This window comes from Vicugna pacos, unplaced genomic scaffold (assembly GCF_048564905.1).
Source record: "Vicugna pacos unplaced genomic scaffold, VicPac4 scaffold_19, whole genome shotgun sequence".
NCBI classification, from domain to species: Eukaryota; Metazoa; Chordata; class Mammalia; order Artiodactyla; family Camelidae; genus Vicugna; species Vicugna pacos.
The window spans coordinates 59,868,790-60,012,176 of record NW_027328740.1 but is presented as its reverse complement, the minus strand read 5'-3'; positions in this window follow the sequence as shown (position 1 = coordinate 60,012,176).

The window sequence follows — 143,387 nt, the reverse complement described above, 5'->3', positions numbered from 1 at the left end:
TGGGATTTGGAGGTTATTAACCAAAAGCCCACAACATGGGAATACCTGTGCTCCTTGAAAAAAGCGTGGACTCTGTATCCCCACCACCAGAACACACATGAAGAAGTTTTCTGCTATCCTGAGTGTGGGCTGGCAATTTCAGGTGACAGAAGCGGCTGGGTTCTAATAGAATCCCTTAGCTTGTAATCCCTGAGTGTTTCCCTAGGACTGACTCTGAGAGAAACCTGGGGGTTGGGCTTTGAGGCCAAATAGTAGCGAGTGTCCCCGATGGACTGAGGAAGTATTTAGATGAATTCTCCATAAAGGGAAACACCTGAGCACCCATTCATCTGCGTGGAGTGGGGCTTCAAATCTCCCCACCACACAAGGTTGGGTTCCAGTATCCTGAGGGTGGGGTAGTTCCTCCAACTGACATCAGCGTCTTGGTTTGAATAGAATCCCTTTGCTTGTCTTCCCTGATGGTTTGCCTAGGCCAGTGTGTGGTTGAAAGTGGGATTTGGGATCTAAAACTAAGTATTAGCGTGTGCCTCTCCATGGGTAGTGGAGATGTTTAAACTACAACCCACAACTTGGGAATTACTGTGACCCCTGAAAAATGCGTGTGCTATGTTTCCCCACGTCCAGCACACACAGGAAGAAGTGTTCTGGGGTTCTGAGTGTGGGGAGGTTCCTCCAACAGACAGCAGCACCTGGGTTGTAATAGAATCCCTTCGCTTGACTTCCCTAAGTGTTTTCCTAGGCCTAGCAGTAAGTGATGGTGGGGGATGGGCTCTAAAGCCAAGTATTAGCGAGTGCATCTCTGTGGGTAGTGGAGGGTTTTAAACTACTTCCCCAACCTTGGAACACCTGTGCCCCATAAAGATGCGTGGAATCTGTTTCCCCACCTCCAGCACACACACGGAGTCTTGCTCAGGTATCCTGATTGTGGGGAGGCTCCTCCAAATGACAGCAGCGCCTGGGTTCTAAAAGAATCCCTTAGCTTGTCTTCCCTGATGGCATGCCTAGGCTGGAGTGTGGGGGAAAGTGGGGGTTGGGCTCTAAACCAAGGATAAGCGAGAGCCTATCCATGGGATGTGGGTTTTTAACCTACAACCCACAACCATGGAATAAATGTGCCCCCTGAAAGATGCTTTGACTGTTTCCCTACATCCAGCACACACACGAAGATGTGTTCTGGTATTCTGAGTGTGGGGAAGATCCTCAAACTGACAGCAGCACCTGGATTCTATTAGTATCCCTTAGCTTCTGTTCCCTGAGTGTTCTTTTAGGCCAGGCCATGAGGGAAAGCTGGGGGTTGGGCTTGGAGGCCACGTAGCAGTGAGTGCCCCCTGATCCATTGAGGAAGTACTTAGAGGACTTCTCCCTAAACGGAACACCTTTTTCTGCATTCATCTGGGTGCAGTGGGGCTGCACATCTCTCCCACACCTAAGAATGTGTTCTGGAATTCTGAGTGCAGGGAAGTTCCTCCAACTGACAGCAGCACCTGGGTTCTAATTGAATCCCTTTGCTTGTCTTCCCTGATGGAAAGCCTAGGCGGGAGTGCGGGGGAAAGTGTGGTTTGGGCTCCAAAACCAAGTATTGGCGATGACCTCTCTATGGTTTGTGGAGGTGTTTAAACTACATCCCTAACCTGGGAACACCTGTGCCCCCATAAAGATCCGTGGAGTCTGTTTCCACACCTCCAGCACACACACGAACACTTGCACAGTTATCCTGAGAGTGGGCAGCCTCCTCCAACTGAGAGCAGGGCCTTGGTTCTTATAAAATCGCTTAACTTGTCTACCCTGTTTGGTTGCCTGATACGGAGTGCTGGGGAAAGGGTGGGTTGGGCTCTAAATCCAAGTATTAGCGAGTGCTTCTCCATGGGATTTGGAGGTTATTAACCAAAAGCCCACAACATGGGAATACCTGTGCTCCTTGAAAAAAGCGTGGACTCTGTATCCCCACCACCAGAACACACATGAAGAAGTTTTCTGCTATCCTGAGTGTGGGCTGGCAATTTCAGGTGACAGAAGCGGCTGGGTTCTAATAGAATCCCTTAGCTTGTAATCCCTGACTGTATCCCTAGGACTGACTCTGAGAGAAACCTGGGGGTTGGGCTTTGAGGCCAAATAGTAGCGAGTGTCCCCGATGGACTGAGGAAGTATTTAGATGAATTCTCCATAAGGGAAACACCTGAGCACCCATTCATCTGCGTGGAGTGGGGCTTCAAATCTCCCCACCACACAAGGTTGGGTTCCAGTATCCTGAGGGTGGGGTAGTTCCTCCAACTGACATCAGCGTCTTGGTTTGAATAGAATCCCTTTGCTTGTCTTCCCTGATGGTTTGCCTAGGCCAGTGTGTGGTTGAAAGTGGGATTTCGGATCTAAAACTAAGTATTAGCGTGTGCCTCTCCATGGGTAGTGGAGATGTTTAAACTACAACCCACAACTTGGGAATTACTGTGACCCCTACAAAATGCGTGTGCTATGTTTCCCCACGTCCAGCACACACAGGAAGAAGTTTTCTGGGGTTGTGAGTGTGGGGAGGTTCCTCCAACAGACTGCAGCACCTGGGTTGTAATAGAATCCCTTCGCTTGACTTCCCTAAGTGTTTTCCTAGGCCTAGCAGTAAGCGATGGTGGGGGATGGGCTCTAAAGCCAAGTATTAGCGAGTGCATCTCTGTGGGTAGTGGAGGGTTTTAAACTACTTCCCCAACCTTGGAACACCTGTGCCCCATAAAGATGCGTGGAATCTGTTTCCCCACCTCCAGCACACACACGGAGACGTGCTCAGGTATCCTGATTGTGGGGAGGCTCCTCCAAATGACAGCAGCGCCTGGGTTCTAAAAGAATCCCTTAGCTTGTCTTCCCTGATGGCATGCCTAGGCTGGAGAGTGGGGGAAAGTGGGGGTTGGGCTCTAAATCAAGTATAAGCGAGAGCCTATCCATGGGATGTGGGTTTTTAACCTACAACCCACAACCATGGAATAAATGTGCCCCCTGAAAGATGCTTTGACTGTTTCCCTACATCCAGCACACACACGAAGATGTGTTCTGGTATTCTGAGTGTGGGGAAGATCCTCAAACTGACAGCAGCACCTGGATTCTATTAGTATCCCTTAGCTTCTGTTCCCTGAGTGTTCTTTTAGGCCAGGCCATGAGGGAAAGCTGGGGGTTGGGCTTGGAGGCCACGTAGCAGTGAGTGCCCCCTGATCCATTGAGGAAGTACTTAGAGGACTTCTCCCTAAACGGAACACCTTTTTCTGCATTCATCTGGGTGCAGTGGGGCTGCACATCTCTCCCACACCTAAGAATGTGTTCTGGAATTCTGAGTGCAGGGAAGTTCCTCCAACTGACAGCAGCACCTGGGTTCTAATTGAATCCCTTTGCTTGTCTTCCCTGATGGAAAGCCTAGGCGGGAGTGCGGGGGAAAGTGTGGTTTGGGCTCCAAAACCAAGTATTGGCGATGACCTCTCTATGGTTTGTGGAGGTGTTTAAACTACATCCCTAACCTGGGAACACCTGTGCCCCCATAAAGATCCGTGGAGTCTGTTTCCACACCTCCAGCACACACACGAACACTTGCACAGTTATCCTGAGAGTGGGCAGCCTCCTCCAACTGAGAGCAGGGCCTTGGTTCTTATAAAATCGCTTAACTTGTCTACCCTGTTTGGTTGCCTGATACGTAGTGCTGGGGAAAGGGTGGGTTGGGCTCTAAATCCAAGTATTAGCGAGTGCTTCTCCATGGGATTTGGAGGTTATTAACCAAAAGCCCACAACATGGGAATACCTGTGCTCCTTGAAAAAAGCGTGGACTCTGTATCCCCACCACCAGAACACACATGAAGAAGTTTTCTGCTATCCTGAGTGTGGGCTGGCAATTTCAGGTGACAGAAGCGGCTGGGTTCTAATAGAATCCCTTAGCTTGTAATCCCTGAGTGTTTCCCTAGGACTGACTCTGAGAGAAACCTGGGGGTTGGGCTTTGAGGCCAAATAGTAGCGAGTGTCCCCGATGGACTGAGGAAGTATTTAGATGAATTCTCCATAAAGGGAAACACCTGAGCACCCATTCATCTGCGTGGAGTGGGGCTTCAAATCTCCCCACCACACAAGGTTGGGTTCCAGTATCCTGAGGGTGGGGTAGTTCCTCCAACTGACATCAGCGTCTTGGTTTGAATAGAATCCCTTTGCTTGTCTTCCCTGATGGTTTGCCTAGGCCAGTGTGTGGTTGAAAGTGGGATTTGGGATCTAAAACTAAGTATTAGCGTGTGCCTCTCCATGGGTAGTGGAGATGTTTAAACTACAACCCACAACTTGGGAATTACTGTGACCCCTGAAAAATGCGTGTGCTATGTTTCTCCACGTCCAGCACACACAGGAAGAAGTGTTCTGGGGTTCTGAGTGTGGGGAGGTTCCTCCAACAGACAGCAGCACCTGGGTTGTAATAGAATCCCTTAGCTTGACTTCCCTAAGTGTTTTCCTAGGCCTAGCAGTAAGCGATGGTGGGGGATGGGCTCTAAAGCCAAGTATTAGCGAGTGCATCTCTGTGGGTAGTGGAGGGTTTTAAACTACTTCCCCAACCTTGGAACACCTGTGCCCCATAAAGATGCGTGGAATCTGTTTCCCCACCTCCAGCACACACACGGAGACGTGCTCAGGTATCCTGATTGTGGGGAGGCTCCTCCAAATGACAGCAGCGCCTGGGTTCTAAAAGAATCCCTTAGCTTGTCTTCCTTGATGGAATGCCTAGGCTGGAGAGTGGGGGAAAGTGGGGGTTGGGCTCTAAACCAAGTATAAGCGAGAGCCTATCCATGGGATGTGGGTTTTTAACCTACAACCCACAACCATGGAATAAATGTGCCCCCTGAAAGATGCTTTGACTGTTTCCCTACATCCAGCACACACACGAAGATGTGTTCTTGTATTCTGAGTGTGGGGAAATTCCTCAAACTGACAGCAGCACCTGGATTCTATTAGTATCCCTTAGCTTCTGTTCCCTGAGTGTTCTTTTAGGCCAGGCCATGAGGGAAAGCTGGGGGTTGGGCTTGGAGGCCACGTAGCAGTGAGTGCCCCCTGATCCATTGAGGAAGTACTTAGAGGACTTCTCCCTAAAGGGAACACCTTTTCCTGCATTCATCTGGGTGCAGTGGGGCTGCACATCTCTCCCACACCTAAGAATGTGTTCTGGAATTCTGAGTGCAGGGAAGTTCCTCCAACTGACAGCAGCGCCTGGGTTCTAATTGAATCCCTTTGCTTGTCTTCCCTGATGGAAAGCCTAGGCGGGAGTGCGGGGGAAAGTGTGGTTTGGGCTCCAAAACCAAGTATTGGCGATGACCTCTCTATGGTTTGTGGAGGTGTTTAAACTACATCCCTAACCTGGGAATACCTGTGCCCCCATAAAGATCCGTGGAGTCTGTTTCCACACCTCCAGCACACACACGAACACTTGCACAGTTATCCTGAGAGTGGGCAGCCTCCTCCAACTGAGAGCAGGGCCTTGGTTCTTATAAAATCGCTTAACTTGTCTACCCTGTTTGGTTGCCTGATACGGAGTGCTGGGGAAAGGGTGGGTTGGGCTCTAAATCCAAGTATTAGCGAGTGCTTCTCCATGGGATTTGGAGGTTATTAACCAAAAGCCCACAACATGGGAATACCTGTGCTCCTTGAAAAAAGCGTGGACTCTGTATCCCCACCACCAGAACACACATGAAGAAGTTTTCTGCTATCCTGAGTGTGGGCTGGCAATTTCAGGTGACAGAAGCGGCTGGGTTCTAATAGAATCCCTTAGCTTGTAATCCCTGAGTGTTTCCCTAGGACTGACTCTGAGAGAAACCTGGGGGTTGGGCTTTGAGGCCAAATAGTAGCGAGTGTCCCCGATGGACTGAGGAAGTATTTAGATGAATTCTCCATAAAGGGAAACACCTGAGCACCCATTCATCTGCGTGGAGTGGGGCTTCAAATCTCCCCACCACACAAGGTTGGGTTCCAGTATCCTGAGGGTGGGGTAGTTCCTCCAACTGACATCAGCGTCTTGGTTTGAATAGAATCCCTTTGCTTGTCTTCCCTGATGGTTTGCCTAGGCCAGTGTGTGGTTGAAAGTGGGATTTGGGATCTAAAACTAAGTATTAGCGTGTGCCTCTCCATGGGTAGTGGAGATGTTTAAACTACAACCCACAACTTGGGAATTACTGTGACCCCTGAAAAATGCATGTGCTATGTTTCCCCACGTCCAGCACACACAGGAAGAAGTGTTCTGGGGTTGTGAGTGTGGGGAGGTTCCTCCAACAGACAGCAGCACCTGGGTTGTAATAGAATCCCTTCGCTTGACTTCCCTAAGTGTTTTCCTAGGCCTAGCAGTAAGCGATGGTGGGGGATGGGCTCTAAAGCCAAGTATTAGCCAGTGCATCTCTGTGGGTAGTGGAGGGTTTTAAACTACTTCCCCAACCTTGGAACACCTGTGCCCCATAAAGATGAATGGAATCTGTTTCCCCACTTCCAGCACACACACGGAGACGTGCTCAGGTATCCTGATTGTGGGGAGGCTCCTCCAAATGACAGCAGCGCCTGGGTTCTAAAAGAATCCCTTAGCTTGTCTTCCCTGATGGCATGCCTAGGCTGGAGAGTGGGGGAAAGTGGGGGTTGGGCTCTTAACCAAGTATTAGCGAGAGCCTATCCATGGGATGTGGGTTTTTAACCTACAACCCACAACCATGGAATAAATGTGCCCCCTGAAAGATGCTTTGACTGTTTCCCTACATCCAGCACACACACGAAGATGTGTTCTGGTATTCTGAGTGTGGGGAAGATCCTCAAACTGACAGCAGCACCTGGATTCTATTAGTATCCCTTAGCTTCTGTTCCCTGAGTGTTCTTTTAGGCCAGGCCATGAGGGAAAGCTGGGGGTTGGGCTTGGAGGCCACGTAGCAGTGAGTGCCCCCTGATCCATTGAGGAAGTACTTAGAGGACTTCTCCCTAAACGGAACACCTTTTTCTGCATTCATCTGGGTGCAGTGGGGCTGCACATCTCTCCCACACCTAAGAATGTGTTCTGGAATTCTGAGTGCAGGGAAGTTCCTCCAACTGACAGCAGCACCTGGGTTCTAATTGAATTCCTTTGCTTGTCTTCCCTGATGGAAAGCCTAGGCGGGAGTGCGGGGGAAAGTGTGGTTTGGGCTCCAAAACCAAGTATTGGCGATGACCTCTCTATGGTTTGTGGAGGTGTTTAAACTACATCCCTAACCTGGGAACACCTGTGCCCCCATAAAGATCCGTGGAGTCTGTTTCCACACCTCCAGCACACACACGAACACTTGCACAGTTATCCTGAGAGTGGGCAACCTCCTCCAACTGAGAGCAGGGCCTTGGTTCTTATAAAATCGCTTAACTTGTCTACCCTGTTTGGTTGCCTGATACGGAGTGCTGGGGAAAGGGTGGGTTGGGCTCTAAATCCAAGTATTAGCGAGTGCTTCTCCATGGGATTTGGAGGTTAATAACCAAAAGCCCACAACATGGGAATACCTGTGCTCCTTGAAAAAAGCGTGGACTCTGTATCCCCACCACCAGAACACACATGAAGAAGTTTTCTGCTATCCTGAGTGTAGGCTGGCAATTTCAGGTGACAGAAGCGGCTGGGTTCTAATAGAATCCCTTAGCTTGTAATCCCTGAGTGTTTCCCTAGGACTGACTCTGAGAGAAACCTGGGGGTTGGGCTTTGAGGCCAAATAGTAGCGAGTGTCCCCGATGGACTGAGGAAGTATTTAGATGAATTCTCCATAAAGGGAAACACCTGAGCACCCATTCATCTGCGTGGAGTGGGGCTTCAAATCTCCCCACCACACAAGGTTGGGTTCCAGTATCCTGAGGGTGGGGTAGTTCCTCCAACTGACATCAGCGTCTTGGTTTGAATAGAATCCCTTTGCTTGTCTTCCCTGATGGTTTGCCTAGGCCAGTGTGTGGTTGAAAGTGGGATTTGGGATCTAAAACTAAGTATTAGCGTGTGCCTCTCCATGGGTAGTGGAGATGTTTAAACTACAACCCACAACTTGGGAATTACTGTGACCCCTGAAAAATGCGTGTGCTATGTTTCCCCACGTCCAGCACACACAGGAAGAAGTGTTCTGGGGTTGTGAGTGTGGGGAGGTTCCTCCAACAGACAGCAGCACCTGGGTTGTAATAGAATCCCTTCGCTTGACTTCCCTAAGTGTTTTCCTAGGCCTAGCAGTAAGCGATGGTGGGGGATGGGCTCTAAAGCCAAGTATTAGCGAGTGCATCTCTGTGGGTAGTGGAGGGTTTTAAACTACTTCCCCAACCTTGGAACACCTGTGCCCCATAAAGATGAATGGAATCTGTTTCCCCACTTCCAGCACACACACGGAGACGTGCTCAGGTATCCTGATTGTGGGGAGGCTCCTCCAAATGACAGCAGCGCCTGGGTTCTAAAAGAATCCCTTAGCTTGTCTTCCCTGATGGCATGCCTAGGCTGGAGAGTGGGGGAAAGTGGGGGTTGGGCTCTTAACCAAGTATTAGCGAGAGCCTATCCATGGGATGTGGGTTTTTAACCTACAACCCACAACCATGGAATAAATGTGCCCCCTGAAAGATGCTTTGACTGTTTCCCTACATCCAGCACACACACGAAGAAGTGTTCTGGTATTCTGAGTGTGGGGAAGTTCCTCAAACTGACAGCAGCACCTGGATTCTATTAGTATCCCTTAGCTTCTGTTCCCTGAGTGTTCTTTTAGGCCAGGCCATGAGGGAAAGCTGGGGGTTGGGCTTGGAGGCCACGTAGCAGTGAGTGCCCCCTGATCCATTGAGGAAGTACTTAGAGGACTTCTCCCTAAAGGGAACACCTTTTCCTGCATTCATCTGGGTGCAGTGGGGCTGCACATCTCTCCCACACCTAAGAATGTGTTCTGGAATTCTGAGTGCAGGGAAGTTCCTCCAACTGACAGCAGCGCCTGGGTTCTAATTGAATCCCTTTGCTTGTCTTCCCTGATGGAAAGCCTAGGCGGGAGTGCGGGGGAAAGTGTGGTTTGGGCTCCAAAACCAAGTATTGGCGATGACCTCTCTATGGTTTGTGGAGGTGTTTAAACTACATCCCTAACCTGGGAACACCTGTGCCCCCATAAAGATCCGTGGAGTCTGTTTCCACACCTCCAGCACACACACGAACACTTGCACAGTTATCCTGAGAGTGGGCAGCCTCCTCCAACTGAGAGCAGGGCCTTGGTTCTTATAAAATCGCTTAACTTGTCTACCCTGTTTGGTTGCCTGATACGGAGTGCTGGGGAAAGGGTGGGTTGGGCTCTAAATCCAAGTATTAGCGAGTGCTTCTCCATGGGATTTGGAGGTTATTAACCAAAAGCCCACAACATGGGAATACCTGTGCTCCTTGAAAAAAGCGTGGACTCTGTATCCCCACCACCAGAACACACATGAAGAAGTTTTCTGCTATCCTGAGTGTGGGCTGGCAATTTCAGGTGACAGAAGCGGCTGGGTTCTAATAGAATCCCTTAGCTTGTAATCCCTGAGTGTTTCCCTAGGACTGACTCTGAGAGAAACCTGGGGGTTGGGCTTTGAGGCCAAATAGTAGCGAGTGTCCCCGATGGACTGAGGAAGTATTTAGATGAATTCTCCATAAAGGGAAACACCTGAGCACCCATTCATCTGCGTGGAGTGGGGCTTCAAATCTCCCCACCACACAAGGTTGGGTTCCAGTATCCTGAGGGTGGGGTAGTTCCTCCAACTGACATCAGCGTCTTGGTTTGAATAGAATCCCTTTGCTTGTCTTCCCTGATGGTTTGCCTAGGCCAGTGTGTGGTTGAAAGTGGGATTTGGGATCTAAAACTAAGTATTAGCGTGTGCCTCTCCATGGGTAGTGGAGATGTTTAAACTACAACCCACAACTTGGGAATTACTGTGACCCCTGAAAAATGCGTGTGCTATGTTTCCCCACGTCCAGCACACACAGGAAGAAGTGTTCTGGGGTTGTGAGTGTGGGGAGGTTCCTCCAACAGACAGCAGCACCTGGGTTGTAATAGAATCCCTTCGCTTGACTTCCCTAAGTGTTTTCCTAGGCCTAGCAGTAAGCGATGGTGGGGGATGGGCTCTAAAGCCAAGTATTAGCGAGTGCATCTCTGTGGGTAGTGGAGGGTTTTAAACTACTTCCCCAACCTTGGAACACCTGTGCCCCATAAAGATGAATGGAATCTGTTTCCCCACTTCCAGCACACACACGGAGACGTGCTCAGGTATCCTGATTGTGGGGAGGCTCCTCCAAATGACAGCAGCGCCTGGGTTCTAAAAGAATCCCTTAGCTTGTCTTCCCTGATGGCATGCCTAGGCTGGAGAGTGGGGGAAAGTGGGGGTTGGGCTCTTAACCAAGTATTAGCGAGAGCCTATCCATGGGATGTGGGTTTTTAACCTACAACCCACAACCATGGAATAAATGTGCCCCCTGAAAGATGCTTTGACTGTTTCCCTACATCCAGCACACACACGAAGATGTGTTCTGGTATTCTGAGTGTGGGGAAGATCCTCAAACTGACAGCAGCACCTGGATTCTATTAGTATCCCTTAGCTTCTGTTCCCTGAGTGTTCTTTTAGGCCAGGCCATGAGGGAAAGCTGGGGGTTGGGCTTGGAGGCCACGTAGCAGTGAGTGCCCCCTGATCCATTGAGGAAGTACTTAGAGGACTTCTCCCTAAACGGAACACCTTTTTCTGCATTCATCTGGGTGCAGTGGGGCTGCACATCTCTCCCACACCTAAGAATGTGTTCTGGAATTCTGAGTGCAGGGAAGTTCCTCCAACTGACAGCAGCACCTGGGTTCTAATTGAATTCCTTTGCTTGTCTTCCCTGATGGAAAGCCTAGGCGGGAGTGCGGGGGAAAGTGTGGTTTGGGCTCCAAAACCAAGTATTGGTGATGACCTCTCTATGGTTTGTGGAGGTGTTTAAACTACATCCCTAACCTGGGAACACCTGTGCCCCCATAAAGATCCGTGGAGTCTGTTTCCACACCTCCAGCACACACACGAACACTTGCACAGTTATCCTGAGAGTGGGCAGCCTCCTCCAACTGAGAGCAGGGCCTTGGTTCTTATAAAATCGCTTAACTTGTCTACCCTGTTTGGTTGCCTGATACGGAGTGCTGGGGAAAGGGTGGGTTGGGCTCTAAATCCAAGTATTAGCGAGTGCTTCTCCATGGGATTTGGAGGTTAATAACCAAAAGCCCACAACATGGGAATACCTGTGCTCCTTGAAAAAAGCGTGGACTCTGTATCCCCACCACCAGAACACACATGAAGAAGTTTTCTGCTATCCTGAGTGTGGGCTGGCAATTTCAGGTGACAGAAGCGGCTGGGTTCTAATAGAATCCCTTTGCTTGTAATCCCTGAGTGTTTCCCTAGGACTGACTCTGAGAGAAACCTGGGGTTTGGGCTTTGAGGCCAAATAGTAGCGAGTGTCCCCGATGGACTGAGGAAGTATTTAGATGAATTCTCCATAAAGGGAAACACCTGAGCACCCATTCATCTGCGTGGAGTGGGGCTTCAAATCTCCCCACCACACAAGGTTGGGTTCCAGTATCCTGAGGGTGGGGTAGTTCCTCCAACTGACATCAGCGTCTTGGTTTGAATAGAATCCCTTTGCTTGTCTTCCCTGATGGTTTGCCTAGGCCAGTGTGTGGTTGAAAGTGGGATTTGGGATCTAAAACTAAGTATTAGCGTGTGCCTCTCCATGGGTAGTGGAGATGTTTAAACTACAACCCACAACTTGGGAATTACTGTGACCCCTGAAAAATGCGTGTGCTATGTTTCCCCACGTCCAGCACACACAGGAAGAAGTGTTCTGGGGTTGTGAGTGTGGGGAGGTTCCTCCAACAGACAGCAGCACCTGGGTTGTAATAGAATCCCTTCGCTTGACTTCCCTAAGTGTTTTCCTAGGCCTAGCAGTAAGCGATGGTGGGGGATGGGCTCTAAAGCCAAGTATTAGCCAGTGAATCTCTGTGGGTAGTGGAGGGTTTTAAACTACTTCCCCAACCTTGGAACACCTGTGCCCCATAAAGATGCGTGGAATCTGTTTCCCCACCTCCAGCTCACACACGGAGACGTGCTCAGGTATCCTGATTGTGGGGAGGCTCCTCCAAATGACAGCAGCGCCTGGGTTCTAAAAGAATCCCTTAGCTTGTCTTCCCTGATGGCATGCCTAGGCTGGAGAGTGGGGGAAAGTGGGGGTTGGGCTCTAAACCAAGTATAAGCGAGAGCCTATCCATGTGATGTGGGTTTTTAACCTACAACCCACAACCATGGAATAAATGTGCCCCCTGAAAGATGCTTTGACTGTTTCCCTACATCCAGCACACACACGAAGATGTGTTCTTGTATTCTGAGGGTGGGGATGTTCCTCAAACTGACAGCAGCACCTGGATTCTATTAGTATCCCTTAGCTTCTGTTCCCTGAGTGTTCTTTTAGGCCAGGCCATGAGGGAAAGCTGGGGGTTGGGCTTGGAGGCCACGTAGCAGTGAGTGCCCCCTGATCCATTGAGGAAGTACTTAGAGGACTTCTCCCTAAACGGAACACCTTTTCCTGCATTCATCTGGGTGCAGTGGGGCTGCACATCTCTCCCACACCTAAGAATGTGTTCTGGAATTCTGAGTGCAGGGAAGTTCCTCCAACTGACAGCAGTGCCTGGGTTCTAATTGAATCCCTTTGCTTGTCTTCCCTGATGGAAAGCCTAGGCGGGAGTGCGGGGGAAAGTGTGGTTTGGGCTCCAAAACCAAGTATTGGCGATGACCTCTCTATGGTTTGTGGAGGTGTTTAAACTACATCCCTAACCTGGGAACACCTGTGCCCCCATAAAGATCCGTGGAGTCTGTTTCCACACCTCCAGCACACACACGAACACTTGCACAGTTATCCTGAGAGTGGGCAGCCTCCTCCAACTGAGAGCAGGGCCTTGGTTCTTATAAAATCGCTTAACTTGTCTACCCTGTTTGGTTGCCTGATACGGAGTGCTGGGGAAAGGGTGGGTTGGGCTCTAAATCCAAGTATTAGCGAGTGCTTCTCCATGGGATTTGGAGGTTATTAACCAAAAGCCCACAACATGGGAATACCTGTGCTCCTTGAAAAAAGCGTGGACTCTGTATCCCCACCACCAGAACACACATGAAGAAGTTTTCTGCTATCCTGAGTGTGGGCTGGCAATTTCAGGTGACAGAAGCGGCTGGGTTCTAATAGAATCCCTTAGCTTGTAATCCCTGAGTGTTTCCCTAGGACTGACTCTGAGAGAAACCTGGGGGTTGGGCTTTGAGGCCAAATAGTAGCGAGTGTCCCCGATGGACTGAGGAAGTATTTAGATGAATTCTCCATAAAGGGAAACACCTGAGCACCCATTCATCTGCGTGGAGTGGGGCTTCAAATCTCCCCACCACACAAGGTTGGGTTCCAGTATCCTGAGGGTGGGGTAGTTCCTCCAACTGACATCAGCGTCTTGGTTTGAATAGAATCCCTTTGCTTGTCTTCCCTGATGGTTTGCCTAGGCCAGTGTGTGGTTGAAAGTGGGATTTGGGATCTAAAACTAAGTATTAGCGTGTGCCTCTCCATGGGTAGTGGAGATGTTTAAACTACAACCCACAACTTGGGAATTACTGTGACCCCTGAAAAATGCGTGTGCTATGTTTCCCCACGTCCAGCACACACAGGAAGAAGTGTTCTGGGGTTGTGAGTGTGGGGAGGTTCCTCCAACAGACAGCAGCACCTGGGTTGTAATAGAATCCCTTCGCTTGACTTCCCTAAGTGTTTTCCTAGGCCTAGCAGTAAGCGATGGTGGGGGATGGGCTCTAAAGCCAAGTATTAGCCAGTGAATCTCTGTGGGTAGTGGAGGGTTTTAAACTACTTCCCCAACCTTGGAACACCTGTGCCCCATAAAGATGCGTGGAATCTGTTTCCCCACCTCCAGCTCACACACGGAGACGTGCTCAGGTATCCTGATTGTGGGGAGGCTCCTCCAAATGACAGCAGCGCCTGGGTTCTAAAAGAATCCCTTAGCTTGTCTTCCCTGATGGCATGCCTAGGCTGGAGAGTGGGGGAAAGTGGGGGTTGGGCTCTAAACCAAGTATAAGCGAGAGCCTATCCATGTGATGTGGGTTTTTAACCTACAACCCACAACCATGGAATAAATGTGCCCCCTGAAAGATGCTTTGACTGTTTCCCTACATCCAGCACACACACGAAGATGTGTTCTTGTATTCTGAGTGTGGGGATGTTCCTCAAACTGACAGCAGCACCTGGATTCTATTAGTATCCCTTAGCTTCTGTTCCCTGAGTGTTCTTTTAGGCCAGGCCATGAGGGAAAGCTGGGGGTTGGGCTTGGAGGCCACGTAGCAGTGAGTGCCCCCTGATCCATTGAGGAATTACTTAGAGGACTTCTCCCTAAACGGAACACCTTTTCCTGCATTCATCTGGGTGCAGTGGGGCTGCACATCTCTCCCACACCTAAGAATGTGTTCTGGAATTCTGAGTGCAGGGAAGTTCCTCCAACTGACAGCAGCGCCTGGGTTCTAATTGAATCCCTTTGCTTGTCTTCCCTGATGGAAAGCCTAGGCGGGAGTGCGGGGGAAAGTGTGGTTTGGGCTCCAAAACCAAGTATTGGCGATGACCTCTCTATGGTTTGTGGAGGTGTTTAAACTACATCCCTAACCTGGGAACACCTGTGCCCCCATAAAGATCCGTGGAGTCTGTTTCCACACCTCCAGCACACACACGAACACTTGCACAGTTATCCTGAGAGTGGGCAGCCTCCTCCAACTGAGAGCAGGGCCTTGGTTCTTATAAAATCGCTTAACTTGTCTACCCTGTTTGGTTGCCTGATACGGAGTGCTGGGGAAAGGGTGGGTTGGGCTCTAAATCCAAGTATTAGCGAGTGCTTCTCCATGGGATTTGGAGGTTATTAACCAAAAGCCCACAACATGGGAATACCTGTGCTCCTTGAAAAAAGCGTGGACTCTGTATCCCCACCACCAGAACACACATGAAGAAGTTTTCTGCTATCCTGAGTGTGGGCTGGCAATTTCAGGTGACAGAAGCGGCTGGGTTCTAATAGAATCCCTTAGCTTGTAATCCCTGAGTGTTTCCCTAGGACTGACTCTGAGAGAAACCTGGGGGTTGGGCTTTGAGGCCAAATAGTAGCGAGTGTCCCCGATGGACTGAGGAAGTATTTAGATGAATTCTCCATAAAGGGAAACACCTGAGCACCCATTCATCTGCGTGGAGTGGGGCTTCAAATCTCCCCACCACACAAGGTTGGGTTCCAGTATCCTGAGGGTGGGGTAGTTCCTCCAACTGACATCAGCGTCTTGGTTTGAATAGAATCCCTTTGCTTGTCTTCCCTGATGGTTTGCCTAGGCCAGTGTGTGGTTGAAAGTGGGATTTGGGATCTAAAACTAAGTATTAGCGTGTGCCTCTCCATGGGTAGTGGAGATGTTTAAACTACAACCCACAACTTGGGAATTACTGTGACCCCTGAAAAATGCGTGTGCTATGTTTCCCCACGTCCAGCACACACAGGAAGAAGTGTTCTGGGGTTGTGAGTGTGGGGAGGTTCCTCCAACAGACAGCAGCACCTGGGTTGTAATAGAATCCCTTAGCTTGACTTCCCTAAGTGTTTTCCTAGGCCTAGCAGTAAGCGATGGTGGGGGATGGGCTCTAAAGCCAAGTATTAGCGAGTGCATCTCTGTGGGTAGTGGAGGGTTTTAAACTACTTCCCCAACCTTGGAACACCTGTGCCCCATAAAGATGCGTGGAATCTGTTTCCCCACCTCCAGCACACACACGGAGACGTGCTCAGGTATCCTGATTGTGGGGAGGCTCCTCCAAATGACAGCAGCGCCTGGGTTCTAAAAGAATCCCTTAGCTTGTCTTCCCTGATGGCATGGCTAGGCTGGACAGTGGGGGAAAGTGGGGGTTGGGCTCTAAACCAAGTATAAGCGAGAGCCTATCCATGGGATGTGGGTTTTTAACCTACAACCCACAACCATGGAATAAATGTGCCCCCTGAAAGATGCTTTGACTGTTTCCCTACATCCAGCACACACACGAAGATGTGTTCTTGTATTCTGAGGGTGGGGATGTTCCTCAAACTGACAGCAGCACCTGGATTCTATTAGTATCCCTTAGCTTCTGTTCCCTGAGTGTTCTTTTAGGCCAGGCCATGAGGGAAAGCTGGGGGTTGGTCTTGGAGGCCACGTAGCAGTGAGTGCCCCCTGATCCATTGAGGAAGTACTTAGAGGACTTCTCCCTAAACGGAACACCTTTTCCTGCATTCATCTGGGTGCAGTGGGGCTGCACATCTCTCCCACACCTAAGAATGTGTTCTGGAATTCTGAGTGCAGGGAAGTTCCTCCAACTGACAGCAGTGCCTGGGTTCTAATTGAATCCCTTTGCTTGTCTTCCCTGATGGAAAGCCTAGGCGGGAGTGCGGGGGAAAGTGTGGTTTGGGCTCCAAAACCAAGTATTGGCGATGACCTCTCTATGGTTTGTGGAGGTGTTTAAACTACATCCCTAACCTGGGAACACCTGTGCCCCCATAAAGATCCGTGGAGTCTGTTTCCACACCTCCAGCACACACACGAACACTTGCACAGTTATCCTGAGAGTGGGCAGCCTCCTCCAACTGAGAGCAGGGCCTTGGTTCTTATAAAATCGCTTAACTTGTCTACCCTGTTTGGTTGCCTGATACGGAGTGCTGGGGAAAGGGTGGGTTGGGCTCTAAATCCAAGTATTAGCGAGTGCTTCTCCATGGGATTTGGAGGTTAATAACCAAAAGCCCACAACATGGGAATACCTGTGCTCCTTGAAAAAAGCGTGGACTCTGTATCCCCACCACCAGAACACACATGAAGAAGTTTTCTGCTATCCTGAGTGTGGGCTGGCAATTTCAGGTGACAGAAGCGGCTGGGTTCTAATAGAATCCCTTAGCTTGTAATCCCTGAGTGTTTCCCTAGGACTGACTCTGAGAGAAACCTGGGGGTTGGGCTTTGAGGCCAAATAGTAGCGAGTGTCCCCGATGGACTGAGGAAGTATTTAGATGAATTCTCCATAAAGGGAAACACCTGAGCACCCATTCATCTGCGTGGAGTGGGGCTTCAAATCTCCCCACCACACAAGGTTGGGTTCCAGTATCCTGAGGGTGGGGTAGTTCCTCCAACTGACATCAGCGTCTTGGTTTGAATAGAATCCCTTTGCTTGTCTTCCCTGATGGTTTGCCTAGGCCAGTGTGTGGTTGAAAGTGGGATTTGGGATCTAAAACTAAGTATTAGCGTGTGCCTCTCCATGGGTAGTGGAGATGTTTAAACTACAACCCACAACTTGGGAATTACTGTGACCCCTGAAAAATGCGTGTGCTATGTTTCTCCACGTCCAGCACACACAGGAAGAAGTGTTCTGGGGTTCTGAGTGTGGGGAGGTTCCTCCAACAGACAGCAGCACCTGGGTTGTAATAGAATCCCTTAGCTTGACTTCCCTAAGTGTTTTCCTAGGCCTAGCAGTAAGCGATGGTGGGGGATGGGCTCTAAAGCCAAGTATTAGCGAGTGCATCTCTGTGGGTAGTGGAGGGTTTTAAACTACTTCCCCAACCTTGGAACACCTGTGCCCCATAAAGATGCGTGGAATCTGTTTCCCCACCTCCAGCACACACACGGAGACGTGCTCAGGTATCCTGATTGTGGGGAGGCTCCTCCAAATGACAGCAGCGCCTGGGTTCTAAAAGAATCCCTTAGCTTGTCTTCCTTGATGGCATGCCTAGGCTGGAGAGTGGGGGAAAGTGGGGGTTGGGCTCTAAAACAAGTATAAGCGAGAGCCTATCCATGGGATGTGGGTTTTTAACCTACAACCCACAACCATGGAATAAATGTGCCCCCTGAAAGATGCTTTGACTGTTTCCCTACATACAGCACACACACGAAGATGTGTTCTGGTATTCTGAGTGAGGGGAAGTTCCTCAAACTGACAGCAGCACCTGGATTCTATTAGTATCCCTTAGCTTCTGTTCCCTGAGTGTTCTTTTAGGCCAGGCCATGAGGGAAAGCTGGGGGTTGGGCTTGGAGGCCACGTAGCAGTGAGTGCCCCCTGATCCATTGAGGAAGTACTTAGAGGACTTCTCCCTAAACGAACACCTTTTCCTGCATTCATCTGGGTGCAGTGGGGCTGCACATCTCTCCCACACCTAAGAATGTGTTCTGGAATTCTGAGTGCAGGGAAGTTCCTCCAACTGACAGCAGCGCCTGGGTTCTAATTGAATCCCTTTGCTTGTCTTCCCTGATGGAAAGCCTAGGCGGGAGTGCGGGGGAAAGTGTGGTTTGGGCTCCAAAACCAAGTATTGGCGATGACCTCTCTATGGTTTGTGGAGGTGTTTAAACTACATCCCTAACCTGGGAATACCTGTGCCCCCATAAAGATCCGTGGAGTCTGTTTCCACACCTCCAGCACACACACGAACACTTGCACAGTTATCCTGAGAGTGGGCAGCCTCCTCCAACTGAGAGCAGGGCCTTGGTTCTTATAAAATCGCTTAACTTGTCTACCCTGTTTGGTTGCCTGATACGGAGTGCTGGGGAAAGGGTGGGTTGGGCTCTAAATCCAAGTATTAGCGAGTGCTTCTCCATGGGATTTGGAGGTTATTAACCAAAAGCCCACAACATGGGAATACCTGTGCTCCTTGAAAAAAGCGTGGACTCTGTATCCCCACCACCAGAACACACATGAAGAAGTTTTCTGCTATCCTGAGTGTGGGCTGGCAATTTCAGGTGACAGAAGCGGCTGGGTTCTAATAGAATCCCTTAGCTTGTAATCCCTGAGTGTTTCCCTAGGACTGACTCTGAGAGAAACCTGGGGGTTGGGCTTTGAGGCCAAATAGTAGCGAGTGTCCCCGATGGACTGAGGAAGTATTTAGATGAATTCTCCATAAAGGGAAACACCTGAGCACCCATTCATCTGCGTGGAGTGGGGCTTCAAATCTCCCCACCACACAAGGTTGGGTTCCAGTATCCTGAGGGTGGGGTAGTTCCTCCAACTGACATCAGCGTCTTGGTTTGAATAGAATCCCTTTGCTTGTCTTCCCTGATGGTTTGCCTAGGCCAGTGTGTGGTTGAAAGTGGGATTTGGGATCTAAAACTAAGTATTAGCGTGTGCCTCTCCATGGGTAGTGGAGATGTTTAAACTACAACCCACAACTTGGGAATTACTGTGACCCCTGAAAAATGCGTGTGCTATGTTTCCCCAAGTCCAGCACACACAGGAAGAAGTGTTCTGGGGTTCTGAGTGTGGGGAGGTTCCTCCAACAGACTGCAGCACCTGGGTTGTAATAGAATCCCTTCGCTTGACTTCCCTAAGTGTTTTCCTAGGCCTAGCAGTAAGCGATGGTGGGGGATGGGCTCTAAAGCCAAGTATTAGCGAGTGCATCTCTGTGGGTAGTGGAGGGTTTTAAACTACTTCCCCAACCTTGGAACACCTGTGCCCCATAAAGATGCGTGGAATCTGTTTCCCCACCTCCAGCACACACACGGAGACGTGCTCAGGTATCCTGATTGTGGGGAGGCTCCTCCAAATGACAGCAGCGCCTGGGTTCTAAAAGAATCCCTTAGCTTGTCTTCCCTGATGGCATGCCTAGGCTGGAGTGTGGGGGAAAGTGGGGGTTGGGCTCTAAACCAAGGATAAGCGAGAGCCTATCCATGGGATGTGGGTTTTTAGCCTACAACCCACAACCATGGAATAAATGTGCCCCCTGAAAGATGCTTTGACTGTTTCCCTACATCCAGCACACACACGAAGAAGTGTTCTTGTATTCTGAGTGTGGGGAAGTTCCTCAAACTGACAGCAGCACCTGGATTCTATTAGTATCCCTTAGCTTCTGTTCCCTGAGTGTTCTTTTAGGCCAGGCCATGAGGGAAAGCTGGGGGTTGGGCTTGGAGGCCACGTAGCATTGAGTGCCCCCTGATCCATTGAGGAAGTACTTAGAGGACTTCTCCCTAAATGGAACACCTTTTTCTGCATTCATCTGGGTGCAGTGGGGCTGCACATCTCTCCCACACCTAAGAATGTGTTCTGGAATTCTGAGTGCAGGGAAGTTCCTCCAACTGACAGCAGCACCTGGGTTCTAATTGAATTCCTTTGCTTGTCTTCCCTGATGGAAAGCCTAGGCGGGAGTGCGGGGGAAAGTGTGGTTTGGGCTCCAAAACCAAGTATTGGCGATGACCTCTCTATGGTTTGTGGAGGTGTTTAAACTACATCCCTAACCTGGGAACACCTGTGCCCCCATAAAGATCCGTGGAGTCTGTTTCCACACCTCCAGCACACACACGAACACTTGCACAGTTATCCTGAGAGTGGGCAGCCTCCTCCAACTGAGAGCAGGGCCTTGTTTCTTATAAAATCGCTTAACTTGTCTACCCTGTTTGGTTGCCTGATACGGAGTGCTGGGGAAAGGGTGGGTTGGGCTCTAAATCCAAGTATTAGCGAGTGCTTCTCCATGGGATTTGGAGGTTATTAACCAAAAGCCCACAACATGGGAATACCTGTGCTCCTTGAAAAAAGTGTGGACTCTGTATCCCCACCACCAGAACACACATGAAGAAGTTTTCTGCTATCCTGAGTGTGGGCTGGCAATTTCAGGTGACAGAAGCGGCTGGGTTCTAATAGAATCCCTTAGCTTGTAATCCCTGAGTGTTTCCCTAGGACTGACTCTGAGAGAAACCTGGGGGTTGGGCTTTGAGGCCAAATAGTAGCGAGTGTCCCCGATGGACTGAGGAAGTATTTAGATGAATTCTCCATAAAGGGAAACACCTGAGCACCCATTCATCTGCGTGGAGTGGGGCTTCAAATCTCCCCACCACACAAGGTTGGGTTCCAGTATCCTGAGGGTGGGGTAGTTCCTCCAACTGACATCAGCGTCTTGGTTTGAATAGAATCCCTTTGCTTGTCTTCCCTGATGGTTTGCCTAGGCCAGTGTGTGGTTGAAAGTGGGATTTGGGATCTAAAACTAAGTATTAGCGTGTGCCTCTCCATGGGTAGTGGAGATGTTTAAACTACAACCCACAACTTGGGAATTACTGTGACCCCTGAAAAATGCGTGTGCTATGTTTCCCCACGTCCAGCACACACAGGAAGAAGTGTTCTGGGGTTGTGAGTGTGGGGAGGTTCCTCCAACAGACAGCAGCACCTGGGTTGTAATAGAATCCCTTCGCTTGACTTCCCTAAGTGTTTTCCTAGGCCTAGCAGTAAGCGATGGTGGGGGATGGGCTCTAAAGCCAAGTATTAGCCAGTGAATCTCTGTGGGTAGTGGAGGGTTTTAAACTACTTCCCCAACCTTGGAACACCTGTGCCCCATAAAGATGCGTGGAATCTGTTTCCCCACCTCCAGCACACACACGGAGACGTGCTCAGGTATCCTGATTGTGGGGAGGCTCCTCCAAATGACAGCAGCGCCTGGGTTCTAAAAGAATCCCTTAGCTTGTCTTCCCTGATGGCATGCCTAGGCTGGAGAGTGGGGGAAAGTGGGGGTTGGGCTCTAAATCAAGTATAAGCGAGAGCCTATCCATGGGATGTGGGTTTTTAACCTACAACCCACAACCATGGAATAAATGTGCCCCCTGAAAGATGCTTTGACTGTTTCCCTACATCCAGCACACACACGAAGATGTGTTCTGGTATTCTGAGTGTGGGGAAGATCCTCAAACTGACAGCAGCACCTGGATTCTATTAGTATCCCTTAGCTTCTGTTCCCTGAGTGTTCTTTTAGGCCAGGCCATGAGGGAAAGCTGGGGGTTGGGCTTGGAGGCCACGTAGCAGTGAGTGCCCCCTGATCCATTGAGGAAGTACTTAGAGGACTTCTCCCTAAACGGAACACCTTTTTCTGCATTCATCTGGGTGCAGTGGGGCTGCACATCTCTCCCACACCTAAGAATGTGTTCTGGAATTCTGAGTGCAGGGAAGTTCCTCCAACTGACAGCAGCGCCTGGGTTCTAATTGAATCCCTTTGCTTGTCTTCCCTGATGGAAAGCCTAGGCGGGAGTGCGGGGGAAAGTGTGGTTTGGGCTCCAAAACCAAGTATTGGCGATGACCTCTCTATGGTTTGTGGAGGTGTTTAAACTACATCCCTAACCTGGGAACACCTGTGCCCCCATAAAGATCCGTGGAGTCTGTTTCCACACCTCCAGCACACACACGAACACTTGCACAGTTATCCTGAGAGTGGGCAGCCTCCTCCAACTGAGAGCAGGGCCTTGGTTCTTATAAAATCGCTTAACTTGTCTACCCTGTTTGGTTGCCTGATACGGAGTGCTGGGGAAAGGGTGGGTTGGGCTCTAAATCCAAGTATTAGCGAGTGCTTCTCCATGGGATTTGGAGGTTATTAACCAAAAGCCCACAACATGGGAATACCTGTGCTCCTTGAAAAAAGCGTGGACTCTGTATCCCCACCACCAGAACACACATGAAGAAGTTTTCTGCTATCCTGAGTGTGGGCTGGCAATTTCAGGTGACAGAAGCGGCTGGGTTCTAATAGAATCCCTTAGCTTGTAATCCCTGAGTGTTTCCCTAGGACTGACTCTGAGAGAAACCTGGGGGTTGGGCTTTGAGGCCAAATAGTAGCGAGTGTCCCCGATGGACTGAGGAAGTATTTAGATGAATTCTCCATAAAGGGAAACACCTGAGCACCCATTCATCTGCGTGGAGTGGGGCTTCAAATCTCCCCACCACACAAGGTTGGGTTCCAGTATCCTGAGGGTGGGGTAGTTAATCCAACTGACATCAGCGTCTTGGTTTGAATAGAATCCCTTTGCTTGTCTTCCCTGATGGTTTGCCTAGGCCAGTGTGTGGTTGAAAGTGGGATTTGGGATCTAAAACTAAGTATTAGCGTGTGCCTCTCCATGGGTAGTGGAGATGTTTAAACTACAACCCACAACTTGGGAATTACTGTGACCCCTGAAAAATGCGTGTGCTATGTTTCCCCACGTCCAGCACACACAGGAAGAAGTGTTCTGGGGTTGTGAGTGTGGGGAGGTTCCTCCAACAGACAGCAGCACCTGGGTTGTAATAGAATCCCTTCGCTTGACTTCCCTAAGTGTTTTCCTAGGCCTAGCAGTAAGCGATGGTGGGGGATGGGATCTAAAGCCAAGTATTAGCGAGTGCATCTCTGTGGGTAGTGGAGGGTTTTAAACTACTTCCCCAACCTTGGAACACCTGTGCCCCATAAAGATGCGTGGAATCTGTTTCCCCACCTCCAGCACACACACGGAGACGTGCTCAGGTATCCTGATTGAGGGGAGGCTCCTCCAAATGACAGCAGCGCCTGGGTTCTAAAAGAATCCCTTAGCTTGTCTTCCCTGATGGCATGCCTAGGCTGGAGAGTGGGGGAAAGTGGGGGTTGGGCTCTAAACCAAGTATAAGCGAGAGCCTATCCATGGGATGTGGGTTTTTAACCTACAACCCACAACCATGGAATAAATGTGCCCCCTGGAAGATGCTTTGACTGTTTCCCTACATCCAGCACACACACGAAGAAGTGTTCTGGTATTCTGAGTGTGGGGAAGTTCCTCAAACTGACAGCAGCACCTGGATTCTATTAGTATCCCTTAGCTTCTGTTCCCTGAGTGTTCTTTTAGGCCAGGCCATGAGGGAAAGCTGGGGGTTGGGCTTGGAGGCCACGTAGCAGTGAGTGCCCCCTGATCCATTGAGGAAGTACTTAGAGGACTTCTCCCTAAAGGGAACACCTTTTTCTGCATTCATCTGGGTGCAGTGGGGCTGCACATCTCTCCCACACCTAAGAATGTGTTCTGGAATTCTGAGTGCAGGGAAGTTCCTCCAACTGACAGCAGCGCCTGGGTTCTAATTGAATCCCTTTGCTTGTCTTCCCTGATGGAAAGCCTAGGCGGGAGTGCGGGGGAAAGTGTGGTTTGGGCTCCAAAACCCAGTATTTGCGATGACCTCTCTATGGTTTGTGGAGGTGTTTAAACTACATCCCTAACCTGGGAACACCTGTGCCCCCATAAAGATCCGTGGAGTCTGTTTCCACACCTCCAGCGCACACACGAACACTTGCACAGTTATCCTGAGAGTGGGCAGCCTCCTCCAACTGAGAGCAGGGCCTTGGTTCTTATAAAATCGCTTAACTTGTCTACCCTGTTTGGTTGCCTGATACGGAGTGCTGGGGAAAGGGTGGGTTGGGCTCTAAATCCAAGTATTAGCGAGTGCTTCTCCATGGGATTTGGAGGTTAATAACCAAAAGCCCACAACATGGGAATACCTGTGCTCCTTGAAAAAAGCGTGGACTCTGTATCCCCACCACCAGAACACACATGAAGAAGTTTTCTGCTATCCTGAGTGTGGGCTGGCAATTTCAGGTGACAGAAGCGGCTGGGTTCTAATAGAATCCCTTAGCTTGTAATCCCTGAGTGTTTCCCTAGGACTGACTCTGAGAGAAACCTGGGGGTTGGGCTTTGAGGCCAAATAGTAGCGAGTGTCCCCGATGGACTGAGGAAGTATTTAGATGAATTCTCCATAAAGGGAAACACCTGAGCACCCATTCATCTGCGTGGAGTGGGGCTTCAAATCTCCCCACCACACAAGGTTGGGTTCCAGTATCCTGAGGGTGGGGTAGTTCCTCCAACTGACATCAGCGTCTTGGTTTGAATAGAATCCCTTTGCTTGTCTTCCCTGATGGTTTGCCTAGGCCAGTGTGTGGTTGAAAGTGGGATTTGGGATCTAAAACTAAGTATTAGCGTGTGCCTCTCCATGGGTAGTGGAGATGTTTAAACTACAACCCACAACTTGGGAATTACTGTGACCCCTGAAAAATGCGTGTGCTATGTTTCTCCACGTCCAGCACACACAGGAAGAAGTGTTCTGGGGTTCTGAGTGTGGGGAGGTTCCTCCAACAGACAGCAGCACCTGGGTTGTAATAGAATCCCTTAGCTTGACTTCCCTAAGTGTTTTCCTAGGCCTAGCAGTAAGCGATGGTGGGGGATGGGCTCTAAAGCCAAGTATTAGCGAGTGCATCTCTGTGGGTAGTGGAGGGTTTTAAACTACTTCCCCAACCTTGGAACACCTGTGCCCCATAAAGATGCGTGGAATCTGTTTCCCCACCTCCAGCACACACACGGAGACGTGCTCAGGTATCCTGATTGTGGGGAGGCTCCTCCAAATGACAGCAGCGCCTGGGTTCTAAAAGAATCCCTTAGCTTGTCTTCCTTGATGGCATGCCTAGGCTGGAGAGTGGGGGAAAGTGGGGGTTGGGCTCTAAAACAAGTATAAGCGAGAGCCTATCCATGGGATGTGGGTTTTTAACCTACAACCCACAACCATGGAATAAATGTGCCCCCTGAAAGATGCTTTGACTGTTTCCCTACATACAGCACACACACGAAGATGTGTTCTGGTATTCTGAGTGAGGGGAAGTTCCTCAAACTGACAGCAGCACCTGGATTCTATTAGTATCCCTTAGCTTCTGTTCCCTGAGTGTTCTTTTAGGCCAGGCCATGAGGGAAAGCTGGGGGTTGGGCTTGGAGGCCACGTAGCAGTGAGTGCCCCCTGATCCATTGAGGAAGTACTTAGAGGACTTCTCCCTAAACGAACACCTTTTCCTGCATTCATCTGGGTGCAGTGGGGCTGCACATCTCTCCCACACCTAAGAATGTGTTCTGGAATTCTGAGTGCAGGGAAGTTCCTCCAACTGACAGCAGCGCCTGGGTTCTAATTGAATCCCTTTGCTTGTCTTCCCTGATGGAAAGCCTAGGCGGGAGTGCGGGGGAAAGTGTGGTTTGGGCTCCAAAACCAAGTATTGGCGATGACCTCTCTATGGTTTGTGGAGGTGTTTAAACTACATCCCTAACCTGGGAATACCTGTGCCCCCATAAAGATCCGTGGAGTCTGTTTCCACACCTCCAGCACACACACGAACACTTGCACAGTTATCCTGAGAGTGGGCAGCCTCCTCCAACTGAGAGCAGGGCCTTGGTTCTTATAAAATCGCTTAACTTGTCTACCCTGTTTGGTTGCCTGATACGGAGTGCTGGGGAAAGGGTGGGTTGGGCTCTAAATCCAAGTATTAGCGAGTGCTTCTCCATGGGATTTGGAGGTTATTAACCAAAAGCCCACAACATGGGAATACCTGTGCTCCTTGAAAAAAGTGTGGACTCTGTATCCCCACCACCAGAACACACATGAAGAAGTTTTCTGCTATCCTGAGTGTGGGCTGGCAATTTCAGGTGACAGAAGCGGCTGGGTTCTAATAGAATCCCTTAGCTTGTAATCCCTGAGTGTTTCCCTAGGACTGACTCTGAGAGAAACCTGGGGGTTGGGCTTTGAGGCCAAATAGTAGCGAGTGTCCCCGATGGACTGAGGAAGTATTTAGATGAATTCTCCATAAAGGGAAACACCTGAGCACCCATTCATCTGCGTGGAGTGGGGCTTCAAATCTCCCCACCACACAAGGTTGGGTTCCAGTATCCTGAGGGTGGGGTAGTTCCTCCAACTGACATCAGCGTCTTGGTTTGAATAGAATCCCTTTGCTTGTCTTCCCTGATGGTTTGCCTAGGCCAGTGTGTGGTTGAAAGTGGGATTTGGGATCTAAAACTAAGTATTAGCGTGTGCCTCTCCATGGGTAGTGGAGATGTTTAAACTACAACCCACAACTTGGGAATTACTGTGACCCCTGAAAAATGCGTGTGCTATGTTTCCCCAAGTCCAGCACACACAGGAAGAAGTGTTCTGGGGTTCTGAGTGTGGGGAGGTTCCTCCAACAGACTGCAGCACCTGGGTTGTAATAGAATCCCTTCGCTTGACTTCCCTAAGTGTTTTCCTAGGCCTAGCAGTAAGCGATGGTGGGGGATGGGCTCTAAAGCCAAGTATTAGCGAGTGCATCTCTGTGGGTAGTGGAGGGTTTTAAACTACTTCCCCAACCTTGGAACACCTGTGCCCCATAAAGATGCGTGGAATCTGTTTCCCCACCTCCAGCACACACACGGAGACGTGCTCAGGTATCCTGATTGTGGGGAGGCTCCTCCAAATGACAGCAGCGCCTGGGTTCTAAAAGAATCCCTTAGCTTGTCTTCCCTGATGGCATGCCTAGGCTGGAGTGTGGGGGAAAGTGGGGGTTGGGCTCTAAACCAAGGATAAGCGAGAGCCTATCCATGGGATGTGGGTTTTTAGCCTACAACCCACAACCATGGAATAAATGTGCCCCCTGAAAGATGCTTTGACTGTTTCCCTACATCCAGCACACACACGAAGAAGTGTTCTTGTATTCTGAGTGTGGGGAAGTTCCTCAAACTGACAGCAGCACCTGGATTCTATTAGTATCCCTTAGCTTCTGTTCCCTGAGTGTTCTTTTAGGCCAGGCCATGAGGGAAAGCTGGGGGTTGGGCTTGGAGGCCACGTAGCATTGAGTGCCCCCTGATCCATTGAGGAAGTACTTAGAGGACTTCTCCCTAAATGGAACACCTTTTTCTGCATTCATCTGGGTGCAGTGGGGCTGCACATCTCTCCCACACCTAAGAATGTGTTCTGGAATTCTGAGTGCAGGGAAGTTCCTCCAACTGACAGCAGCACCTGGGTTCTAATTGAATTCCTTTGCTTGTCTTCCCTGATGGAAAGCCTAGGCGGGAGTGCGGGGGAAAGTGTGGTTTGGGCTCCAAAACCAAGTATTGGCGATGACCTCTCTATGGTTTGTGGAGGTGTTTAAACTACATCCCTAACCTGGGAACACCTGTGCCCCCATAAAGATCCGTGGAGTCTGTTTCCACACCTCCAGCACACACACGAACACTTGCACAGTTATCCTGAGAGTGGGCAGCCTCCTCCAACTGAGAGCAGGGCCTTGGTTCTTATAAAATCGCTTAACTTGTCTACCCTGTTTGGTTGCCTGATACGGAGTGCTGGGGAAAGGGTGGGTTGGGCTCTAAATCCAAGTATTAGCGAGTGCTTCTCCATGGGATTTGGAGGTTATTAACCAAAAGCCCACAACATGGGAATACCTGTGCTCCTTGAAAAAAGTGTGGACTCTGTATCCCCACCACCAGAACACACATGAAGAAGTTTTCTGCTATCCTGAGTGTGGGCTGGCAATTTCAGGTGACAGAAGCGGCTGGGTTCTAATAGAATCCCTTAGCTTGTAATCCCTGAGTGTTTCCCTAGGACTGACTCTGAGAGAAACCTGGGGGTTGGGCTTTGAGGCCAAATAGTAGCGAGTGTCCCCGATGGACTGAGGAAGTATTTAGATGAATTCTCCATAAAGGGAAACACCTGAGCACCCATTCATCTGCGTGGAGTGGGGCTTCAAATCTCCCCACCACACAAGGTTGGGTTCCAGTATCCTGAGGGTGGGGTAGTTCCTCCAACTGACATCAGCGTCTTGGTTTGAATAGAATCCCTTTGCTTGTCTTCCCTGATGGTTTGCCTAGGCCAGTGTGTGGTTGAAAGTGGGATTTGGGATCTAAAACTAAGTATTAGCGTGTGCCTCTCCATGGGTAGTGGAGATGTTTAAACTACAACCCACAACTTGGGAATTACTGTGACCCCTGAAAAATGCGTGTGCTATGTTTCCCCACGTCCAGCACACACAGGAAGAAGTGTTCTGGGGTTGTGAGTGTGGGGAGGTTCCTCCAACAGACAGCAGCACCTGGGTTGTAATAGAATCCCTTCGCTTGACTTCCCTAAGTGTTTTCCTAGGCCTAGCAGTAAGCGATGGTGGGGGATGGGCTCTAAAGCCAAGTATTAGCCAGTGAATCTCTGTGGGTAGTGGAGGGTTTTAAACTACTTCCCCAACCTTGGAACACCTGTGCCCCATAAAGATGCGTGGAATCTGTTTCCCCACCTCCAGCACACACACGGAGACGTGCTCAGGTATCCTGATTGTGGGGAGGCTCCTCCAAATGACAGCAGCGCCTGGGTTCTAAAAGAATCCCTTAGCTTGTCTTCCCTGATGGCATGCCTAGGCTGGAGAGTGGGGGAAAGTGGGGGTTGGGCTCTAAATCAAGTATAAGCGAGAGCCTATCCATGGGATGTGGGTTTTTAACCTACAACCCACAACCATGGAATAAATGTGCCCCCTGAAAGATGCTTTGACTGTTTCCCTACATCCAGCACACACACGAAGATGTGTTCTGGTATTCTGAGTGTGGGGAAGATCCTCAAACTGACAGCAGCACCTGGATTCTATTAGTATCCCTTAGCTTCTGTTCCCTGAGTGTTCTTTTAGGCCAGGCCATGAGGGAAAGCTGGGGGTTGGGCTTGGAGGCCACGTAGCAGTGAGTGCCCCCTGATCCATTGAGGAAGTACTTAGAGGACTTCTCCCTAAACGGAACACCTTTTTCTGCATTCATCTGGGTGCAGTGGGGCTGCACATCTCTCCCACACCTAAGAATGTGTTCTGGAATTCTGAGTGCAGGGAAGTTCCTCCAACTGACAGCAGCACCTGGGTTCTAATTGAATCCCTTTGCTTGTCTTCCCTGATGGAAAGCCTAGGCGGGAGTGCGGGGGAAAGTGTGGTTTGGGCTCCAAAACCAAGTATTGGCGATGACCTCTCTATGGTTTGTGGAGGTGTTTAAACTACATCCCTAACCTGGGAACACCTGTGCCCCCATAAAGATCCGTGGAGTCTGTTTCCACACCTCCAGCACACACACGAACACTTGCACAGTTATCCTGAGAGTGGGCAGCCTCCTCCAACTGAGAGCAGGGCCTTGGTTCTTATAAAATCGCTTAACTTGTCTACCCTGTTTGGTTGCCTGATACGGAGTGCTGGGGAAAGGGTGGGTTGGGCTCTAAATCCAAGTATTAGCGAGTGCTTCTCCATGGGATTTGGAGGTTATTAACCAAAAGCCCACAACATGGGAATACCTGTGCTCCTTGAAAAAAGCGTGGACTCTGTATCCCCACCACCAGAACACACATGAAGAAGTTTTCTGCTATCCTGAGTGTGGGCTGGCAATTTCAGGTGACAGAAGCGGCTGGGTTCTAATAGAATCCCTTAGCTTGTAATCCCTGAGTGTTTCCCTAGGACTGACTCTGAGAGAAACCTGGGGGTTGGGCTTTGAGGCCAAATAGTAGCGAGTGTCCCCGATGGACTGAGGAAGTATTTAGATGAATTCTCCATAAAGGGAAACACCTGAGCACCCATTCATCTGCGTGGAGTGGGGCTTCAAATCTCCCCACCACACAAGGTTGGGTTCCAGTATCCTGAGGGTGGGGTAGTTAATCCAACTGACATCAGCGTCTTGGTTTGAATAGAATCCCTTTGCTTGTCTTCCCTGATGGTTTGCCTAGGCCAGTGTGTGGTTGAAAGTGGGATTTGGGATCTAAAACTAAGTATTAGCGTGTGCCTCTCCATGGGTAGTGGAGATGTTTAAACTACAACCCACAACTTGGGAATTACTGTGACCCCTGAAAAATGCGTGTGCTATGTTTCCCCACGTCCAGCACACACAGGAAGAAGTGTTCTGGGGTTGTGAGTGTGGGGAGGTTCCTCCAACAGACAGCAGCACCTGGGTTGTAATAGAATCCCTTCGCTTGACTTCCCTAAGTGTTTTCCTAGGCCTAGCAGTAAGCGATGGTGGGGGATGGGATCTAAAGCCAAGTATTAGCGAGTGCATCTCTGTGGGTAGTGGAGGGTTTTAAACTACTTCCCCAACCTTGGAACACCTGTGCCCCATAAAGATGCGTGGAATCTGTTTCCCCACCTCCAGCACACACACGGAGACGTGCTCAGGTATCCTGATTGAGGGGAGGCTCCTCCAAATGACAGCAGCGCCTGGGTTCTAAAAGAATCCCTTAGCTTGTCTTCCCTGATGGCATGCCTAGGCTGGAGAGTGGGGGAAAGTGGGGGTTGGGCTCTAAACCAAGTATAAGCGAGAGCCTATCCATGGGATGTGGGTTTTTAACCTACAACCCACAACCATGGAATAAATGTGCCCCCTGGAAGATGCTTTGACTGTTTCCCTACATCCAGCACACACACGAAGAAGTGTTCTGGTATTCTGAGTGTGGGGAATTTCCTCAAACTGACAGCAGCACCTGGATTCTATTAGTATCCCTTAGCTTCTGTTCCCTGAGTGTTCTTTTAGGCCAGGCCATGAGGGAAAGCTGGGGGTTGGGCTTGGAGGCCACGTAGCAGTGAGTGCCCCCTGATCCATTGAGGAAGTACTTAGAGGACTTCTCCCTAAAGGGAACACCTTTTTCTGCATTCATCTGGGTGCAGTGGGGCTGCACATCTCTCCCACACCTAAGAATGTGTTCTGGAATTCTGAGTGCAGGGAAGTTCCTCCAACTGACAGCAGCGCCTGGGTTCTAATTGAATCCCTTTGCTTGTCTTCCCTGATGGAAAGCCTAGGCGGGAGTGCGGGGGAAAGTGTGGTTTGGGCTCCAAAACCCAGTATTTGCGATGACCTCTCTATGGTTTGTGGAGGTGTTTAAACTACATCCCTAACCTGGGAACACCTGTGCCCCCATAAAGATCCGTGGAGTCTGTTTCCACACCTCCAGCACACACACGAACACTTGCACAGTTATCCTGAGAGTGGGCAGCCTCCTCCAACTGAGAGCAGGGCCTTGGTTCTTATAAAATCGCTTAACTTGTCTACCCTGTTTGGTTGCCTGATACGGAGTGCTGGGGAAAGGGTGGGTTGGGCTCTAAATCCAAGTATTAGCGAGTGCTTCTCCATGGGATTTGGAGGTTATTAACCAAAAGCCCACAACATGGGAATACCTGTGCTCCTTGAAAAAAGCGTGGACTCTGTATCCCCACCACCAGAACACACATGAAGAAGTTTTCTGCTATCCTGAGTGTGGGCTGGCAATTTCAGGTGACAGAAGCGGCTGGGTTCTAATAGAATCCCTTAGCTTGTAATCCCTGAGTGTTTCCCTAGGACTGACTCTGAGAGAAACCTGGGGGTTGGGCTTTGAGGCCAAATAGTAGCGAGTGTCCCCGATGGACTGAGGAAGTATTTAGATGAATTCTCCATAAGGGAAACACCTGAGCACCCATTCATCTGCGTGGAGTGGGGCTTCAAATCTCCCCACCACACAAGGTTGGGTTCCAGTATCCTGAGGGTGGGGTAGTTCCTCCAACTGACATCAGCGTCTTGGTTTGAATAGAATCCCTTTGCTTGTCTTCCCTGATGGTTTGCCTAGGCCAGTGTGTGGTTGAAAGTGGGATTTCGGATCTAAAACTAAGTATTAGCGTGTGCCTCTCCATGGGTAGTGGAGATGTTTAAACTACAACCCACAACTTGGGAATTACTGTGACCCCTGAAAAATGCGTGTGCTATGTTTCCCCACGTCCAGCACACACAGGAAGAAGTTTTCTGGGGTTGTGAGTGTGGGGAGGTTCCTCCAACAGACTGCAGCACCTGGGTTGTAATAGAATCCCTTCGCTTGACTTCCCTAAGTGTTTTCCTAGGCCTAGCAGTAAGCGATGGTGGGGGATGGGCTCTAAAGCCAAGTATTAGCGAGTGCATCTCTGTGGGTAGTGGAGGGTTTTAAACTACTTCCCCAACCTTGGAACACCTGTGCCCCATAAAGATGCGTGGAATCTGTTTCCCCACCTCCAGCACACACACGGAGACGTGCTCAGGTATCCTGATTGTGGGGAGGCTCCTCCAAATGACAGCAGCGCCTGGGTTCTAAAAGAATCCCTTAGCTTGTCTTCCCTGATGGCATGCCTAGGCTGGAGAGTGGGGGAAAGTGGGGGTTGGGCTCTAAACCAAGTATAAGCGAGAGCCTATCCATGGGATGTGGGTTTTTAACCTACAACCCACAACCATGGAATAAATGTGCCCCCTGAAAGATGCTTTGACTGTTTCCCTACATCCAGCACACACACGAAGAAGTGTTCTGGTATTCTGAGTGTGGGGAAGTTCCTCAAACTGACAGCAGCACCTGGATTCTATTAGTATCCCTTAGCTTCTGTTCCCTGAGTGTTCTTTTAGGCCAGGCCATGAGGGAAAGCTGGGGGTTGGGCTTGGAGGCCACGTAGCAGTGAGTGCCCCCTGATCCATTGAGGAAGTACTTAGAGGACTTCTCCCTAAAGGGAACACCTTTTTCTGCATTCATCTGGGTGCAGTGGGGCTGCACATCTCTCCCACACCTAAGAATGTGTTCTGGAATTCTGAGTGCAGGGAAGTTCCTCCAACTGACAGCAGCGCCTGGGTTCTAATTGAATCCCTTTGCTTGTCTTCCCTGATGGAAAGCCTAGGCGGGAGTGCGGGGGAAAGTGTGGTTTGGGCTCCAAAACCAAGTATTGGCGATGACCTCTCTATGGTTTGTGGAGGTGTTTAAACTACATCCCTAACCTGGGAACACCTGTGCCCCCATAAAGATCCGTGGAGTCTGTTTCCACACCTCCAGCACACACACGAACACTTGCACAGTTATCCTGAGAGTGGGCAGCCTCCTCCAACTGAGAGCAGGGCCTTGGTTCTTATAAAATCGCTTAACTTGTCTACCCTGTTTGGTTGCCTGATACGGAGTGCTGGGGAAAGGGTGGGTTGGGCTCTAAATCCAAGTATTAGCGAGTGCTTCTCCATGGGATTTGGAGGTTATTAACCAAAAGCCCACAACATGGGAATACCTGTGCTCCTTGAAAAAAGCGTGGACTCTGTATCCCCACCACCAGAACACACATGAAGAAGTTTTCTGCTATCCTGAGTGTGGGCTGGCAATTTCAGGTGACAGAAGCGGCTGGGTTCTAATAGAATCCCTTAGCTTGTAATCCCTGAGTGTTTCCCTAGGACTGACTCTGAGAGAAACCTGGGGGTTGGGCTTTGAGGCCAAATAGTAGCGAGTGTCCCCGATGGACTGAGGAAGTATTTAGATGAATTCTCCATAAAGGGAAACACCTGAGCACCCATTCATCTGCGTGGAGTGGGGCTTCAAATCTCCCCACCACACAAGGTTGGGTTCCAGTATCCTGAGGGTGGGGTAGTTAATCCAACTGACATCAGCGTCTTGGTTTGAATAGAATCCCTTTGCTTGTCTTCCCTGATGGTTTGCCTAGGCCAGTGTGTGGTTGAAAGTGGGATTTGGGATCTAAAACTAAGTATTAGCGTGTGCCTCTCCATGGGTAGTGGAGATGTTTAAACTACAACCCACAACTTGGGAATTACTGTGACCCCTGAAAAATGCGTGTGCTATGTTTCCCCACGTCCAGCACACACAGGAAGAAGTGTTCTGGGGTTGTGAGTGTGGGGAGGTTCCTCCAACAGACAGCAGCACCTGGGTTGTAATAGAATCCCTTCGCTTGACTTCCCTAAGTGTTTTCCTAGGCCTAGCAGTAAGCGATGGTGGGGGATGGGCTCTAAAGCCAAGTATTAGCGAGTGCATCTCTGTGGGTAGTGGAGGGTTTTAAACTACTTCCCCAACCTTGGAACACCTGTGCCCCATAAAGATGCGTGGAATCTGTTTCCCCACCTCCAGCACACACACGGAGACGTGCTCAGGTATCCTGATTGTGGGGAGGCTCCTCCAAATGACAGCAGCGCCTGGGTTCTAAAAGAATCCCTTAGCTTGTCTTCCCTGATGGCATGGCTAGGCTGGAGAGTGGGGGAAAGTGGGGGTTGGGCTCTAAACCAAGTATAAGCGAGAGCCTATCCATGGGATGTGGGTTTTTAACGTACAACCCACAACCATGGAATAAATGTGCCCCCTGAAAGATGCTTTGACTGTTTCCCTACATCCAGCACACACACGAAGAAGTGTTCTGGTATTCTGAGTGTGGGGAAGTTCCTCAAACTGACAGCAGCACCTGGATTCTATTAGTATCCCTTAGCTTCTGTTCCCTGAGTGTTCTTTTAGGCCAGGCCATGAGGGAAAGCTGGGGGTTGGGCTTGGAGGCCACGTAGCAGTGAGTGCCCCCTGATCCATTGAGGAAGTACTTAGAGGACTTCTCCCTAAAGGGAACACCTTTTCCTGCATTCATCTGGGTGCAGTGGGGCTGCACATCTCTCCCACACCTAAGAATGTGTTCTGGAATTCTGAGTGCAGGGAAGTTCCTCCAACTGACAGCAGCGCCTGGGTTCTAATTGAATCCCTTTGCTTGTCTTCCCTGATGGAAAGCCTAGGCGGGAGTGCGGGGGAAAGTGTGGTTTGGGCTCCAAAACGAAGTATTTGCGATGACCTCTCTATGGTTTGTGGAGGTGTGTAAACTACATCCCTAACCTGGGAACACCTGTGCCCCCATAAAGATCCGTGGAGTCTGTTTCCACACCTCCAGCACACACACGAACACTTGCACAGTTATCCTGAGAGTGGGCAGCCTCCTCCAACTGAGAGCAGGGCCTTGGTTCTTATAAAATCGCTTAACTTGTCTACCCTGTTTGGTTGCCTGATACGGAGTGCTGGGGAAAGGTTGGGTTGGGCTCTAAATCCAAGTATTAGCGAGTGCTTCTCCATGGGATTTGGAGGTTATTAACCAAAAGCCCACAACATGGGAATACCTGTGCTCCTTGAAAAAAGCGTGGACTCTGTATCCCCACCACCAGAACACACATGAAGAAGTTTTCTGCTATCCTGAGTGTGGGCTGGCAATTTCAGGTGACAGAAGCGGCTGGGTTCTAATAGAATCCCTTAGCTTGTAATCCCTGAGTGTTTCCCTAGGACTGACTCTGAGAGAAACCTGGGGGTTGGGCTTTGAGGCCAAATAGTAGCGAGTGTCCCCGATGGACTGAGGAAGTATTTAGATGAATTCTCCATAAAGGGAAACACCTGAGCACCCATTCATCTGCGTGGAGTGGGGCTTCAAATCTCCCCACCACACAAGGTTGGGTTCCAGTATCCTGAGGGTGGGGTAGTTCCTCCAACTGACATCAGCGTCTTGGTTTGAATAGAATCCCTTTGCTTGTCTTCCCTGATGGTTTGCCTAGGCCAGTGTGTGGTTGAAAGTGGGATTTGGGATCTAAAACTAAGTATTAGCGTGTGCCTCTCCATGGGTAGTGGAGATGTTTAAACTACAACCCACAACTTGGGAATTACTGTGACCCCTGAAAAATGCGTGTGCTATGTTTCCCCACGTCCAGCACACACAGGAAGAAGTGTTCTGGGGTTGTGAGTGTGGGGAGGTTCCTCCAACAGACTGCAGCACCTGGGTTGTAATAGAATCCCTTCGCTTGACTTCCCTAAGTGTTTTCCTAGGCCTAGCAGTAAGCGATGGTGGGGGATGGGATCTAAAGCCAAGTATTAGCGAGTGCATCTCTGTGGGTAGTGGAGGGTTTTAAACTACTTCCCCAACCTTGGAACACCTGTGCCCCATAAAGATGCGTGGAATCTGTTTCCCCACCTCCAGCACACACACGGAGACGTGCTCAGGTATCCTGATTGTGGGGAGGCTCCTCCAAATGACAGCAGCGCCTGGGTTCTAAAAGAATCCCTTAGCTTGTCTTCCCTGATGGCATGCCTAGGTTGGAGAGTGGGGGAAAGTGAGGGTTGGGCTCTAAACCAAGTATAAGCGAGAGCCTATCCATGGGATGTGGGTTTTTAACCTACAACCCACAACCATGGAATAAATGTGCCCCCTGAAAGATGCTTTGACTGTTTCCCTACATCCAGCACACACACGAAGAAGTGTTCTGGTATTCTGAGTGTGGGGAAGTTCCTCAAACTGACAGCAGCACCTGGATTCTATTAGTATCCCTTAGCTTCTGTTCCCTGAGTGTTCTTTTAGGCCAGGCCATGAGGGAAAGCTGGGGGTTGGGCTTGGAGGCCACGTAGCAGTGAGTGCCCCCTGATCCATTGAGGAAGTACTTAGAGGACTTCTCCCTAAAGGGAACACCTTTTCCTGCATTCATCTGGGTGCAGTGGGGCTGCACATCTCTCCCACACCTAAGAATGTGTTCTGGAATTCTGAGTGCAGGGAAGTTCCTCCAACTGACAGCAGCGCCTGGGTTCTAATTGAATCCCTTTGCTTGTCTTCCCTGATGGAAAGCCTAGGCGGGAGTGCGGGGGAAAGTGTGGTTTGGGCTCCAAAACCCAGTATTTGCGATGACCTCTCTATGGTTTGTGGAGGTGTTTAAACTACATCCCTAACCTGGGAACACCTGTGCCCCCATAAAGATCCGTGGAGTCTGTTTCCACACCTCCAGCACACACACGAACACTTGCACAGTTATCCTGAGAGTGGGCAGCCTCCTCCAACTGAGAGCAGGGCCTTGGTTCTTATAAAATCGCTTAACTTGTCTACCCTGTTTGGTTGCCTGATACGGAGTGCTGGGGAAAGGGTGGGTTGGGCTCTAAATCCAAGTATTAGCGAGTGCTTCTCCATGGGATTTGGAGGTTATTAACCAAAAGCCCACAACATGGGAATACCTGTGCTCCTTGAAAAAAGCGTGGACTCTGTATCCCCACCACCAGAACACACATGAAGAAGTTTTCTGCTATCCTGAGTGTGGGCTGGCAATTTCAGGTGACAGAAGCGGCTGGGTTCTAATAGAATCCCTTAGCTTGTAATCCCTGAGTGTTTCCCTAGGACTGACTCTGAGAGAAACCTGGGGGTTGGGCTTTGAGGCCAAATAGTAGCGAGTGTCCCCGATGGACTGAGGAAGTATTTAGATGAATTCTCCATAAAGGGAAACACCTGAGCACCCATTCATCTGCGTGGAGTGGGGCTTCAAATCTCCCCACCACACAAGGTTGGGTTCCAGTATCCTGAGGGTGGGGTAGTTCCTCCAACTGACATCAGCGTCTTGGTTTGAATAGAATCCCTTTGCTTGTCTTCCCTGATGGTTTGCCTAGGCCAGTGTGTGGTTGAAAGTGGGATTTGGGATCTAAAACTAAGTATTAGCGTGTGCCTCTCCATGGGTAGTGGAGATGTTTAAACTACAACCCACAACTTGGGAATTACTGTGACCCCTGAAAAATGCGTGTGCTATCTTTCTCCACGTCCAGCACACACAGGAAGAAGTGTTCTGGGGTTCTGAGTGTGGGGAGGTTCCTCCAACAGACAGCAGCACCTGGGTTGTAATAGAATCCCTTAGCTTGACTTCCCTAAGTGTTTTCCTAGGCCTAGCAGTAAGCGATGGTGGGGGATGGGCTCTAAAGCCAAGTATTAGCGAGTGCATCTCTGTGGGTAGTGGAGGGTTTTAAACTACTTCCCCAACCTTGGAACACCTGTGCCCCATAAAGATGCGTGGAATCTGTTTCCCCACCTCCAGCACACACACGGAGACGTGCTCAGGTATCCTGATTGTGGGGAGGCTCCTCCAAATGACAGCAGCGCCTGGGTTCTTAAAGAATCCCTTAGCTTGTCTTCCCTGATGGCATGCCTAGGCTGGAGAGTGGGGGAAAGTGGGGGTTGGGCTCTAAACCAAGTATAAGCGAGAGCCTATCCATGGGATGTGGGTTTTTAACCTACAACCCACAACCATGGAATAAATGTGCCCCCTCAAAGATGCTTTGACTGTTTCCCTACATCCAGCACACACACGAAGAAGTGTTCTGGTATTCTGAGTGTGGGGAAGTTCCTCAAACTGACAGCAGCACCTGGATTCTATTAGTATCCCTTAGCTTCTGTTCCCTGAGTGTTCTTTTAGGCCAGGCCATGAGGGAAAGCTGGGGGTTGGGCTTGGAGGCCACGTAGCAGTGAGTGCCCCCTGATCCATTGAGGAAGTACTTAGAGGACTTCTCCCTAAACGGAACACCTTTTCCTGCATTCATCTGGGTGCAGTGGGGCTGCACATCTCTCCCACACCTAAGAATGTGTTCTGGAATTCTGAGTGCAGGGAAGTTCCTCCAACTGACAGCAGCGCCTGGGTTCTAATTGAATCCCTTTGCTTGTCTTCCCTGATGGAAAGCCTAGGCGGGAGTGCGGGGGAAAGTGTGGTTTGGACTCCAAAACCCAGTATTTGCGATGACCTCTCTATGGTTTGTGGAGGTGTTTAAACTACATCCCTAACCTGGGAACACCTGTGCCCCCATAAAGATCCGTGGAGTCTGTTTCCACACCTCCAGCACACACACGAACACTTGCACAATTATCCTGAGAGTGGGCAGCCTCCTCCAACTGAGAGCAGGGCCTTGGTTCTTATAAAATCGCTTAACTTGTCTACCCTGTTTGGTTGCCTGATACGGAGTGCTGGGGAAAGGGTGGGTTGGGCTCTAAATCCAAGTATTAGCGAGTGCTTCTCCATGGGATTTGGAGGTTATTAACCAAAAGCCCACAACATGGGAATACCTGTGCTCCTTGAAAAAAGCGTGGACTCTGTATCCCCACCACCAGAACACACATGAAGAAGTTTTCTGCTATCCTGAGTGTGGGCTGGCAATTTCAGGTGACAGAAGCGGCTGGGTTCTAATAGAATCCCTTAGCTTGTAATCCCTGAGTGTTTCCCTAGGACTGACTCTGAGAGAAACCTGGGGGTTGGGCTTTGAGGCCAAATAGTAGCGAGTGTCCCCGATGGACTGAGGAAGTATTTAGATGAATTCTCCATAAAGGGAAACACCTGAGCACCCATTCATCTGCGTGGAGTGGGGCTTCAAATCTCCCCACCACACAAGGTTGGGTTCCAGTATCCTGAGGGTGGGGTAGTTCCTCCAACTGACATCAGCGTCTTGGTTTGAATAGAATCCCTTTGCTTGTCTTCCCTGATGGTTTGCCTAGGCCAGTGTGTGGTTGAAAGTGGGATTTGGGATCTAAAACTAAGTATTAGCGTGTGCCTCTCCATGGGTAGTGGAGATGTTTAAACTACAACCCACAACTTGGGAATTACTGTGACCCCTGAAAAATGCGTGTGCTATCTTTCTCCACGTCCAGCACACACAGGAAGAAGTGTTCTGGGGTTCTGAGTGTGGGGAGGTTCCTCCAACAGACAGCAGCACCTGGGTTGTAATAGAATCCCTTAGCTTGACTTCCCTAAGTGTTTTCCTAGGCCTAGCAGTAAGCGATGGTGGGGGATGGGCTCTAAAGCCAAGTATTAGAGAGTGCATCTCTGTGGGTAGTGGAGGGTTTTAAACTACTTCCCCAACCTTGGAACACCTGTGCCCCATAAAGATGCGTGGAATCTGTTTCCCCACCTCCAGCACACACACGGAGACGTGCTCAGGTATCCTGATTGTGGGGAGGCTCCTCCAAATGACAGCAGCGCCTGGGTTCTTAAAGAATCCCTTAGCTTGTCTTCCCTGATGGCATGCCTAGGCTGGAGAGTGGGGGAAAGTGGGGGTTGGGCTCTAAACCAAGTATAAGCGAGAGCCTATCCATGGGATGTGGGTTTTTAACCTACAACCCACAACCATGGAATAAATGTGCCCCCTGAAAGATGCTTTGACTGTTTCCCTACATCCAGCACACACACGAAGAAGTGTTCTGGTATTCTGAGTGTGGGGAAGTTCCTCAAACTGACAGCAGCACCTGGATTCTATTAGTATCCCTTAGCTTCTGTTCCCTGAGTGTTCTTTTAGGCCAGGCCATGAGGGAAAGCTGGGGGTTGGGCTTGGAGGCCACGTAGCAGTGAGTGCCCCCTGATCCATTGAGGAAGTACTTAGAGGACTTCTCCCTAAACGGAACACCTTTTCCTGCATTCATCTGGGTGCAGTGGGGCTGCACATCTCTCCCACACCTAAGAATGTGTTCTGGAATTCTGAGTGCAGGGAAGTTCCTCCAACTGACAGCAGCGCCTGGGTTCTAATTGAATCCCTTTGCTTGTCTTCCCTGATGGAAAGCCTAGGCGGGAGTGCGGGGGAAAGTGTGGTTTGGGCTCCAAAACCCAGTATTTGCGATGACCTCTCTATGGTTTGTGGAGGTGTTTAAACTACATCCCTAACCTGGGAACACCTGTGCCCCCATAAAGATCCGTGGAGTCTGTTTCCACACCTCCAGCACACACACGAACACTTGCACAATTATCCTGAGAGTGGGCAGCCTCCTCCAACTGAGAGCAGGGCCTTGGTTCTTATAAAATCGCTTAACTTGTCTACCCTGTTTGGTTGCCTGATACGGAGTGCTGGGGAAAGGGTGGGTTGGGCTCTAAATCCAAGTATTAGCGAGTGCTTCTCCATGGGATTTGGAGGTTATTAACCAAAAGCCCACAACATGGGAATACCTGTGCTCCTTGAAAAAAGCGTGGACTCTGTATCCCCACCACCAGAACACACATGAAGAAGTTTTCTGCTATCCTGAGTGTGGGCTGGCAATTTCAGGTGACAGAAGCGGCTGGGTTCTAATAGAATCCCTTAGCTTGTAATCCCTGACTGTTTCCCTAGGACTGACTCTGAGAGAAACCTGGGGGTTGGGCTTTGAGGCCAAATAGTAGCGAGTGTCCCCGATGGACTGAGGAAGTATTTAGATGAATTCTCCATAAAGGGAAACACCTGAGCACCCATTCATCTGCGTGGAGTGGGGCTTCAAATCTCCCCACCACACAAGGTTGGGTTCCAGTATCCTGAGGGTCGGGTAGTTCCTCCAACTGACATCAGCGTCTTGGTTTGAATAGAATCCCTTTGCTTGTCTTCCCTGATGGTTTGCCTAGGCCAGTGTGTGGTTGAAAGTGGGATTTGGGATCTAAAACTAAGTATTAGCGTGTGCCTCTCCATGGGTAGTGGAGATGTTTAAACTACAACCCACAACTTGGGAATTACTGTGACCCCTGAAAAATGCGTGTGCTATGTTTCTCCACGTCCAGCACACACAGGAAGAAGTGTTCTGGGGTTCTGAGTGTGGGGAGGTTCCTCCAACAGACAGCAGCACCTGGGTTGTAATAGAATCCCTTAGCTTGACTTCCCTAAGTGTTTTCCTAGGCCTAGCAGTAAGCGATGGTGGGGGATGGGCTCTAAAGCCAAGTATTAGCGAGTGCATCTCTGTGGGTAGTGGAGGGTTTTAAACTACTTCCCCAACCTTGGAACACCTGTGCCCCATAAAGATGCGTGGAATCTGTTTCCCCACCTCCAGCACACACACGGAGACGTGCTCAGGTATCCTGATTGTGGGGAGGCTCCTCCAAATGACAGCAGCGCCTGGGTTCTAAAAGAATCCCTTAGCTTGTCTTCCTTGATGGCATGCCTAGGCTGGAGAGTGGAGGAAACTGGGGGTTGGGCTCTTAACCAAGTATAAGCGAGAGCCTATCCATGGGATGTGGGTTTTTAACCTACAACCCACAACCATGGAATAAATGTGCCCCCTGAAAGATGCTTTGACTGTTTCCCTACATCCAGCACACACACGAAGATGTGTTCTTGTATTCTGAGTGTGGGGAAGTTCCTCAAACTGACAGCAGCACCTGGATTCTATTAGTATCCCTTAGCTTCTGTTCCGTGAGTGTTCTTTTAGGCCAGGCCATGAGGGAAAGCTGGGGGTTGGGCTTGGAGGCCACGTAGCAGTGAGTGCCCCCTGATCCATTGAGGAAGTACTTAGAGGACTTCTCCCTAAACGGAACACCTTTTCCTGCATTCATCTGGGTGCAGTGGGGCTGCACATCTCTCCCACACCTAAGAATGTGTTCTGGAATTCTGAGTGCAGGGAAGTTCCTCCAACTGACAGCAGCGCCTGGGTTCTAATTGAATCCCTTTGCTTGTCTTCCCTGATGGAAAGCCTAGGCGGGAGTGCGGGGGAAAGTGTGGTTTGGGCTCCAAAACCAAGTATTGGCGATGACCTCTCTATGGTTTGTGGAGGTGTTTAAACTACATCCCTAACCTGGGAACACCTGTGCCCCCATAAAGATCCGTGGAGTCTGTTTCCACACCTCCAGCACACACACGAACACTTGCACAGTTATCCTGAGAGTGGGCAGCCTCCTCCAACTGAGAGCAGGGCCTTGGTTCTTATAAAATCGCTTAACTTGTCTACCCTGTTTGGTTGCCTGATACGGAGTGCTGGGGAAAGGGTGGGTTGGGCTCTAAATCCAAGTATTAGCGAGTGCTTCTCCATGGGATTTGGAGGTTATTAACCAAAAGCCCACAACATGGGAATACCTGTGCTCCTTGAAAAAAGCGTGGACTCTGTATCCCCACCACCAGAACACACATGAAGAAGTTTTCTGCTATCCTGAGTGTGGGCTGGCAATTTCAGGTGACAGAAGCGGCTGGGTTCTAATAGAATCCCTTAGCTTGTAATCCCTGAGTGTTTCCCTAGGACTGACTCTGAGAGAAACCTGGGGGTTGGGCTTTGAGGCCAAATAGTAGTGAGTGTCCCCGATAGACTGAGGAAGTATTTAGATGAATTCTCCATAAAGGGAAACACCTGAGCACCCATTCATCTGCGTGGAGTGGGGCTTCAAATCTCCCCACCACACAAGGTTGGGTTCCAGTATCCTGAGGGTGGGGTAGTTCCTCCAACTGACATCAGCGTCTTGGTTTGAATAGAATCCCTTTGCTTGTCTTCCCTGATGGTTTGCCTAGGCCAGTGTGTGGTTGAAAGTGGGATTTGGGATCTAAAACTAAGTATTAGCGTGTGCCTCTCCATGGGTAGTGGAGATGTTTAAACTACAACCCACAACTTGGGAATTACTGTGACCCCTGAAAAATGCGTGTGCTATGTTTCCCCACGTCCAGCACACACAGGAAGAAGTGTTCTGGGGTTGTGAGTGTGGGGAGGTTCCTCCAACAGACAGCAGCACCTGGGTTGTAATAGAATCCCTTCGCTTGACTTCCCTAAGTGTTTTCCTAGGCCTAGCAGTAAGCGATGGTGGGGGATGGGCTCTAAAGCCAAGTATTAGCGAGTGCATCTCTGTGGGTAGTGGAGGGTTTTAAACTACTTCCCCAACCTTGGAACACCTGTGCCCCATAAAGATGCGTGGAATCTGTTTCCCCACCTCCAGCACACACACGGAGACGTGCTCAGGTATCCTGATTGTGGGGAGGCTCCTCCAAATGACAGCAGCGCCTGGGTTCTAAAAGAATCCCTTAGCTTGTCTTCCTTGATGGCATGCCTAGGCTGGAGAGTGGAGGAAACTGGGGGTTGGGCTCTTAACCAAGTATAAGCGAGAGCCTATCCATGGGATGTGGGTTTTTAACGTACAACCCACAACCATGGAATAAATGTGCCCCCTGAAAGATGTTTTGACTGTTTCCCTACATCCAGCACACACACGAAGATGTGTTCTTGTATTCTGAGTGTGGGGAAGTTCCTCAAACTGACAGCAGCACCTGGATTCTATTAGTATCCCTTAGCTTCTGTTCCCTGAGTGTTCTTTTAGGCCAGGCCATGAGGGAAAGCTGGGGGTTGGGCTTGGAGGCCACGTAGCAGTGAGTGCCCCCTGATCCATTGAGGAAGTACTTAGAGGACTTCTCCCTAAACGGAACACCTTTTCCTGCATTCATCTGGGTGCAGTGGGCTGCACATCTCTCCCACACCTAAGAATGTGTTCTGGAATTCTGAGTGCAGGGAAGTTCCTCCAACTGACAGCAGCGCCTGGGTTCTAATTGAATCCCTTTGCTTGTCTTCCCTGATGGAAAGCCTAGGCGGGAGTGCGGGGGAAAGTGTGGTTTGGGCTCCAAAACCAAGTATTGGCGATGACCTCTCTATGGTTTGTGGAGGTGTTTAAACTACATCCCTAACCTGGGAACACCTGTGCCCCCATAAAGATCCGTGGAGTCTGTTTCCACACCTCCAGCACACACACGAACACTTGCACAGTTATCCTGAGAGTGGGCAGCCTCCTCCAACTGAGAGCAGGGCCTTGGTTCTTATAAAATCGCTTAACTTGTCTACCCTGTTTGGTTGCCTGATACGGAGTGCTGGGGAAAGGGTGGGTTGGGCTCTAAATCCAAGTATTAGCGAGTGCTTCTCCATGGGATTTGGAGGTTATTAACCAAAAGCCCACAACATGGGAATACCTGTGCTCCTTGAAAAAAGCGTGGACTCTGTATCCCCACCACCAGAACACACATGAAGAAGTTTTCTGCTATCCTGAGTGTGGGCTGGCAATTTCAGGTGACAGAAGCGGCTGGGTTCTAATAGAATCCCTTAGCTTGTAATCCCTGAGTGTTTCCCTAGGACTGACTCTGAGAGAAACCTGGGGGTTGGGCTTTGAGGCCAAATAGTAGCGAGTGTCCCCGATGGACTGAGGAAGTATTTAGATGAATTCTCCATAAAGGGAAACACCTGAGCACCCATTCATCTGCGTGGAGTGGGGCTTCAAATCTCCCCACCACACAAGGTTGGGTTCCAGTATCCTGAGGGTGGGGTAGTTCCTCCAACTGACATCAGCGTCTTGGTTTGAATAGAATCCCTTTGCTTGTCTTCCCTGATGGTTTGCCTAGGCCAGTGTGTGGTTGAAAGTGGGATTTGGGATCTAAAACTAAGTATTAGCGTGTGCCTCTCCATGGGTAGTGGAGATGTTTAAACTACAACCCACAACTTGGGAATTACTGTGACCCCTGAAAAATGCGTGTGCTATGTTTCCCCACGTCCAGCACACACAGGAAGAAGTGTTCTGGGGTTGTGAGTGTGGGGAGGTTCCTCCAACAGACAGCAGCACCTGGGTTGTAATAGAATCCCTTCGCTTGACTTCCCTAAGTGTTTTCCTAGGCCTAGCAGTAAGCGATGGTGGGGGATGGGCTCTAAAGCCAAGTATTAGCGAGTGCATCTCTGTGGGTAGTGGAGGGTTTTAAACTACTTCCCCAACCTTGGAACACCTGTGCCCCATAAAGATGCGTGGAATCTGTTTCCCCACTTCCAGCACACACACGGAGACGTGCTCAGGTATCCTGATTGTGGGGAGGCTCCTTCAAATGACAGCAGCGCCTGGGTTCTAAAAGAATCCCTTAGCTTGTCTTCCCTGATGGCATGGCTAGGCTGGACAGTGGGGGAAAGTGGGGGTTGGGCTCTTAACCAAGTATTAGCGAGAGCCTATCCATGGGATGTGGGTTTTTAACCTACAACCCACAACCATGGAATAAATGTGCCCCCTGAAAGATGCTTTGACTGTTTCCCTACATCCAGCACACACACGAAGATGTGTTCTTGTATTCTGAGTGTGGGGATGTTCCTCAAACTGACAGCAGCACCTGGATTCTATTAGTATCCCTTAGCTTCTGTTCCCTGAGTGTTCTTTTAGGCCAGGCCATGAGGGAAAGCTGGGGGTTGGGCTTGGAGGCCACGTAGCAGTGAGTGCCCCCTGATCCATTGAGGAAGTACTTAGAGGACTTCTCCCTAAACGGAACACCTTTTCCTGCATTCATCTGGGTGCAGTGGGGCTGCACATCTCTCCCACACCTAAGAATGTGTTCTGGAATTCTGAGTGCAGGGAAGTTCCTCCAACTGACAGCAGCGCCTGGGTTCTAATTGAATCCCTTTGCTTGTCTTCCCTGATGGAAAGCCTAGGCGGGAGTGCGGGGGAAAGTGTGGTTTGGGCTCCAAAACCAAGTATTGGCGATGACCTCTCTATGGTTTGTGGAGGTGTTTAAACTACATCCCTAACCTGGGAACACCTGTGCCCCCATAAAGATCCGTGGAGTCTGTTTCCACACCTCCAGCACACACACGAACACTTGCACAGTTATCCTGAGAGTGGGCAGCCTCCTCCAACTGAGAGCAGGGCCTTGGTTCTTATAAAATCGCTTAACTTGTCTACCCTGTTTGGTTGCCTGATACGGAGTGCTGGGGAAAGGGTGGGTTGGGCTCTAAATCCAAGTATTAGCGAGTGCTTCTCCATGGGATTTGGAGGTTATTAACCAAAAGCCCACAACATGGGAATACCTGTGCTCCTTGAAAAAAGCGTGGACTCTGTATCCCCACCACCAGAACACACATGAAGAAGTTTTCTGCTATCCTGAGTGTGGGCTGGCAATTTCAGGTGACAGAAGCGGCTGGGTTCTAATAGAATCCCTTAGCTTGTAATCCCTGACTGTATCCCTAGGACTGACTCTGAGAGAAACCTGGGGGTTGGGCTTTGAGGCCAAATAGTAGCGAGTGTCCCCGATGGACTGAGGAAGTATTTAGATGAATTCTCCATAAGGGAAACACCTGAGCACCCATTCATCTGCGTGGAGTGGGGCTTCAAATCTCCCCACCACACAAGGTTGGGTTCCAGTATCCTGAGGGTGGGGTAGTTCCTCCAACTGACATCAGCGTCTTGGTTTGAATAGAATCCCTTTGCTTGTCTTCCCTGATGGTTTGCCTAGGCCAGTGTGTGGTTGAAAGTGGGATTTGGGATCTAAAACTAAGTATTAGCGTGTGCCTCTCCATGGGTAGTGGAGATGTTTAAACTACAACCCACAACTTGGGAATTACTGTGACCCCTACAAAATGCGTGTGCTATGTTTCCCCACGTCCAGCACACACAGGAAGAAGTTTTCTGGGGTTGTGAGTGTGGGGAGGTTCCTCCAACAGACTGCAGCACCTGGGTTGTAATAGAATCCCTTCGCTTGACTTCCCTAAGTGTTTTCCTAGGCCTAGCAGTAAGCGATGGTGGGGGATGGGCTCTAAAGCCAAGTATTAGCGAGTGCATCTCTGTGGGTAGTGGAGGGTTTTAAACTACTTCCCCAACCTTGGAACACCTGTGCCCCATAAAGATGCGTGGAATCTGTTTCCCCACCTCCAGCACACACACGGAGACGTGCTCAGGTATCCTGATTGTGGGGAGGCTCCTCCAAATGACAGCAGCGCCTGGGTTCTAAAAGAATCCCTTAGCTTGTCTTCCCTGATGGCATGCCTAGGCTGGAGAGTGGGGGAAAGTGGGGGTTGGGCTCCAAATCAAGAATAAGCGAGAGCCTATCCATGGGATGTGGGTTTTTAACCTACAACCCACAACCATGGAATAAATGTGCCCCCTGAAAGATGCTTTGACTGTTTCCCTACATCCAGCACACACACGAAGAAGTGTTCTGGTATTCTGAGTGTGGGGAAGTTCCTCAAACTGACAGCAGCACCTGGATTCTATTAGTATCCCTTAGCTTCTGTTCCCTGAGTGTTCTTTTAGGCCAGGCCATGAGGGAAAGCTGGGGGTTGGGCTTGGAGGCCACGTAGCAGTGAGTGCCCCCTGATCCATTGAGGAAGTACTTAGAGGACTTCTCCCTAAAGGGAACACCTTTTCCTGCATTCATCTGGGTGCAGTGGGGCTGCACATCTCTCCCACACCTAAGAATGTGTTCTGGAATTCTGAGTGCAGGGAAGTTCCTCCAACTGACAGCAGCGCCTGGGTTCTAATTGAATCCCTTTGCTTGTCTTCCCTGATGGAAAGCCTAGGCGGGAGTGCGGGGGAAAGTGTGGTTTGGGCTCCAAAACCAAGTATTGGCGATGACCTCTCTATGGTTTGTGGAGGTGTTTAAACTACATCCCTAACCTGGGAACACCTGTGCCCCCATAAAGATCCGTGGAGTCTGTTTCCACACCTCCAGCACACACACGAACACTTGCACAGTTATCCTGAGAGTGGGCAGCCTCCTCCAACTGAGAGCAGGGCCTTGGTTCTTATAAAATCGCTTAACTTGTCTACCCTGTTTGGTTGCCTGATACGGAGTGCTGGGGAAAGGGTGGGTTGGGCTCTAAATCCAAGTATTAGCGAGTGCTTCTCCATGGGATTTGGAGGTTATTAACCAAAAGCCCACAACATGGGAATACCTGTGCTCCTTGAAAAAAGCGTGGACTCTGTATCCCCACCACCAGAACACACATGAAGAAGTTTTCTGCTATCCTGAGTGTGGGCTGGCAATTTCAGGTGACAGAAGCGGCTGGGTTCTAATAGAATCCCTTAGCTTGTAATCCCTGACTGTTTCCCTAGGACTGACTCTGAGAGAAACCTGGGGGTTGGGCTTTGAGGCCAAATAGTAGCGAGTGTCCCCGATGGACTGAGGAAGTATTTAGATGAATTCTCCATAAAGGGAAACACCTGAGCACCCATTCATCTGCGTGGAGTGGGGCTTCAAATCTCCCCACCACACAAGGTTGGGTTCCAGTATCCTGAGGGTGGGGTAGTTAATCCAACTGACATCAGCGTCTTGGTTTGAATAGAATCCCTTTGCTTGTCTTCCCTGATGGTTTGCCTAGGCCAGTGTGTGGTTGAAAGTGGGATTTGGGATCTAAAACTAAGTATTAGCGTGTGCCTCTCCATGGGTAGTGGAGATGTTTAAACTACAACCCACAACTTGGGAATTACTGTGACCCCTGAAAAATGCGTGTGCTATGTTTCCCCACGTCCAGCACACACAGGAAGAAGTGTTCTGGGGTTGTGAGTGTGGGGAGGTTCCTCCAACAGACAGCAGCACCTGGGTTGTAATAGAATCCCTTCGCTTGACTTCCCTAAGTGTTTTCCTAGGCCTAGCAGTAAGCGATGGTGGGGGATGGGCTCTAAAGCCAAGTATTAGCGAGTGCATCTCTGTGGGTAGTGGAGGGTTTTAAACTACTTCCCCAACCTTGGAACACCTGTGCCCCATAAAGATGCGTGGAATCTGTTTCCCCACCTCCAGCACACACACGGAGACGTGCTCAGGTATCCTGATTGTGGGGAGGCTCCTCCAAATGACAGCAGCGCCTGGGTTCTAAAAGAATCCCTTAGCTTGTCTTCCCTGATGGCATGGCTAGGCTGGAGAGTGGGGGAAAGTGGGGGTTGGGCTCTAAACCAAGTATAAGCGAGAGCCTATCCATGGGATGTGGGTTTTTAACCTACAACCCACAACCATGGAATAAATGTGCCCCCTGAAAGATGCTTTGACTGTTTCCCTACATCCAGCACACACACGAAGAAGTGTTCTGGTATTCTGAGTGTGGGGAAGTTCCTCAAACTGACAGCAGCACCTGGATTCTATTAGTATCCCTTAGCTTCTGTTCCCTGAGTGTTCTTTTAGGCCAGGCCATGAGGGAAAGCTGGGGGTTGGGCTTGGAGGCCACGTAGCAGTGAGTGCCCCCTGATCCATTGAGGAAGTACTTAGAGGACTTCTCCCTAAACGGAACACCTTTTTCTGCATTCATCTGGGTGCAGTGGGGCTGCACACCTCTCCCACACCTAAGAATGTGTTCTGGAATTCTGAGTGCAGGGAAGTTCCTCCAACTGACAGCAGCACCTGGGTTCTAATTGAATCCCTTTGCTTGTCTTCCCTGATGGAAAGCCTAGGCGGGAGTGCGGGGGAAAGTGTGGTTTGGGCTCCAAAACCAAGTATTGGCGATGACCTCTCTATGGTTTGTGGAGGTGTTTAAACTACATCCCTAACCTGGGAACACCTGTGCCCCCATAAAGATCCGTGGAGTCTGTTTCCACACCTCCAGCACACACACGAACACTTGCACAGTTATCCTGAGAGTGGGCAGCCTCCTCCAACTGAGAGCAGGGCCTTGGTTCTTATAAAATCGCTTAACTTGTCTACCCTGTTTGGTTGCCTGATACGGAGTGCTGGGGAAAGGGTGGGTTGGGCTCTAAATCCAAGTATTAGCGAGTGCTTCTCCATGGGATTTGGAGGTTATTAACCAAAAGCCCACAACATGGGAATACCTGTGCTCCTTGAAAAAAGCGTGGACTCTGTATCCCCACCACCAGAACACACATGAAGAAGTTTTCTGCTATCCTGAGTGTGGGCTGGCAATTTCAGGTGACAGAAGCGGCTGGGTTCTAATAGAATCCCTTAGCTTGTAATCCCTGAGTGTTTCCCTAGGACTGACTCTGAGAGAAACCTGGGGGTTGGGCTTTGAGGCCAAATAGTAGCGAGTGTCCCCGATGGACTGAGGAAGTATTTAGATGAATTCTCCATAAGGGAAACACCTGAGCACCCATTCATCTGCGTGGAGTGGGGCTTCAAATCTCCCCACCACACACGGTTGGGTTCCAGTATCCTGAGGGTGGGGTAGTTCCTCCAACTGACATCAGCGTCTTGGTTTTAATAGAATCCCTTTGCTTGTCTTCCCTGATGGTTTGCCTAGGCCAGTGTGTGGTTGAAAGTGGGATTTCGGATCTAAAACTAAGTATTAGCGTGTGCCTCTCCATGGGTAGTGGAGATGTTTAAACTACAACCCACAACTTGGGAATTACTGTGACCCCTACAAAATGCGTGTGCTATGTTTCCCCACGTCCAGCACACACAGGAAGAAGTTTTCTGGGGTTGTGAGTGTGGGGAGGTTCCTCCAACAGACTGCAGCACCTGGGTTGTAATAGAATCCCTTAGCTTGACTTCCCTAAGTGTTTTCCTAGGCCTAGCAGTAAGCGATGGTGGGGGATGGGCTCTAAAGCCAAGTATTAGCGAGTGCATCTCTGTGGGTAGTGGAGGGTTTTAAACTACTTCCCCAACCTTGGAACACCTGTGCCCCATAAAGATGCGTGGAATCTGTTTCCCCACCTCCAGCACACACACGGAGACGTGCTCAGGTATCCTGATTGTGGGGAGGCTCCTCCAAATGACAGCAGCGCCTGGGTTCTAAAAGAATCCCTTAGCTTGTCTTCCCTGATGGCATGCCTAGGCTGGAGAGTGGGGGAAAGTGTGGGTTGGGCTCTAAACCAAGTATAAGCGAGAGCCTATCCATGGGATGTGGGTTTTTAACCTACAACCCACAACCATGGAATAAATGTGCCCCCTGAAAGATGCTTTGACTGTTTCCCTACATCCAGCACACACACGAAGATGTGTTCTTGTATTCTGAGTGTGGGGATGTTCCTCAAACTGACAGCAGCACCTGGATTCTATTAGTATCCCTTAGCTTCTGTTCCCTGAGTGTTCTTTTAGGCCAGGCCATGAGGGAAAGCTGGGGGTTGGGCTTGGAGGCCACGTAGCAGTGAGTGCCCCCTGATCCATTGAGGAAGTACTTAGAGGACTTCTCCCTAAAGGGAACACCTTTTCCTGCATTCATCTGGGTGCAGTGGGGCTGCACATCTCTCCCACACCTAAGAATGTGTTCTGGAATTCTGAGTGCAGGGAAGTTCCTCCAACTGACAGCAGCACCTGGGTTCTAATTGAATCCCTTTGCTTGTCTTCCCTGATGGAAAGCCTAGGCGGGAGTGCGGGGGAAAGTGTGGTTTGGGCTCCAAAACCAAGTATTGGCGATGACCTCTCTATGGTTTGTGGAGGTGTTTAAACTACATCCCTAACCTGGGAACACCTGTGCCCCCATAAAGATCCGTGGAGTCTGTTTCCACACCTCCAGCACACACACGAACACTTGCACAGTTATCCTGAGAGTGGGCAGCCTCCTCCAACTGAGAGCAGGGCCTTGGTTCTTATAAAATCGCTCAACTTGTCTACCCTGTTTGGTTGCCTGATACGGAGTGCTGGGGAAAGGGTGGGTTGGGCTCTAAATCCAAGTATTAGCGAGTGCTTCTCCATGGGATTTGGAGGTTATTAACCAAAAGCCCACAACATGGGAATACCTGTGCTCCTTGAAAAAAGCGTGGACTCTGTATCCCCACCACCAGAACACACATGAAGAAGTTTTCTGCTATCCTGAGTGTGGGCTGGCAATTTCAGGTGACAGAAGCGGCTGGGTTCTAATAGAATCCCTTAGCTTGTAATCCCTGACTGTTTCCCTAGGACTGACTCTGAGAGAAACCTGGGGGTTGGGCTTTGAGGCCAAATAGTAGCGAGTGTCCCCGATGGACTGAGGAAGTATTTAGATGAATTCTCCATAAGGGAAACACCTGAGCACCCATTCATCTGCGTGGAGTGGGGCTTCAAATCTCCCCACCACACAAGGTTGGGTTCCAGTATCCTGAGGGTGGGGTAGTTCCTCCAACTGACATCAGCGTCTTGGTTTGAATAGAATCCCTTTGCTTGTCTTCCCTGATGGTTTGCCTAGGCCAGTGTGTGGTTGAAATTGGGATTTCGGATCTAAAACTAAGTATTAGCGTGTGCCTCTCCATGGGTAGTGGAGATGTTTAAACTACAACCCACAACTTGGGAATTACTGTGACCCCTACAAAATGCGTGTGCTATGTTTCCCCACGTCCAGCACACACAGGAAGAAGTGTTCTGGGGTTGTGAGTGTGGGGAGGTTCCTCCAACAGACTGCAGCACCTGGGTTGTAATAGAATCCCTTCGCTTGACTTCCCTAAGTGTTTTCCTAGGCCTAGCAGTAAGCGATGGTGGGGGATGGGCTCTAAAGCCAAGTATTAGCGAGTGCATCTCTGTGGGTAGTGGAGGGTTTTAAACTACTTCCCCAACCTTGGAACACCTGTGCCCCATAAAGATGCGTGGAATCTGTTTCCCCACCTCCAGCACACACACGGAGACGTGCTCAGGTATCCTGATTGTGGGGAGGCTCCTCCAAATGACAGCAGCGCCTGGGTTCTAAAAGAATCCCTTAGCTTGTCTTCCCTGATGGCATGCCTAGGCTGGAGAGTGGGGGAAAGTGGGGGTTGGGCTCTAAACCAAGTATAAGCGAGAGCCTATCCATGGGATGTGGGTTTTTAACCTACAACCCACAACCATGGAATAAATGTGCCCCCTGAAAGATGCTTTGACTGTTTCCCTACATCCAGCACACACACGAAGAAGTGTTCTGGTATTCTGAGTGTGGGGAAGTTCCTCAAACTGACAGCAGCACCTGGATTCTATTAGTATCCCTTAGCTTCTGTTCCCTGAGTGTTCTTTTAGGCCAGGCCATGAGGGAAAGCTGGGGGTTGGGCTTGGAGGCCACGTAGCAGTGAGTGCCCCCTGATCCATTGAGGAAGTACTTAGAGGACTTCTCCCTAAAGGGAACACCTTTTCCTGCATTCATCTGGGTGCAGTGGGGCTGCACATCTCTCCCACACCTAAGAATGTGTTCTGGAATTCTGAGTGCAGGGAAGTTCCTCCAACTGACAGCAGCGCCTGGGTTCTAATTGAATCCCTTTGCTTGTCTTCCCTGATGGAAAGCCTAGGCGGGAGTGCGGGGGAAAGTGTGGTTTGGGCTCCAAAACCAAGTATTGGCGATGACCTCTCTATGGTTTGTGGAGGTGTTTAAACTACATCCCTAACCTGGGAACACCTGTGCCCCCATAAAGATCCGTGGAGTCTGTTTCCACACCTCCAGCACACACACGAACACTTGCACAGTTATCCTGAAAGTGGGCAGCCTCCTCCAACTGAGAGCAGGGCCTTGGTTCTTATAAAATCGCTTAACTTGTCTACCCTGTTTGGTTGCCTGATACGGAGTGCTGGGGAAAGGGTGGGTTGGGCTCTAAATCCAAGTATTAGCGAGTGCTTCTCCATGGGATTTGGAGGTTATTAACCAAAAGCCCACAACATGGGAATACCTGTGCTCCTTGAAAAAAGCGTGGACTCTGTATCCCCACCACCAGAACACACATGAAGAAGTTTTCTGCTATCCTGAGTGTGGGCTGGCAATTTCAGGTGACAGAAGCGGCTGGGTTCTAATAGAATCCCTTAGCTTGTAATCCCTGAGTGTTTCCCTAGGACTGACTCTGAGAGAAACCTGGGGGTTGGGCTTTGAGGCCAAATAGTAGCGAGTGTCCCCGATGGACTGAGGAAGTATTTAGATGAATTCTCCATAAGGGAAACACCTGAGCACCCATTCATCTGCGTGGAGTGGGGCTTCAAATCTCCCCACCACACACGGTTGGGTTCCAGTATCCTGAGGGTGGGGTAGTTCCTCCAACTGACATCAGCGTCTTGGTTTGAATAGAATCCCTTTGCTTGTCTTCCCTGATGGTTTGCCTAGGCCAGTGTGTGGTTGAAAGTGGGATTTCGGATCTAAAACTAAGTATTAGCGTGTGCCTCTCCATGGGTAGTGGAGATGTTTAAACTACAACCCACAACTTGGGAATTACTGTGACCCCTACAAAATGCGTGTGCTATGTTTCCCCACGTCCAGCACACACAGGAAGAAGTTTTCTGGGGTTGTGAGTGTGGGGAGGTTCCTCCAACAGACTGCAGCACCTGGGTTGTAATAGAATCCCTTCGCTTGACTTCCCTAAGTGTTTTCCTAGGCCTAGCAGTAAGCGATGGTGGGGGATGGGCTCTAAAGCCAAGTATTAGCGAGTGCATCTCTGTGGGTAGTGGAGGGTTTTAAACTACTTCCCCAACCTTGGAACACCTGTGCCCCATAAAGATGCGTGGAATCTGTTTCCCCACCTCCAGCACACACACGGAGACGTGCTCAGGTATCCTGATTGTGGGGAGGCTCCTCCAAATGACAGCAGCGCCTGGGTTCTAAAAGAATCCCTTAGCTTGTCTTCCCTGATGGCATGGCTAGGCTGGAGAGTGGGGGAAAGTGGGGGTTGGGCTCTAAACCAAGTATAAGCGAGAGCCTATCCATGGGATGTGGGTTTTTAACCTACAACCCACAACCATGGAATAAATGTGCCCCCTGAAAGATGCTTTGACTGTTTCCCTACATCCAGCACACACACGAAGAAGTGTTCTGGTATTCTGAGTGTGGGGAAGTTCCTCAAACTGACAGCAGCACCTGGATTCTATTAGTATCCCTTAGCTTCTGTTCCCTGAGTGTTCTTTTAGGCCAGGCCATGAGGGAAAGCTGGGGGTTGGGCTTGGAGGCCACGTAGCAGTGAGTGCCCCCTGATCCATTGAGGAAGTACTTAGAGGACTTCTCCCTAAACGGAACACCTTTTCCTGCATTCATCTGGGTGCAGTGGGGCTGCACATCTCTCCCACACCTAAGAATGTGTTCTGGAATTCTGAGTGCAGGGAAGTTCCTCCAACTGACAGCAGCGCCTGGGTTCTAATTGAATCCCTTTGCTTGTCTTCCCTGATGGAAAGCCTAGGCGGGAGTGCGGGGGAAAGTGTGGTTTGGGCTCCAAAACCCAGTATTTGCGATGACCTCTCTATGGTTTGTGGAGGTGTTTAAACTACATCCCTAACCTGGGAACACCTGTGCCCCCATAAAGATCCGTGGAGTCTGTTTCCACACCTCCAGCACACACACGAACACTTGCACAGTTATCCTGAGAGTGGGCAGCCTCCTCCAACTGAGAGCAGGGCCTTGGTTCTTATAAAATCGCTTAACTTGTCTACCCTGTTTGGTTGCCTGATACGGAGTGCTGGGGAAAGGGTGGGTTGGGCTCTAAATCCAAGTATTAGCGAGTGCTTCTCCATGGGATTTGGAGGTTATTAACCAAAAGCCCACAACATGGGAATACCTGTGCTCCTTGAAAAAAGCGTGGACTCTGTATCCCCACCACCAGAACACACATGAAGAAGTTTTCTGCTATCCTGAGTGTGGGCTGGCAATTTCAGGTGACAGAAGCGGCTGGGTTCTAATAGAATCCCTTAGCTTGTAATCCCTGAGTGTTTCCCTAGGACTGACTCTGAGAGAAACCTGGGGGTTGGGCTTTGAGGCCAAATAGTAGCGAGTGTCCCCGATGGACTGAGGAAGTATTTAGATGAATTCTCCATAAAGGGAAACACCTGAGCACCCATTCATCTGCGTGGAGTGGGGCTTCAAATCTCCCCACCACACAAGGTTGGGTTCCAGTATCCTGAGGGTGGGGTAGTTCCTCCAACTGACATCAGCGTCTTGGTTTGAATAGAATCCCTTTGCTTGTCTTCCCTGATGGTTTGCCTAGGCCAGTGTGTGGTTGAAAGTGGGATTTGGGATCTAAAACTAAGTATTAGCGTGTGCCTCTCCATGGGTAGTGGAGATGTTTAAACTACAACCCACAACTTGGGAATTACTGTGACCCCTGAAAAATGCGTGTGCTATGTTTCCCCACGTCCAGCACACACAGGAAGAAGTGTTCTGGGGTTGTGAGTGTGGGGAGGTTCCTCCAACAGACAGCAGCACCTGGGTTGTAATAGAATCCCTTAGCTTGACTTCCCTAAGTGTTTTCCTAGGCCTAGCAGTAAGCGATGGTGGGGGATGGGCTCTAAAGCCAAGTATTAGCGAGTGCATCTCTGTGGGTAGTGGAGGGTTTTAAACTACTTCCCCAACCTTGGAACACCTGTGCCCCATAAAGATGCGTGGAATCTGTTTCCCCACTTCCAGCACACACACGGAGACGTGCTCAGGTATCCTGATTGTGGGGAGGCTCCTTCAAATGACAGCAGCGCCTGGGTTCTAAAAGAATCCCTTAGCTTGTCTTCCCTGATGGCATGCCTAGGCTGGAGAGTGGGGGAAAGTGGGGGTTGGGCTCTTAACCAAGTATTAGCGAGAGCCTATCCATGGGATGTGGGTTTTTAACCTACAACCCACAACCATGGAATAAATGTGCCCCCTGAAAGATGCTTTGACTGTTTCCCTACATCCAGCACACACACGAAGATGTGTTCTTGTATTCTGAGTGTGGGGATGTTCCTCAAACTGACAGCAGCACCTGGATTCTATTAGTATCCCTTAGCTTCTGTTCCCTGAGTGTTCTTTTAGGCCAGGCCATGAGGGAAAGCTGGGGGTTGGGCTTGGAGGCCACGTAGCAGTGAGTGCCCCCTGATCCATTGAGGAAGTACTTAGAGGACTTCTCCCTAAACGGAACACCTTTTCCTGCATTCATCTGGGTGCAGTGGGGCTGCACATCTCTCCCACACCTAAGAATGTGTTCTGGAATTCTGAGTGCAGGGAAGTTCCTCCAACTGACAGCAGCGCCTGGGTTCTAATTGAATCCCTTTGCTTGTCTTCCCTGATGGAAAGCCTAGGCGGGAGTGCGGGGGAAAGTGTGGTTTGGGCTCCAAAACCAAGTATTGGCGATGACCTCTCTATGGTTTGTGGAGGTGTTTAAACTACATCCCTAACCTGGGAACACCTGTGCCCCCATAAAGATCCGTGGAGTCTGTTTCCACACCTCCAGCACACACACGAACACTTGCACAGTTATCCTGAGAGTGGGCAGCCTCCTCCAACTGAGAGCAGGGCCTTGGTTCTTATAAAATCGCTTAACTTGTCTACCCTGTTTGGTTGCCTGATACGGAGTGCTGGGGAAAGGGTGGGTTGGGCTCTAAATCCAAGTATTAGCGAGTGCTTCTCCATGGGATTTGGAGGTTATTAACCAAAAGCCCACAACATGGGAATACCTGTGCTCCTTGAAAAAAGCGTGGACTCTGTATCCCCACCACCAGAACACACATGAAGAAGTTTTCTGCTATCCTGAGTGTGGGCTGGCAATTTCAGGTGACAGAAGCGGCTGGGTTCTAATAGAATCCCTTAGCTTGTAATCCCTGAGTGTTTCCCTAGGACTGACTCTGAGAGAAACCTGGGGGTTGGGCTTTGAGGCCAAATAGTAGCGAGTGTCCCCGATGGACTGAGGAAGTATTTAGATGAATTCTCCATAAAGGGAAACACCTGAGCACCCATTCATCTGCGTGGAGTGGGGCTTCAAATCTCCCCACCACACAAGGTTGGGTTCCAGTATCCTGAGGGTGGGGTAGTTCCTCCAACTGACATCAGCGTCTTGGTTTGAATAGAATCCCTTTGCTTGTCTTCCCTGATGGTTTGCCTAGGCCAGTGTGTGGTTGAAAGTGGGATTTGGGATCTAAAACTAAGTATTAGCGTGTGCCTCTCCATGGGTAGTGGAGATGTTTAAACTACAACCCACAACTTGGGAATTACTGTGACCCCTGAAAAATGCGTGTGCTATGTTTCCCCACGTCCAGCACACACAGGAAGAAGTGTTCTGGGGTTGTGAGTGTGGGGAGGTTCCTCCAACAGACAGCAGCACCTGGGTTGTAATAGAATCCCTTAGCTTGACTTCCCTAAGTGTTTTCCTAGGCCTAGCAGTAAGCGATGGTGGGGGATGGGCTCTAAAGCCAAGTATTAGCGAGTGCATCTCTGTGGGTAGTGGAGGGTTTTAAACTACTTCCCCAACCTTGGAACACCTGTGCCCCATAAAGATGCGTGGAATCTGTTTCCCCACTTCCAGCACACACACGGAGACGTGCTCAGGTATCCTGATTGTGGGGAGGCTCCTTCAAATGACAGCAGCGCCTGGGTTCTAAAAGAATCCCTTAGCTTGTCTTCCCTGATGGCATGCCTAGGCTGGAGAGTGGGGGAAAGTGGGGGTTGGGCTCTTAACCAAGTATTAGCGAGAGCCTATCCATGGGATGTGGGTTTTTAACCTACAACCCACAACCATGGAATAAATGTGCCCCCTGAAAGATGCTTTGACTGTTTCCCTACATCCAGCACACACACGAAGATGTGTTCTTGTATTCTGAGTGTGGGGATGTTCCTCAAACTGACAGCAGCACCTGGATTCTATTAGTATCCCTTAGCTTCTGTTCCCTGAGTGTTCTTTTAGGCCAGGCCATGAGGGAAAGCTGGGGGTTGGGCTTGGAGGCCACGTAGCAGTGAGTGCCCCCTGATCCATTGAGGAAGTACTTAGAGGACTTCTCCCTAAACGGAACACCTTTTCCTGCATTCATCTGGGTGCAGTGGGGCTGCACATCTCTCCCACACCTAAGAATGTGTTCTGGAATTCTGAGTGCAGGGAAGTTCCTCCAACTGACAGCAGCGCCTGGGTTCTAATTGAATCCCTTTGCTTGTCTTCCCTGATGGAAAGCCTAGGCGGGAGTGCGGGGGAAAGTGTGGTTTGGGCTCCAAAACCAAGTATTGGCGATGACCTCTCTATGGTTTGTGGAGGTGTTTAAACTACATCCCTAACCTGGGAACACCTGTGCCCCCATAAAGATCCGTGGAGTCTGTTTCCACACCTCCAGCACACACACGAACACTTGCACAGTTATCCTGAGAGTGGGCAGCCTCCTCCAACTGAGAGCAGGGCCTTGGTTCTTATAAAATCGCTTAACTTGTCTACCCTGTTTGGTTGCCTGATACGGAGTGCTGGGGAAAGGGTGGGTTGGGCTCTAAATCCAAGTATTAGCGAGTGCTTCTCCATGGGATTTGGAGGTTATTAACCAAAAGCCCACAACATGGGAATACCTGTGCTCCTTGAAAAAAGCGTGGACTCTGTATCCCCACCACCAGAACACACATGAAGAAGTTTTCTGCTATCCTGAGTGTGGGCTGGCAATTTCAGGTGACAGAAGCGGCTGGGTTCTAATAGAATCCCTTAGCTTGTAATCCCTGAGTGTTTCCCTAGGACTGACTCTGAGAGAAACCTGGGGGTTGGGCTTTGAGGCCAAATAGTAGCGAGTGTCCCCGATGGACTGAGGAAGTATTTAGATGAATTCTCCATAAAGGGAAACACCTGAGCACCCATTCATCTGCGTGGAGTGGGGCTTCAAATCTCCCCACCACACAAGGTTGGGTTCCAGTATCCTGAGGGTGGGGTAGTTCCTCCAACTGACATCAGCGTCTTGGTTTGAATAGAATCCCTTTGCTTGTCTTCCCTGATGGTTTGCCTAGGCCAGTGTGTGGTTGAAAGTGGGATTTGGGATCTAAAACTAAGTATTAGCGTGTGCCTCTCCATGGGTAGTGGAGATGTTTAAACTACAACCCACAACTTGGGAATTACTGTGACCCCTGAAAAATGCGTGTGCTATGTTTCCCCACGTCCAGCACACACAGGAAGAAGTGTTCTGGGGTTGTGAGTGTGGGGAGGTTCCTCCAACAGACAGCAGCACCTGGGTTGTAATAGAATCCCTTAGCTTGACTTCCCTAAGTGTTTTCCTAGGCCTAGCAGTAAGCGATGGTGGGGGATGGGCTCTAAAGCCAAGTATTAGCGAGTGCATCTCTGTGGGTAGTGGAGGGTTTTAAACTACTTCCCCAACCTTGGAACACCTGTGCCCCATAAAGATGCGTGGAATCTGTTTCCCCACTTCCAGCACACACACGGAGACGTGCTCAGGTATCCTGATTGTGGGGAGGCTCCTTCAAATGACAGCAGCGCCTGGGTTCTAAAAGAATCCCTTAGCTTGTCTTCCCTGATGGCATGCCTAGGCTGGAGAGTGGGGGAAAGTGGGGGTTGGGCTCTTAACCAAGTATTAGCGAGAGCCTATCCATGGGATGTGGGTTTTTAACCTACAACCCACAACCATGGAATAAATGTGCCCCCTGAAAGATGCTTTGACTGTTTCCCTACATCCAGCACACACACGAAGATGTGTTCTTGTATTCTGAGTGTGGGGATGTTCCTCAAACTGACAGCAGCACCTGGATTCTATTAGTATCCCTTAGCTTCTGTTCCCTGAGTGTTCTTTTAGGCCAGGCCATGAGGGAAAGCTGGGGGTTGGGCTTGGAGGCCACGTAGCAGTGAGTGCCCCCTGATCCATTGAGGAAGTACTTAGAGGACTTCTCCCTAAACGGAACACCTTTTCCTGCATTCATCTGGGTGCAGTGGGGCTGCACATCTCTCCCACACCTAAGAATGTGTTCTGGAATTCTGAGTGCAGGGAAGTTCCTCCAACTGACAGCAGCGCCTGGGTTCTAATTGAATCCCTTTGCTTGTCTTCCCTGATGGAAAGCCTAGGCGGGAGTGCGGGGGAAAGTGTGGTTTGGGCTCCAAAACCAAGTATTGGCGATGACCTCTCTATGGTTTGTGGAGGTGTTTAAACTACATCCCTAACCTGGGAACACCTGTGCCCCCATAAAGATCCGTGGAGTCTGTTTCCACACCTCCAGCACACACACGAACACTTGCACAGTTATCCTGAGAGTGGGCAGCCTCCTCCAACTGAGAGCAGGGCCTTGGTTCTTATAAAATCGCTTAACTTGTCTACCCTGTTTGGTTGCCTGATACGGAGTGCTGGGGAAAGGGTGGGTTGGGCTCTAAATCCAAGTATTAGCGAGTGCTTCTCCATGGGATTTGGAGGTTATTAACCAAAAGCCCACAACATGGGAATACCTGTGCTCCTTGAAAAAAGCGTGGACTCTGTATCCCCACCACCAGAACACACATGAAGAAGTTTTCTGCTATCCTGAGTGTGGGCTGGCAATTTCAGGTGACAGAAGCGGCTGGGTTCTAATAGAATCCCTTAGCTTGTAATCCCTGAGTGTTTCCCTAGGACTGACTCTGAGAGAAACCTGGGGGTTGGGCTTTGAGGCCAAATAGTAGCGAGTGTCCCCGATGGACTGAGGAAGTATTTAGATGAATTCTCCATAAAGGGAAACACCTGAGCACCCATTCATCTGCGTGGAGTGGGGCTTCAAATCTCCCCACCACACAAGGTTGGGTTCCAGTATCCTGAGGGTGGGGTAGTTCCTCCAACTGACATCAGCGTCTTGGTTTGAATAGAATCCCTTTGCTTGTCTTCCCTGATGGTTTGCCTAGGCCAGTGTGTGGTTGAAAGTGGGATTTGGGATCTAAAACTAAGTATTAGCGTGTGCCTCTCCATGGGTAGTGGAGATGTTTAAACTACAACCCACAACTTGGGAATTACTGTGACCCCTGAAAAATGCGTGTGCTATGTTTCCCCACGTCCAGCACACACAGGAAGAAGTGTTCTGGGGTTGTGAGTGTGGGGAGGTTCCTCCAACAGACAGCAGCACCTGGGTTGTAATAGAATCCCTTCGCTTGACTTCCCTAAGTGTTTTCCTAGGCCTAGCAGTAAGCGATGGTGGGGGATGGGCTCTAAAGCCAAGTATTAGCGAGTGCATCTCTGTGGGTAGTGGAGGGTTTTAAACTACTTCCCCAACCTTGGAACACCTGTGCCCCATAAAGATGCGTGGAATCTGTTTCCCCACCTCCAGCACACACACGGAGATGTGCTCAGGTATCCTGATTGTGGGGAGGCTCCTCCAAATGACAGCAGCGCCTGGGTTCTAAAAGAATCCCTTAGCTTGTCTTCCCTGATGGCATGCCTAGGCTGGAGAGTGGGGGAAAGTGGGGGTTGGGCTCTAAATCAAGTATAAGCGAGAGCCTATCCATGGGATGTGGGTTTTTAACCTACAACCCACAACCATGGAATAAATGTGCCCCCTGAAAGATGCTTTGACTGTTTCCCTACATCCAGCACACACACGAAGATGTGTTCTGGTATTCTGAGTGTGGGGAAGATCCTCAAACTGACAGCAGCACCTGGATTCTATTAGTATCCCTTAGCTTCTGTTCCCTGAGTGTTCTCTTAGGCCAGGCCATGAGGGAAAGCTGGGGGTTGGGCTTGGAGGCCACGTAGCAGTGAGTGCCCCCTGATCCATTGAGGAAGTACTTAGAGGACTTCTCCCTAAACGGAACACATTTTTCTGCATTCATCTTGGTGCAGTGGGGCTGCACATCTCTCCCACACCTAAGAATGTGTTCTGGAATTCTGAGTGCAGGGAAGTTCCTCCAACTGACAGCAGCACCTGGGTTCTAATTGAATTCCTTTGCTTGTCTTCCCTGATGGAAAGCCTAGGCGGGAGTGCGGGGGAAAGTGTGGTTTGGGCTCCAAAACCAAGTATTGGCGATGACCTCTCTATGGTTTGTGGAGGTGTTTAAACTACATCCCTAACCTGGGAACACCTGTGCCCCCATAAAGATCCGTGGAGTCTGTTTCCACACCTCCAGCACACACACGAACACTTGCACAGTTATCCTGAGAGTGGGCAGCCTCCTCCAACTGAGAGCAGGGCCTTGGTTCTTATAAAATCGCTTAACTTGTCTACCCTGTTTGGTTGCCTGATACGGAGTGCTGGGGAAAGGGTGGGTTGGGCTCTAAATCCAAGTATTAGCGAGTGCTTCTCCATGGGATTTGGAGGTTAATAACCAAAAGCCCACAACATGGGAATACCTGTGCTCCTTGAAAAAAGCGTGGACTCTGTATCCCCACCACCAGAACACACATGAAGAAGTTTTCTGCTATCCTGAGTGTGGGCTGGCAATTTCAGGTGACAGAAGCGGCTGGGTTCTAATAGAATCCCTTAGCTTGTAATCCCTGAGTGTTTCCCTAGGACTGACTCTGAGAGAAACCTGGGGGTTGGGCTTTGAGGCCAAATAGTAGCGAGTGTCCCCGATGGACTGAGGAAGTATTTAGATGAATTCTCCATAAAGGGAAACACCTGAGCACCCATTCATCTGCGTGGAGTGGGGCTTCAAATCTCCCCACCACACAAGGTTGGGTTCCAGTATCCTGAGGGTGGGGTAGTTCCTCCAACTGACATCAGCGTCTTGGTTTGAATAGAATCCCTTTGCTTGTCTTCCCTGATGGTTTGCCTAGGCCAGTGTGTGGTTGAAAGTGGGATTTGGGATCTAAAACTAAGTATTAGCGTGTGCCTCTCCATGGGTAGTGGAGATGTTTAAACTACAACCCACAACTTGGGAATTACTGTGACCCCTGAAAAATGCGTGTGCTATGTTTCCCCACGTCCAGCACACACAGGAAGAAGTGTTCTGGGGTTGTGAGTGTGGGGAGGTTCCTCCAACAGACAGCAGCACCTGGGTTGTAATAGAATCCCTTCGCTTGACTTCCCTAAGTGTTTTCCTAGGCCTAGCAGTAAGCGATGGTGGGGGATGGGCTCTAAAGCCAAGTATTAGCGAGTGCATCTCTGTGGGTAGTGGAGGGTTTTAAACTACTTCCCCAACCTTGGAACACCTGTGCCCCATAAAGATGAATGGAATCTGTTTCCCCACTTCCAGCACACACACGGAGACGTGCTCAGGTATCCTGATTGTGGGGAGGCTCCTCCAAATGACAGCAGCGCCTGGGTTCTAAAAGAATCCCTTAGCTTGTCTTCCCTGATGGCATGCCTAGGCTGGAGAGTGGGGGAAAGTGGGGGTTGGGCTCTTAACCAAGTATTAGCGAGAGCCTATCCATGGGATGTGGGTTTTTAACCTACAACCCACAACCATGGAATAAATGTGCCCCCTGAAAGATGCTTTGACTGTTTCCCTACATCCAGCACACACACGAAGATGTGTTCTGGTATTCTGAGTGTGGGGAAGATCCTCAAACTGACAGCAGCACCTGGATTCTATTAGTATCCCTTAGCTTCTGTTCCCTGAGTGTTCTTTTAGGCCAGGCCATGAGGGAAAGCTGGGGGTTGGGCTTGGAGGCCACGTAGCAGTGAGTGCCCCCTGATCCATTGAGGAAGTACTTAGAGGACTTCTCCCTAAACGGAACACCTTTTTCTGCATTCATCTGGGTGCAGTGGGGCTGCACATCTCTCCCACACCTAAGAATGTGTTCTGGAATTCTGAGTGCAGGGAAGTTCCTCCAACTGACAGCAGCACCTGGGTTCTAATTGAATTCTTTGCTTGTCTTCCCTGATGAAAAGCCTAGGCGGGAGTGCGGGGGAAAGTGTGGTTTGGGCTCCAAAACCAAGTATTGGCGATGACCTCTCTATGGTTTGTGGAGGTGTTTAAACTACATCCCTAACCTGGGAACACCTGTGCCCCCATAAAGATCCGTGGAGTCTGTTTCCACACCTCCAGCACACACACGAACACTTGCACAGTTATCCTGAGAGTGGGCAGCCTCCTCCAACTGAGAGCAGGGCCTTGGTTCTTATAAAATCGCTTAACTTGTCTACCCTGTTTGGTTGCCTGATACGGAGTGCTGGGGAAAGGGTGGGTTGGGCTCTAAATCCAAGTATTAGCGAGTGCTTCTCCATGGGATTTGGAGGTTAATAACCAAAAGCCCACAACATGGGAATACCTGTGCTCCTTGAAAAAAGCGTGGACTCTGTATCCCCACCACCAGAACACACATGAAGAAGTTTTCTGCTATCCTGAGTGTGGGCTGGCAATTTCAGGTGACAGAAGCGGCTGGGTTCTAATAGAATCCCTTAGCTTGTAATCCCTGAGTGTTTCCCTAGGACTGACTCTGAGAGAAACCTGGGGGTTGGGCTTTGAGGCCAAATAGTAGCGAGTGTCCCCGATGGACTGAGGAAGTATTTAGATGAATTCTCCATAAAGGGAAACACCTGAGCACCCATTCATCTGCGTGGAGTGGGGCTTCAAATCTCCCCACCACACAAGGTTGGGTTCCAGTATCCTGAGGGTGGGGTAGTTCCTCCAACTGACATCAGCGTCTTGGTTTGAATAGAATCCCTTTGCTTGTCTTCCCTGATGGTTTGCCTAGGCCAGTGTGTGGTTGAAAGTGGGATTTGGGATCTAAAACTAAGTATTAGCGTGTGCCTCTCCATGGGTAGTGGAGATGTTTAAACTACAACCCACAACTTGGGAATTACTGTGACCCCTGAAAAATGCGTGTGCTATGTTTCCCCACGTCCAGCACACACAGGAAGAAGTGTTCTGGGGTTGTGAGTGTGGGGAGGTTCCTCCAACAGACAGCAGCACCTGGGTTGTAATAGAATCCCTTAGCTTGACTTCCCTAAGTGTTTTCCTAGGCCTAGCAGTAAGCGATGGTGGGGGATGGGCTCTAAAGCCAAGTATTAGCCAGTGCATCTCTGTGGGTAGTGGAGGGTTTTAAACTACTTCCCCAACCTTGGAACACCTGTGCCCCATAAAGATGCGTGGAATCTGTTTCCCCACCTCCAGCTCACACACGGAGACGTGCTCAGGTATCCTGATTGTGGGGAGGCTCCTCCAAATGACAGCAGCGCCTGGGTTCTAAAAGAATCCCTTAGCTTGTCTTCCCTGATGGCATGCCTAGGCTGGAGAGTGGGGGAAAGTGGGGGTTGGGCTCTAAACCAAGTATAAGCGAGAGCCTATCCATGTGATGTGGGTTTTTAACCTACAACCCACAACCATGGAATAAATGTGCCCCCTGAAAGATGCTTTGACTGTTTCCCTACATCCAGCACACACACGAAGATGTGTTCTTGTATTCTGAGGGTGGGGATGTTCCTCAAACTGACAGCAGCACCTGGATTCTATTAGTATCCCTTAGCTTCTGTTCCCTGAGTGTTCTTTTAGGCCAGGCCATGAGGGAAAGCTGGGGGTTGGGCTTGGAGGCCACGTAACAGTGAGTGCCCCCTGATCCATTGAGGAAGTACTTAGAGGACTTCTCCCTAAACGGAACACCTTTTCCTGCATTCATCTGGGTGCAGTGGGGCTGCACATCTCTCCCACACCTAAGAATGTGTTCTGGAATTCTGAGTGCAGGGAAGTTCCTCCAACTGACAGCAGCGCCTGGGTTCTAATTGAATCCCTTTGCTTGTCTTCCCTGATGGAAAGCCTAGGCGGGAGTGCGGGGGAAAGTGTGGTTTGGGCTCCAAAACCAAGTATTGGCGATGACCTCTCTATGGTTTGTGGAGGTGTTTAAACTACATCCCTAACCTGGGAACACCTGTGCCCCCATAAAGATCCGTGGAGTCTGTTTCCACACCTCCAGCACACACACGAACACTTGCACAGTTATCCTGAGAGTGGGCAGCCTCCTCCAACTGAGAGCAGGGCCTTGGTTCTTATAAAATCGCTTAACTTGTCTACCCTGTTTGGTTGCCTGATACGGAGTGCTGGGGAAAGGGTGGGTTGGGCTCTAAATCCAAGTATTAGCGAGTGCTTCTCCATGGGATTTGGAGGTTATTAACCAAAAGCCCACAACATGGGAATACCTGTGCTCCTTGAAAAAAGCGTGGACTCTGTATCCCCACCACCAGAACACACATGAAGAAGTTTTCTGCTATCCTGAGTGTGGGCTGGCAATTTCAGGTGACAGAAGCGGCTGGGTTCTAATAGAATCCCTTAGCTTGTAATCCCTGAGTGTTTCCCTAGGACTGACTCTGAGAGAAACCTGGGGGTTGGGCTTTGAGGCCAAATAGTAGCGAGTGACCCCGATGGACTGAGGAAGTATTTAGATGAATTCTCCATAAAGGGAAACACCTGAGCACCCATTCATCTGCGTGGAGTGGGGCTTCAAATCTCCCCACCACACAAGGTTGGGTTCCAGTATCCTGAGGGTGGGGTAGTTCCTCCAACTGACATCAGCGTCTTGGTTTGAATAGAATCCCTTTGCTTGTCTTCCCTGATGGTTTGCCTAGGCCAGTGTGTGGTTGAAAGTGGGATTTGGGATCTAAAACTAAGTATTAGCGTGTGCCTCTCCATGGGTAGTGGAGATGTTTAAACTACAACCCACAACTTGGGAATTACTGTGACCCCTGAAAAATGCGTGTGCTATGTTTCCCCACGTCCAGCACACACAGGAAGAAGTGTTCTGGGGTTGTGAGGGTGGGGAGGTTCCTCCAACAGACAGCAGCACCTGGGTTGTAATAGAATCCCTTAGCTTGACTTCCCTAAGTGTTTTCCTAAGCCTAGCAGTAAGCGATGGTGGGGGATGGGCTCTAAAGCCAAGTATTAGCCAGTGCATCTCTGTGGGTAGTGGAGGGTTTTAAACTACTTCCCCAACCTTGGAACACCTGTGCCCCATAAAGATGCGTGGAATCTGTTTCCCCACCTCCAGCTCACACACGGAGACGTGCTCAGGTATCCTGATTGTGGGGAGGCTCCTCCAAATGACAGCAGCGCCTGGGTTCTAAAAGAATCCCTTAGCTTGTCTTCCCTGATGGCATGCCTAGGCTGGAGAGTGGGGGAAAGTGGGGGTTGGGCTCTAAACCAAGTATTAGCGAGAGCCTATCCATGTGATGTGGGTTTTTAACCTACAACCCACAACCATGGAATAAATGTGCCCCCTGAAAGATGCTTTGACTGTTTCCCTACATCCAGCACACACACGAAGATGTGTTCTTGTATTCTGAGTGTGGGGATGTTCCTCAAACTGACAGCAGCACCTGGATTCTATTAGTATCCCTTAGCTTCTGTTCCCTGAGTGTTCTTTTAGGCCAGGCCATGAGGGAAAGCTGGGGGTTGGGCTTGGAGGCCACGTAGCAGTGAGTGCCCCCTGATCCATTGAGGAAGTACTTAGAGGACTTCTCCCTAAACGGAACACCTTTTCCTGCATTCATCTGGGTGCAGTGGGGCTGCACATCTCTCCCACACCTAAGAATGTGTTCTGGAATTCTGAGTGCAGGGAAGTTCCTCCAACTGACAGCAGCGCCTGGGTTCTAATTGAATCCCTTTGCTTGTCTTCCCTGATGGAAAGCCTAGGCGGGAGTGCGGGGGAAAGTGTGGTTTGGGCTCCAAAACCAAGTATTGGCGATGACCTCTCTATGGTTTGTGGAGGTGTTTAAACTACATCCCTAACCTGGGAACACCTGTGCCCCCATAAAGATCCGTGGAGTCTGTTTCCACACCTCCAGCACACACACGAACACTTGCACAGTTATCCTGAGAGTGGGCAGCCTCCTCCAACTGAGAGCAGGGCCTTGGTTCTTATAAAATCACTTAACTTGTCTACCCTGTTTGGTTGCCTGATACGGAGTGCTGGGGAAAGGGTGGGTTGGGCTCTAAATCCAAGTATTAGCGAGTGCTTCTCCATGGGATTTGGAGGTTATTAACCAAAAGCCCACAACATGGGAATACCTGTGCTCCTTGAAAAAAGCGTGGACTCTGTATCCCCACCACCAGAACACACATGAAGAAGTTTTCTGCTATCCTGAGTGTGGGCTGGCAATTTCAGGTGACAGAAGCGGCTGGGTTCTAATAGAATCCCTTAGCTTGTAATCCCTGAGTGTTTCCCTAGGACTGACTCTGAGAGAAACCTGGGGGTTGGGCTTTGAGGCCAAATAGTAGCGAGTGTCCCCGATGGACTGAGGAAGTATTTAGATGAATTCTCCATAAAGGGAAACACCTGAGCACCCATTCATCTGCGTGGAGTGGGGCTTCAAATCTCCCCACCACACAAGGTTGGGTTCCAGTATCCTGAGGGTGGGGTAGTTCCTCCAACTGACATCAGCGTCTTGGTTTGAATAGAATCCCTTTGCTTGTCTTCCCTGATGGTTTGCCTAGGCCAGTGTGTGGTTGAAAGTGGGATTTGGGATCTAAAACTAAGTATTAGCGTGTGCCTCTCCATGGGTAGTGGAGATGTTTAAACTACAACCCACAACTTGGGAATTACTGTGACCCCTGAAAAATGCGTGTGCTATGTTTCTCCACGTCCAGCACACACAGGAAGAAGTGTTCTGGGGTTCTGAGTGTGGGGAGGTTCCTCCAACAGACAGCAGCACCTGGGTTGTAATAGAATCCCTTCGCTTGACTTCCCTAAGTGTTTTCCTAGGCCTAGCAGTAAGCGATGGTGGGGGATGGGCTCTAAAGCCAAGTATTAGCGAGTGCATCTCTGTGGGTAGTGGAGGGTTTTAAACTACTTCCCCAACCTTGGAACACCTGTGCCCCATAAAGATGCGTGGAATCTGTTTCCCCACCTCCAGCACACACACGGAGACGTGCTCAGGTATCCTGATTGTGGGGAGGCTCTTCCAAATGACAGCAGCGCCTGGGTTCTAATAGAATCCCTTAGCTTGTCTTCCTTGATGGCATGCCTAGGCTGGAGAGTGGGGGAAAGTGGGGGTTGGGCTCTAAACCAAGTATAAGCGAGAGCCTATCCATGGGATGTGGGTTTTTAACCTACAACCCACAACCATGGAATAAATGTGCCCCCTGAAAGATGCTTTGACTGTTTCCCTACATCCAGCACACACACGAAGATGTGTTCTTGTATTCTGAGTGTGGGGAAGTTCCTCAAACTGACAGCAGCACCTGGATTCTATTAGTATCCCTTAGCTTCTGTTCCCTGAGTGTTCTTTTAGGCCAGGCCATGAGGGAAAGCTGGGGGTTGGGCTTGGAGGCCACGTAGCAGTGAGTGCCCCCTGATCCATTGAGGAAGTACTTAGAGGACTTCTCCCTAAAGGGAACACCTTTTCCTGCATTCATCTGGGTGCAGTGGGGCTGCACATCTCTCCCACACCTAAGAATGTGTTCTGGAATTCTGAGTGCAGGGAAGTTCCTCCAACTGACAGCAGCGCCTGGGTTCTAATTGAATCCCTTTGCTTGTCTTCCCTGATGGAAAGCCTAGGCGGGAGTGCGGGGGAAAGTGTGGTTTGGGCTCCAAAACGAAGTATTGGCGATGACCTCTCTATGGTTTGTGGAGGTGTTTAAACTACATCCCTATCCTGGGAATACCTGTGCCCCCATAAAGATCCGTGGAGTCTGTTTCCACACCTCCAGCACACACACGAACACTTGCACAGTTATCCTGAGAGTGGGCAGCCTCCTCCAACTGAGAGCAGGGCCTTGGTTCTTATAAAATCGCTTAACTTGTCTACCCTGTTTGGTTGCCTGATACGGAGTGCTGGGGAAAGGGTGGGTTGGGCTCTAAATCCAAGTATTAGCGAGTGCTTCTCCATGGGATTTGGAGGTTATTAACCAAAAGCCCACAACATGGGAATACCTGTGCTCCTTGAAAAAAGCGTGGACTCTGTATCCCCACCACCAGAACACACATGAAGAAGTTTTCTGCTATCCTGAGTGTGGGCTGGCAATTTCAGGTGACAGAAGCGGCTGGGTTCTAATAGAATCCCTTAGCTTGTAATCCCTGAGTGTTTCCCTAGGACTGACTCTGAGAGAAACCTGGGGGTTGGGCTTTGAGGCCAAATAGTAGCGAGTGTCCCCGATGGACTGAGGAAGTATTTAGATGAATTCTCCATAAAGGGAAACACCTGAGCACCCATTCATCTGCGTGGAGTGGGGCTTCAAATCTCCCCACCACACAAGGTTGGGTTCCAGTATCCTGAGGGTGGGGTAGTTCCTCCAACTGACATCAGCGTCTTGGTTTGAATAGAATCCCTTTGCTTGTCTTCCCTGATGGTTTGCCTAGGCCAGTGTGTGGTTGAAAGTGGGATTTGGGATCTAAAACTAAGTATTAGCGTGTGCCTCTCCATGGGTAGTGGAGATGTTTAAACTACAACCCACAACTTGGGAATTACTGTGACCCCTGAAAAATGCGTGTGCTATGTTTCCCCACGTCCAGCACACACAGGAAGAAGTGTTCTGGGGTTGTGAGTGTGGGGAGGTTCCTCCAACAGACAGCAGCACCTGGGTTGTAATAGAATCCCTTAGCTTGACTTCCCTAAGTGTTTTCCTAAGCCTAGCAGTAAGCGATGGTGGGGGATGGGCTCTAAAGCCAAGTATTAGCCAGTGCATCTCTGTGGGTAGTGGAGGGTTTTAAACTACTTCCCCAACCTTGGAACACCTGTGCCCAATAAAGATGCGTGGAATCTGTTTCCCCACCTTCAGCTCACACACGGAGACGTGCTCAGGTATCCTGATTGTGGGGAGGCTCCTCCAAATGACAGCAGCGCCTGGGTTCTAAAAGAATCCCTTAGCTTGTCTTCCCTGATGGCATGCCTAGGCTGGAGAGTGGGGGAAAGTGGGGGTTGGGCTCTAAACCAAGTATAAGCGAGAGCCTATCCATGTGATGTGGGTTTTTAACCTACAACCCACAACCATGGAATAAATGTGCCCCCTGAAAGATGCTTTGACTGTTTCCCTACATCCAGCACACACACGAAGATGTGTTCTTGTATTCAGAGGGTGGGGATGTTCCTCAAACTGACAGCAGCACCTGGATTCTATTAGTATCCCTTAGCTTCTGTTCCCTGAGTGTTCTTTTAGGCCAGGCCATGAGGGAAAGCTGGGGGTTGGGCTTGGAGGCCACGTAGCAGTGAGTGCCCCCTGATCCATTGAGGAAGTACTTAGAGGACTTCTCCCTAAACGGAACACCTTTTCCTGCATTCATCTGGGTGCAGTGGGGCTGCACATCTCTCCCACACCTAAGAATGTGTTCTGGAATTCTGAGTGCAGGGAAGTTCCTCCAACTGACAGCAGCGCCTGGGTTCTAATTGAATCCCTTTGCTTGTCTTCCCTGATGGAAAGCCTAGGCGGGAGTGCGGGGGAAAGTGTGGTTTGGGCTCCAAAACCAAGTATTGGCGATGACCTCTCTATGGTTTGTGGAGGTGTTTAAACTACATCCCTAACCTGGGAACACCTGTGCCCCCATAAAGATCCGTGGAGTCTGTTTCCACACCTCCAGCACACACACGAACACTTGCACAGTTATCCTGAGAGTGGGCAGCCTCCTCCAACTGAGAGCAGGGCCTTGGTTCTTATAAAATCGCTTAACTTGTCTACCCTGTTTGGTTGCCTGATACGGAGTGCTGGGGAAAGGGTGGGTTGGGCTCTAAATCCAAGTATTAGCGAGTGCTTCTCCATGGGATTTGGAGGTTATTAACCAAAAGCCCACAACATGGGAATACCTGTGCTCCTTGAAAAAAGCGTGGACTCTGTATCCCCACCACCAGAACACACATGAAGAAGTTTTCTGCTATCCTGAGTGTGGGCTGGCAATTTCAGGTGACAGAAGCGGCTGGGTTCTAATAGAATCCCTTAGCTTGTAATCCCTTAGTGTTTCCCTAGGACTGACTCTGAGAGAAACCTGGGGGTTGGGCTTTGAGGCCAAATAGTAGCGAGTGTCCCCGATGGACTGAGGAAGTATTTAGATGAATTCTCCATAAAGGGAAACACCTGAGCACCCATTCATCTGCGTGGAGTGGGGCTTCAAATCTCCCCACCACACAAGGTTGGGTTCCAGTATCCTGAGGGTGGGGTAGTTCCTCCAACTGACATCAGCGTCTTGGTTTGAATAGAATCCCTTTGCTTGTCTTCCCTGATGGTTTGCCTAGGCCAGTGTGTGGTTGAAAGTGGGATTTGGGATCTAAAACTAAGTATTAGCGTGTGCCTCTCCATGGGTAGTGGAGATGTTTAAACTACAACCCACAACTTGGGAATTACTGTGACCCCTGAAAAATGCGTGTGCTATGTTTCCCCACGTCCAGCACACACAGGAAGAAGTGTTCTGGGGTTGTGAGTGTGGGGAGGTTCCTCCAACAGACAGCAGCACCTGGGTTGTAATAGAATCCCTTCGCTTGACTTCCCTAAGTGTTTTCCTAGGCCTAGCAGTAAGCGATGGTGGGGGATGGGCTCTAAAGCCAAGTATTAGCGAGTGCATCTCTGTGGGTAGTGGAGGGTTTTAAACTACTTCCCCAACCTTGGAACACCTGTGCCCCATAAAGATGAATGGAATCTGTTTCCCCACTTCCAGCACACACACGGAGACGTGCTCAGGTATCCTGATTGTGGGGAGGCTCCTCCAAATGACAGCAGCGCCTGGGTTCTAAAAGAATCCCTTAGCTTGTCTTCCCTGATGGCATGCCTAGGCTGGAGAGTGGGGGAAAGTGGGGGTTGGGCTCTTAACCAAGTATTAGCGAGAGCCTATCCATGGGATGTGGGTTTTTAACCTACAACCCACAACCATGGAATAAATGTGCCCCCTGAAAGATGCTTTGACTGTTTCCCTACATCCAGCACACACACGAAGATGTGTTCTGGTATTCTGAGTGTGGGGAAGATCCTCAAACTGACAGCAGCACCTGGATTCTATTAGTATCCCTTAGCTTCTGTTCCCTGAGTGTTCTTTTAGGCCAGGCCATGAGGGAAAGCTGGGTGTTGGGCTTGGAGGCCACGTAGCAGTGAGTGCCCCCTGATCCATTGAGGAAGTACTTAGAGGACTTCTCCCTAAACGGAACACCTTTTTCTGCATTCATCTGGGTGCAGTGGGGCTGCACATCTCTCCCACACCTAAGAATGTGTTTTGGAATTCTGAGTGCAGGGAAGTTCCTCCAACTGACAGCAGCACCTGGGTTCTAATTGAATTCCTTTGCTTGTCTTCCCTGATGGAAAGCCTAGGCGGGAGTGCGGGGGAAAGGGTGGTTTGGGCTCCAAAACCAAGTATTGGCGATGACCTCTCTATGGTTTGTGGAGGTGTTTAAACTACATCCCTAACCTGGGAACACCTGTGCCCCCATAAAGATCCGTGGAGTCTGTTTCCACACCTCCAGCACACACACGAACACTTGCACAGTTATCCTGAGAGTGGGCAGCCTCCTCCAACTGAGAGCAGGGCCTTGGTTCTTATAAAATCGCTTAACTTGTCTACCCTGTTTGGTTGCCTGATACGGAGTGCTGGGGAAAGGGTGGGTTGGGCTCTAAATCCAAGTATTAGCGAGTGCTACTCCATGGGATTTGGAGGTTAATAACCAAAAGCCCACAACATGGGAATACCTGTGCTCCTTGAAAAAAGCGTGGACTCTGTATCCCCACCACCAGAACACACATGAAGAAGTTTTCTGCTATCCTGAGTGTAGGCTGGCAATTTCAGGTGACAGAAGCGGCTGGGTTCTAATAGAATCCCTTAGCTTGTAATCCCTGAGTGTTTCCCTAGGACTGACTCTGAGAGAAACCTGGGGGTTGGGCTTTGAGGCCAAATAGTAGCGAGTGTCCCCGATGGACTGAGGAAGTATTTAGATGAATTCTCCATAAAGGGAAACACCTGAGCACCCATTCATCTGCGTGGAGTGGGGCTTCAAATCTCCCCACCACACAAGGTTGGGTTCCAGTATCCTGAGGGTGGGGTAGTTCCTCCAACTGACATCAGCGTCTTGGTTTGAATAGAATCCCTTTGCTTGTCTTCCCTGATGGTTTGCCTAGGCCAGTGTGTGGTTGAAAGTGGGATTTGGGATCTAAAACTAAGTATTAGCGTGTGCCTCTCCATGGGTAGTGGAGATGTTTAAACTACAACCCACAACTTGGGAATTACTGTGACCCCTGAAAAATGCGTGTGCTATGTTTCCCCACGTCCAGCACACACAGGAAGAAGTGTTCTGGGGTTGTGAGTGTGGGGAGGTTCCTCCAACAGACAGCAGCACCTGGGTTGTAATAGAATCCCTTAGCTTGACTTCCCTAAGTGTTTTCCTAGGCCTAGCAGTAAGCGATGGTGGGGGATGGGCTCTAAAGCCAAGTATTAGCGAGTGCATCTCTGTGGGTAGTGGAGGGTTTTAAACTACTTCCCCAACCTTGGAACACCTGTGCCCCATAAAGATGCGTGGAATCTGTTTCCCCACCTCCAGCACACACACGGAGACGTGCTCAGGTATCCTGATTGTGGGGAGGCTCCTCCAAATGACAGCAGCGCCTGGGTTCTAAAAGAATCCCTTAGCTTGTCTTCCCTGATGGCATGCCTAGGCTGGAGAGTGGGGGAAAGTGGGGGTTGGGCTCTAAACCAAGTATAAGCGAGAGCCTATCCATGGGATGTGGGTTTTTAACCTACAACCCACAACCATGGAATAAATGTGCCCCCTGAAAGATGCTTTGACTGTTTCCCTACATCCAGCACACACACGAAGATGTGTTCTTGTATTCTGAGTGTGGGGATGTTCCTCAAACTGACAGCAGCACCTGGATTCTATTAGTATCCCTTAGCTTCTGTTCCCTGAGTGTTCTTTTAGGCCAGGCCATGAGGGAAAGCTGGGGGTTGGGCTTGGAGGCCACGTAGCAGTGAGTGCCCCCTGATCCATTGAGGAAGTACTTAGAGGACTTCTCCCTAAAGGGAACACCTTTTCCTGCATTCATCTGGGTGCAGTGGGGCTGCACATCTCTCCCACACCTAAGAATGTGTTCTGGAATTCTGAGTGCAGGGAAGTTCCTCCAACTGACAGCAGCGCCTGGGTTCTAATTGAATCCCTTTGCTTGTCTTCCCTGATGGAAAGCCTAGGCGGGAGTGCGGGGGAAAGTGTGGTTTGGGCTCCAAAACCAAGTATTGGCGATGACCTCTCTATGGTTTGTGGAGGTGTTTAAACTACATCCCTAACCTGGGAACACCTGTGCCCCCATAAAGATCCGTGGAGTCTGTTTCCACACCTCCAGCACACACACGAACACTTGCACAGTTATCCTGAGAGTGGGCAGCCTCCTCCAACTGAGAGCAGGGCCTTGGTTCTTATAAAATCGCTTAACTTGTCTACCCTGTTTGGTTGCCTGATACGGAGTGCTGGGGAAAGGGTGGGTTGGGCTCTAAATCCAAGTATTAGCGAGTGCTTCTCCATGGGATTTGGAGGTTATTAACCAAAAGCCCACAACATGGGAATACCTGTGCTCCTTGAAAAAAGCGTGGACTCTGTATCCCCACCACCAGAACACACATGAAGAAGTTTTCTGCTATCCTGAGTGTGGGCTGGCAATTTCAGGTGACAGAAGCGGCTGGGTTCTAATAGAATCCCTTAGCTTGTAATCCCTGAGTGTTTCCCTAGGACTGACTCTGAGAGAAACCTGGGGGTTGGGCTTTGAGGCCAAATAGTAGCGAGTGTCCCCGATGGACTGAGGAAGTATTTAGATGAATTCTCCATAAAGGGAAACACCTGAGCACCCATTCATCTGCGTGGAGTGGGGCTTCAAATCTCCCCACCACACAAGGTTGGGTTCCAGTATCCTGAGGGTGGGGTAGTTCCTCCAACTGACATCAGCGTCTTGGTTTGAATAGAATCCCTTTGCTTGTCTTCCCTGATGGTTTGCCTAGGCCAGTGTGTGGTTGAAAGTGGGATTTGGGATCTAAAACTAAGTATTAGCGTGTGCCTCTCCATGGGTAGTGGACATGTTTAAACTACAACCCACAACTTGGGAATTACTGTGACCCCTGAAAAATGCGTGTGCTATGTTTCCCCACGTCCAGCACACACAGGAAGAAGTGTTCTGGGGTTGTGAGTGTGGGGAGGTTCCTCCAACAGACAGCAGCACCTGGGTTGTAATAGAATCCCTTCGCTTGACTTCCCTAAGTGTTTTCCTAGGCCTAGCAGTAAGCGATGGTGGGGGATGGGCTCTAAAGCCAAGTATTAGCCAGTGCATCTCTGTGGGTAGTGGAGGGTTTTAAACTACTTCCCCAACCTTGGAACACCTGTGCCCCATAAAGATGCGTGGAATCTGTTTCCCCACCTCCAGCACACACACGGAGACGTGCTCAGGTATCCTGATTGTGGGGAGGCTCCTCCAAATGACAGCAGCGCCTGGGTTCTAAAAGAATCCCTTAGCTTGTCTTCCCTGATGGCATGCCTAGGCTGGAGAGTGGGGGAAAGTGGGGGTTGGGCTCTAAACCAAGTATAAGCGAGAGCCTATCCATGTGATGTGGGTTTTTAACCTACAACCCACAACCATGGAATAAATGTGCCCCCTGAAAGATGCTTTGACTGTTTCCCTACATCCAGCACACACACGAAGATGTGTTCTTGTATTCTGAGAGTGGGGATGTTCCTCAAACTGACAGCAGCACCTGGATTCTATTAGTATCCCTTAGCTTCTGTTCCCTGAGTGTTCTTTTAGGCCAGGCCATGAGGGAAAGCTGGGGGTTGGGCTTGGAGGCCACGTAGCAGTGAGTGCCCCCTGATCCATTGAGGAAGTACTTAGAGGACTTCTCCCTAAACGGAACACCTTTTCCTGCATTCATCTGGGTGCAGTGGGGCTGCACATCTCTCCCACACCTAAGAATGTGTTCTGGAATTCTGAGTGCAGGGAAGTTCCTCCAACTGACAGCAGCGCCTGGGTTCTAATTGAATCCCTTTGCTTGTCTTCCCTGATGGAAAGCCTAGGCGGGAGTGCGGGGGAAAGTGTGGTTTGGGCTCCAAAACCAAGTATTGGCGATGACCTCTCTATGGTTTGTGGAGGTGTTTAAACTACATCCCTAACCTGGGAACACCTGTGCCCCCATAAAGATCCGTGGAGTCTGTTTCCACACCTCCAGCACACACACGAACACTTGCACAGTTATCCTGAGAGTGGGCAGCCTCCTCCAACTGAGAGCAGGGCCTTGGTTCTTATAAAATCGCTTAACTTGTCTACCCTGTTTGGTTGCCTGATACGGAGTGCTGGGGAAAGGGTGGGTTGGGCTCTAAATCCAAGTATTAGCGAGTGCTTCTCCATGGGATTTGGAGGTTAATAACCAAAAGCCCACAACATGGGAATACCTGTGCTCCTTGAAAAAAGCGTGGACTCTGTATCCCCACCACCAGAACACACATGAAGATGTTTTCTGCTATCCTGAGTGTGGGCTGGCAATTTCAGGTGACAGAAGCGGCTGGGTTCTAATAGAATCCCTTAGCTTGTAATCCCTGAGTGTTTCCCTAGGACTGACTCTGAGAGAAACCTGGGGGTTGGGCTTTGAGGCCAAATAGTAGCGAGTGTCCCCGATGGACTGAGGAAGTATTTAGATGAATTCTCCATAAAGGGAAACACCTGAGCACCCATTCATCTGCGTGGAGTGGGGCTTCAAATCTCCCCACCACACAAGGTTGGGTTCCAGTATCCTGAGGGTGGGGTAGTTCCTCCAACTGACATCAGCGTCTTGGTTTGAATAGAATCCCTTTGCTTGTCTTCCCTGATGGTTTGCCTAGGCCAGTGTGTGGTTGAAAGTGGGATTTGGGATCTAAAACTAAGTATTAGCGTGTGCCTCTCCATGGGTAGTGGAGATGTTTAAACTACAACCCACAACTTGGGAATTACTGTGACCCCTGAAAAATGCGTGTGCTATGTTTCCCCACGTCCATCACACACAGGAAGAAGTGTTCTGGGGTTGTGAGTGTGGGGAGGTTCCTCCAACAGACAGCAGCACCTGGGTTGTAATAGAATCCCTTAGCTTGACTTCCCTAAGTGTTTTCCTAGGCCTAGCAGTAAGCGATGGTGGGGGATGGGCTCTAAAGCCAAGTATTAGCGAGTGCATCTCTGTGGGTAGTGGAGGGTTTTAAACTACTTCCCCAACCTTGGAACACCTGTGCCCCATAAAGATGCGTGGAATCTGTTTCCCCACCTCCAGCTCACACACGGAGACGTGCTCAGGTATCCTGATTGTGGGGAGGCTCCTCCAAATGACAGCAGCGCCTGGGTTCTAAAAGAATCCCTTAGCTTGTCTTCCCTGATGGCATGCCTAGGCTGGAGATTGGGGGAAAGTGGGGGTTGGGCTCTAAACCAAGTATAAGCGAGAGCCTATCCATGTGATGTGGGTTTTTAACCTACAACCCACAACCATGGAATAAATGTGCCCCCTGAAAGATGCTTTGACTGTTTCCCTACATCCAGCACACACACGAAGATGTGTTCTTGTATTCTGAGGGTGGGGATGTTCCTCAAACTGACAGCAGCACCTGGATTCTATTAGTATCCCTTAGCTTCTGTTCCCTGAGTGTTCTTTTAGGCCAGGCCATGAGGGAAAGCTGGGGGTTGGGCTTGGAGGCCACGTAGCAGTGAGTGCCCCCTGATCCATTGAGGAAGTACTTAGAGGACTTCTCCCTAAACGGAACACCTTTTCCTGCATTCATCTGGGTGCAGTGGGGCTGCACATCTCTCCCACACCTAAGAATGTGTTCTGGAATTCTGAGTGCAGGGAAGTTCCTCCAACTGACAGCAGCGCCTGGGTTCTAATTGAATCCCTTTGCTTGTCTTCCCTGATGGAAAGCCTAGGCGGGAGTGCGGGGGAAAGTGTGGTTTGGGCTCCAAAACCCAGTATTGGCGATGACCTCTCTATGGTTTGTGGAGGTTTTTAAACTACATCCCTAACCTGGGAACACCTGTGCCCCCATAAAGATCCGTGGAGTCTGTTTCCACACCTCCAGCACACACACGAACACTTGCACAGTTATCCTGAGAGTGGGCAGCCTCCTCCAACTGAGAGCAGGGCCTTGGTTCTTATAAAATCGCTTAACTTGTCTACCCTGTTTGGTTGCCTGATACGGAGTGCTGGGGAAAGGGTGGGTTGGGCTCTAAATCCAAGTATTAGCGAGTGCTTCTCCATGGGATTTGGAGGTTATTAACCAAAAGCCCACAACATGGGAATACCTGTGCTCCTTGAAAAAAGCGTGGACTCTGTATCCCCACCACCAGAACACACATGAAGAAGTTTTCTGCTATCCTGAGTGTGGGCTGGCAATTTCAGGTGACAGAAGCGGCTGGGTTCTAATAGAATCCCTTAGCTTGTAATCCCTGAGTGTTTCCCTAGGACTGACTCTGAGAGAAACCTGGGGGTTGGGCTTTGAGGCCAAATAGTAGCGAGTGTCCCCGATGGACTGAGGAAGTATTTAGATGAATTCTCCATAACGGGAAACACCTGAGCACCCATTCATCTGCGTGGAGTGGGGCTTCAAATCTCCCCACCACACAAGGTTGGGTTCCAGTATCCTGAGGGTGGGGTAGTTCCTCCAACTGACATCAGAGTCTTGGTTTGAATAGAATCCCTTTGCTTGTCTTCCCTGATGGTTTGCCTAGGCCAGTGTGTGGTTGAAAGTGGGATTTGGGATCTAAAACTAAGTATTAGCGTGTGCCTCTCCATGTGTAGTGGAGATGTTTAAACTACAACCCACAACTTGGGAATTACTGTGACCCCTGAAAAATGCGTGTGCTATGTTTCCCCACGTCCAGCACACACAGGAAGAAGTTTTCTGGGGTTGTGAGTGTGGGGAGGTTCCTCCAACAGACAGCAGCACCTGGGTTGTAATAGAATCCCTTCGCTTGACTTCCCTAAGTGTTTTCCTAGGCCTAGCAGTAAGCGATGGTGGGGGATGGGCTCTAAAGCCAAGTATTAGCGAGTGCATCTCTGTGGGTAGTGGAGGGTTTTAAACTACTTCCCCAACCTTGGAACACCTGTGCCCCATAAAGATGCGTGGAATCTGTTTCCCCACCGCCAGCTCACACACGGAGACGTGCTCAGGTATCCTGATTGTGGGGAGGCTCCTCCAAATGACAGCAGCGCCTGGGTTCTAAAAGAATCCCTTAGCTTGTCTTCCCTGATGGCATGCCTAGGCTGGAGAGTGGGGGAAAGTGGGAGTTATGCTCTAAACCAAGTATAAGCGAGAGCCTATCCATGTGATGTGGGTTTTTAACCTACAACCCACAACCATGGAATAAATGTGCCCCCTGAAAGATGCTTTGACTGTTTCCCTACATCCAGCACACACACGAAGATGTGTTCTTGTATTCTGAGGGTGGGGATGTTCCTCAAACTGACAGCAGCACCTGGATTCTATTAGTATCCCTTAGCTTCTGTTCCCTGAGTGTTCTTTTAGGCCAGGCCATGAGGGAAAGCTGGGGGTTGGGCTTGGAGGCCACGTAGCAGTGAGTGCCCCCTGATCCATTGAGGAAGTACTTAGAGGACTTCTCCCTAAACGGAACACCTTTTCCTGCATTCATCTGGGTGCAGTGGGGCTGCACATCTCTCCCACACCTAAGAATGTGTTCTGGAATCCTGAGTGCAGGGAAGTTCCTCCAACTGACAGCAGCGCCTGGGTTCTAATTGAATCCCTTTGCTTGTCTTCCCTGATGGAAAGCCTAGGCGGGAGTGCGGGGGAAAGTGTGGTTTGGGCTCCAAAACCAAGTATTGGCGATGACCTCTCTATGGTTTGTGGAGGTGTTTAAACTACATCCCTAACCTGGGAACACCTGTGCCCCCATAAAGATCCGTGGAGTCTGTTTCCACACCTCCAGCACACACACGAACACTTGCACAGTTATCCTGAGAGTGGGCAGCCTCCTCCAACTGAGAGCAGGGCCTTGGTTCTTATAAAATCGCTTAACTTGTCTACCCTGTTTGGTTGCCTGATACGGAGTGCTGGGGAAAGGGTGGGTTGGGCTCTAAATCCAAGTATTAGCGAGTGCTTCTCCATGGGATTTGGAGGTTATTAACCAAAAGCCCACAACATGGGAATACCTGTGCTCCTTGAAAAAAGCGTGGACTCTGTATCCCCACCACCAGAACACACATGAAGAAGTTTTCTGCTATCCTGAGTGTGGGCTGGCAATTTCAGGTGACAGAAGCGGCTGGGTTCTAATAGAATCCCTTAGCTTGTAATCCCTGAGTGTTTCCCTAGGACTGACTCTGAGAGAAACCTGGGGGTTGGGCTTTGAGGCCAAATAGTAGCGAGTGTCCCCGATGGACTGAGGAAGTATTTAGATGAATTCTCCATAAAGGGAAACACCTGAGCACCCATTCATCTGCGTGGAGTGGGGCTTCAAATCTCCCCACCACACAAGGTTGGGTTCCAGTATCCTGAGGGTGGGGTAGTTCCTCCAACTGACATCAGCGTCTTGGTTTGAATAGAATCCCTTTGCTTGTCTTCCCTGATGGTTTGCCTAGGCCAGTGTGTGGTTGAAAGTGGGATTTGGGATCTAAAACTAAGTATTAGCGTGTGCCTCTCCATGGGTAGTGGAGATGTTTAAACTACAACCCACAACTTGGGAATTACTGTGACCCCTGAAAAATGCGTGTGCTATGTTTCCCCACGTCCAGCACACACAGGAAGAAGTATTCTGGGGTTCTGAGTGTGGGGAGGTTCCTCCAACAGACAGCAGCACCTGGGTTGTAATAGAATCCCTTCGCTTGACTTCCCTAAGTGTTTTCCTAGGCCTAGCAGAAAGCGATGGTGGGGGATGGGCTCTAAAGCCAAGTATTAGCGAGTGCATCTCTGTGGGTAGTGGAGGGTTTTAAACTACTTCCCCAACCTTGGAACACCTGTGCCCCATAAAGATGCGTGGAATCTGTTTCCCCACCTCCAGCACACACACGGAGACGTGCTCAGGTATCCTGATTGTGGGGAGGCTCCTCCAAATGACAGCAGCGCCTGGGTTCTAAAAGAATCCCTTAGCTTGTCTTCCCTGATGGCATGCCTAGGCTGGAGAGTGGGGGAAAGTGGGCGTTGGGCTCTAAACCAAGTATAAGCGAGAGCCTATCCATGGGATGTGGGTTTTTAACCTACAACCCACAACCATGGAATAAATGTGCCCCCTGAAAGATGCTTTGACTGTTTCCCTACATCCAGCACACACACGAAGATGTGTTCTGGTATTCTGAGTGTGGGGAAGATCCTCAAACTGACAGCAGCACCTGGATTCTATTAGTATCCCTTAGCTTCTGTTCCCTGAGTGTTCTTTTAGGCCAGGCCATGAGGGAAAGCTGGGGGTTGGGCTTGGAGGCCACGTAGCAGTGAGTGCCCCCTGATCCATTGAGGAAGTACTTAGAGGACTTCTCCCTAAAGGGAACACCTTTTCCTGCATTCATCTGGGTGCAGTGGGGCTGCACATCTCTCCCACACCTAAGAATGTGTTCTGGAATTCTGAGTGCAGGGAAGTTCCTCCAACTGACAGCAGCACCTGGGTTCTAATTGAATCCCTTTGCTTGTCTTCCCTGATGGAAAGCCTAGGCGGGAGTGCGGGGGAAAGTGTGGTTTGGGCTCCAAAACCAAGTATTGGCGATGACCTCTCTATGGTTTGTGGAGGTGTTTAAACTACATCCCTAACCTGGGAACACCTGTGCCCCCATAAAGATCCGTGGAGTCTGTTTCCACACCTCCAGCACACACACGAACACTTGCACAGTTATCCTGAGAGTGGGCAGCCTCCTCCAACTGAGAGCAGGGCCTTGGTTCTTATAAAATCGCTTAACTTGTCTACCCTGTTTGGTTGCCTGATACGGAGTGCTGGGGAAAGGGTGGGTTGGGCTCTAAATCCAAGTATTAGCGAGTGCTTCTCCATGGGATTTGGAGGTTATTAACCAAAAGCCCACAACATGGGAATACCTGTGCTCCTTGAAAAAAGCGTGGACTCTGTATCCCCACCACCAGAACACACATGAAGAAGTTTTCTGCTATCCTGAGTGTGGGCTGGCAATTTCAGGTGACAGAAGCGGCTGGGTTCTAATAGAATCCCTTAGCTTGTAATCCCTGAGTGTTTCCCTAGGACTGACTCTGAGAGAAACCTGGGGGTTGGGCTTTGAGGCCAAATAGTAGCGAGTGTCCCCGATGGACTGAGGAAGTATTTAGATGAATTCTCCATAAAGGGAAACACCTGAGCACCCATTCATCTGCGTGGAGTGGGGCTTCAAATCTCCCCACCACACAAGGTTGGGTTCCAGTATCCTGAGGGTGGGGTAGTTCCTCCAACTGACATCAGCGTCTTGGTTTGAATAGAATCCCTTTGCTTGTCTTCCCTGATGGTTTGCCTAGGCCAGTGTGTGGTTGAAAGTGGGATTTGGGATCTAAAACTAAGTATTAGCGTGTGCCTCTCCATGGGTAGTGGAGATGTTTAAACTACAACCCACAACTTGGGAATTACTGTGACCCCTGAAAAATGCGTGTGCTATGTTTCCCCACGTCCAGCACACACAGGAAGAAGTGTTCTGGGGTTCTGAGTGTGGGGAGGTTCCTCCAACAGACAGCAGCACCTGGGTTGTAATAGAATCCCTTCGCTTGACTTCCCTAAGTGTTTTCCTAGGCCTAGCAGTAAGCGATGGTGGGGGATGGGCTCTAAAGCCAAGTATTAGCGAGTGCATCTCTGTGGGTAGTGGAGGGTTTTAAACTACTTCCCCAACCTTGGAACACCTGTGCCCCATAAAGATGCGTGGAATCTGTTTCCCCACCTCCAGCACACACACGGAGACGTGCTCAGGTATCCTGATTGTGGGGAGGCTCCTCCAAATGACAGCAGCGCCTGGGTTCTAAAATAATCCCTTAGCTTGTCTTCCCTGATGGCATGCCTAGGCTGGAGGGTGGGGGAAAGTGGGCGTTGGGCTCTAAACCAAGTATTAGCGAGAGCCTATCCATGGGATGTGGGTTTTTAACCTACAACCCACAACCATGGAATAAATGTGCCCCCTGAAAGATGCTTTGACTGTTTCCCTACATCCAGCACACACACGAAGATTTCTTCTTGTATTCTGAGCGTGGGGAAGATCCTCAAACTGACAGCAGCACCTGGATTCTATTAGTATCCCTTAGCTTCTGTTCCCTGAGTGTTCTTTTAGGCCAGGCCATGAGGGAAAGCTGGGGGTTGGGCTTGGAGGCCACGTAGCAGTGAGTGCCCCCTGATCCATTGAGGAAGTACTTAGAGGACTTCTCCCTAAAGGGAACACCTTTTCCTGCATTCATCTGGGTGCAGTGGGGCTGCACATCTCTCCCACACCTAAGAATGTGTTCTGGAATTCTGAGTGCAGGGAAGTTCCTCCAACTGACAGCAGCACCTGGGTTCTAATTGAATCCCTTTGCTTGTCTTCCCTGATGGAAAGCCTAGGCGGGAGTGCGGGGGAAAGTGTGGTTTGGGCTCCAAAACCAAGTATTGGCGATGACCTCTCTATGGTTTGTGGAGGTGTTTAAACTACATCCCTAACCTGGGAACACCTGTGCCCCCATAAAGATCCGTGGAGTCTGTTTCCACACCTCCAGCACACACACGAACACTTGCACAGTTATCCTGAGAGTGGGCAGCCTCCTCCAACTGAGAGCAGGGCCTTGGTTCTTATAAAATCGCTTAACTTGTCTACCCTGTTTGGTTGCCTGATACGGAGTGCTGGGGAAAGGGTGGGTTGGGCTCTAAATCCAAGTATTAGCGAGTGCTTCTCCATGGGATTTGGAGGTTATTAACCAAAAGCCCCACAACATGGGAATACCTGTGCTCCTTGAAAAAAGCGTGGACTCTGTATCCCCACCACCAGAACACACATGAAGAAGTTTTCTGCTATCCTGAGTGTGGGCTGGCAATTTCAGGTGACAGAAGCGGCTGGGTTCTAATAGAATCCCTTAGCTTGTAATCCCTGAGTGTTTCCCTAGGACTGACTCTGAGAGAAACCTGGGGGTTGGGCTTTGAGGCCAAATAGTAGCGAGTGTCCCCGATGGACTGAGGAAGTATTTAGATGAATTCTCCATAAAGGGAAACACCTGAGCACCCATTCATCTGCGTGGAGTGGGGCTTCAAATCTCCCCACCACACAAGGTTGGGTTCCAGTATCCTGAGGGTGGGGTAGTTCCTCCAACTGACATCAGCGTCTTGGTTTGAATAGAATCCCTTTGCTTGTCTTCCCTGATGGTTTGCCTAGGCCAGTGTGTGGTTGAAAGTGGGATTTGGGATCTAAAACTAAGTATTAGCGTGTGCCTCTCCATGGGTAGTGGAGATGTTTAAACTACAACCCACAACTTGGGAATTACTGTGACCCCTGAAAAATGCGTGTGCTATGTTTCCCCACGTCCAGCACACACAGGAAGAAGTGTTCTGGGGTTCTGAGTGTGGGGAGGTTCCTCCAACAGACAGCAGCACCTGGGTTGTAATAGAATCCCTTAGCTTGACTTCCCTAAGTGTTTTCCTAAGCCTAGCAGTAAGCGATGGTGGGGGATGGGCTCTAAAGCCAAGTATTAGCGAGTGCATCTCTGTGGGTAGTGGAGGGTTTTAAACTACTTCCCCAACCTTGGAACACCTGTGCCCCATAAAGATGCGTGGAATCTGTTTCCCCACCTCCAGCACACACACGGAGACGTGCTCAGGTATCCTGATTGTGGGGAGGCTCCTCCAAATGACAGCAGCGCCTGGGTTCTAAAAGAATCCCTTAGCTTCTCTTCCCTGATGGCATGCCTAGGCTGGAGAGTGGGGGAAAGTGGGGGTTGGGCTCTAAACCAAGTATAAGCGAGAGCCTATCCATGGGATGTGGGTTTTTAACCTACAACCCACAACCATGGAATAAATGTGCCCCCTGAAAGATGCTTTGACTGTTTCCCTACATCCAGCACACACACGAAGATTTCTTCTTGTATTCTGAGGGTGGGCATGTTCCTCAAACTGACAGCAGCACCTGGATTCTATTAGTATCCCTTAGCTTCTGTTCCCTGAGTGTTCTCTTAGGCCAGGCCATGAGGGAAAGCTGGGGGTTGGGCTTGGAGGCCACGTAGCAGTGAGTGCCCCCTGATCCATTGAGGAAGTACTTAGAGGACTTCTCCCTAAACGGAACACCTTTTCCTGCATTCATCTGGGTGCAGTGGGGCTGCACATCTCTCCCACACCTAAGAATGTGTTCTGGAATTCTGAGTGCAGGGAAGTTCCTCCAACTGAAAGCAGCGCCTGGGTTCTAATTGAATCCCTTTGCTTGTCTTCCCTGATGGAAAGCCTAGGCGGGAGTGCGGGGGAAAGTGTGGTTTGGGCTCCAAAACCAAGTATTGGCGATGACCTCTCTATGGTTTGTGGAGGTGTTTAAACTACATCCCTAACCTGGGAACACCTGTGCCCCCATAAAGATCCGTGGAGTCTGTTTCCACACCTCCAGCACACACACGAACACTTGCACAGTTATCCTGAGAGTGGGCAGCCTCCTCCAACTGAGAGCAGGGCCTTGGTTCTTATAAAATCGCTTAACTTGTCTACCCTGTTTGGTTGCCTGATACGGAGTGCTGGGGAAAGGGTGGGTTGGGCTCTAAATCCAAGTATTAGCGAGTGCTTCTCCATGGGATTTGGAGGTTATTAACCAAAAGCCCACAACATGGGAATACCTGTGCTCCTTGAAAAAAGCGTGGACTCTGTATCCCCACCACCAGAACACACATGAAGAAGTTTTCTGCTATCCTGAGTGTGGGCTGGCAATTTCAGGTGACAGAAGCGGCTGGGTTCTAATAGAATCCCTTAGCTTGTAATCCCTGAGTGTTTCCCTAGGACTGACTCTGAGAGAAACCTGGGGGTTGGGCTTTGAGGCCAAATAGTAGCGAGTGTCCCCGATGGACTGAGGAAGTATTTAGATGAATTCTCCATAAAGGGAAACACCTGAGCACCCATTCATCTGCGTGGAGTGGGGCTTCAAATCTCCCCACCACACAAGGTTGGGTTCCAGTATCCTGAGGGTGGGGTAGTTCCTCCAACTGACATCAGCGTCTTGGTTTGAATAGAATCCCTTTGCTTGTCTTCCCTGATGGTTTGCCTAGGCCAGTGTGTGGTTGAAAGTGGGATTTGGGATCTAAAACTAAGTATTAGCGTGTGCCTCTCCATGGGTAGTGGAGATGTTTAAACTACAACCCACAACTTGGGAATTACTGTGACCCCTGAAAAATGCGTGTGCTATGTTTCCCCACGTCCAGCACACACAGGAAGAAGTGTTCTGGGGTTCTGAGTGTGGGGAGGTTCCTCCAACAGACAGCAGCACCTGGGTTGTAATAGAATCCCTTAGCTTGACTTCCCTAAGTGTTTTCCTAGGCCTAGCAGTAAGCGATGGTGGGGGATGGGCTCTAAAGCCAAGTATTAGCGAGTGCATCTCTGTGGGTAGTGGAGGGTTTTAAACTACTTCCCCAACCTTGGAACACCTGTGCCCCATAAAGATGCGTGGAATCTGTTTCCCCACCTCCAGCACACACACGGAGACGTGCTCAGGTATCCTGATTGTGGGGAGGCTCCTCCAAATGACAGCAGCGCCTGGGTTCTAAAAGAATCCCTTAGCTTGTCTTCCCTGATGGCATGCCAAGGCTGGAGAGTGGGGGAAAGTGGGGGTTGGGCTCTAAACCAAGTATTAGCGAGAGCCTATCCATGGGATGTGGGTTTTTAACCTACAACCCACAACCATGGAATAAATGTGCCCCCTGAAAGATGCTTTGACTGTTTCCCTACATCCAGCACACACACGAAGATGTTTTCTGGTATTCTGAGTGTGGGGAAGATCCTCAAACTGACAGCAGCACCTGGATTCTATTAGTATCCCTTAGCTTCTGTTCCCTGAGTGTTCTTTTAGGCCAGGCCATGAGGGAAAGCTGGGGGTTGGGCTTGGAGGCCACGTAGCAGTGAGTGCCCCCTGATCCATTGAGGAAGTACTTAGAGGACTTCTCCCTGAACGGAACACCTTTTCCTGCATTCATCTGGGTGCAGTGGGGCTGCACATCTCTCCCACACCTAAGAATGTGTTCTGGAATTCTGAGTGCAGGGAAGTTCCTCCAACTGACAGCAGCGCCTGGGTTCTAATTGAATCCCTTTGCTTGTCTTCCCTGATGGAAAGCCTAGGCGGGAGTGCGGGGGAAAGTGTGGTTTGGGCTCCAAAACCAAGTATTGGCGATGACCTCTCTATGGTTTGTGGAGGTGTTTAAACTACATCCCTAACCTGGGAACACCTGTGCCCCCATAAAGATCCGTGGAGTCTGTTTCCACACCTCCAGCACACACACGAACACTTGCACAGTTATCCTGAGAGTGGGCAGCCTCCTCCAACTGAGAGCAGGGCCTTGGTTCTTATAAAATCGCTTAACTTGTCTACCCTGTTTGGTTGCCTGATACGGAGTGCTGGGGAAAGGGTGGGTTGGGCTCTAAATCCAAGTATTAGCGAGTGCTTCTCCATGGGATTTGGAGGTTATTAACCAAAAGCCCACAACATGGGAATACCTGTGCTCCTTGAAAAAAGCGTGGACTCTGTATCCCCACCACCAGAACACACATGAAGAAGTTTTCTGCTATCCTGAGTGTGGGCTGGCAATTTCAGGTGACAGAAGCGGCTGGGTTCTAATAGAATCCCTTAGCTTGTAATCCCTGAGTGTTTCCCTAGGACTGACTCTGAGAGAAACCTGGGGGTTGGGCTTTGAGGCCAAATAGTAGCGAGTGTCCCCGATGGACTGAGGAAGTATTTAGATGAATTCTCCATAAAGGGAAACACCTGAGCACCCATTCATCTGCGTGGAGTGGGGCTTCAAATCTCCCCACCACACAAGGTTGGGTTCCAGTATCCTGAGGGTGGGGTAGTTCCTCCAACTGACATCAGCGTCTTGGTTTGAATAGAATCCCTTTGCTTGTCTTCCCTGATGGTTTGCCTAGGCCAGTGTGTGGTTGAAAGTGGGATTTGGGATCTAAAACTAAGTATTAGCGTGTGCCTCTCCATGGGTAGTGGAGATGTTTAAACTACAACCCACAACTTGGGAATTACTGTGACCCCTGAAAAATGCGTGTGCTATGTTTCCCCACGTCCAGCACACACAGGAAGAAGTGTTCTGGGGTTCTGAGTGTGGGGAGGTTCCTCCAACAGACAGCAGCACCTGGGTTGTAATAGAATCCCTTAGCTTGACTTCCCTAAGTGTTTTCCTAGGCCTAGCAGTAAGCGATGGTGGGGGATGGGCTCTAAAGCCAAGTATTAGCGAGTGCATCTCTGTGGGTAGTGGAGGGTTTTAAACTACTTCCCCAACCTTGGAACACCTGTGCCCCATAAAGATGCGTGGAATCTGTTTCCCCACCTCCAGCACACACACGGAGACGTGCTCAGGTATCCTGATTGTGGGGAGGCTCCTCCAAATGACAGCAGCACCTGGGTTCTAAAAGAATCCCTTAGCTTGTCTTCCCTGATGGCATGCCAAGGCTGGAGAGTGGGGGAAAGTGGGGGTTGGGCTCTAAACCAAGTATTAGCGAGAGCCTATCCATGGGATGTGGGTTTTTAACCTACAACCCACAACCATGGAATAAATGTGCCCCCTGAAAGATGCTTTGACTGTTTCCCTACATCCAGCACACACACGAAGATGTGTTCTGGTATTCTGAGTGTGGGGAAGATCCTCAAACTGACAGCAGCACCTGGATTCTATTAGTATCCCTTAGCTTCTGTTCCCTGAGTGTTCTTTTAGGCCAGGCCATGAGGGAAAGCTGGGGGTTGGGCTTGGAGGCCACGTAGCAGTGAGTGCCCCCTGATCCATTGAGGAAATACTTAGAGGACTTCTCCCTAAAGGGAACACCTTTTCCTGCATTCATCTGGGTGCAGTGGGGCTGCACATCTCTCCCACACCTAAGAATGTGTTCTGGAATCCTGAGTGCAGGGAAGTTCCTCCAACTGACAGCAGCGCCTGGGTTCTAATTGAATCCCTTTGCTTGTCTTCCCTGATGGAAAGCCTAGGCGGGAGTGCGGGGGAAAGTGTGGTTTGGGCTCCAAAACCAAGTATTGGCGATGACCTCTCTATGGTTTGTGGAGGTGTTTAAACTACATCCCTAACCTGGGAACACCTGTGCCCCCATAAAGATCCGTGGAGTCTGTTTCCACACCTCCAGCACACACACGAACACTTGCACAGTTATCCTGAGAGTGGGCAGCCTCCTCCAACTGAGAGCAGGGCCTTGGTTCTTATAAAATCGCTTAACTTGTCTACCCTGTTTGGTTGCCTGATACGGAGTGCTGGGGAAAGGGTGGGTTGGGCTCTAAATCCAAGTATTAGCGAGTGCTTCTCCATGGGATTTGGAGGTTATTAACCAAAAGCCCACAACATGGGAATACCTGTGCTCCTTGAAAAAAGCGTGGACTCTGTATCCCCACCACCAGAACACACATGAAGAAGTTTTCTGCTATCCTGAGTGTGGGCTGGCAATTTCAGGTGACAGAAGCGGCTGGGTTCTAATAGAATCCCTTAGCTTGTAATCCCTGAGTGTTTCCCTAGGACTGACTCTGAGAGAAACCTGGGGGTTGGGCTTTGAGGCCAAATAGTAGCGAGTGTCCCCGATGGACTGAGGAAGTATTTAGATGAATTCTCCATAAAGGGAAACACCTGAGCACCCATTCATCTGCGTGGAGTGGGGCTTCAAATCTCCCCACCACACAAGGTTGGGTTCCAGTATCCTGAGGGTGGGGTAGTTCCTCCAACTGACATCAGCGTCTTGGTTTGAATAGAATCCCTTTGCTTGTCTTCCCTGATGGTTTGCCTAGGCCAGTGTGTGGTTGAAAGTGGGATTTGGGATCTAAAACTAAGTATTAGCGTGTGCCTCTCCATGGGTAGTGGAGATGTTTAAACTACAACCCACAACTTGGGAATTACTGTGACCCCTGAAAAATGCGTGTGCTATGTTTCCCCACGTCCAGCACACACAGGAAGAAGTGTTCTGGGGTTCTGAGTGTGGGGAGGTTCCTCCAACAGACAGCAGCACCTGGGTTGTAATAGAATCCCTTAGCTTGACTTCCCTAAGTGTTTTCCTAGGCCTAGCAGTAAGCGATGGTGGGGGATGGGCTCTAAAGCCAAGTATTAGCGAGTGCATCTCTGTGGGTAGTGGAGGGTTTTAAACTACTTCCCCAACCTTGGAACACCTGTGCCCCATAAAGATGCGTGGAATCTGTTTCCCCACCTCCAGCACACACACGGAGACGTGCTCAGGTATCCTGATTGTGGGGAGGCTCCTCCAAATGACAGCAGCGCCTGGGTTCTAAAAGAATCCCTTAGCTTGTCTTCCCTGATGGCATGCCTAGGCTGGAGAGTGGGGGAAAGTGGGGGTTGGGCTCTAAACCAAGTATTAGCGAGAGCCTATCCATGGGATGTGGGTTTTTAACCTACAACCCACAACCATGGAATAAATGTGCCCCCTGAAAGATGCTTTGACTGTTTCCCTACATCCAGCACACACACGAAGATGTGTTCTGGTATTCTGAGTGTGGGGAAGATCCTCAAACTGACAGCAGCACCTGGATTCTATTAGTATCCCTTAGCTTCTGTTCCCTGAGTGTTCTTTTAGGCCAGGCCATGAGGGAAAGCTGGGGGTTGGGCTTGGAGGCCACGTAGCAGTGAGTGCCCCCTGATCCATTGAGGAAGTACTTAGAGGACTTCTCCCTAAAGGGAACACCTTTTCCTGCATTCATCTGGGTGCAGTGGGGCTGCACATCTCTCCCACACCTAAGAATGTGTTCTGGAATTCTGAGTGCAGGGAAGTTCCTCCAACTGACAGCAGCACCTGGGTTCTAATTGAATCCCTTTGCTTGTCTTCCCTGATGGAAAGCCTAGGCGGGAGTGCGGGGGAAAGTGTGGTTTGGGCTCCAAAACCAAGTATTGGCGATGACCTCTCTATGGTTTGTGGAGGTGTTTAAACTACATCCCTAACCTGGGAACACCTGTGCCCCCATAAAGATCCGTGGAGTCTGTTTCCACACCTCCAGCACACACACGAACACTTGCACAGTTATCCTGAGAGTGGGCAGCCTCCTCCAACTGAGAGCAGGGCCTTGGTTCTTATAAAATCGCTTAACTTGTCTACCCTGTTTGGTTGCCTGATACGGAGTGCTGGGGAAAGGGTGGGTTGGGCTCTAAATCCAAGTATTAGCGAGTGCTTCTCCATGGGATTTGGAGGTTATTAACCAAAAGCCCACAACATGGGAATACCTGTGCTCCTTGAAAAAAGCGTGGACTCTGTATCCCCACCACCAGAACACACATGAAGAAGTTTTCTGCTATCCTGAGTGTGGGCTGGCAATTTCAGGTGACAGAAGCGGCTGGGTTCTAATAGAATCCCTTAGCTTGTAATCCCTGAGTGTTTCCCTAGGACTGACTCTGAGAGAAACCTGGGGGTTGGGCTTTGAGGCCAAATAGTAGCGAGTGTCCCCGATGGACTGAGGAAGTATTTAGATGAATTCTCCATAAAGGGAAACACCTGAGCACCCATTCATCTGCGTGGAGTGGGGCTTCAAATCTCCCCACCACACAAGGTTGGGTTCCAGTATCCTGAGGGTGGGGTAGTTCCTCCAACTGACATCAGCGTCTTGGTTTGAATAGAATCCCTTTGCTTGTCTTCCCTGATGGTTTGCCTAGGCCAGTGTGTGGTTGAAAGTGGGATTTGGGATCTAAAACTAAGTATTAGCGTGTGCCTCTCCATGGGTAGTGGAGATGTTTAAACTACAACCCACAACTTGGGAATTACTGTGACCCCTGAAAAATGCGTGTGCTATGTTTCCCCACGTCCAGCACACACAGGAAGAAGTGTTCTGGGGTTGTGAGTGTGGGGAGGTTCCTCCAACAGACAGCAGCACCTGGGTTGTAATAGAATCCCTTCGCTTGACTTCCCTAAGTGTTTTCCTAGGCCTAGCAGTAAGCGATGGTGGGGGATGGGCTCTAAAGCCAAGTATTAGCGAGTGCATCTCTGTGGGTAGTGGAGGGTTTTAAACTACTTCCCCAACCTTGGAACACCTGTGCCCCATAAAGATGCGTGGAATCTGTTTCCCCACCTCCAGCACACACACGGAGACGTGCTCAGGTATCCTGATTGTGGGGAGGCTCCTCCAAATGACAGCAGCGCCTGGGTTCTAAAAGAATCCCTTAGCTTGTCTTCCCTGATGGCATGCCTAGGCTGGAGAGTGGGGGAAAGTGGGGGTTGGGCTCTAAACCAAGGATAAGCGAGAGCCTATCCATGGGATGTGTGTTTTGAACCTACAACCCACAACCATGGAATAAATGTGCCCCCTGAAAGATGCTTTGACTGTTTCCCTACATCCAGCACACACACGAAGATGTGTTCTTGTATTCTGAGTGTGGGGAAGTTCCTCAAACTGACAGCAGCACCTGGATTCTATTAGTATCCCTTAGCTTCTGTTCCCTGAGTGTTCTCTTAGGCCAGGCCATGAGGGAAAGCTGGGGGTTGGGCTTGGAGGCCACGTAGCAGTGAGTGCCCCCTGATCCATTGAGGAAGTACTTAGAGGACTTGTCCCTAAAGGGAACACCTTTTCCTGCATTCATCTGGGTGCAGTGGGGCTGCACATCTCTCCCACACCTAAGAATGTGTTCTGGAATTCTGAGTGCAGGGAAGTTCCTCCAACTGACAGCAGCGCCTGGGTTCTAATTGAATCCCTTTGCTTGTCTTCCCTGATGGAAAGCCTAGGCGGGAGTGCGGGGGAAAGTGTGGTTTGGGCTCCAAAACCAAGTATTGGCGATGACCTCTCTATGGTTTGTGGAGGTGTTTAAACTACATCCATAACCTGGGAACACCTGTGCCCCCATAAAGATCCGTGGAGTCTGTTTCCACACCTCCAGCACACACACGAACACTTGCACAGTTATCCTGAGAGTGGGCAGCCTCCTCCAACTGAGAGCAGGGCCTTGGTTCTTATAAAATCGCTTAACTTGTCTACCCTGTTTGGTTGCCTGATACGGAGTGCTGGGGAAAGGGTGGGTTGGGCTCTAAATCCAAGTATTAGCGAGTGCTTCTCCATGGGATTTGGAGGTTATTAACCAAAAGCCCACAACATGGGAATACCTGTGCTCCTTGAAAAAAGCGTGGACTCTGTATCCCCACCACCAGAACACACATGAAGAAGTTTTCTGCTATCCTGAGTGTGGGCTGGCAATTTCAGGTGACAGAAGCGGCTGGGTTCTAATAGAATCCCTTAGCTTGTAATCCCTGAGTGTTTCCCTAGGACTGACTCTGAGAGAAACCTGGGGGTTGGGCTTTGAGGCCAAATAGTAGCGAGTGTCCCCGATGGACTGAGGAAGTATTTAGATGAATTCTCCATAAAGGGAAACACCTGAGCACCCATTCATCTGCGTGGAGTGGGGCTTCAAATCTCCCCACCACACAAGGTTGGGTTCCAGTATCCTGAGGGTGGGGTAGTTCCTCCAACTGACATCAGCGTCTTGGTTTGAATAGAATCCCTTTGCTTGTCTTCCCTGATGGTTTGCCTAGGCCAGTGTGTGGTTGAAAGTGGGATTTGGGATCTAAAACTAAGTATTAGCGTGTGCCTCTCCATGGGTAGTGGAGATGTTTAAACTACAACCCACAACTTGGGAATTACTGTGACCCCTGAAAAATGCGTGTGCTATGTTTCCCCACGTCCAGCACACACAGGAAGAAGTGTTCTGGGGTTGTGAGTGTGGGGAGGTTCCTCCAACAGACAGCAGCACCTGGGTTGTAATAGAATCCCTTCGCTTGACTTCCCTAAGTGTTTTCCTAGGCCTAGCAGTAAGCGATGGTGGGGGATGGGCTCTAAAGCCAAGTATTAGCGAGTGCATCTCTGTGGGTAGTGGAGGGTTTTAAACTACTTCCCCAACCTTGGAACACCTGTGCCCCATAAAGATGCGTGGAATCTGTTTCCCCACCTCCAGCACACACACGGAGACGTGCTCAGGTATCCTGATTGTGGGGAGGCTCCTCCAAATGACAGCAGCGCCTGGGTTCTAAAAGAATCCCTTAGCTTGTCTTCCCTGATGGCATGCCTAGGCTGGAGTGTGGGGGAAAGTGGGGGTTGGGCTCTAAACCAAGTATAAGCGAGAGCCTATCCATGGGATGTGGGTTTTTAACCTACAACCCACAACCATGGAATAAATGTGCCCCCTGAAAGATGCTTTGACTGTTACCCTACATCCAGCACACACACGAAGATGTGTTCTTGTATTCTGAGTGTGGGGAAGTTCCTCAAACTGACAGCAGCACCTGGATTCTAATAGAATCCCTTAGCTTCTGTTCCCTGAGTGTTCTCTTAGGCCAGGCCATGAGGGAAAGCTGGGGGTTGGGCTTGGAGGCCACGTAGCAGTGAGTGCCCCCTGATCCATTGAGGAAGTACTTAGAGGACTTGTCCCTAAAGGGAACACCTTTTCCTGCATTCATCTGGGTGCAGTGGGGCTGCACATCTCTCCCACACCTAAGAATGTGTTCTGGAATTCTGAGTGCAGGGAAGTTCCTCCAACTGACAGCAGCGCCTGGGTTCTAATTGAATCCCTTTGCTTGTCTTCCCTGATGGAAAGCCTAGGCGGGAGTGCGGGGGAAAGTGTGGTTTGGGCTCCAAAACCAAGTATTGGCGATGACCTCTCTATGGTTTGTGGAGGTGTTTAAACTACATCCCTAACCTGGGAACACCTGTGCCCCCATAAAGATCCGTGGAGTCTGTTTCCACACCTCCAGCACACACACGAACACTTGCACAGTTATCCTGAGAGTGGGCAGCCTCCTCCAACTGAGAGCAGGGCCTTGGTTCTTATAAAATCGCTTAACTTGTCTACCCTGTTTGGTTGCCTGATACGGAGTGCTGGGGAAAGGGTGGGTTGGGCTCTAAATCCAAGTATTAGCGAGTGCTTCTCCATGGGATTTGGAGGTTATTAACCAAAAGCCCACAACATGGGAATACCTGTGCTCCTTGAAAAAAGCGTGGACTCTGTATCCCCACCACCAGAACACACATGAAGAAGTTTTCTGCTATCCTGAGTGTGGGCTGGCAATTTCAGGTGACAGAAGCGGCTGGGTTCTAATAGAATCCCTTAGCTTGTAATCCCTGAGTGTTTCCCTAGGACTGACTCTGAGAGAAACCTGGGGGTTGGGCTTTGAGGCCAAATAGTAGCGAGTGTCCCCGATGGACTGAGGAAGTATTTAGATGAATTCTCCATAAAGGGAAACACCTGAGCACCCATTCATCTGCGTGGAGTGGGGCTTCAAATCTCCCCACCACACAAGGTTGGGTTCCAGTATCCTGAGGGTGGGGTAGTTCCTCCAACTGACATCAGCGTCTTGGTTTGAATAGAATCCCTTTGCTTGTCTTCCCTGATGGTTTGCCTAGGCCAGTGTGTGGTTGAAAGTGGGATTTGGGATCTAAAACTAAGTATTAGCGTGTGCCTCTCCATGGGTAGTGGAGATGTTTAAACTACAACCCACAACTTGGGAATTACTGTGACCCCTGAAAAATGCGTGTGCTATGTTTCTCCACGTCCAGCACACACAGGAAGAAGTGTTCTGGGGTTCTGAGTGTGGGGAGGTTCCTCCAACAGACAGCAGCACCTGGGTTGTAATAGAATCCCTTCGCTTGACTTCCCTAAGTGTATTCCTAGGCCTAGCAGTAAGCGATGGTGGGGGATGGGCTCTAAAGCCAAGTATTAGCGAGTGCATCTCTGTGGGTAGTGGAGGGTTTTAAACTACTTCCCCAACCTTGGAACACCTGTGCCCCATAAAGATGCGTGGAATCTGTTTCCCCACCTCCAGCACACACACGGAGACGTGCTCAGGTATCCTGATTGTGGGGAGGCTCCTCCAAATGACAGCAGCGCCTGGGTTCTAAAAGAATCCCTTAGCTTGTCTTCCCTGATGGCATGCCTAGGCTGGAGAGTGGGGGAAAGTGGGGGTTGGGCTCTAAACCAAGTATAAGCGAGAGCCTATCCATGGGATGTGGGTTTTTAACCTACAACCCACAACCATGGAATAAATGTGCCCCCTGAATGATGCTTTGACTGTTTCCCTACATCCAGCACACACACGAAGATTTCTTCTTGTATTCTGAGGGTGGGGATGTTCCTCAAACTGACAGCAGCACCTGGATTCTATTAGTATCCCTTAGCTTCTGTTCCCTGAGTGTTCTTTTAGGCCAGGCCATGAGGGAAAGCTGGGGGTTGGGCTTGGAGGCCACGTAGCAGTGAGTGCCCCCTGATCCATTGAGGAAGTACTTAGAGGACTTCTCCCTAAGCGGAACACCTTTTCCTGCATTCATCTGGGTGCAGTGGGGCTGCACAACTCTCCCACACCTAAGAATGTGTTCTGGAATTCTGAGTGCAGGGAAGTTCCTCCAACTGACAGCAGCACCTGGGTTCTAATTGAATCCCTTTGCTTGTCTTCCCTGATGGAAAGCCTAGGCGGGAGTGCGGGGGAAAGTGTGGTTTGGGCTCCAAAACCAAGTATTGGCGATGACCTCTCTATGGTTTGTGGAGGTGTTTAAACTACATCCCTAACCTGGGAACACCTGTGCCCCCATAAAGATCCGTGGAGTCTGTTTCCACACCTCCAGCACACACACGAACACTTGCACAGTTATCCTGAGAGTGGGCAGCCTCCTCCAACTGAGAGCAGGGCCTTGGTTCTTATAAAATCGCTTAACTTGTCTACCCTGTTTGGTTGCCTGATACGGAGTGCTGGGGAAAGGGTGGGTTGGGCTCTAAATCCAAGTATTAGCGAGTGCTTCTCCATGGGATTTGGAGGTTATTAACCAAAAGCCCACAACATGGGAATACCTGTGCTCCTTGAAAAAAGCGTGGACTCTGTATCCCCACCACCAGAACACACATGAAGAAGTTTTCTGCTATCCTGAGTGTGGGCTGGCAATTTCAGGTGACAGAAGCGGCTGGGTTCTAATAGAATCCCTTAGCTTGTAATCCCTGAGTGTTTCCCTAGGACTGACTCTGAGAGAAACCTGGGGGTTGGGCTTTGAGGCCAAATAGTAGCGAGTGTCCCCGATGGACTGAGGAAGTATTTAGATGAATTCTCCATAAAGGGAAACACCTGAGCACCCATTCATCTGCGTGGAGTGGGGCTTCAAATCTCCCCACCACACAAGGTTGGGTTCCAGTATCCTGAGGGTGGGGTAGTTCCTCCAACTGACATCAGCGTCTTGGTTTGAATAGAATCCCTTTGCTTGTCTTCCCTGATGGTTTGCCTAGGCCAGTGTGTGGTTGAAAGTGGGATTTGGGATCTAAAACTAAGTATTAGCGTGTGCCTCTCCATGGGTAGTGGAGATGTTTAAACTACAACCCACAACTTGGGAATTACTGTGACCCCTGAAAAATGCGTGTGCTATGTTTCTCCACGTCCAGCACACACAGGAAGAAGTGTTCTGGGGTTCTGAGTGTGGGGAGGTTCCTCCAACAGACAGCAGCACCTGGGTTGTAATAGAATCCCTTCGCTTGACTTCCCTAAGTGTTTTCCTAGGCCTAGCAGTAAGCGATGGTGGGGGATGGGCTCTAAAGCCAAGTATTAGCGAGTGCATCTCTGTGGGTAGTGGAGGGTTTTAAACTCCTTCCCCAACCTTGGAACACCTGTGCCCCATAAAGATGAATGGAATCTGTTTCCCCACTTCCAGCACACACACGGAGACGTGCTCAGGTATCCTGATTGTGGGGAGGCTCCTCCAAATGACAGCAGCGCCTGGGTTCTAAAAGAATCCCTTAGCTTGTCTTCCCTGATGGCATGCCTAGGCTGGAGAGTGGGGGAAAGTGGGGGTTGGGCTCTTAACCAAGTATTAGCGAGAGCCTATCCATGGGATGTGGGTTTTTAACCTACAACCCACAACCATGGAATAAATGTGCCCCCTGAAAGATGCTTTGACTGTTTCCCTACATCCAGCACACACACGAAGATGTGTTCTGGTATTCTGAGGGTGGGGAAGATCCTCAAACTGACAGCAGCACCTGGATTCTATTAGTATCCCTTGGCTTCTCTTCCCTGAGTGTTTTCTTAGACCAGGCCATGAGGGAAAGCTGGGGGTTGGGCTTGGAGGCCACGTAGCAGTGAGTGCCCCCTGATCCATTGAGGAAGTACTTAGAGGACTTCTCCCTAAACGGAACACCTTTTCCTGCATTCATCTGGGTGCAGTGGGGCTGCACATCTCTCCCACACCTAAGAATGTGTTCTGGAATTCTGAGTGCAGGGAAGTTCCTCCAACTGACAGCAGCGCCTGGGTTCTAATTGAATCCCTTTCTTTGTCTTCCCTGATGGAAAGCCTAGGCGGGAGTGCGGGGGAAAGTGTGGTTTGGGCTCCAAAACCAAGTATTTGCGATGACCTCTCTATGGTTTGTGGAGGTTTTTAATATACATCCCTAACCTCGAACACCTTTGCCCCCGAAAAGATACGTGGAGTCTGTTTCCACACCTCCAGCACACACACGAACACTTGCACAGTTATCCTGAGAGTGGGCAGCCTCCTCCAACTGAGAGCAGGGCCTTGGTTCTTATAAAATCGCTTAACTTGTCTATCCTGTTTGGTTGCCTGATACGGAGTGCTGGGGAAAGGGTGGGTTGGGCTCTAAATCCAAGTATTAGCGAGTGCTTCTCCATGGGATTTGGAGGTTATTAACCAAAAGCCCACAACATGGGAATACCTGTGCTCCTTGAAAAAAGCATGGACTCTGTATCCCCACCACCAGAACACACATGAAGAAGTTTTCTGCTATCCTGAGTGTGGGCTGGCAATTTCAGGTGACAGAAGCGGCTGGGTTCTAATAGAATCCCTTAGCTTGTAATCCCTGAGTGTTTCCCTAGGACTGACTCTGAGAGAAACCTGGGGGTTGGGCTTTGAGGCCAAATAGTAGCGAGTGTCCCCGATGGACTGAGGAAGCATTTAGATGAATTCTCCATAAAGGGAAACACCTGAGCACCCATTCATCTGTGTGGAGTGGGGCTTCAAATCTCCCCACCACACAAGGTTGGGTTCCAGTATCCTGAGGGTGGGGTAGTTCCTCCAACTGACATCAGCGTCTTGGTTTTAATAGAATCCCTTTGCTTGTCTTCCCTGATGGTTTGCCTAGGCCAGTGTGTGGTTGAATGTGGGATTTGGGATCTAAAACTAAGTATTAGCGTGTGCCTCTCCATGGGTAGTGGAGATGTTTAAACTACAACCCACAACTTGGGAATTACTGTGACCCCTGAAAAATGCGTGTGCTATGTTTCCCCACGTCCAGCACACACAGGAAGAAGTGTTCTGGGGTTCTGAGTGTGGGGAGGTTCCTCCAACAGACAGCAGCACCTGGGTTGTAATAGAATCCCTTAGCTTGACTTCCCTAAGTGTTTTCCTAGGCCTAGCAGTAAGCGATGGTGGGGGATGGGCTCTAAAGCCAAGTATTAGCGAGTGCATCTCTGTGGGTAGTGGAGGGTTTTAAACTACTTCCCCAACCTTGGAACACCTGTGCCCCATAAAGATGCGTGGAATCTCTTTCCCCACCTCCAGCGCACACACGGAGACGTGCTCAGGTATCCTGATTGTGGGGAGGCTCCTCCAAATGACAGCAGCACCTGGGTTCTAAAAGAATCCCTTAGCTTGTCTTCCCTGATGGCATGCCTAGGCTGGAGAGTGGGGGAAAGTGGGGGTTGGGCTCTTAACCAAGTATTAGCGAAAGCCTATCCATGGGATGTGGGTTTTTAACCTACAACCCACAACCATGGAATAAATGTGCCCCCTGAAAGATGCTTTGACTGTTTCCCTACATCCAGCACACACACGAAGATGTGTTCTGGTATTCTGAGTGTGGGGAAGATACTCAAACTGACAGCAGCACCTGGATTCTATTAGTATCCCTTAGCTTCTGTTCCCTGATTGTTTTCTTAGACCAGGACATGAGGGAAAGCTGGGGGTTGGGCTTGGAGGCCACGTAGCAGTGAGTGCCCCCTGATCCATTGAGGAAGTACTTAGAGGACTTCTCCCTAAACGGAACACCTTTTCCTGCATTCATCTGGGTGCAATGGGGCTGCACATCTCTCCCACACCTAAGAATGTGTTCTGGAATTCTGAGTGCAGGGAAGTTCCTCCAACTGACAGCAGCGCCTGGGTTCTAATTGAATCCCTTTGCTTGTCTTCCCTGATGGAAAGCCTAGGCGGGAGTGCGGGGGAAAGTGTGGTTTGGGCTCCAAAACCAAGTATTTGCGATGACCTCTCTATGGTTTGTGGAGGTGTTTAAACTACATCCCTAACCTGGGAACACCTGTGCCCCCATAAAGATCCGTGGAGTCTGTTTCCACACCTCCAGCACACACACGAACACTTGCACAGTTATCCTGAGAGTGGGCAGCCTCCTCCAACTGAGAGCAGGGCCTTGGTTCTTATAAAATCGCTTAACTTGTCTACCCTGTTTGGTTGCCTGATACGGAGTGCTGGGGAAAGGGTGGGTTGGGCTCTAAATCCAAGTATTAGCGAGTGCTTCTCCATGGGATTTGGAGGTTATTAACCAAAAGCCCACAACATGGGAATACCTGTGCTCCTTGAAAAAAGCGTGGACTCTGTATCCCCACCACCAGAACACACATGAAGAAGTTTTCTGCTATCCTGAGTGTGGGCTGGCAATTTCAGGTGACAGAAGCGGCTGGGTTCTAATAGAATCCCTTAGCTTGTAATCCCTGAGTGTTTCCCTAGGACTGACTCTGAGAGAAACCTGGGGGTTGGGCTTTGAGGCCAAATAGTAGCGAGTGTCCCCGATGGACTGAGGAAGTATTTAGATGAATTCTCCATAAAGGGAAACACCTGAGCACCCATTCATCTGCGTGGAGTGGGGCTTCAAATCTCCCCACCACACAAGGTTGGGTTCCAGTATCCTGAGGGTGGGGTAGTTCCTCCAACTGACATCAGCTTCTTGGTTTTAATAGAATCCCTTTGCTTGTCTTCCCTGATGGTTTGCCTAGGCCAGTGTGTGGTTGAATGTGGGATTTGGGATCTAAAACTAAGTATTAGCGTGTGCCTCTCCATGGGTAGTGGAGATGTTTAAACTACAACCCACAACTTGGGAAATTCTGTGACCCCTGAAATATGCGTGTGCTATGTTTCCCCACGACCAGCACACACAGGAAGAAGTGTTCTGGGGTTGTGAGTGTGGGGAGGTTCCTCCAACAGACAGCAGCACCTGGGTTGTAATAGAATCCCTTAGCTTGACTTCCCTAAGTGTTTTCCTAGGCCTAGCAGTAAGCGATGGTGGGGGATGGGCTCTAAAGCCAAGTATTAGCGAGTGCATCTCTGTGGGTAGTGGAGGGTTTTAAACTACTTCCCCAACCTTGGAACACCTGTGCCCCATAAAGATGCGTGGAATCTCTTTCCCCACCTCCACACACACACGGAGACGTGCTCAGGTATCCTGATTGTGGGGAGGCTCCTCCAAATGACAGCAGCGCCTGGGTTCTAAAAGAATCCCTTAGCTTGTCTTCCCTGATGGCATGCCTAGGCTGGAGAGTGGGGGAAAGTGGGGGTTGGGCTCTAAACCAAGTATAAGCGAGAGCCTATCCATGGGATGTGGGTTTTTAACCTACAACCCACAACCATGGAATAAATGTGCCCCCTGAAAGATGCTTTGACTGTTTCCCTACATCCAGCACACACACGAAGATGTGTTCTGGTATTCTGAGTGTGGGGATGTTCCTCAAACTGACAGCAGCACCTGGATTCTATTAGTATCCCTTAGCTTCTGTTCCCTGAGTGTTCTTTTAGGCCAGGCCATGAGGGAAAGCTGGGGGTTGGGCTTGGAGGCCACGTAGCAGTGAGTGCCCCCTGATCCATTGAGGAAGTACTTAGAGGACTTCTCCCTAAACGGAACACCTTTTCCTGCATTCATCTGGGTGCATTGGGGCTGCACACCTCTCCCACACCTAAGAATGTGTTCTGGAATTCTGAGTGCAGGGAAGTTCCTCCAACTGACAGCAGCGCCTGGGTTCTAATTGAATCCCTTTGCTTGTCTTCCCTGATGGAAAGCCTAGGCGGGAGTGCGGGGGAAAGTGTGGTTTGGGCTCCAAAACCAAGTATTGGCGATGAACTATCTATGGTTTGTAGAGGTGTTTGAATTACATCCCTAACCTGGGAACACCTGTGCCCCCATAAAGATCCGTGGAGTCTGTTTCCACACCTCCAGCACACACACGAACACTTGCACAGTTATCCTGAGAGTGGGCAGCCTCCTCCAACTGAGAGCAGGGCTTTGGTTCTTATAAAATCGCTTAACTTGTCTACCCTGTTTGGTTGCCTGATACGGAGTGCTGGGGAAAGGGTGGGTTGGGCTATAAATCCAAGTATTAGCGAGTGCTTCTCCATGGGATTTGGAGGTTATTAACCAAAAGCCCACAACATGGGAATACCTGTGCTCCTTGAAAAAAGCGTGGACTCTGTATCCCCACCACCAGAACACACATGAAGAAGTTTTCTGCTATCCTGAGTGTGGGCTGGCAATTTCAGGTGACAGAAGCGGCTGGGTTCTAATAGAATCCCTTAGCTTGTAATCCCTGAGTGTTTCCCTAGGACTGACTCTGAGAGAAACCTGGGGGTTGGGCTTTGAGGCCAAATAGTAGCGAGTGTCCCCGATGGACTGAGGAAGTATTTAGATGAATTCTCCATAAAGGGAAACACCTGAGCACCCATTCATCTGCGTGGAGTGGGGCTTCAAATCTCCCCACCACACAAGGTTGGGTTCCAGTATCCTGAGGGTGGGGTAGTTCCTCCAACTGACATCAGCGTCTTGGTTTTAATAGAATCCCTTTGCTTGTCTTCCCTGATGGTTTGCCTAGGCCAGTGTGTGGTTGAAAGTGGGATTTGGGATCTAAAACTAAGTATTAGCGTGTGCCTCTCCATGGGTAGTGGAGATGTTTAAACTACAACCCACAACTTGGGATATTCTGTGACCCCTGAAATATGCGTGTGCTATGTTTCCCCACGTCCAGCACACACAGGAAGAAGTGTTCTGGGGTTGTGAGTGTGGGGAGGTTCCTCCAACAGACAGCAGCACCTGGGTTGTAATAGAATCCCTTAGCTTGACTTCCCTAAGTGTTTTCCTAGGCCTAGCAGTAAGCGATGGTGGGGGATGGGCTCTAAAGCCAAGTATTAGCGAGTGCATCTCTGTGGGTAGTGGAGGGTTTTAAACTACTTCCCCAACCTTGGAACACCTGTGCCCCATAAAGATGCGTGGAATCTGTTTCCCCACCTCCACACACACACGGAGACGTGCTCAGGTATCCTGATTGTGGGGAGGCTCCTCCAAATGACAGCAGCGCCTGGGTTCTAAAAGAATCCCTTAGCTTGTCTTCCCTGATGGCATGCCTAGGCTGGAGAGTGGGGGAAAGTGGGGGTTGGGCTCTAAACCAAGTATAAGCGAGAGCCTATCCATGGGATGTGGGTTTTTAACCTACAACCCACAACCATGGAATAAATGTGCCCCCTGAAAGATGCTTTGACTGTTTCCCTACATCCAGCACACACACGAAGATGTGTTCTGGTATTCTGAGTGTGGGGATGTTCCTCAAACTGACAGCAGCACCTGGATTCTATTAGTATCCCTTAGCTTCTGTTCCCTGAGTGTTCTTTTAGGCCAGGCCATGAGGGAAAGCTGGGGGTTGGGCTTGGAGGCCACGTAGCAGTGAGTGCCCCCTGATCCATTGAGGAAGTACTTAGAGGACTTCTCCCTAAACGGAACACCTTTTCCTGCATTCATCTGGGTGCATTGGGGCTGCACACCTCTCCCACACCTAAGAATGTGTTCTGGAATTCTGAGTGCAGGGAAGTTCCTCCAACTGACAGCAGCGCCTGGGTTCTAATTGAATCCCTTTGCTTGTCTTCCCTGATGGAAAGCCTAGGCGGGAGTGCGGGGGAAAGTGTGGTTTGGGCTCCAAAACCAAGTATTGGCGATGAACTATCTATGGTTTGTAGAGGTGTTTGAATTACATCCCTAAACTGGGAACACCTGTGCCCCCATAAAGATCCGTGGAGTCTGTTTCCACACCTCCAGCACACACACGAACACTTGCACAGTTATCCTGAGAGTGGGCAGCCTCCTCCAACTGAGAGCAGGGCTTTGGTTCTTATAAAATCGCTTAACTTGTCTACCCTGTTTGGTTGCCTGATACGGAGTGCTGGGGAAAGGGTGGGTTGGGCTCTAAATCCAAGTATTAGCGAGTGCTTCTCCATGGGATTTGGAGGTTATTAACCAAAAGCCCACAACATGGGAATACCTGTGCTCCTTGAAAAAAGCGTGGACTCTGTATCCCCACCACCAGAACACACATGAAGAAGTTTTCTGCTATCCTGAGTGTGGGCTGGCAATTTCAGGTGACAGAAGCGGCTGGGTTCTAATAGAATCCCTTAGCTTGTAATCCCTGAGTGTTTCCCTAGGACTGACTCTGAGAGAAACCTGGGGGTTGGGCTTTGAGGCCAAATAGTAGCGAGTGTCCCCGATGGACTGAGGAAGTATTTAGATGAATTCTCCATAAAGGGAAACACCTGAGCACCCATTCATCTGCGTGGAGTGGGGCTTCAAATCTCCCCACCACACAAGGTTGGGTTCCAGTATCCTGAGGGTGGGGTAGTTCCTCCAACTGACATCAGCGTCTTGGTTTTAATAGAATCCCTTTGCTTGTCTTCCCTGATGGTTTGCCTAGGCCAGTGTGTGGTTGAAAGTGGGATTTGGGATCTAAAACTAAGTATTAGCGTGTGCCTCTCCATGGGTAGTGGAGATGTTTAAACTACAACCCACAACTTGGGAAATTCTGTGACCCCTGAAATATGCGTGTGCTATGTTTCCCCACGTCCAGCACACACAGGAAGAAGTGTTCTGGGGTTGTGAGTGTGGGGAGGTTCCTCCAACAGACAGCAGCACCTGGGTTGTAATAGAATCCCTTAGCTTGACTTCCCTAAGTGTTTTCCTAGGCCTAGCAGTAAGCGATGGTGGGGGATGGGCTCTAAAGCCAAGTATTAGCGAGTGCATCTCTGTGGGTAGTGGAGGGTTTTAAACTACTTCCCCAACCTTGGAACACCTGTGCCCCATAAAGATGCGTGGAATCTGTTTCCCCACCTCCAGCACACACACGGAGACGTGCTCAGGTATCCTGATTGTGGGGAGGCTCCTCCAAATGACAGCAGCGCCTGGGTTCTAAAAGAATCCCTTAGCTTGTCTTCCCTGATGGCATGCCTAGGCTGGAGAGTGGGGGAAAGTGGGGGTTGGGCTCTAAACCAAGTATAAGCGAGAGCCTATCCATGGGATGTGGGTTTTTAACCTACAACCCACAACCATGGAATAAATGTGCCCCCTGAAAGATGCTTTGACTGTTTCCCTACATCCAGCACACACACGAAGATGTGTTCTGGTATTCTGAGTGTGGGGATGTTCCTCAAACTGACAGCAGCACCTGGATTCTATTAGTATCCCTTAGCTTCTGTTCCCTGAGTGTTCTTTTAGGCCAGGCCATGAGGGAAAGCTGGGGGTTGGGCTTGGAGGCCACGTAGCAGTGAGTGCCCCCTGATCCATTGAGGAAGTACTTAGAGGACTTCTCCCTAAACGGAACACCTTTTCCTGCATTCATCTGGGTGCATTGGGGCTGCACACCTCTCCCACACCTAAGAATGTGTTCTGGAATTCTGAGTGCAGGGAAGTTCCTCCAACTGACAGCAGCGCCTGGGTTCTAATTGAATCCCTTTGCTTGTCTTCCCTGATGGAAAGCCTAGGCGGGAGTGCGGGGGAAAGTGTGGTTTGGGCTCCAAAACCAAGTATTGGCGATGAACTATCTATGGTTTGTAGAGGTGTTTGAATAACATCCCTAACCTGGGAACACCTGTGCCCCCATAAAGATCCGTGGAGTCTGTTTCCACACCTCCAGCACACACACGAACACTTGCACAGTTATCCTGAGAGTGGGCAGCCTCCTCCAACTGAGAGCAGGGCTTTGGTTCTTATAAAATCGCTTAACTTGTCTACCCTGTTTGGTTGCCTGATACGGAGTGCTGGGGAAAGGGTGGGTTGGGCTCTAAATCCAAGTATTAGCGAGTGCTTCTCCATGGGATTTGGAGGTTATTAACCAAAAGCCCACAACATGGGAATACCTGTGCTCCTTGAAAAAAGCGTGGACTCTGTATCCCCACCACCAGAACACACATGAAGAAGTTTTCTGCTATCCTGAGTGTGGGCTGGCAATTTCAGGTGACAGAAGCGGCTGGGTTCTAATAGAATCCCTTAGCTTGTAATCCCTGAGTGTTTCCCTAGGACTGACTCAGAGAAACCTGGGGGTTGGGCTTTGAGGCCAAATAGTAGCGAGTGTCCCCGATGGACTGAGGAAGTATTTAGATGAATTCTCCATAAAGGGAAACACCTGAGCACCCATTCATCTGCGTGGAGTGGGGCTTCAAATCTCCCCACCACACAAGGTTGGGTTCCAGTATCCTGACGGTGGGGTAGTTCCTCCAACTGACATCAGCGTCTTGGTTTGAATAGAATCCCTTTGCTTGTCTTCCCTGATGGTTTGCCTAGGCCAGTGTGTGGTTGAAAGTGGGATTTGGGATCTAAAACTAAGTATTAGCGTGTGCCTCTCCATGGGTAGTGGAGATGTTTAAACTACAACCCACAACTTGGGAATTACTGTGACCCCTGAAAAATGCGTGTGCTATGTTTCCCCACGTCCAGCACACACAGGAAGAAGTGTTCTGGGGTTGTGAGGGTGGGGAGGTTCCTCCAACAGACAGCAGCACCTGGGTTGTAATAGTATCCCTTCGCTTGACTTCCCTAAGTGTTTTCCTAGGCCTAGCAGTAAGCGATGGTGGGGGATGGGCTCTAAAGCCAAGTATTAGCGAGTGCATCTCTGTGGGTAGTGGAGGGTTTTAAACTACTTCCCCAACCTTGGAACACCTGTGCCCCATAAAGATGCGTGGAATCTTTTTCCCCACCTCCAGCACACACACGGAGACCTGCTCAGGTATCCTGATTGTGGGGAGGCTCCTCCAAAAGACAGCAGCGCCTGGGTTCTTAAAGAATCCCTTAGTTTGTCTTCCCTGATGGCATGCCTAGGCTGAAGATTGGGGGAAAGTGGGGGTTGGGCTCTAAACCAAGGATAAGCGAGAGCCTATCCATGGGATGTGGGTTTTTAACCTACAACCCACAACCATGGAATAAATGTGCCCCCTGAAAGATGCTTTGACTGTTTCCCTACATCCAGCACACACACGAAGAAGTGTTCTTGTATTCTGAGGGTGGGGATGTTCCTCAAACTGACAGCAGCACCTGGATTATATTAGTATCCCTTAGCTTCTGTTCCCTGAGTGTTCTTTTAGGCCAGGCCATGAGGGAAAGCTGGGGGTTGGGCTTGGAGACCACGTAGCAGTGAGTGCCCCCTGATCCATTGAGGAAGTACTTAGAGGACTTCTCCCTAAAGGGAACACCTTTACCTGCATTCATCTGGGTGCAGTGGGGCTGCACATCTCTCCCACACCTAAGAATGTGTTCTGGAATTCTGAGTGCAGGGAAGTTCCTCCAACTGACAGCAGCGCCTGGGTTCTAATTGAATCCCTTTGCTTGTCTTCCCTGATGGAAAGCCTAGGCGGGAGTGCGGGGGAAAGTGTGGTTTGGGCTCCAAAACCAAGTATTGGCGATGACCTCTCTATGGTTTGTGGAGGTGTTTAAACTACATCCCTAACCTGGGAACACCTGTGCCCCCATAAAGATCCGTGGAGTCTGTTTCCACACCTCCAGCACACACACGAACACTTGCACAGTTATCCTGAGAGTGGGCAGCCTCCTCCAACTGAGAGCAGGTCCTTGGTTCTTATAAAATCACTTAACTTGTCTACCCTGTTTGGTTGCCTGATACGGAGTGCTGGGGAAAGGGTGGGTTGGGCTCTAAATCCAAGTATTAGCGAGTGCTTCTCCATGGGATTTGGAGGTTATTAACCAAAAGCCCACAACATGGGAATACCTGTGCTCCTTGAAAAAAGCGTGGACTCTGTATCCCCACCACCAGAACACACATGAAGAAGTTTTCTGCTATCCTGAGTGTGGGCTGGCAATTTCAGGTGACAGAAGCGGCTGGGTTCTAATAGAATCCCTTAGCTTGTAATCCCTGAGTGTTTCCCTAGGACTGACTCTGAGAGAAACCTGGGGGTTGGGCTTTGAGGCCAAATAGTAGCGAGTGTCCCCGATGGACTGAGGAAGTATTTAGATGAATTCTCCATAAAGGGAAACACCTGAGCACCCATTCATCTGCGTGGAGTGGGGCTTCAAATCTCCCCACCACACAAGGTTGGGTTCCAGTATCCTGAGGGTGGGGTAGTTCCTCCAACTGACATCAGCGTCTTGGTTTTAATAGAATCCCTTTGCTTGACTTCCCTGATGGTTTGCCTAGGCCAGTGTGTGGTTGAAAGTGGGATTTGGGATCTAAAACTAAGTATTAGCGTGTGCCTCTCCATGGGTAGTGGAGATGTTTAAACTACAACCCACAACTTGGGAATTACTGTGACCCCTAAAAAATGCGTCTGCTCTGTTTCCCCACGTCCAGCACACACAGGAAGAAGTGCTCTGGGGTTGTGAGTGTGGGGAGGTTCCTCCAACAGACTGCAGCACCTGGGTTGTAATAGAATCCCTTCGCTTGACTTCCCTAAGTGTTTTCCTAGGCCTAGCAGTAAGCGATGGTGGGGGATGGGCTCTAAAGCCAAGTATTAGCGAGTGCATCTCTGTGGGTAGTGGAGGGTTTTAAACTACTTCCCCAACCTTGGAACACCTGTGCCCCATAAAGATGCGTGGAATCTGTTTCCCCACCTCCAGCACACACACGGAGACGTGCTCAGGTATCCTGATTGTGGGGAGGCTCCTCCAAATGACAGCAGCGCCTGGGTACTAAAAGAATCCCTTAGCTTGTCTTCCCTGATGGCATGCCTAGGCTGGAGAGTGGGGGAAAGTGGGGGTTGGGCTCTAAATCAAGGATAAGCGAGAGCCTATCCATGGGATGTGGGTTTTTAAACTACAACCCACAACCATGGAATAAATGTGCCCCCTGAAAGATGTTTGACTGTTTCCCTACATCCAGCACACACACGAAGAATTGTTCTGGCATTCTGAGTGTGGGGAAGATCCTCAAACTGACAGCAGCACCTGGATTCTATTAGTATCCCTTAGCTTCTGTTCCCTGAGTGTTCTTTTAGGCCAGGCCATGAGGGAAAGCTGGGGGTTTGGCTTGGAGGCCACGTAGCAGTGAGTGCCCCCTGATCCATTGAGGAAGTACTTAGAGGACTTCTCCCTAAAGGGAACACCTTTTCCTGCATTCATCTGGGTGCAGTGGGGCTGCACATCTCTCCCACACCTAAGAATGTGTTCTGGAATTCTGAGTGCAGGGAAGTTCCTCCAACTGACAGCAGCGCCTGGGTTCTAATTGAATCCCTTTGCTTGTCTTCCCTGATGGAAAGCCTAGGCGGGAGTGCGGGGGAAAGTGTGGTTTGGGCTCCAAAACCAAGTATTGGCGATGACCTCTCTATGGTTTGTGGAGGTGTTTAAACTACATCCCTAACCTGGGAACACCTGTGCCCCCATAAAGATCCGTGGAGTCTGTTTCCACACCTCCAGCACACACACGAACACTTGCACAGTTATCCTGAGAGTGGGCAGCCTCCTCCAACTGAGAGCAGGGCCTTGGTTCTTATAAAATCGCTTAACTTGTCTACCCTGTTTGGTTGCCTGATACGGAGTGCTGGGGAAAGGGTGGGTTGGGCTCTAAATCCAAGTATTAGCGAGTGCTTCTCCATGGGATTTGGAGGTTATTAACCAAAAGCCCACAACATGGGAATACCTGTGCTCCTTGAAAAAAGCGTGGACTCTGTATCCCCACCACCAGAACACACATGAAGAAGTTTTCTGCTATCCTGAGTGTGGGCTGGCAATTTCAGGTGACAGAAGCGGCTGGGTTCTAATAGAATCCCTTAGCTTGTAATCCCTGAGTGTTTCCCTAGGACTGACTCTGAGAGAAACCTGGGGGTTGGGCTTTGAGGCCAAATAGTAGCGAGTGTCCCCGATGGACTGAGGAAGTATTTAGATGAATTCTCCATAAAGGGAAACACCTGAGCACCCATTCATCTGCGTGGAGTGGGGCTTCAAATCTCCCCACCACACAAGGTTGTGTTCCAGTATCCTGAGGGTGGGGTAGTTCCTCCAACTGACATCAGCGTCTTGGTTTGAATAGAATCCCTTTGCTTGTCTTCCCTGATGGTTTGCCTAGGCCAGTGTGTGGTTGAAAGTGGGATTTGGGATCTAAAACTAAGTATTAGCGTGTGCCTCTCCATGGGTAGTGGAGATGTTTAAACTACAACCCACAACTTGGGAATTACTGTGACCCCTGAAAATTGCGTGTGCTATGTTTCTCCACGTCCAGCACACACAGGAAGAAGTGTTCTGGGGTTGTGAGTGTGGGGAGGTTCCTCCAACAGACTGCAGCACCTGGGTTGTAATAGAATCCCTTCGCTTGACTTCCCTAAGTGTTTTCCTAGGCCTAGCAGTAAGCGATGGTGGGGGATGGGCTCTAAAGCCAAGTATTAGCGAGTGCATCTCTGTGGGTAGTGGAGGGTTTTAAACTACTTCCCCAACCTTGGAACACCTGTGCCCCATAAAGATGCGTGGAATCTGTTTCCCCACCTCCAGCACACACACGGAGACGTGCTCAGGTATCCTGATTGTGGGGAGGCTCCTCCAAATGACAGCAGCGCCTGGGTACTAAAAGAATCCCTTAGCTTGTCTTCCCTGATGGCATGCCTAGGCTGGAGAGTGGGGGAAAGTGGGGGTTGGGCTCTAAATCAAGGATAAGCGAGAGCCTATCCATGGGATGTGGGTTTTTAAACTACAACCCACAACCATGGAATAAATGTGCCCCCTGAAAGATGTTTGACTGTTTCCCTACATCCAGCACACACACGAAGAATTGTTCTGGCATTCTGAGTGTGGGGAAGATCCTCAAACTGACAGCAGCACCTGGATTCTATTAGTATCCCTTAGCTTCTGTTCCCTGAGTGTTCTTTTAGGCCAGGCCATGAGGGAAAGCTGGGGGTTTGGCTTGGAGGCCACGTAGCAGTGAGTGCCCCCTGATCCATTGAGGAAGTACTTAGAGGACTTCTCCCTAAAGGGAACACCTTTTCCTGCATTCATCTGGGTGCAGTGGGGCTGCACATCTCTCCCACACCTAAGAATGTGTTCTGGAATTCTGAGTGCAGGGAAGTTCCTCCAACTGACAGCAGCGCCTGGGTTCTAATTGAATCCCTTTGCTTGTCTTCCCTGATGGAAAGCCTAGGCGGGAGTGCGGGGGAAAGTGTGGTTTGGGCTCCAAAACCAAGTATTGGCGATGACCTCTCTATGGTTTGTGGAGGTGTTTAAACTACATCCCTAACCTGGGAACACCTGTGCCCCCATAAAGATCCGTGGAGTCTGTTTCCACACCTCCAGCACACACACGAACACTTGCACAGTTATCCTGAGAGTGGGCAGCCTCCTCCAACTGAGAGCAGGGCCTTGGTTCTTATAAAATCGCTTAACTTGTCTACCCTGTTTGGTTGCCTGATACGGAGTGCTGGGGAAAGGGTGGGTTGGGCTCTAAATCCAAGTATTAGCGAGTGCTTCTCCATGGGATTTGGAGGTTATTAACCAAAAGCCCACAACATGGGAATACCTGTGCTCCTTGAAAAAAGCGTGGACTCTGTATCCCCACCACCAGAACACACATGAAGAAGTTTTCTGCTATCCTGAGTGTGGGCTGGCAATTTCAGGTGACAGAAGCGGCTGGGTTCTAATAGAATCCCTTAGCTTGTAATCCCTGAGTGTTTCCCAAGGACTGACTCAGAGAAACCTGGGGGTTGGGCTTTGAGGCCAAATAGTAGCGAGTGTCCCCGATGGACTGAGGAAGTATTTAGATGAATTCTCCATAAAGGGAAACACCTGAGCACCCATTCATCTGCGTGGAGTGGGGCTTCAAATCTCCCCACCACACAAGGTTGGGTTCCAGTATCCTGAGGGTGGGGTAGTTCCTCCAACTGACATCAGCGTCTTGGTTTGAATAGAATCCCTTTGCTTGTCTTCCCTGATGGTTTGCCTAGGCCAGTGTGTGGTTGAAAGTGGGATTTGGGATCTAAAACTAAGTATTAGCGTGTGCCTCTCCATGGGTAGTGGAGATGTTTAAACTACAACCCACAACTTGGGAATTACTGTGACCCCTGAAAAATGCGTGTGCTATGTTTCCCCACGTCCAGCACACACAGGAAGAAGTGTTCTGGGGTTGTGAGTGTGGGGAGGTTCCTCCAACAGACTGCAGCACCTGGGTTGTAATAGAATCCCTTCGCTTGACGTCCCTAAGTGTTTTCCTAGGCCTAGCAGTAAGCGATGGTGGGGGATGGGCTCTAAAGCCAAGTATTAGCGAGTGCATCTCTGTGGGTAGTGGAGGGTTTTAAACTACTTCCCCAACCTTGGAACACCTGTGCCCCATAAAGATGCGTGGAATCTGTTTCCCCACCTCCAGCACACACACGGAGACCTGCTCAGGTATCCTGATTGTGGGGAGGCTCCTCCAAATGACAGCAGCGCCTGGGTTCTAAAAGAATCCCTTAGCTTGACTTCCCTGATGGCATGCCTAGGCTGGAGAGTGGGGGAAAGTGGGGGTTGGGCTCTAAACCAAGTATAAGCGAGAGCCTATCCATGGGATGTGGGTTTTTAACCTACAACCCACAACCATGGAATAAATGTGCCCCCTGAAAGATGCTTTGACTGTTTCCCTACATCCAGCACACACACGAAGAAGTGTTCTGGTATTCTGAGTGTGGGGAAGTTCCTCAAACTGACAGCAGCACCTGGATTCTATTAGTATCCCTTAGCTTCTGTTCCCTGAGTGTTCTTTCAGGCCAGGCCATGAGGGAAAGCTGGGGGTTGGGCTTGGAGGCCACGTAGCATTGAGTGCCCCCTGATCCATTGAGGAAGTACTTAGAGGACTTCTCCCTAAAGGGAACACCTTTTCCTGCATTCATCTGGGTGCAGTGGGGCTGCACATCTCTCCCACACCTAAGAATGTGTTCTGGAATCCTGAGTGCAGGGAAGTTCCTCCAACTGACAGCAGCGCCTGGGTTCTAATTGAATCCCTTTGCTTGTCTTCCCTGATGGAAAGCCTAGGCGGGAGTGCGGGGGAAAGTGTGGTTTGGGCTCCAAAACCAAGTATTGGCGATGACCTCTCTATGGTTGTGGAGGTGTTTAAACTACATCCCTAACCTGGGAACACCTGTGCCCCCATAAAGATCCGTGGAGTCTGTTTCCACACCTCCAGCACACACACGAACACTTGCACAGTTATCCTGAGAGTGGGCAGCCTCCTCCAACTGAGAGCAGGGCCTTGGTTCTTATAAAATCACTTAACTTGTCTACCATGTTTGGTTGCCTGATACGGAGTGCTGGGGAAAGGGTGGGTTGGGCTCTAAATCCAAGTATTAGCGAGTGCTTCTCCATGGGATTTGGAGGTTATTAACCAAAAGCCCACAACATGGGAATACCTGTGCTCCTTGAAAAAAGCGTGGACTCTGTATCCCCACCACCAGAACACACATGAAGAAGTTTTCTGCTATCCTGAGTGTGGGCTGGCAATTTCAGGTGACAGAAGCGGCTGGGTTCTAATAGAATCCCTTAGCTTGTAATCCCTGAGTGTTTCCCTAGGACTGACTCTGAGAGAAACCTGGGGGTTGGGCTTTGAGGCCAAATAGTAGCGAGTGTCCCCGATGGACTGAGGAAGTATTTAGATGAATTCTCCATAAAGGGAAACACCTGAGCACCCATTCATCTGCGTGGAGTGGGGCTTCAAATCTCCCCACCACACAAGGTTGGGTTCCAGTATCCTGAGGGTTGGGTAGTTCCTCCAACTGACATCAGCGTCTTGGTTTGAATAGAATCCCTTTGCTTGTCTTCCCTGATGGTTTGCCTAGGCCAGTGTGTGGTTGAAAGTGGGATTTGGGATCTAAAACTAAGTATTAGCGTGTGCCTCTCCATGGGAAGTGGAGATGTTTAAACTACAACCCACAACTTGGGAATTACTGTGACCCCTGAAAAATTGCGTGTGCTATGTTTCCCCACGTCCAGCACACACAGGAAGAAGTGTTCTGGGGTTGTGAGTGTGGGGAGGTTCCTCCAACAGACTGCAGCACCTGGGTTGTAATAGAATCCCTTCGCTTGACTTCCCTAAGTGTTTTCCTAGGCCTAGCAGTAAGCGATGGTGGGGGATGGGCTCTAAAGCCAAGTATTAGCGAGTGCATCTCTGTGGGTAGTGGAGGGTTTTAAACTACTTCCCCAACCTTGGAACACCTGTGCCCCATAAAGATGCGTGGAATCTGTTTCCCCACCTCCAGCACACACACGGAGACCTGCTCAGGTATCCTGATTGTGGGGAGGCTCCTCCAAATGACAGCAGCGCCTGGGTTCTAAAAGAATCCCTTAGCTTGTCTTCCCTGATGGCATGCCTAGGCTGGAGAGTGGGGGAAAGTGGGGGTTGGGCTCTAAACCAAGTATAAGCGAGAGCCTATCCATGGGATGTGGGTTTTAAACCTACAACCCACAACCATGGAATAAATGTGCCCCCTGAAAGATGCTTTGACTGTTTCCCTACATCCAGCACACACACGAAAAAGTGTTCTGGTATTCTGAGTGTGGGGAAGATCCTCAAACTGACAGCAGCACCTGGATTCTATTAGTATCCCTTAGCTTCTGTTCCCTGAGTGTTCTTTTAGGCCAGGCCATGAGGGAAAGCTGGGGGTTGGGCTTGGAGGCCACGTAGAAGTGAGTGCCCCCTGATCCATTGAGGAAGTACTTAGAGGACTTCTCCCTAAAGGGAACACCTTTTCCTGCATTCATCTGGGTGCAGTGGGGCTGCACATCTCTCCCACACCTAAGAATGTGTTCTGGAATCCTGAGTGCAGGGAAGTTCCTCCAACTGACAGCAGCGCCTGGGTTCTAATTGAATCCCTTTGCTTGTCTTCCCTGATGGAAAGCCTAGGCGGGAGTGCGGGGGAAAGTGTGGTTTGGGCTCCAAAACCAAGTATTGGCGATGACCTCTCTATGGTTTGTGGAGGTGTTTAAACTACATCCCTAACCTGGGAACACCTGTGCCCCCATAAAGATCCGTGGAGTCTGTTTCCACACCTCCAGCACACACACGAACACTTGCACAGTTATCCTGAGAGTGGGCAGCCTCCTCCAACTGAGAGCAGGGCCTTGGTTCTTATAAAATCGCTTAACTTGTCTACCCTGTTTGGTTGCCTGATACGGAGTGCTGGGGAAAGGGTGGGTTGGGCTCTAAATCCAAGTATTAGCGAGTGCTTCTCCATGGGATTTGGAGGTTATTAACCAAAAGCCCACAACATGGGAATACCTGTGCTCCTTGAAAAAAGCGTGGACTCTGTATCCCCACCACCAGAACACACATGAAGAAGTTTTCTGCTATCCTGAGTGTGGGCTGGCAATTTCAGGTGACAGAAGCGGCTGGGTTCTAATAGAATCCCTTAGCTTGTAATCCCTGAGTGTTTCCCTAGGACTGACTCTGAGAGAAACCTGGGGGTTGGGCTTTGAGGCCAAATAGTAGCGAGTGTCCCCGATGGACTGAGGAAGTGTTTAGATGAATTCTCCATAAAGGGAAACACCTGAGCACCCATTCATCTGCGTGGAGTGGGGCTTCAAATCTCCCCACCACACAAGGTTGGGTTCCAGTATCCTGAGGGTGGGGTAGTTCCTCCAACTGACATCAGCGTCTTGGTTTGAATAGAATCCCTTTGCTTGTCTTCCCTGATGGTTTGCCTAGGCCAGTGTGTGGTTGAAAGTGGGATTTGGGATCTAAAACTAAGTATTAGCATGTGCCTCTCCATGGGTAGTGGAGATGTTTAAACTACAACCCACAACTTGGGAATTACTGTGACCCCTGAAAAATGCGTGTGCTATGTTTCCCCACGTCCAGCACACACAGGAAGAAGTGTTCTGGGGTTCTGAGAGTGGGGAGGTTCCTCCAACAGACAGCAGCACCTGGGTTGTAATAGAATCCCTTCGCTTGACTTCCCTAAGTGTTTTCCTAGGCCTAGCAGTAAGCGATGGTGGGGGATGGGCTCTAAAGCCAAGTATTAGCGAGTGCATCTCTGTGGGTAGTGGAGGGTTTTAAACTACTTCCCCAACCTTGGAACACCTGTGCCCCATAAAGATGCGTGGAATCTGTTTCCCCACCTCCAGCACACACACGGAGACGTGCTCAGGTATCCTGATTGTGGGGAGGCTCCTCCAAATGACAGCAGCGCCTGGGTTCTAAAAGAATCCCTTAGCTTGTCTTCCCTGATGGCATGCCTAGGCTGGAGAGTGGGGGAAAGTGGGGGTTGGGCTCTAAACCAAGGATAAGCGAGAGCCTATCCATGGGATGTGGGTTTTAAACCTACAACCCACAACCATGGAATAAATGTGCCCCCTGAAAGATGCTTTGACTGTTTCCCTACATCCAGCACACACACGAAGATGTGTTCTTGTATTCTGAGAGTGGGGATGTTCCTCAAACTGACAGCAGCACCTGGATTCTATTAGTATCCCTTAGCTTCTGTTCCCTGAGTGTTCTTTTAGGCCAGGCCATGAGGGAAAGCTGGGGGTTGGGCTTGGAGGCCACGTAGCAGTGAGTGCCCCCTGATCCATTGAGGAAGTACTTAGAGGACTTGTCCCTAAAGGGAACACCTTTTCCTGCATTCATCTGGGTGCAGTGGGGCTGCACATCTCTCCCACACCTAAGAATGTGTTCTGGAATTCTGAGTGCAGGGAAGTTCCTCCAACTGACAGCAGCGCCTGGGTTCTAATTGAATCCCTTTGCTTGTCTTCCCTGATGGAAAGCCTAGGCGGGAGTGCGGGGGAAAGTGTGGTTTGGGCTCCAAAACCAAGTATTGGCGATGACCTCTCTATGGTTTGTGGAGGTGTTTAAACTACATCCCTAACCTGGGAACACCTGTGCCCCCATAAAGATCCGTGGAGTCTGTTTCCACACCTCCAGCACACACACGAACACTTGCACAGTTATCCTGAGAGTGGGCAGCCTCCTCCAACTGAGAGCAGGGCCTTGGTTCTTATAAAATCGCTTAACTTGTCTACCCTGTTTGGTTGCCTGATACGGAGTGCTGGGGAAAGGGTGGGTTGGGCTCTAAATCCAAGTATTAGCGAGTGCTTCTCCATGGGATTTGGAGGTTATTAACCAAAAGCCCACAACATGGGAATACCTGTGCTCCTTGAAAAAAGCGTGGACTCTGTATCCCCAACACCAGAACACACATGAAGAAGTTTTCTGCTATCCTGAGTGTGGGCTGGCAATTTCAGGTGACAGAAGCGGCTGGGTTCTAATAGAATCCCTTAGCTTGTAATCCCTGAGTGTTTCCCTAGGACTGACTCTGAGAGAAACCTGGGGGTTGGGCTTTGAGGCCAAATAGTAGCGAGTGTCCCCGATGGACTGAGGAAGTATTTAGATGAATTCTCCATAAAGGGAAACACCTGAGCACCCATTCATCTGCGTGGAGTGGGGCTTCAAATCTCCCCACCACACAAGGTTGGGTTCCAGTATCCTGAGGGTGGGGTAGTTCCTCCAACTGACATCAGCGTCTTGGTTTGAATAGAATCCCTTTGCTTGTCTTCCCTGATGGTTTGCCTAGGCCAGTGTGTGGTTGAAAGTGGGATTTGGGATCTAAAACTAAGTATTAGCGTGTGCCTCTCCATGGGTAGTGGAGATGTTTAAACTACAACCCACAACTTGGGAATTACTGTGACCCCTGAAAAATGCGTGTGCTATGTTTCCCCACGTCCAGCACACACAGGAAGAAGTGTTCTGGGGTTCTGAGTGTGGGGAGGTTCCTCCAACAGACAGCAGCACCTGGGTTGTAATAGAATCCCTTAGCTTGACTTCCCTAAGTGTTTTCCTAGGCCTAGCAGTAAGCGATGGTGGGGGATGGGCTCTAAAGCCAAGTATTAGCGAGTGCATCTCTGTGGGTAGTGGAGGGTTTTAAACTACTTCCCCAACCTTGGAACACCTGTGCCCCATAAAGATGCGTGGAATCTGTTTCCCCACCTCCAGCACACACACGGAGACGTGCTCAGGTATCCTGATTGTGGGGAGGCTCCTCCAGATGACAGCAGCGCCTGGGTTCTAAAAGAATCCCTTAGCTTGTCTTCCCTGATGGCATGCCTAGGCTGGAGAGTGGGGGAAAGTGGGGGTTGGGCTCTAAACCAAGTATAAGCGAGAGCCTATCCATGGGATGTGGGTTTTTTACCTACAACCCACAACCATGGAATAAATGTGCCCCCTGAAAGATGCTTTGACTGTTTCCCTACATCCAGCACACACATGAAGATGTGTTCTTGTATTCTGAGTGTGGGGAATTTCCTCAAACTGACAGCAGCACCTGGATTCTATTAGTATCCCTTAGCTTCTGTTCCCTGAGTGTTCTCTTAGGCCAGGCCATGAGTGAAAGCTGGGGGTTGGGCTTGGAGGCCACGTAGCAGTGAGTGCCCCCTGATCCATTGAGGAAGTACTTAGAGGACTTCTCCCTAAAGGGAACACCTTTTCCTGCATTCATCTGGGTGCAGTGGGGCTGCACATCTCTCCCACACCTAAGAATGTGTTCTGGAATTCTGAGTGCAGGGAAGTTCCTCCAACTGACAGCAGCGCCTGGGTTCTAATTGAATCCCTTTGCTTGTCTTCCCTGATGGAAAGCCTAGGCGGGAGTGCGGGGGAAAGTGTGGTTTGGGCTCCAAAACCAAGTATTGGCGATGACCTCTCTATGGTTTGTGGAGGTGTTTAAACTACATCCCTAACCTGGGAACACCTGTGCCCCCATAAAGATCCGTGGAGTCTGTTTCCACACCTCCAGCACACACACGAACACTTGCACAGTTATCCTGAGAGTGGGCAGCCTCCTCCAACTGAGAGCAGGGCCTTGGTTCTTATAAAATCGCTTAACTTGTCTACCCTGTTTGGTTGCCTGATACGGAGTGCTGGGGAAAGGGTGGGTTGGGCTCTAAATCCAAGTATTAGCGAGTGCTTCTCCATGGGATTTGGAGGTTATTAACCAAAAGCCCACAACATGGGAATACCTGTGCTCCTTGAAAAAAGCGTGGACTCTGTATCCCCACCACCAGAACACACATGAAGAAGTTTTCTGCTATCCTGAGTGTGGGCTGGCAATTTCAGGTGACAGAAGCGGCTGGGTTCTAATAGAATCCCTTAGCTTGTAATCCCTGAGTGTTTCCCTAGGACTGACTCTGAGAGAAACCTGGGGGTTGGGCTTTGAGGCCAAATAGTAGCGAGTGTCCCCGATGGACTGAGGAAGTATTTAGATGAATTCTCCATAAAGGGAAACACCTGAGCACCCATTCATCTGCGTGGAGTGGGGCTTCAAATCTCCCCACCACACAAGGTTGGGTTCCAGTATCCTGAGGGTGGGGTAGTTCCTCCAACTGACATCAGCGTCTTGGTTTGAATAGAATCCCTTTGCTTGTCTTCCCTGATGGTTTGCCTAGGCCAGTGTGTGGTTGAAAGTGGGATTTGGGATCTAAAACTAAGTATTAGCATGTGCCTCTCCATGGGTAGTGGAGATGTTTAAACTACAACCCACAACTTGGGAATTACTGTGACCCCTGAAAAATGCGTGTGCTATGTTTCCCCACGTCCAGCACACACAGGAAGAAGTGTTCTGGGGTTCTGAGAGTGGGGAGGTTCCTCCAACAGACAGCAGCACCTGGGTTGTAATAGAATCCCTTCGCTTGACTTCCCTAAGTGTTTTCCTAGGCCTAGCAGTAAGCGATGGTGGGGGATGGGCTCTAAAGCCAAGTATTAGCTAGTGCATCTCTGTGGGTAGTGGAGGGTTTTAAACTACTTCCCCAACCTTGGAACACCTGTGCCCCATAAAGATGCGTGGAATCTGTTTCCCCACCTCCAGCACACACACGGAGACGTGCTCAGGTATCCTGATTGTGGGGAGGCTCCTCCAAATGACAGCAGCGCCTGGGTTCTTAAAGAATCCCTTAGCTTGTCTTCCCTGATGGCATGCCTAGGCTGGAGAGTGGGGGAAAGTGGGGGTTGGGCTCTAAACCAAGGATAAGCGAGAGCCTATCCATGGGATGTGGGTTTTTAGCCTACAACCCACAACCATGTAATAAATGTGCCCCCTGAAAGATGCTTTGACTGTTTCCCTACATCTAGCACACACACGAAGATGTGTTCTTGTATTCTGAGTGTGGGGATGTTCCTCAAACTGACAGCAGCACCTGGATTCTATTAGTATCCCTTAGCTTCTGTTCCCTGAGTGTTCTTTTAGGCCAGGCCATGAGGGAAAGCTGGGGGTTGGGCTTGGAGGCCACGTAGCAGTGAGTGCCCCCTGATCCATTGAGGAAGTACTTAGAGGACTTCTCCCTAAAGGGAACACCTTTTCCTGCATTCATCTGGGTGCAGTGGGGCTGCACATCTCTCCCACACCTAAGAATGTGTTCTGGAATTCTGAGTGCAGGGAAGTTCCTCCAACTGACAGCAGCGCCTGGGTTCTAATTGAATCCCTTTGCTTGTCTTCCCTGATGGAAAGCCTAGGCGGGAGTGCGGGGGAAAGTGTGGTTTGGGCTCCAAAACCAAGTATTGGCGATGACCTCTCTATGGTTTGTGGAGGTGTTTAAACTACATCCCTAACCTGGGAACACCTGTGCCCCCATAAAGATCCGTGGAGTCTGTTTCCACACCTCCAGCACACACACGAACACTTGCACAGTTATCCTGAGAGTGGGCAGCCTCCTCCAACTGAGAGCAGGGCCTTGGTTCTTATAAAATCGCTTAACTTGTCTACCCTGTTTGGTTGCCTGATACGGAGTGCTGGGGAAAGGGTGGGTTGGGCTCTAAATCCAAGTATTAGCGAGTGCTTCTCCATGGGATTTGGAGGTTATTAACCAAAAGCCCACAACATGGGAATACCTGTGCTCCTTGAAAAAAGCGTGGACTCTGTATCCCCACCACCAGAACACACATGAAGAAGTTTTCTGCTATCCTGAGTGTGGGCTGGCAATTTCAGGTGACAGAAGCGGCTGGGTTCTAATAGAATCCCTTAGCTTGTAATCCCTGAGTGTTTCCCTAGGACTGACTCTGAGAGAAACCTGGGGGTTGGGCTTTGAGGCCAAATAGTAGCGAGTGTCCCCGATGGACTGAGGAAGTATTTAGATGAATTCTCCATAAAGGGAAACACCTGAGCACCCATTCATCTGCGTGGAGTGGGGCTTCAAATCTCCCCACCACACAAGGTTGGGTTCCAGTATCCTGAGGGTGGGGTAGTTCCTCCAACTGACATCAGCGTCTTGGTTTGAATAGAATCCCTTTGATTGTCTTCCCTGATGGTTTGCCTAGGCCAGTGTGTGGTTGAAAGTGGGATTTGGGATCTAAAACTGAGTATTAGCGTGTGCCTCTCCAAGGGTAGTGGAGATGTTTAAACTACAACCCACAACTTGGGAATTACTGTGACCCCTAAAAAATGCGTGTGCTATGTTTCCCCGCGTCCAGCACACACAGGAAGCAGTTTTCTGGGGTTGTGAGTGTGGGGCGGTTCCTCCAACAGACTGCAGCACCTGGGTTGTAATAGAATCCCTTCGCTTGACTTCCCTAAGTGTTTTCCTAGGCCTAGCAGTAAGCGATGGTGGGGGATGGGCTCTAAAGCCAAGTATTAGCGAGTGCATCTCTGTGGGTAGTGGAGGGTTTTAAACTACTTCCCCAACCTTGGAACACCTGTGCCCCATAAAGATGCGTGGAATCTGTTTCCCCACCTCCAGCACACACACGGAGACGTGCTCAGGTATCCTGATTGTGGGGAGGCTCCTCCAAATGACAGCAGCGCCTGGGTTCTAAAAGAATCCCTTAGCTTGTCTTCCCTGATGGCATGCCTAGGCTGGAGAGTGGGGGAAAGTGGGGGTTGGGCTCTAAACCAAGGATAAGCGAGAGCCTATCCATGGGATGTGGGTTTTTAACCTACAACCCACAACCATGGAATAAATGTGCCCCCTGAAAGATGCTTTGACTGTTTCCCTACATCCAGCACACACATGAAGATGTGTTATTGTATTCTGAGTGTGGGGAAGTTCCTCAAACTGACAGCAGCACCTGGATTCTATTAGTATCCCTTAGCTTCTGTTCCCTGAGTGTTCTCTTAGGCCAGGCCATGAGGGAAAGCTGGGGGTTGGACTTGGAGGCCACGTAGCAGTGAGTGCCCCCTGATCCATTGAGGAAGTAGTTAGAGGACTTCTCCCTAAAGGGAACACCTTTTCCTGCATTCATCTGGGTGCAGTGGGGCTGCACATCTCTCCCACACCTAAGAATGTGTTCTGGAATTCTGAGTGCAGGGAAGTTCCTCCAACTGACAGCAGCGCCTGGGTTCTAATTGAATCCCTTTGCTTGTCTTCCCTGATGGAAAGCCTAGGCGGGAGTGCGGGGGAAAGTGTGGTTTGGGCTCCAAAACCAAGTATTGGCGATGACCTCTCTATGGTTTGTGGAGGTGTTTAAACTACATCCCTAACCTGGGAACACCTGTGCCCCCATAAAGATCCGTGGAGTCTGTTTCCACACCTCCAGCACACACACGAACACTTGCACAGTTATCCTGAGAGTGGGCAGCCTCCTCCAACTGAGAGCAGGGCCTTGGTTCTTATAAAATCGCTTAACTTGTCTACCCTGTTTGGTTGCCTGATACGGAGTGCTGGGGAAAGGGTGGGTTGGGCTCTAAATCCAAGTATTAGCGAGTGCTTCTCCATGGGATTTGGAGGTTATTAACCAAAAGCCCACAACATGGGAATACCTGTGCTCCTTGAAAAAAGCGTGGACTCTGTATCCCCACCACCAGAACACACATGAAGAAGTTTTCTGCTATCCTGAGTGTGGGCTGGCAATTTCAGGTGACAGAAGCGGCTGGGTTCTAATAGAATCCCTTAGCTTGTAATCCCTGAGTGTTTCCCTAGGACTGACTCTGAGAGAAACCTGGGGGTTGGGCTTTGAGGCCAAATAGTAGCGAGTGTCCCCGATGGACTGAGGAAGTATTTAGATGAATTCTCCATAAAGGGAAACACCTGAGCACCCATTCATCTGCGTGGAGTGGGGCTTCAAATCTCCCCACCACACAAGGTTGGGTTCCAGTATCCTGAGGGTGGGGTAGTTCCTCCAACTGACATCAGCGTCTTGGTTTTAATAGAATCCCTTTGATTGTCTTCCCTGATGGTTTGCCTAGGCCAGTGTGTGGTTGAAAGTGGGATTTGGGATCTAAAACTAAGTATTAGCGTGTGCCTCTCCATGGGTAGTGGAGATGTTTAAACTACAACCCACAACTTGGGAATTACTGTGACCCCTAAAAAATGCGTGTGCTATGTTTCCCCACGTCCAGCACACACAGGAAGAAGTGTTCTGGGGTTGTGAGTGTGGGGAGGTTCCTCCAACAGACAGCAGCACCTGGGTTGTAATAGAATCCCTTCGCTTGACTTCCCTAAGTGTTTTCCTAGGCCTAGCAGTAAGCGATGGTGGGGGATGGGCTCTAAAGCCAAGTATTAGCGAGTGCATCTCTGTGGGTAGTGGAGGGTTTTAAACTACTTCCCCAACCTTGGAACACCTGTGCCCCATAAAGATGCGTGGAATCTGTTTCCCCACCTCCAGCACACACACGGAGACGTGCTCAGGTATCCTGATTGTGGGGAGGCTCCTCCAAATGACAGCAGCGCCTGGGTTCTTAAAGAATCCCTTAGCTTGTCTTCCCTGATGGCATGCCTAGGCTGGAGAGTGGGGGAAAGTGGGGGTTGGGCTCTAAACCAAGTATGAGCGAGAGCCTATCCATGGGATGTGGGTTTTTAACCTACAACCCACAACCATGGAATAAATGTGCCCCCTGAAAGATGCTTTGACTGTTTCCCTACATCCAGCACACACACGAAGATGTGTTCTTGTATTCTGAGTGTGGGGAAGTTCCTCAAACTGACAGCAGCACCTGGATTCTATTAGTATCCCTTAGCTTCTGTTCCCTGAGTGTTCTTTTAGGCCAGGCCATGAGGGAAAGCTGGGGGTTGGGCTTGGAGGCCACGTAGCAGTGAGTGCCCCATGATCCATTGAGGAAGTACTTAGAGGACTTCTCCCTAAAGGGAACACCTTTTCCTGCATTCATCTGGGTGCAGTGGGGCTGCACATGTCTCCCACTCCTAAGAATGTGTTCTGGAATTCTGAGTGCAGGGAAGTTCCTCCAACTGACAGCAGCGCCTGGGTTCTAATTGAATCCCTTTGCTTGTCTTCCCTGATGGAAAGCCTAGGCGGGAGTGCGGGGGAAAGTGTGGTTTGGGCTCCAAAACCAAGTATTGGCGATGACCTCTCTATGGTTTGTGGAGGTGTTTAAACTACATCCCTAACCTGGGAACACCTGTGCCCCCATAAAGATCCGTGGAGTCTGTTTCCACACCTCCAGCACACACACGAACACTTGCACAGTTATCCTGAGAGTGGGCAGCCTCCTCCAACTGAGAGCAGGGCCTTGGTTCTTATAAAATCGCTTAACTTGTCTACCCTGTTTGGTTGCCTGATACGGAGTGCTGGGGAAAGGGTGGGTTGGGCTCTAAATCCAAGTATTAGCGAGTGCTTCTCCATGGGATTTGGAGGTTATTAACCAAAAGCCCACAACACGGGAATACCTGTGCTCCTTGAAAAAAGCGTGGACTCTGTATCCCCACCAGCAGAACACACATGAAGAAGTTTTCTGCTATCCTGAGTGTGGGCTGGCAATTTCAGGTGACAAAAGCGGCTGGGTTCTAATAGAATCCCTTAGCTTGTAATCCCTGAGTGTTTCCCTAGGACTGACTCTGAGAGAAACCTGGGGGTTGGGCTTTGAGGCCAAATAGTAGCGAGTGTCCCTGATGGACTGAGGAAGTATTTAGATGAATTCTCCATAAAGGGAAACACCTGAGCACCCATTCATCTGCGTGGAGTGGGGCTTCAAATCTCCCCACCACACAAGGTTGGGTTCCAGTATCCTGAGGGTGGGGTAGTTCCTCCAACTGACATCAGCGTCTTGGTTTGAATAGAATCCCTTTGCTTGTTTTCCCTGATGGTTTGCTAGGCCAGTGTGTGGTTGAAAGTGGGATTTGGGATCTAAAACTAAGTATTAGCGTGTGCCTCTCCATGGGTAGTGGAGATGTTTAAACTACAACCCACAACTTGGGAATTACTGTGACCCCTGAAAAATGCATGTGCTATGTTTCCCCACGTCCAGCACACACAGGAAGAAGTGTTCTGGGGTTTTGAGTGTGGGGAGGTTCCTCCAACAGACAGCAGCACCTGGGTTGTAATAGAATCCCTTCGCTTGCCTTCCCTAAGTGTTTTCCTAGGCCTAGCAGTAAGCGATGGTGGGGGATGGGCTCTAAAGCCAAGTATTAGCGAGTGCATCTCTGTGGGTAGTGGAGGGTTTTAAACTACTTCCCCAACCTTGGAACACCTGTGCCCCATAAAGATGCGTGGAATCTGTTTCCCCACCTCCAGCACACACACGGAGACGTGCTCAGGTATCCTGATTGTGGGGAGGCTCCTCCAAATGACAGCAGCGCCTGGGTTCTAAAAGAATCCCTTAGCTTGTCTTCCCTGATGGCATGCCTAGGCTGGAGAGTGGGGGAAAGTGGGGGTTGGGCTCTAAACCAAGTATGAGCGAGAGCCTATCCATGGGATGTGGGTTTTTAACCTACAACCCACAACCATGGAATAAATGTGCCCCCTGAAAGATGCTTTGACTGTTTCCCTACATCCAGCACACACACGAAGATGTGTTCTTGTATTCTGAGTGTGGGGAATTTCCTCAAACTGACAGCAGCACCTGGATTCTATTAGTATCCCTTAGCTTCTGTTCCCTGAGTGTTCTCTTAGGCCAGGCCATGAGGGAAAGCTGGGGGTTGGGCTTGGAGGCCACGTAGCAGTGAGTGCCCCATGATCCATTGAGGAAGTACTTAGAGGACTTCTCCCTAAAGGGAACACCTTTTCCTGCATTCATCTGGGTGCAGTGGGGCTGCACAACTCTCCCACTCCTAAGAATGTGTTCTGGAATTCTGAGTGCAGGGAAGTTCCTCCAACTGACAGCAGCGCCTGGGTTCTAATTGAATCCCTTTGCTTGTCTTCCCTGATGGAAAGCCTAGGCGGGAGTGCGGGGGAAAGTGTGGTTTGGGCTCCAAAACCAAGTATTTGCGATGACCTCTCTATGGTTTGTGGAGGTGTTTAAACTACATCCCTAACCTGGGAACACCTGTGCCCCCATAAAGATCCGTGGAGTCTGTTTCCACACCTCCAGCACACACACGAACACTTGCACAGTTATCCTGAGAGTGGGCAGCCTCCTCCAACTGAGAGCAGGGCCTTGGTTCTTATAAAATCGCTTAACTTGTCTACCCTGTTTGGTTGCCTGATACGGAGTGCTGGGGAAAGGGTGGGTTGGGCTCTAAATCCAAGTATTAGCGAGTGCTTCTCCATGGGATTTGGAGGTTATTAACCAAAAGCCCACAACATGGGAATACCTGTGCTCCTTGAAAAAAGCGTGGACTCTGTATCCCCACCACCAGAACACACATGAAGAAGTTTTCTGCTATCCTGAGTGTGGGCTGGCAATTTCAGGTGACAGAAGCGGCTGGGTTCTAATAGAATCCCTTAGCTTGTAATCCCTGAGTGTTTCCCTAGGACTGAATCTGAGAGAAACCTGGGGGTTGGGCTTTGAGGCCAAATAGTAGCGAGTGTCCCTGATGGACTGAGGAAGTATTTAGATGAATTCTCCATAAAGGGAAACACCTGAGCACCCATTCATCTGCGTGGATTGGGGCTTCAAATCTCCCCACCACACAAGGTTGGCTTCCAGTATCCTGAGGGTGGGGTAGTTCCTCCAACTGACATCAGCGTCTTGGTTTGAATAGAATCCCTTTGCTTGTCTTCCCTGATGGTTTGCCTAGGCCAGTGTGTGGTTGAAAGTGGGATTTGGGATCTAAAACTAAGTATTAGCGTGTGCCTCTCCATGGGTTGTGGAGATGTTTAAACTACAACCCACAACTTGGGAATTACTGTGACCCCTGAAAAATGCATGTGCTTTGTTTCCCCACGTCCAGCACACACAGGAAGAAGTGTTCTGGGGTTGTGAGTGTGGGGAGGTTCCTCCAACAGACAGCAGCACCTGGGTTGTAATAGAATCCCTTCGCTTGCCTTCCCTAAGTGTTTTCCTAGGCCTAGCAGTAAGCGATGGTGGGGGATGGGCTCTAAAGCCAAGTATTAGCGAGTGCATCTCTGTGGGTAGTGGAGGGTTTTAAACTACTTCCCCAACCTTGGAACACCTGTGCCCCTTAAAGATGCGTGGAATCTGTTTCCCCACCTCCAGCACACACACGGAGACGTGCTCAGGTATCCTGATTGTGGGGAGGCTCCTCCAAATGACAGCAGCGCCTGGGTTCTAAAAGAATCCCTTAGCTTGTCTTCCCTGATGGCATGCCTAGGCTGGAGAGTGGGGGAAAGTGGGGGTTGGGCTCTAAACCAAGTATAAGCGAGAACCTATCCATGGGATGTGGGTTTTTAACCTACAACCCACAACCATGGAATAAATGTGCCCCCTGGAAGATGCTTTGACTGTTTCCCTACATCCAGCACACACACGAAGAAGTGTTCTGGTATTCTGAGTGTGGGGAAGTTCCTCAAACTGACAGCAGCACCTGGATTCTATTAGTATCCCTTAGCTTCTGTTCCCTGAGTGTTCTTTTAGGCCAGGCCATGAGGGAAAGCTGGGGGTTGGGCTTGGAGGCCACGTAGCAGTGAGTGCCCCCTGATCCATTGAGGAAGTACTTAGAGGACTTCTCCCTAAAGGGAACACCTTTTCCTGCATTCATCTGGGTGCAGTGGGGCTGCACATCTCTCCCACACCTAAGAATGTGTTCTGGAATTCTGAGTGCAGGGAAGTTCCTCCAACTGACAGCAGCGCCTGGGTTCTAATTGAATCCCTTTGCTTGTCTTCCCTGATGGAAAGCCTAGGCGGGAGTGCGGGGGAAAGTGTGGTTTGGGCTCCAAAACCAAGTATTGGCGATGACCTCTCTATGGTTTGTGGAGGTGTTTAAACTACATCCCTAACCTGGGAACACCTGTGCCCCCATAAAGATCCGTGGAGTCTGTTTCCACACCTCCAGCACACACACGAACACTTGCACAGTTATCCTGAGAGTGGGCAGCCTCCTCCAACTGAGAGCAGGGCCTTGGTTCTTATAAAATCGCTTAACTTGTCTACCCTGTTTGGTTGCCTGATACGGAGTGCTGGGGAAAGGGTGGGTTGGGCTCTAAATCCAAGTATTAGCGAGTGCTTCTCCATGGGATTTGGAGGTTATTAACCAAAAGCCCACAACATGGGAATACCTGTGCTCCTTGAAAAAAGCGTGGACTCTGTATCCCCACCACCAGAACACACATGAAGAAGTTTTCTGCTATCCTGAGTGTGGGCTGGCAATTTCAGGTGACAGAAGCGGCTGGGTTCTAATAGAATCCCTTAGCTTGTAATCACTGAGTGTTTCCCTAGGACTGACTCTGAGAGAAACCTGGGGGTTGGGCTTTGAGGCCAAATAGTAGCGAGTGTCCCCGATGGACTGAGGAAGTATTTAGATGAATTCTCCATAAAGGGAAACACCCGAGCACCCATTCATCTGCGTGGAGTGGGGCTTCAAATCTCCCCACCACACAAGGTTGGGTTCCAGTATCCTGAGGGTGGGGTAGTTCCTCCAACTGACATCAGCGTCTTGGTTTGAATAGAATCCCTTTGCTTCTCTTCCCTCATGGTTTGCTTAGGCCAGTGTGTGGTTGAAAGTGGGATTTGGGATCTAAAACTAAGTATTAGCGTGTGCCTCTCCATGGGTAGTAGAGATGTTTAAACTACAACCCACAACTTGGGAATTACTGTGACCCCTGAAAAATGCGTGTGCTATGTTTCCCCACGTCCAGCACACACAGGAAGAAGTTTTCTGGGGTTGTGAGTGTGGGGAGGTTCCTCCAACAGACTGCAGCACATGGGTTGTAATAGAATCCCTTCGCTTGACTTCCCTAAGTGATTTCCTAGGCCTAGAAATAAGCGATGGTGGGGGATGGGCTCTAAAGCCAAGTATTAGCGAGTGCATCTCTGTGGGTAGTGGAGGGTTTTAAACTACTTCCCCAACCTTGGAACACCTGTGCCCCATAAAGATGCGTGGAATCTGTTTCCCCACCTCCAGCACACACACGGAGACGTGCTCAGGTATCCTGATTGTGGGGAAGCTCCTCCAAATGACAGCAGCGCCTGGGTTCTAAAAGAATCCCTTAGCTTGTCTTCCCTGATGGCTTGCCTAGGCTGGAGAGTGGGGGAAAGTGGGGGTTGGGCTCTAAACCAAGTATAAGCGAGAGCCTATCCATGGGATGTGGGTTTTTAACCTACAACCCACAACCATGGAATAAATGTGCCCCCTGGAAGATGCTTTGACTGTTTCCCTACATCCAGCACACACACGAAGAAGTGTTCTGGTATTCTGAGTGTGGGGAAGTTCCTCAAACTGACAGCAGCACCTGGATTCTATTAGTATCCCTTAGCTTCTGTTCCCTGAGTGTTCTTTTAGGCCAGGCCATGAGGGAAAGCTGGGGGTTGGGCTTGGAGGCCACGTAGCAGTGAGTGCCCCATGATCCATTGAGGAAGTACTTAGAGGACTTCTCCCTAAAGGGAACACCTTTTCCTGCATTCATCTGGGTGCAGTGGGGCTGCACATCTCTCCCACACCTAAGAATGTGTTCTGGAATTCTGAGTGCAGGGAAGTTCCTCCAACTGACAGCAGCGCCTGGGTTCTAATTGAATCCCTTTGCTTGTCTTCCCTGATGGAAAGCCTAGGCGGGAGTGCGGGGGAAAGTGTGGTTTGGGCTCCAAAACCAAGTATTGGCGATGACCTCTCTATGGTTTGTGGAGGTGTTTAAACTACATCCCTAACCTGGGAACACCTGTGCCCCCATAAAGATCCGTGGAGTCTGTTTCCACACCTCCAGCACACACACGAACACTTGCACAGTTATCCTGAGAGTGGGCAGCCTCCTCCAACTGAGAGCAGGGCCTTGGTTCTTATAAAATCGCTTAACTTGTCTACCCTGTTTGGTTGCCTGATACGGAGTGCTGGGGAAAGGGTGGGTTGGGCTCTAAATCCAAGTATTAGCGAGTGCTTCTCCATGGGATTTGGAGGTTATTAACCAAAAGCCCACAACATGGGAATACCTGTGCTCCTTGAAAAAAGCGTGGACTCTGTATCCCCACCACCAGAACACACATGAAGAAGTTTTCTGCTATCCTGAGTGTGGGCTGGCAATTTCAGGTGACAGAAGCGGCTGGGTTCTAATAGAATCCCTTAGCTTGTAATCCCTGAGTGTTTCCCTAGGACTGACTCTGAGAGAAACCTGGGGGTTGGGCTTTGAGGCCAAATAGTAGCGAGTGTCCCCGATGGACTGAGGAAGTATTTAGATGAATTCTCCATAAAGGGAAACACCTGAGCACCCATTCATCTGCGTGGAGTGGGGCTTCAAATCTCCCCATCACACAAGGTTGGGTTCCAGTATCCTGAGGGTGGGGTAGTTCCTCCAACTGACATCAGCGTCTTGGTTTTAATAGAATCCCTTTGATTGTCTTCCCTGATGGTTTGCCTAGGCCAGTGTGTGTTTGAAAGTGGGATTTGGGATCTAAAACTAAGTATTAGCGTGTGCCTCTCCATGGGTAGCGGAGATGTTTAAACTACAACCCACAACTTGGGAATTACTGTGACCCCTAAAAAATGCGTGTGCTATGTTTCCCCACGTCCAGCACACACAGGAAGAAGTGTTCTGGGGTTGTGAGTGTGGGGAGGTTCCTCCAACAGACTGCAGCACCTGGGTTGTAATAGAATCCCTTCGCTTGACTTCCCTAAGTGATTTCCTAGGCCTAGCAGTAAGCGATGGTGGGGGATGGGCTCTAAAGCCAAGTATTAGCGAGTGCATCTCTGTGGGTAGTGGAGGGTTTTAAACTACTTCCCCAACCTTGGAACACCTGTGCCCCATAAAGATGCGTGGAATCTGTTTCCCCACCTCCAGCACACACACGGAGACGTGCTCAGGTATCCTGATTGTGGGGAGGCTCCTCCAAATGACAGCAGCGCCTGGGTTCTAAAAGAATCCCTTAGCTTGTCTTCCCTGATGGCATGCCTAGGCTGGAGAGTGGGGGAAAGTGGGGGTTGGGCTCTAAACCAAGTATGAGCGAGAGCCTATCCATGGGATGTGGGTTTTTAACCTACAACCCACAACCATGGAATAAATGTGCCCCCTGAAAGATGCTTTGACTGTTTCCCTACATCCAGCACACACACGAAGATGTGTTCTTGTATTCTGAGTGTGGGGAAGTTCCTCAAACTGACAGCAGCACCTGGATTCTATTAGTATCCCTTAGCTTCTGTTCCCTGAGTGTTCTCTTAGGCCAGGCCATGAGGGAAAGCTGGGGGTTGGGCTTGGAGGCCACGTAGCAGTGAGTGCCCCCTGATCCATTGAGGAAGTACTTAGAGGACTTCTCCCTAAAGGGAACACCTTTTCCTGCATTCATCTGGGTGCAGTGGGGCTGCACATCTCTCCCACTCCTAAGAATGTGTTCTGGAATTCTGAGTGCAGGGAAGTTCCTCCAACTGACAGCAGCGCCTGGGTTCTAATTGAATCCCTTTGCTTGTCTTCCCTGATGGAAAGCCTAGGCGGGAGTGCGGGGGAACGTGTGGTTTGGGCTCCAAAACCAAGTATTGGCGATGACCTCTCTATGGTTTGTGGAGGTGTTTAAACTACATCCCTAACCTGGGAACACCTGTGCCCCCATAAAGATCCGTGGAGTCTGTTTCCACACCTCCAGCACACACACGAACACTTGCACAGTTATCCTGAGAGTGGGCAGCCTCCTCCAACTGAGAGCAGGGCCTTGGTTCTTATAAAATCGCTTAACTTGTCTACCCTGTTTGGTTGCCTGATACGGAGTGCTGGGGAAAGGGTGGGTTGGGCTCTAAATCCAAGTATTAGCGAGTGCTTCTCCATGGGATTTGGAGGTTATTAACCAAAAGCCCACAACATGGGAATACCTGTGCTCCTTGAAAAAAGCGTGGACTCTGTATCCCCACCACCAGAACACACATGAAGAAGTTTTCTGCTATCCTGAGTGTGGGCTGGCAATTTCAGGTGACAGAAGCGGCTGGGTTCTAATAGAATCCCTTAGCTTGTAATCCCTGAGTGTTTCCCTAGGACTGACTCTGAGAGAAACCTGGGGGTTGGGCTTTGAGGCCAAATAGTAGCGAGTGTCCCCGATGGACTGAGGAAGTATTTAGATGAATTCTCCATAAAGGGAAACACCCGAGCACACATTCATCTGCGTGGAGTGGGGCTTCAAATCTCCCCACCACACAAGGTTGGGTTCCAGTATCCTGAGGGTGGGGTAGTTCCTCCAACTGACATCAGCGTCTTGGTTTGAATAGAATCCCTTTGCTTGTCTTCCCTGATGGTTTGCCTAGGCCAGTGTGTGGTTGAAAGTGGGATTTGAGGTCTAAAACTAAGTATTAGCGTGTGCCTCTCCATGGGTAGTAGAGATGTTTAAACTACAACCCACAACTTGGGAATTACTGTGACCCCTGAAAAATGCGTGTGCTATGTTTCCCCACGTCCAGCACACACAGGAAGAAGTTTTCTGGGGTTGTGAGTGTGGGGAGGTTCCTCCAACAGACTGCAGCACCTGGGTTGTAATAGAATCCCTTCGCTTGACTTCCCTAAGTGATTTCCTAGGCCTAGAAATAAGCGATGGTGGGGGATGGGCTCTAAAGCCAAGTATTAGCGAGTGCATCTCTGTGGGTAGTGGAGGGTTTTAAACTACTTCCCCAACCTTGGAACACCTGTGCCCCATAAAGATGCGTGGAATCTGTTTCCCCACCTCCAGCACACACACGGAGACGTGCTCAGGTATCCTGATTGTGGGGAAGCTCCTCCAAATGACAGCAGCGCCTGGGTTCTAAAAGAATCCCTTAGCTTGTCTTCCCTGATGGCATGCCTAGGCTGGAGAGTGGGGGAAAGTGGGGGTTGGGCTCTAAACCAAGTATAAGCGAGAGCCTATCCATGGGATGTGGGTTTTTAACCTACAACCCACAACCATGGAATAAATGTGCCCCCTGGAAGATGCTTTGACTGTTTCCCTACATCCAGCACACACACGAAGAAGTGTTCTGGTATTCTGAGTGTGGGGAAGTTCCTCAAACTGACAGCAGCACCTGGATTCTATTAGTATCCCTTAGCTTCTGTTCCCTGAGTGTTCTTTTAGGCCAGGCCATGAGGGAAAGCTGGGGGTTGGGCTTGGAGGCCACGTAGCAGTGAGTGCCCCATGATCCATTGAGGAAGTACTTAGAGGACTTCTCCCTAAAGGGAACACCTTTTCCTGCATTCATCTGGGTGCAGTGGGGCTGCACATCTCTCCCACACCTAAGAATGTGTTCTGGAATTCTGAGTGCAGGGAAGTTCCTCCAACTGACAGCAGCGCCTGGGTTCTAATTGAATCCCTTTGCTTGTCTTCCCTGATGGAAAGCCTAGGCGGGAGTGCGGGGGAAAGTGTGGTTTGGGCTCCAAAACCAAGTATTGGCGATGACCTCTCTATGGTTTGTGGAGGTGTTTAAACTACATCCCTAACCTGGGAACACCTGTGCCCCCATAAAGATCCGTGGAGTCTGTTTCCACACCTCCAGCACACACACGAACACTTGCACAGTTATCCTGAGAGTGGGCAGCCTCCTCCAACTGAGAGCAGGGCCTTGGTTCTTATAAAATCGCTTAACTTGTCTACCCTGTTTGGTTGCCTGATACGGAGTGCTGGGGAAAGGGTGGGTTGGGCTCTAAATCCAAGTATTAGCGAGTGCTTCTCCATGGGATTTGGAGGTTATTAACCAAAAGCCCACAACATGGGAATACCTGTGCTCCTTGAAAAAAGCGTGGACTCTGTATCCCCACCACCAGAACACACATGAAGAAGTTTTCTGCTATCCTGAGTGTGGGCTGGCAATTTCAGGTGACAGAAGCGGCTGGGTTCTAATAGAATCCCTTAGCTTGTAATCCCTGAGTGTTTCCCTAGGACTGACTCTGAGAGAAACCTGGGGGTTGGGCTTTGAGGCCAAATAGTAGCGAGTGTCCCCGATGGACTGAGGAAGTATTTAGATGAATTCTCCATAAAGGGAAACACCTGAGCACCCATTCATCTGCGTGGAGTGGGGCTTCAAATCTCCCCATCACACAAGGTTGGGTTCCAGTATCCTGAGGGTGGGGTAGTTCCTCCAACTGACATCAGCGTCTTGGTTTTAATAGAATCCCTTTGATTGTCTTCCCTGATGGTTTGCCTAGGCCAGTGTGTCGTTGAAAGTGGGATTTGGGATCTAAATCTAAGTATTAGCGTGTGCCTCTCCATGGGTAGCGGAGATGTTTAAACTACAACCAACAACTTGGGAATTACTGTGACCCCTAAAAAATGCGTGTGCTATGTTTCCCCACGTCCAGCACACACAGGAAGAAGTGTTCTGGGGTTGTGAGTGTGGGGAGGTTCCTCCAACAGACTGCAGCACCTGGGTTGTAATAGAATCCCTTCGCTTGACTTCCCTAAGTGAATTCCTAGGCCTAGCAGTAAGCGATGGTGGGGGATGGGCTCTAAAGCCAAGTATTAGCGAGTGCATCTCTGTGGGTAGTGGAGGGTTTTAAACTACTTCCCCAACCTTGGAACACCTGTGCCCCATAAAGATGCGTGGAATCTGTTTCCCCACCTCCAGCACACACACGGAGACGTGCTCAGGTATCCTGATTGTGGGGAGGCTCCTCCAAATGACAGCAGCGCCTGGGTTCTAAAAGAATCCCTTAGCTTGTCTTCCCTGATGGCATGCCTAGGCTGGAGAGTGGGAGAAAGTGGGGGTTGGGCTCTAAACCAAGTATGAGCGAGAGCCTATCCATGGGATGTGGGTTTTTAACCTACAACCCACAACCATGGAATAAATGTGCCCCCTGAAAGATGCTTTGACTGTTTCCCTACATCCAGCACACACATGAAGATGTGTTCTTGTATTCTGAGTGTGGGGAAGTTCCTCAAACTGACAGCAGCACCTGGATTCTATTAGTATCCCTTAGCTTCTGTTCCCTGAGTGTTCTCTTAGGCCAGGCCATGAGGGAAAGCTGGGGGTTGGGCTTGGAGGCCACGTAGCAGTGAGTGCCCCCTGATCCATTGAGGAAGTACTTAGAGGACTTCTCCCTAAAGGGAACACCTTTTCCTGCATTCATCTGGGTGCAGTGGGGCTGCACATCTCTCCCACACCTAAGAATGTGTTCTGGAATTCTGAGTGCAGGGAAGTTCCTCCAACTGACAGCAGCGCCTGGGTTCTAATTGAATCCCTTTGCTTGTCTTCCCTGATGGAAAGCCTAGGCGGGAGTGCGGGGGAAAGTGTGGTTTGGGCTCCAAAACCAAGTATTGGCGATGACCTCTCTATGGTTTGTGGAGGTGTTTAAACTACATCCCTAACCTGGGAACACCTGTGCCCCCATAAAGATCCGTGGAGTCTGTTTCCACACCTCCAGCACACACACGAACACTTGCACAGTTATCCTGAGAGTGGGCAGCCTCCTCCAACTGAGAGCAGGGCCTTGGTTCTTATAAAATCGCTTAACTTGTCTACCCTGTTTGGTTGCCTGATACGGAGTGCTGGGGAAAGGGTGGGTTGGGCTCTAAATCCAAGTATTAGCGAGTGCTTCTCCATGGGATTTGGAGGTTATTAACCAAAAGCCCACAACATGGGAATACCTGTGCTCCTTGAAAAAAGCGTGGACTCTGTATCCCCACCACCAGAACACACATGAAGAAGTTTTCTGCTATCCTGAGTGTGGGCTGGCAATTTCAGGTGACAGAAGCGGCTGGGTTCTAATAGAATCCCTTAGCTTGTAATCCCTGAGTGTTTCCCTAGGACTGACTCTGAGAGAAACCTGGGGGTTGGGCTTTGAGGCCAAATAGTAGCGAGTGTCCCCGATGGACTGAGGAAGTATTTAGATGAATTCTCCATAAAGGGAAACACCTGAGCACCCATTCATCTGCGTGGAGTGGGGCTTCAAATCTCCCCACCACACAAGGTTGGGTTCCAGTATCCTGAGGGTGGGGTAGTTCCTCCAACTGACATCAGCGTCTTGGTTTGAATAGAATCCCTTTGCTTGTCTTCCCTGATGGTTTGCCTAGGCCAGTGTGTGGTTGAAAGTGGGATTTGGGATCTAAAACTAAGTATTAGCGTGTGCCTCTCCATGGGTAGTGGAGATGTTTAAACTACAACCCACAACTTGGGAATTACTGTGACCCCTGAAAATTGCGTGTGCTATGTTTCTCCACGTCCAGCACACACAGGAAGAAGTGTTCTGGGGTTGTGAGTGTGGGGAGGTTCCTCCAACAGACTGCAGCACCTGGGTTGTAATAGAATCCCTTCGCTTGACTTCCCTAAGTGTTTTCCTAGGCCTAGCAGTAAGCGATGGTGGGGGATGGGCTCTAAAGCCAAGTATTAGCTAGTGCATCTCTGTGGGTAGTGGAGGGTTTTAAACTACTTCCCCAACCTTGGAACACCTGTGCCCCATAAAGATGCGTGGAATCTGTTTCCCCACCTCCAGCACACACACGGAGACGTGCTCAGGTATCCTGATTGTGGGGAGGCTCCTCCAAATGACAGCAGCGCCTGGGTTCTTAAAGAATCCCTTAGCTTGTCTTCCCTGATGGCATGCCTAGGCTGGAGAGTGGGGGAAAGTGGGGGTTGGGCTCTAAACCAAGGATAAGCGAGAGCCTATCCATGGGATGTGGGTTTTTAGCCTACAACCCACAACCATGTAATAAATGTGCCCCCTGAAAGATGCTTTGACTGTTTCCCTACATCCAGCACACACACGAAGATGTGTTCTTGTATTCTGAGTGTGGGGATGTTCCTCAAACTGACAGCAGCACCTGGATTCTATTAGTATCCCTTAGCTTCTGTTCCCTGAGTGTTCTTTTAGGCCAGGCCATGAGGGAAAGCTGGGGGTTGGGCTTGGAGGCCACGTAGCAGTGAGTGCCCCCTGATCCATTGAGGAAGTACTTAGAGGACTTCTCCCTAAAGGGAACACCTTTTCCTGCATTCATCTGGGTGCAGTGGGGCTGCACATCTCTCCCACACCTAAGAATGTGTTCTGGAATCCTGAGTGCAGGGAAGTTCCTCCAACTGACAGCAGCGCCTGGGTTCTAATTGAATCCCTTTGCTTGTCTTCCCTGATGGAAAGCCTAGGCGGGAGTGCGGGGGAAAGTGTGGTTTGGGCTCCAAAACCAAGTATTGGCGATGACCTCTCTATGGTTTGTGGAGGTGTTTAAACTACATCCCTAACCTGGGAACACCTGTGCCCCCATAAAGATCCGTGGAGTCTGTTTCCACACCTCCAGCACACACACGAACACTTGCACAGTTATCCTGAGAGTGGGCAGCCTCCTCCAACTGAGAGCAGGGCCTTGGTTCTTATAAAATCGCTTAACTTGTCTACCCTGTTTGGTTGCCTGATACGGAGTGCTGGGGAAAGGGTGGGTTGGGCTCTAAATCCAAGTATTAGCGAGTGCTTCTCCATGGGATTTGGAGGTTATTAACCAAAAGCCCACAACATGGGAATACCTGTGCTCCTTGAAAAAAGCGTGGACTCTGTATCCCCACCACCAGAACACACATGAAGAAGTTTTCTGCTATCCTGAGTGTGGGCTGGCAATTTCAGGTGACAGAAGCGGCTGGGTTCTAATAGAATCCCTTAGCTTGTAATCCCTGAGTGTTTCCCTAGGACTGACTCTGAGAGAAACCTGGGGGTTGGGCTTTGAGGCCAAATAGTAGCGAGTGTCCCCGATGGACTGAGGAAGTATTTAGATGAATTCTCCATAAAGGGAAACACCTGAGCACCCATTCATCTGCGTGGAGTGGGGCTTCAAATCTCCCCACCACACAAGGTTGGGTTCCAGTATCCTGAGGGTGGGGTAGTTCCTCCAACTGACATCAGCGTCTTGGTTTGAATAGAATCCCTTTGCTTGTCTTCCCTGATGGTTTGCCTAGGCCAGTGTGTGGTTGAAAGTGGGATTTGGGATCTAAAACTAAGTGTTAGCATGTGCCTCTCCATGGGTAGTGGAGATGTTTAAACTACAACCCACAACTTGGGAATTACTGTGACCCCTGAAAAATGCGTGTGCTATATTTCCCCACGTCCAGCACACACAGGAAGAAGTGTTCTGGGGTTCTGAGAGTGGGGAGGTTCCTCCAACAGACAGCAGCACCTGGGTTGTAATAGAATCCCTTCGCTTGACTTCCCTAAGTGTTTTCCTAGGCCTAGCAGTAAGCGATGGTGGGGGATGGGCTCTAAAGCCAAGTATTAGCTAGTGCATCTCTGTGGGTAGTGGAGGGTTTTAAACTACTTCCCCAACCTTGGAACACCTGTGCCCCATAAAGATGCGTGGAATCTGTTTCCCCACCTCCAGCACACACACGGAGACGTGCTCAGGTATCCTGATTGTGGGGAGGCTCCTCCAAATGACAGCAGCGCCTGGGTTCTTAAAGAATCCCTTAGCTTGTCTTCCCTGATGGCATGCCTAGGCTGGAGAGTGGGGGAAAGTGGGGGTTGGGCTCTAAACCAAGGATAAGCGAGAGCCTATCCATGGGATGTGGGTTTTTAGCCTACAACCCACAACCATGTAATAAATGTGCCCCCTGAAAGATGCTTTGACTGTTTCCCTACATCCAGCACACACACGAAGATGTGTTCTTGTATTCTGAGTGTGGGGATGTTCCTCAAACTGACAGCAGCACCTGGATTCTATTAGTATCCCTTAGCTTCTGTTCCCTGAGTGTTCTTTTAGGCCAGGCCATGAGGGAAAGCTGGGGGTTGGGCTTGGAGGCCACGTAGCAGTGAGTGCCCCCTGATCCATTGAGGAAGTACTTAGAGGACTTCTCCCTAAAGGGAACACCTTTTCCTGCATTCATCTGGGTGCAGTGGGGCTGCACATCTCTCCCACACCTAAGAATGTGTTCTGGAATTCTGAGTGCAGGGAAGTTCCTCCAACTGACAGCAGCGCCTGGGTTCTAATTGAATCCCTTTGCTTGTCTTCCCTGATGGAAAGCCTAGGCGGGAGTGCGGGGGAAAGTGTGGTTTGGGCTCCAAAACCAAGTATTGGCGATGACCTCTCTATGGTTTGTGGAGGTGTTTAAACTACATCCCTAACCTGGGAACACCTGTGCCCCCATAAAGATCCGTGGAGTCTGTTTCCACACCTCCAGCACACACACGAACACTTGCACAGTTATCCTGAGAGTGGGCAGCCTCCTCCAACTGAGAGCAGGGCCTTGGTTCTTATAAAATCGCTTAACTTGTCTACCCTGTTTGGTTGCCTGATACGGAGTGCTGGGGAAAGGGTGGGTTGGGCTCTAAATCCAAGTATTAGCGAGTGCTTCTCCATGGGATTTGGAGGTTATTAACCAAAAGCCCACAACATGGGAATACCTGTGCTCCTTGAAAAAAGCGTGGACTCTGTATCCCCACCACCAGAACACACATGAAGAAGTTTTCTGCTATCCTGAGTGTGGGCTGGCAATTTCAGGTGACAGAAGCGGCTGGGTTCTAATAGAATCCCTTAGCTTGTAATCCCTGAGTGTTTCCCTAGGACTGACTCTGAGAGAAACCTGGGGGTTGGGCTTTGAGGCCAAATAGTAGCGAGTGTCCCCGATGGACTGAGGAAGTATTTAGATGAATTCTCCATAAAGGGAAACACCTGAGCACCCATTCATCTGCGTGGAGTGGGGCTTCAAATCTCCCCACCACACAAGGTTGGGTTCCAGTATCCTGAGGGTGGGGTAGTTCCTCCAACTGACATCAGCGTCTTGGTTTGAATAGAATCCCTTTGATTGTCTTCCCTGATGGTTTGCCAAGGCCAGATTGTGGTTGAAAGTGGGATTTGGGATCTAAAACTAAGTATTAGCGTGTGCCTCTCCATGGGTAGTGGAGATGTTTAAACTACAACCCACAACTTGGGAATTACTGTGACCCCTAAAAAATGCGTGTGCTATGTTTCCCCGCGTCCAGCACACACAGGAAGCAGTGTTCTGACGTTGTGAGTGTGGGGCGGTTCCTCCAACAGACTGCAGCACCTGGGTTGTAATAGAATCCCTTTGCTTGACTTCCCTAAGTGTTTTCCTAGGCCTAGCAGTAAGCGATGGTGGGGGATGGGCTCTAAAGCCAAGTATTAGCGAGTGCATCTCTGTGGGTAGTGGAGGGTTTTAAACTACTTCCCCAACCTTGGAACACCTGTGCCCCATAAAGATGCGTGGAATCTGTTTCCCCACCTCCAGCACACACACGGAGACGTGCTCAGGTATCCTGATTGTGGGGAGGCTCCTCCAAATGACAGCAGCGCCTGGGTTCTAAAAGAATCCCTTAGCTTGTCTTCCCTGATGGCATGCCTAGGCTGGAGAGTGGGGGAAAGTGGGGGTTGGGCTCTAAACCAAGTATAAGCGAGAGCCTATCCATGGGATGTGGGTTTTTAACCTACAACCCACAAGCATGGAATAAATGTGCCCCCTGAAAGATGCTTTGACTGTTTCCCTACATCCAGCACACACATGAAGATGTGTTCTTGTATTCTGAGTGTGGGGAAGTTCCTCAAACTGACAGCAGCACCTGGATTCTATTAGTATCCCTTAGCTTCTGTTCCCTGAGTGTTCTCTTAGGCCAGGCCATGAGTGAAAGCTGGGGGTTGGGCTTGGAGGCCACGTAGCAGTGAGTGCCCCCTGATCCATTGAGGAAGTACTTAGAGGACTTCTCCCTAAAGGGAACACCTTTTCCTGCATTCATCTGGGTGCAGTGGGGCTGCACATCTCTCCCACACCTAAGAATGTGTTCTGGAATTCTGAGTGCAGGGAAGTTCCTCCAACTGACAGCAGCGCCTGGGTTCTAATTGAATCCCTTTGCTTGTCTTCCCTGATGGAAAGCCTAGGCGGGAGTGCGGGGGAAAGTGTGGTTTGGGCTCCAAAACCAAGTATTGGCGATGACCTCTCTATGGTTTGTGGAGGTGTTTAAACTACATCCCTAACCTGGGAACACCTGTGCCCCCATAAAGATCCGTGGAGTCTGTTTCCACACCTCCAGCACACACACGAACACTTGCACAGTTATCCTGAGAGTGGGCAGACTCCTCCAACTGA